Raw genomic sequence first — 144,179 nt, 5'->3', positions numbered from 1 at the left:
TAAACTGTATTTATTTCCAGTTATCCATAATATATTTAATTATGTGTGAAACTGGACTGGGATAACATGAATGGAAAAAAGAAGTTTTATTTAGTTAAGCTAGACTAATCTTTTTCAAGACAACAGTCCTTTAAAAGCGATAACTCATTTGGACAAAAATCCATATCAAAATATATTGGAAGTATTTATATTTAATTTATTTTAGACGACGTTAATTCACATTCACAGCTGTACAAAAAATGATGTTTGTATTTCGTATGCGGTCTCTTCGAAAAATTGACACTCTCCAATCGCAAAACATTTATTTCACGCATTTAATTCAAAAATAACTAGAATTTTATTATAAAAATATAACGGCGACTTTTAAATTTTGGCGAATTCGCTGGGGTGTGCTTTTTTATTTTTATTTTTTTTTTCGATACTTTGATTCCAAGAAGTGACATTCTGTCAATCTTATCGCTCTTGTTTCTGAGGAATATTGTGTATTATGGTACATTTGTACATATTCATTGATTAGTAGTAAAAGAAACTTACTTGTTCCAGTTGTTTTTTGTACAAAACCGAAGCATTCTACAATGCTTTTTTCAATAAATGGAAAAATATTTTTTGCGCGTAACAGAATAATTTGACAGGTGTCGATGTACTCTATCAAAACCTCCCATGGTGAAATTATAGTCCATAACTACTTGTGGTTCGCTCTTTCTAATATTGTTTCTTTAAATATTATATGGAGTTGGTGTCATATATAGTATAGAAAGAGAACAAAACCCTCTTTTATCGTTCCATCTCGTCATCATCATCATCGTCATCAAAATGCCGACCTTACTTTTTTTGCAACCGTTAAATTTTTAAGAATTCTTTTTCTATTATATTTTATGGTTCCATAGATAATACTAGAATATCTGCTGATTCAACAAATGAATAAAAATTATCAATTGTTGGGTAATCACTGTTTAGTAATATTGTTGTCCCCCGATAATTGTCCCTTTTCCTGTATATATAAGTGATGACCATATACAGGATGTTTCAAAGAAAAGTAATTTTGAAGTTAACTTAAGAATCATTTATTTTTAAACGAAAAAGGTACTCTTGAGAGAACTCGATACCCTGTACCGTTTTCGGAATATTTTGATTTGAAGTAATAACCGATGCTGGTATGAAGTAATGATAAATGTATCAATTAATGAGAAAATCACAAGATGAAAATTTCAAAAAAGGCTAATAACATAAAATAGAATTCAATTAGAGTAGATGTTCAAAATGTCCTCTGTTTTCAAGAAATCATAAGTCTATCCTTTTTTTCTAAAGAATCCATTAATCTTCTAAATGGTTAGGAGTCAGCTATGAGGTCATTAATGTGATGTTAAATTCTATCTTTCAATTCTTGAGGGGAATTTACTTCTGTAGCATAAACTTTTTCTTGAAGATACGACCAAACTGTGTAATTCGAGGGATTAAAATTCAATGAACGATGAGGCAAATTAATCAAGGCTTCTGCACCTTTACCAATCCATCGATTCAGAAAATGTTTACTCAACTAATTACGATACCTTCTATCAAAGTGCATGGAAGATAGAGATCTTCACTCGTTTAGCGTTAAATCTTCCAGCATCTCGCATCTCGAATAATTTATTGCTTAAAAAATCCAGGCACATATCACCAATTAAATTTCCAGATAAAATTTGATAACCTATTAATTTGCTACCTAAAGTTGCTGCCTAAACATTAACTTTATATGATTATTGGTAATGTGATATCATTTTGACTTGTGGATTCTCATTACACCAGTAATATGGTAGTTAAACATACCTTGTCGCGTAAAAGTGGCCTCGTCCGTAAAAAGAATACATTTTAAAAAATTTTGATTCAGGGCTGTCCTTTCTTGTAATATTTGACAAAAATTCACTCTAACCGGTAGATTGTCTGGCAAAAGCTCTTGGACTTCTCTAATAAGAATGTAGCTGTTGCTTTTTAAGTATCCTCCAAGTAAAAGTATTGTTACTTGGTAAGTTTCTACGAGGAAACTTTTCTGCATAGCGCATAATAGCTACACTAGAGAGAGAAAGAAATGCTGTATTGTTGAAAAATTGTAACAATTTGTAGACAAAAGCTTGTAAAAACTAAAAAAATAGAAATAACTAAGTAAACGTACAAATAAAATAAAACTTCAATTTACAGAAAAACACCACATTGAGTAACAAAATTATAGGTAATAGTAACAGGTAATAATTACTATATAAGTCCATAGCAAAATGCAACGTGCAACGTCCTTTCTGAAATTGGAGAAACGTGATACGAGTTAGGCAAACGAAATCAAAGATGGATAAAGAAGGAAGAGTCAGACTTTTTAATCTTTTAAAGAAGTCTTTGCTGTGTGCGCTGCTGTTAAGTCCCAGTAGATATCTAACAGCTCTATTCTGCAGCTCAAATTGAATCGCATCACACGTAACCCGGAAGGGAAGGGCATATCGGAGATGCGACTCAATAAGGGCAAAATAGACTGTTGAGGAGATAGATAAGTTCAGTTCATTTGAAACTGACCTCAGCTCAAAACAGGAAAATATTAATTTTTTAGATAAGGTGGAAATATGTAGCCTCCATTTCAAGGAATTGTCCACAACAAGCCTCAAACACTTCAACGATTCAACGACTTGTTGTTGGTTTTGTTTAGTGATGTCCTATGAATGATAATAATAATGTCCTATGAAGTACCGTGAGATCAAGGTTGCTTCAAGAGAAACTAGTGTCGTCTGCAAATAGATATATTTTACCACTGATGTCTAAATAGGCGATGTCGTTAAAAGCAGAAGAAACAAAATAGCGTCTGATACTGAGCCTTGGGGCACTCCATATTCTATTGGCTTGCAAGAAGACATCGTTGTACCAATCCTTACAAGCTGACTTCTATTGGTGAGGTATGACTTAAACCATGCGAGAGATGTTCCTCTGATACTGTTGTACTGCAATTTGTTGATTGAAATATTATGATTAACACAATAGAAAGCCCTAGAAAAATCACAAAATCTGTTGCAGTTGTATTATAGCTGATTAGGCTACAGTGGACATTATTTAGTTGACAGAGAAAAAGGTGATGCCAAATCTATTCTAGCTATCATCATAAAAAGAAATAAAAAAGGATTGCAAATTGGGCACAAAAAACGGCCGCATAAAACAATTATATTCCCGATCCCAGTTCAGTGTCTATGAACAAAAATTAATTAAAATCAAAGAAGTACCGGATGTAAAAATATTGCTCCGGTCGGTTGCTACAGCTCAAAGTTTAGGTCAGGGATTTAAAAAATGCTCGTGTAAAACCCAATGTGTTTTTTTTTTGTTTTAGAAATAATGTTCTTTGTAATTCCAAGTGTCATTTTAGTCATACAAATGATTTCATGGTACGTTTCCATAAGTACCATTTATATGCTGCATAAATTAGATAAATTGCGTCAAATTAATAACATATTACACACTTTAACAGACACGATTATTTATTTCATGGAATAACTAGGTATTCTATGAAATAACTGCATTATATATTTTGATGGTAACAAACAAAATAATTTTGAGTGGTTGAAGAATATTCTTTTATTTCGAAGAAGAAATCCTTGATCTAGGTAATTAAAATATTTGCTTATTAACTGAAATAATTATCACATAATTTCAAGTCGTTCCTTTCATTTTATAGTTACAATAATTGCCAGCGACTCTAATAAACATTCTTATTATATAATGTAAATATTATAACTTTCATTTGATTTTGAAGTTATGATACTGACATCTTGTGTAAATATATCATTTTTCATAATACAAATCATAAGAATAAATAAATCGGATTCTAAGGAATTCACGGTTGAATAATTTTCTGAATGCTGTTGACATTTTCCTATTCAAAGTTGTCATTTCGTATCCTATTATCTCACTTGTCTCAATGACAAGATCTATAGAATTGGTATCGACATGGCAGTTATTCGAATTTATCGGTATTCTCCTCGATATACAGGATGTGATGAGAAGAGTTTTGATCGAGGATAATTGAAATACTCGTATCATTTGAAATTATTTCAATGCTTGTTCTGGAAAACGCTATACTCAAATATAATATACTCAATGACATTAGAGCAAGTTTTGGTAACGCTATCAAGTTTTTCAGAAATTCAAATTTCTTTATAAACATCTCAACGTACACGTGTGATTGTTCTTTTTTTTATTGTTACCACTAAACGAAGTTTACTAACCTTCTGTTTATAATAAAATCCACAAATATTATTTGTCAATTGATTTTTCAGAGTGTCAGCACACAGCTTCACATTTAACAGTTTCACTGACTGAGGAAATCAGGACCCAATCTTCTCACGTACTAACACTTGTCGTCTCAAGAGACACACACCAGAGAGACGACAAGAGAAGGAAAAAATAGCACACCAAAGACTGTTTTTTAATAATAGCACAAAAAAATCATTCCCCCAACTTGCTTTGGTATCTACATGTTGGTCTAATTTCCCCCAGTTATGACTATCTCATTTTTATAAAACCAAAGATATGACCCAATCGGAAATTTCAAGTTTTTATATAAAAATATAAGTATCTAAATGTTCATTCAAAACATAAATTATAATTTAAATTGACTTATATTCTAGTAATAATCCTAGTAAATGTTACAATAAATTATATTTATGCTTCAATTTTTCATTTCTTAGTATATATATATATATATATATATATATATATATATATATATATATATATATATATATATATATATATATATATATATATGTTTGTAAATGTTCTTGATTTACGTCTCTTCTTTTTCAAAATTAGTTTTTTTAATAATTTGTAAAAGATAGATAAAATTGACGTTTCCACTTTTCTTTGAGTCTCTATCGAAATATGATATTTGCACTGACAATTTGCGTTTTAATATTAATCCATAGATCACCTTCATCATGAATAAAAGAATAAACAAACTAGAACTTTGTTCTACTAAGAAAAATTAATTTTTCTCTAGTGTTTACATCTCTAGTTTTATTGGAGTTTATTGAAATGTTACTCAAAATATTCAGGTCTTTAGAGACTAAAGACTTAAAGAAAAGTCGAAATGTCAATTTGATCAATGTTTCAAAAATAGTATTAAATATAAGATTTATATTAAATTCAAGTCGTTCGCAATTATAATAACTACTTGGGACGATTTTGAGTTATGTCTCAAATATTTCAATCAATTTAATAAATTAACATATTTCACAAATACCTATGTAAATGATTCGTCCCCTTGAAATAAAACGGTATTTAGGGAAAACATATCCCGGCGGATTCGCCAAAATTTACACATTACTGACAAGTTAGTATAATGAAATTTTATTACAAATTAAATTTTCGAGTTACATTACACAGAAACCTAATATATTCAAAAACTATGAAATATCCACAGCTGCCTCTCCACTCATTCACATGGTGTTCTGAAGCAAAATACCCAGTCTAATTAATAGCCAATAAAATACCTTCCTAAAAAGTCATTTTTTAAACAGGGGCAAATTCTTCAAATTTTCTTTACTATCGTTTTTATAAAATTTATAGATGGATTTTTGGAAAGTTGTGCTTTGATATCTTTGATTTTTAAAATAATAATAAGAAATGAAAATAATGACTAATTCCTTCAACAGATGAATTTTTTATCATGATAATACACAGTCATGAGTCATTGTTCGACGTTCATATACACCAAATTTAGCTCCCTGTAATTTTTCGTCACACTATGATTCCTTTGACGCGTTATCTATTGGCATAAATCACTCTATTTCAAAATCGAGGAATTTAATATTAAAGTTTTTGATAGTTCAGTAATAACAGAACTGCATATATTCCTTTTCAATAACTAACCGTAGACAAAAACTAGAAGCGTTTTGCGGAAGATAAAGTTTTCGCCAAAATATTCCTAGCATTTCTGCTAGATATAGTATAAAGGTATTTGCATTGGTGGACGAAAAGACATTTTATACTGTTAATTTGGAGATTCATGTTGGAAAGTAGCCCAATGGCCCTTTCTCAGAAGCACCTCAAGTTACCAGACATTGTCCAACAATATGTGGTTCTGGAAGGCAATTGGTTTACTATTACTACTAACCCTTCTGGGTGCAAGAAGAAAAAACAAAAAAGAGTTACCTCTTGAATTCTATTGTCTAGCAAATTGACCTGCACAATCTAGCATGTTTTTTATTCAACAAAGTGCTACGTTAGTATCATATATACCTAATAACGTTTTACTAGTATCAAGTATTCATCAAGATGAACATACCCGCAGCATATGATGTGTCAAGAAATACTCGCAGATCCCCAATGGTAATTTTTTATTCGTTGTTCAACGTTAATGGCATTAACACTTTTGTTGTCAATACAACAAATGAATCCATCTGGAACTATTCAAAGAAGGAAGTTTTTACAGATTTTGGAGTTTTAAATCAATTCAATGTGATCTTAACGTCGAATTCCTCAGAATATACCAAATATTATAAACTACCAAATTAGGCAAGTCTTTGGACTAGAAGGACCTCCACCTTCCCCTCTAGAGATTACATGTTTATCGTGAATGTTCTATTAATGAAGACGATAACATTATGACACAATGCTTAGTCCTGTTTGTTGACTCAAATGGTTTATTTGAAATATTTTTCCACTTTATATGAGTTTATTATCCTTACTAATTTCATAAATATGAAAGCATGGATGTTTGTTACGCTTTCACGCAAAAACAACTTGACGAATAATCATGAAACTTTGTATACATATTCTGGGAGGTACTAGAAGAAGCATAGTATACTTTTTATCAAAAAAAAATAGTTTTTTCAAAAAAAAATTATGTCGGTCACTATCACTGAAAGCGTATGACTAAAAAAGCCTCTGAAGCGTAAATCTACATTATCTAAACATTCATCACGGGCCCATGCAGGAGAAGTTTCACGAAATCGACAATGAGACTTGAGAGTTCCTAAAACACCTCTTCAGACCCAACGTCATTTAGAAAGACATACTCAGCAGCAGGTAGCTAGAAGAGCGATAGAAACGCCAGAACAAATGTTTGAAAACTTCATTGTATGTAGTAATTTTTAAAAATCGTTAATACTAACCAAGCAATAAAATGAAGTTATCATATTGATATATTTCTATCATAATGATTTCTGATACTTATTTAATGGATTCGTTTCGAGAGAAGCCGCGGGTAAAAGCTATTTACTAATAAAGTTATCAGATACGTTTTCTCTATTTGAAAATTTTATTATTGCGGATTCAGATTCTGCGAGCGACCTTTCAAGCTCTTGAAGTAAGCACGATCTGCAAGTTGAGCAAAATATTTTCGATTTCCGAAGATTGATATTTCTGTTTAATCATCACTTTTTTGAGTATTGTTATTTTTATGTTGATACTGTGAAATCATGTACCACTTCATACCGGCGAGTTCACCAAAATTATAAAAATACTCGAGCCAAAATATATCAATATATCAAAATATATCAATTCACCCCTTAACTGCAATTTTAGCAAATTTTTAGTGCAAACATATATCGTGTATAGGTAAGAAATAAAGTTTCAAGTTTTGTTCCACTCATTTGTTTATTGGGATTTAAGAAAAGCTTCTCTTTCAGATATTTCAGAAGAAAGTAATCTGGGGATTTAAGTGTAGATTCAATTGCACAACGTCGTCAATTCAAAAGTCCAGCAATTATTTCACCAAGATATTCGCTAAGAATTAAACAATTCCTTGGTTACTTGTTGTTCACCCAAATATAATGTAATGAGGATTTTCATTATAAAACTATTACACTTAAAAGAGCCTAATATCATGACAATTTATCAACAAAAACAGTCTTCAATTAAGACCATTTTCAAACTAATGATAATCAGCTTGTGGTACAAAAGAGTACAAAAAAGAACAATTGAAATTAGATAAATTTTTGAAGAAAATCACAACAAAGTCTAGCATAACTAAAAAAAAATAATATTTACATAAGATCAATAGAATTAATTGTAACGTAAACCAGTGGTATAACTTGAGCGACTTTTATTTCAAATTATTGATATGTTGACATATAAATGATCTAATTATATTTCTGCTATCATTATCGCACTTATTGTCATAGTTGTGACTTTTCATTCTGTTTTCGCGGTATTGGCATATTTGGCCGATATACGTAACTTAGCACTTATTAGATGGAATCTCATTTTAGTTCCAAAAACTGTATTGATGAAAGTTAATGGCATTACCACATATTGTCAAATCATATTTTCTAAATAAATATTAAAATTGTTTTGACAATCCATGTATGTGCAGAAGGGAGATAAAATGTTTCATTATTGTTATCACCATACTTATTTTTATTCTAAGGACTGTGAAAGTTATGTATTCTGCATTTGAAAACTCCATTGAACAATGTTAATGGATAATCCTCTAATTGTGATGCATTTTCTTCTTTGACGATGCTAGTTTTTTTGTATTATGATCTGAAAGTTTAATAGCACGATCTACAAATCCTATTACAGTAGACTTTTTAGGACAGGATGGATAATTTGAATTAAAATTTATGTATCATGATGACTAATTGTCTTAGTCTGTTCTTATAGTAAAATGCTATTGTATTCTTCATGTTATAAATTGTAGTTTGCACAAAATTTTTGTAATATAGAACAAGGGGGGTTGTATCTCCCACATAAAGTTATAGGAGAGGATCTCTCTCAGTCAGGGTAGTTGTAAAGATGAGAATATGTAACCATTCTTATTCGATCATTATAACTTCACTCTCAATAAACAAAGTATAAACTAAATACAGTTATTATTTGAAGAAATCATTCCTTCGAATACAAGCAACACAATTTTTTATGAAAACTATTGAACACAACAATTTCTTGCAGCACTGTATGGGACTGTATGGTACCTTTGTGGTAGAAAATCCTAATACATAACTTTTATTACGGAATTATCGAAACTATCGCAATTTTAATTAAATCGACTTTATTTGTAACATATCTGAAGCTTGGTTTATGCAGCCAAAATTAAAACTAAATTAAAATTAACATTAAACTAATATTTTATTTGTGGTAATTTTCAAATTTTTGCAGAGAATGAAGGATAATTATGAATTACTAGTAAGCCAATGGAAATTCCCTGTATGAGACCTTTTGTATACAAATGTGGAAAGCTCCTGACGCTATCTATCGTTTAAAGGACATTGCTTACTTTCAGACATTGTTTTTTGCTATTTTTTGATATCATTTTCTAAAATAAAAGACCAAGGCGGAAATTGGTGCAATAACACTAATAATATCTCCACAACCAAAGTTGAAGGATGTTTTAAACAAAACAATACCACTAATACTGACTGACGTGAAGTATTCTGTGCTCATAACCTCAAAACCTCAAAAAATTAAATTTAATTAAAAATTAAAAATTAAACTAAGAAGCTATAAGTTGGAGAGATTTTAGTTTAATAATAAATTGAATTTATCATCAATTTTATGTATGAACTACCAGTTCTAGTAATTTAATTTATTAATTTAATGTTAATCCTAACCTAACCAGGCTTGACAGGTACTCACGCGCAAAAGGTACAATTAGTAAATTGCTGTTAATAAAGTTTAATAAAGCCAAGATTATTTTACCATCGTACTATTTTTGTAGTGTATTTTTAATTTTAGTTTGTCAAAACAAGTGAGTTGTAGCGACGACGTTCATTTTATACTGATTTTTGTACGCTGCTATTTGAATTAATGAATATTATAAGAAAGTATTTTTATTTGTAAATAGATCTACGGAACATATCGTTAATGGGTTATGGGCCCAGTTGACGTCTAGTTTTTGTGAATAGTTCGCGAGAAGTGAAAAATTTGGTTAAAGTTGACGTTACGTTCAGACGGATACTTGTAGCTGGATTATATAAACGCGAAAATGGGGTATTATAAAATTGACGGGAACTAATTGGAGAGTGGGGAAATTTTAAGTTCAGGTAACACTGAAGAAAGGAGAGTAAAGGCAAAGGCCTAAGAAATCATCGAGTCAAGATTAGATGAACAAATTATTAAACATGTACTGTCATGCCAGACATCTTCTGAAATGTCGAATAAGTTAAAGACTACTCTGAACACCAGTCGCAGGTTAGTGTCCATTTGTTGATGCAAAGATTTTTCAGTTTACAATTCAAGGACGGTAATGCTGCAGATTTTATGTCACAGTTAGAGGTTCACTGAAGTTTTTGGGGGAGGAATAAGTGACCATATGGTTATGGCAAATGTGTTGACGACTCTACCAGAAAGTATGAAGTATTTCATGAGAGCATGGGAGTCAACTCCTGATCTGTCACTGATCTGATGCCGAGGTTAATGCTTGAGGAAGAACGAAATAAAAATGGCAAGAAAAAAAAAAAGAAATATATAAAATGCTTTCAGTGTGAAGGATCTCATTTGTGAAGATACTGCTCACAAGTAGGGGCCACTAATAATATTCTAGTGGACGTGAAAGGTGTAGTTATTGCACATACCAATTTCCTGACCTAGTATAAATTGAAAATATATAAGGGAAGCCTATTTATATATATATATATATATATATATATATATATATATATATATATATATATATATATATACGAGGCACCAGATGAGAAATACTCGATGGTTGAGGGTGCAACTAATTTCGGATTATTTGGAATCTGTTGGCGTAAAGAATTGTACAATTTATTAGCACAATTGTTGATTATTTGTACATTGCACCTCGCTTTCTGTTATCAAACACATTCTTTATTTTTGGTTTATAGATGAATGGAAAATGCAATGTCAATTCAGTTGGTGAAAATAAATTTCGATGAATGCCCTCTATAGTTGACGAATTTCTCATACTGCCAGAATCAAAGCAACATACACCATTCTTTTCGTTGATCCTCCGCTTCTTCGCTAGCAGAATCATAAACAAAACTTAAGAAAATATAAAATACATGGTGGATGGAAGTTTGCGACGGTAAACAAGGGCGATGTTGATTATTCCGTTGCATCTTCCAATATTGTACTTACGGTTTTCACTACTTATGATGGTACTAGGAAATCTAGTAATGTGTTATGAAACTTCGTAAGGCATTAATACTAGTGATTTTTGAGGTGTACGATTACTATTCTTAAGTAATGATTGTTAAAAGTTCATATTAAAAATATGCACTTCCAAACATTTCTATTATGATTTTCAAAATATTCTCAACACGTTCTTACCTAAACAACGAATTTTAACGCTGTTGAATTTTATTAAACGTGTCACTTTTAATGGCAGTTCTACAGAAACGATATAAATTTATAAAGTATGCAACTAAAAATACACATGAACTTATATAACAAAACTCATCAACACATAATATTATGAATCGCCCCCTGTAGTGATTTGCCCTTCGGGTCTTTTGCACTTCATTATAATCGCACCCTCGACCCTAGAAGCTGTTAGGTATGGTAGGTAATTGATTGTTCTATATGCCTGCTAGCTTTCTTTCGGTGACATCTAGCGAGTAGTAGTTTCGTTAATCATATTTGGAAATTTAGTAATTATAGTTCCAGTTTATTAGACTAGGGGTGAGTGGGGTCGTTAAGAACATTTAAGATGAGAAAGGCAGGAAAAAAATGTTTCGAGGAATTGTTGATTTGTGTTTGGATAAATTTGAGGTAATTCTCTACAAAACACAAATGAAACAGTTCAATTGATGTTCAAAGGGTTATTATAGCGTCTTTGCAAAGAAGTCTTGATTATTTCTAATTGCATTTTCTCTTAGACTTAGAAAAAACCTTTGATAGGGTACTTAGAAAGAAAATATGGAAAATACTGATTGGAAGAGTGAAAATTATGAAGATAATACAAAATATTTAAGGATAAAATGAGGATTCCGTCATAAGGACTAATAAAATATGGGAATAAAACGAGACTGAAGCTAAGTCAATTACTAGTGCACTGTTTAAGTAAAACATTTATGTGTGGGACGAGGAATAAACATCAGTGAAGAAGCATTTGCAGACGATATTATACTAATAGAAAAGAACGAAAAGAAATTAAAAGAGAACATTTAGGTGTGGATCGAAGCAGTAATGAACATAGTAATAAAAACAAATAAGAACAAGACAAAAGGTGAGTAGGGGAAAAGAGGCCAATATAAATATAAGAATCGATACAGAAGCACTGGAACAAGTTAAACAACACTAGCAATACTTTAGAACAATAATAGACGAAAACGATAAGCCTATATAAATAACAGAATTGCAAAAACTAATAAAATTATAATGTAATGATCACAAATTCAGAAATAAAAGAGAAATATACAGAGAGAAAACACTAAGAATATTTAATACAATATATAGACCAATTCTAACATTACAATGGTGGGTAGACTGATCCCTTCTTTCAAAGGACCGTTCACTTCATCATCCCAATAGAGCTATAGCGCAGTATCTTAATAAACGGTCTCCTAGGCAATGAGTTGGAAGAAGAGGCTTCATTTACCATTTCCCAAAATCTCCTGATTAAGCGTATCTGGATTCTATTTTGTGGTGTCATTAAAAAGCAAAGTTGATGACACTTTCTTCGTTAAAAGAATTAAGACGATAAATGTTTGCAGTCTGAAAACCGTGAGATGCTTTGAAATATACGACGCATTATTTATAACATCTAGATAATTAAATTAATATAGATTGTCATTGTTCCAGTATCTTAACTTCTAAATTAATTGATAATCACAATATCAACATATTGCTTTTACGAATTTTGTTTGACTTTAGTTTCGCTTACAAAAAAAATGGGCCATTAGAATTCTATTTTTGATAGGCTGAAACTTCAATCCAATTACGAAAAGCTATCGACTTCATACTTAAAATGTTAACACGTATCAATATAAAAACCGCATTCGGATTTCCCTGGACTTTTTGATGTAGTTCAAGCAAAATTTGTCATAGTCAGATTTTTTGAGACTTGACTCCACCACCACTACATCTCATATATACTCGACGAAATGAATGACACGTGTAAAGTTCAGGACTTTCGAGTTTGAGAACACGAGTACAATTTCTGGTGCCAGGATTTGGCTATGCCATCTGTAGTGTATAGATCAAAATGTATCGAGAGTGAAGAATAAAATTTTTCGATATCTCAGTTTGTTTTCGAGATATCGATTTTTGAATGTGAAAATCTCAACCTAACCTAATCTAACCTTAACCAGCCTAACCTAACCTAATCTCACCCAACCTAACCTGACCTAACCTAGCCTATCTCTACTGGAGCCTACTTCTTGTCTAATAACATCTTCAAATTATGGCTATTGTTGTTATTTTATGAAAAGTACTTAATAAAAGTTATTGTATCATATATCATTTCTAAAAAAAGTTGTTCTTTTCAATTTATTATCGTAGAATTATTTGTAAATTTAATTAAAAACCTTTTCATTTGCTGAATCACAAGACTCGTTTTAAATTTAAAGCGATAAAATGTTTATTCTAGATTCAATATTAAATGCTGTCATTTCTCTTCGCGAAAATTACGAAGTGGCGACATCTGTGAATTTTTTTTCAAACTTCAATATAGGTGAACAGCAACGCCGGAATACGAACTCATTTTGTTGTTTTATAAACAATAGAAAGTGTTATTTGAAATTTTAGTCCAAATATTAAAATAATATACCTGTTTATAGTGCTTTTCTGAGATAAAAACAACTACACATCCATTTATGCACTTCGAAAATAAAAAAAAAAACGTGGTAAAAGTTGTAGTTCCACAAATTGTCTAGCTGTTTTCTAGTAGCCAATAAAACTCTTGTGCACTTTTTTGTAGTTTCGTGTATATATTACTCACTTACTTATATGAACAAGTGTATCTCCAATTTCTAGCTATATCACTCAGATTAATTGTTATCTCATGAGGCTAGGAAGTCTGTAGACATGAAATTTCAATGGTTTTTTAATTTGTTCCTGCTAGGCTTCATAATATTATATGTTCCGCTTTATAAACCGCTTCACCTGCTTTTAGTGGTCTACTTGTAACTCCAATATGATATTAAAACAGGTTACTCCAATTTTCGTAATTTTTAGACCGATTCTTGAACACAAATTTTTGTTCTAACCATACAAACACGTTTACAAAATACCGGAAATTACAAAAATAAAGAAAATCCTACCAAAATCACTAAAACCACATGAAAAGTTCACTGCTATAGAAGCCAAATTCACCACCAACTAGTGACTCGTGATTTTCGCCAATATAACGAATCTCGAACTATCGTTTGGCTGTTACTTCAAGTATGAACATCTCGAATGCGAAGCGAGTTATCAAAAAAAATTATTCCTTATTTTCGTTTTATTTTGGCCTCATTATCAGCGACAGAGAAATCGTTCTCTACCCAATTTGTTTGCACACAGCGCAAACTTATTTACGCTGACTTTTTGTACAATGTAATTATTATTTTGGTGATTTTCAAAATAAAGAGTTGAATGTCTCATGAGATTGTAACAGTGAAAGATATTTGCTACAAAATTCGTAAGATTCACCTCATGCGATAAACGATTCAGATTTCTCTGATTTTGTGACTGGTATATAAAATACAATCACTTATCACTACATCACCACTTGTGCTTAAATAACGATTCAATTTTGACGCGACATGATTACCATGGAATAATATTATTTCATCGAATTAAATATCAATATTATTTACTGGAAAGATCAAGAACTGTCATTACTTGCTAATATTCTTTTAGTTAACCTCATATTCTGTGATCATTGAAGATAAACGTATTTTATTATTTTTACCATGTCATCTACCATCGCTGCAGATGAACGTTTAATTTGACTTTCCAAAGTTACGTTCAATCAGCATTTTATATGGCATATATTTGAGAAATTCCTAGTTCCAGAAAAACGATGAATTTCACTCGATTCATCCAGCGTTCAGCTCTTTATTTCAATCTATTTAGAAATTCCACGTCATCTTTGCCTTATAGTGTTATAGAGTATCAGATGGTATTTACAAACCTTCCATTTTTTGCGGTGCTGGATATTTCTAGCAAGCTTTTCTAGGATTTCAATCCCATACAGGGTTCATAGAAGCATTGCTGTTGGCGTTTTATATAACTAGTGTAAAAGAAAAGAGGTAGAAGGAAAACTTAAATGAATATTTTTCCTAGTTCTCTTCAAATCCCAGCTCTGAAGAGGAACTTTGGTGCCTCTCCTAGATCCTTCATATTCAGCATAAAAATAACCACATTCCTTCGCAAAATAAACAATCGAGTCTCCTTCTCGCTAGTTTTCTTGGTAAGAGAATCTACATAACCTCAAACATTTTAGTCTAAATGTGGTTCAATCAAATGGACTAATTTAAACTTGAAAGGAAAAAATAAACTCGGTTTAGGTACTCTTAATAGATTTTATTTAAATACACACTGAGATGTGATGTCAGTATAGGAACACATTCATATTAAGTACGGTGTAGCCCATACGAACATCGTAGTGCTACAGCCATATTTTCAAATAAATAAAAAATAGTTATTCGAAATAACATATCAACATTAATATTACAATTACATTAAACATTTTCACTTGCCAAACTCAACCGCCATATTCTGTATATGCCTATAATTACTAAGAAATTCTTGAAAACAAATAAAATATTCAACAATTGATATTTGGATACGGTTGTTGATAGTTAATGGTAGAAACTGAATTTTTTTAAGAGATTTCTTATTTAAATAACAAAAAAGTGAACGAAACGACGTATCTAATATGGTGTAACCACTGCAATTTTTTTAATTTGAAACAATACGTGCCTGTACACGATCTATGTTAATTTTTGGGTATAATCATTCTTTCCCTAAAAGTATCTCATTAAATTTGAAGTAAATAGTATTTTGAGATTTGAAAACAGCTAACAATGAAACACTTTATGTATTATCATTTTAAGTTATGAAACTCACGCTTCAATTTTTCTTCTATTTTTGCGCTTTTGATACATCTGTGAGTAGTTACTTATGAGATATATTTTCATGAAAATGCCTTAAAAAATTACAAGACACGCATGCGCTCGAAGTCTTTTTTGAAGGTGCAGAATAATTTTCTGTTGCCAACAAGGTTTATGGAGCTCCATCAATTCTCATGCATTCAGGCGTCTAAAGTTTCTATAGAATTTACTTCGTCTCAGTTCCATTGTATAAATTATAAATGGAATAATGTAATGATTAAAACAATTATATGTTTAAAAGTATTGTTTTTGAGTGTTAATTATTTTTATTTGTAAACTGAATTGTATCCTTGATAAAAAAGTTATTGAGTACTACACAATAGATAACAATAGACAACTTAAACAGTATTCTTTTCATTGAGGACCTACTATTGTTACTCTGTAAATAAGAGAGAAAGTATATTTTTGACATAGAAGACACAATATGAAATCAACTGCCATCTAGTTTGCAAGTATTGAAATTTTTGTTAAACTCATGTAAGAGTACAACGATTTGTTTATAAAAGATGAAGGACAGAAACGTCTCTTCATTCAAATCTTAGATTATTATAGAAGAAGGGGCATTAAAAATGAAAAGCTTACTTCGGGCTTTAAATGAAGAAAAATTAGTATCAAAATAACGTTTGTATGAATGTAATTTTAAAATAAAAATATCAATTTGAAAGTATTTACTTTTTTTATTTAATAAACTAAATCAACAGGAAAAATTTTTGAAATTAAATCTTTGTTTATTGTTATTTTGATCAAATATTCTATTGATTTGAGTTCTATAATTTTTTATATTTCAAATAAAATTGTATTTTTCCTGAAAAATTCCCAAAAAGATTATTATACCTAAGATTAACGTAAATCGTGTAGAGGCACGAATTTTTTTGAATAAAAAAAATTTTTTCTAGTGTTTTTCCATCAAAAAAAGCTTTTTAGGAAGCGTCACAATAATTTAATTTTTAATGATAACCCTAGTATTCAAATAACTTCAATAATTTATTAAACGGAGTAGCAAGAAAATATAGACATTCTTAAAATGAATATTAAGGATTGACAAGTGAATACTACTTTGAAGAAGACCCTGGTCCACGTTTTGACTAAATATTGCATGATTCATATTGCCAACAATATGACACAGTTAATAGGAATTTGTGTTTTCCATTTTTTAATACTATTTATCTTGACCCCAATATATCTTAACATTAACAACTCTGGTACAGGTAGATTCAGGAAATATTAAATGAGAAGGGACACAAAAAATGATATTTCACTATATTTATAATGATTTATTTATTTTATAATTAATTGTTCAGTGAAACATATATTTCATAAGAATAAACAAAATACAGCGAGGACTCCACCCTTTTTCCAACTTTTCAAAAGTGTCCTGGAACAAGAGAGGTTATGATATGCTCGATATTTTTTTTTATTTTTAAATAATTAATTGTTCGTCATTTCTTTCAAGTATCATTTATTGTGTCCTAACTCAAGCAAGAAGGATCTGGTATCAATAACACATATACATTTTTAACTCGTTTGGAATATCGCGATTTTAGTCGTTACTAATTCACAGAAATATTTTTATGATAAAATGAAATCAGTAAGATCTTATCAATAAAATGATGGAATGGACGCGGTACTTTTGTGAATGTTAAGTACAAACTCAGATTCAAGATTTTTGAAATTATCGCTATTATAGGATATTTTCTGATTTTCATCCTAACAACATATATTCAAAAAATATTTGATTTTGATTAGGAAAATTTTCCATTGAACATCATTATGACTGTTTTCATATCAGTTCCATTTTATCATATAACAATTTATTCCAAAAAATTAAGTCAATATAAGATATATACTTGAAAACAAAAAGTTCTTTAGATTTTAGATAAAACAAAATAATATTTGAAAGTTGTTTGGTGAGAAGTTTAACTATCGAAGATTAACATATTACTTAATTAATGAAATAATATGGATTAAAGAGACACCAACCACGAGTGCTTGATTGCAGCTTCGATTCATAATTGGGAACAAAATAAATGAACAAATTTCGTCTTTCTTGTCGGAATTATTTTTGCTCTCTTTTGAGGACATTTTCGACGAGAAAGGTGAAGATTGTCATAAAATTTTAAGTAATGTTTAATAAGCATATACAATCTTACCGATACAAAATTATTATGAAGATTTTCGGAATTCCATCCAAGTTGTATAGAGGTGTACTCACACATGACAATATCGAATTTCCTTCCACATTTACTGAAATATTTTATGATGCAATTAGAAAATATAAAATTGGTGTACGAAACAATATGAATTGAAACTATTATCTGTGCTTTGTGTTGTCTTACCTCTTCTCTGTTTTTTAGGACGTTAGAAGTTTAAAATTGTGAATTGTTGAATTGAACGTTCATCGTTATGTTAAATTTTATATTTTGATTGTATAGATGGACATGTAGGTAAAGAAATGCTGGCTGTTAGATATAGATGCAGAGTCGTCAATACGTTATGATTTTCCAATGTATGTGTGGGAGTGAGAACACTGAGGAAGTTACGGAATTAAAATAAATCTATTATATATGGTAGTGACTGCAGAAGAAATACAATTACACCAATCCAAGGCAAACGTATCAATTATTTGGGTCCAATCACACACAGGCATCCCAGAAAACGAAAAAGCAGTTCAGTGCAAGTGTCAAAATGAGTGGAACAGATCAAAATCTATAACACCATCCGTGCAACCATGGAAAAACAAATCGGTTAAGACTAGAGCACAATAAACGTGAACACTTATTGTTGAACTGTTAAAAGTACAAAAACGAAAGACTAACTAGCAACTTTCCAAACACCACTATTTCTATACTCAACAATAATTGTAATACCACAAGCTTAATCAAATATCTAAAAGACGTCCAACTTTATCATGAATTGTGAACAAATGACATGTCGACAATAAATATAAAAAAATAATCATAAACTTGTTACTTTTATAGATTCCTGTATAATTATCGACACGTATTATTTAGAAACTAATAAGAAAATAGACATTTATAAAAGTATAACCATGCTTTCGATAAAAAACAGAGCTATATAGATTATAAGAAACAATTATGTATCAGCAATTGGTCTTAGAAAGTTTGAAAAATCTTATTAATTCCGAAACAGGTAGATGCGCCGATTGTTTTGATAAATAGCTCCGTAATTATTTTGGGTCAAATGGAACCCAAATATATTTAGAAACTGTTTGTTTTGTTTTAATGTGTTTCGAAATAGTCACCACTCAGGTTTGCTCTTTTTATATATGACTTCTGGAATTCAGTCCAAAATCGTAATTACGTTTATCTGGATGTCAAAAAAAGAAAAGAAGTGTAGTGAATTGAGATCTGGTGAGGACGGTAGATGTTCAGTTCGTCTACTTGAGCATTGTTATGAACAAAAAAAGCCATCTACCATGTCATTCGTACTAGGGTCGTATCTAGAAGACATTTGATATAAGTCAAAATTTCATTATACAATGGATTTTCCCTCCTTCAAGTAGTAATCATTTCCAGATAATGCCTCAATTATTCTGCTCTGCCTTTATCCAACGAGGTGATGCAGGAGATCTCTAGTGTTTTGTTTTAGGGCCCCACCAACATTTGAATAAAACACTATAAAACCCCTCAGGTTGCTAGCTTTTGATCGTCAATAGATGTGAAGCAAGAAAATAGCAGTTAATATTTGTAGTATATACAGCTACTAGTAGCTTTTTCAAAATAGATAACCTCATTTTTCAATGTTTTCGCTAATGACTAAGCTTATCGAACTTTTACTATGGTGGTGATGAGAAACACTTCCCGGCCTTTTTCAAAAGAGAGAACCACTCGTATACATATTTTATGAATAATATTTGTTCCTCAAAAATAAGCAACAACATGTCATGAACTAGGAACTTTCAAGCTTAAGACAAAACTTTTTTTCCTGTTCTAAGGAAAGATTGATTGTTTTGACTTCATTGATCACACTTTATTGCCAGCATCAACTACAACATAGCATTTCTAGCATTTCTAGTGTGATACGATACCAGCTTCATAGGACCCTACATGCTTATCTATCCTTCGCCCATGAGATCTTTTACTCTCACTTTACATTTGTTTCTGTTTTTTGTCAAATTTGCTAGTTTTTAACGACTTTCTGTCTCCCTATTCTTTTTTCACATCTTTTCCATCTTCTAGTATTCGTTTTCCTCATCCATCTTCTATCATTCTAATAAAATTGTCTATTCAAGTCTAAAATTTTTGATATCATTTCTGTTGCTTTGCCTATTTTTACTATTTTTTCCTTTTTCGTGGCTTTATCTTCAAAATATTCAATTCGTTCCACTTTTGCTATTCGGTAGCTATTATTGCCATCATAATTCAACGGAAAAAATGAAAAAAAAAAAACTTGGAATTCACCCAAAACAACAGCTAGTTAATTCGATGTAGATTTCTAAAAGTTTCGGAGTAATACGTTCTACTATTGAGCCATTGTGCCTTTTGGAAATAACAAAATTCCCGGATATATATATATATATATATATATATATATATAGAAACCAAAAGTTACGGAAAATATTGCTTCAGATTGTTGCATTTGGGGTGTATAACAAATTTCAGTTTTATTTCAGTTTTGGTAAAGAGCTACTGAAAAACTAATAAGAAGCAGTTGAAATGTCTGCAATTTTTATAGCTACATCGAAGAAAACTGTGGATATTTAAAAAATTGGATAAGGGAATCAATAAAGATGCACATGTTAACTCAGAAGCAAAAAAAACAAACTTTCAAAAGGAAACAATAGTATAAACAATAGTGGAAACAGTCAGTTTTTCAGATCGACAACACAAAGAGTAGAAACAAAAAATGCACTTGTTGATGAGTCTTTTATCATTTATTACTCAATAATTTTATGGGAAGCATTTATAAATACTGTTAAAAATCAGTCATATTTTTAGTAATAAACACAGTCACTAAAATTACTAAGCTATAGGAATTTTAGAATAAAACCAAATAGTTACAACCAAAATTGTTTTTTTAATTCTCACATTTCATATGGGATATTAAATACTTAAAAATAGAATTATATAAATGTACAACAAACAAAAGTATACAATAAAAAATTACCTAACGAAAGAATATATACGTATTTCTTAATTCTTTGGAAAGCCACTTGTTTTTTACATTATTTTTGTATAGTTTGGGAACAACAGAGACGGGATTTTGTACGAAATATTTACTTTAAATAACTAACTTCCAAATATCTTATAGTGAAACATTTTATTTCATATTACACTGGGTAGTAAGTCGACGGAAATTTGTAAACAGTCTTCACAATACATTCGAAAAATCTAAGAGTTCTCACTAATAACAGTTACTAAATATGATGATATGAGTTAATAAAATATTTGGACCACTCTAATTAATATATGCAATGAGGATGTCAATTTGTCTCTAAAACACAAACATATAATTTATTCATTTCTTTTTCGGTCGAATTTTGATCATTATTCGACAAAATTTTTCTTGTCTGCAATTCCAAATCCTCAAAAAATCTTGACTTAACGCCGAATATTTTAGATTCGTCATAACAGCGTTGCAGCAAATTAAATGTGACTTACTAGGACTTTTCGGAAACTATCGGATTAAGCCAATCATGATCTGAATGTTCAGAAACTAACCCGAATTACGTTCATTTTTATTGCGGAACTAATCGAGCTAAACGGGTCATAGTCATATGACATGATCCTTTATACAATGGTAGACAGATTGGTAAATGCAATCAGCTGACGGGTTGTTTCATTTGTCTATGTTTCTTTGACTTCTAAATAGCTGTCTACTATTTATTGCAATGAGCAGCTTATTTTTTTGGTTTTGCTGATTCTTGAAATAAATTTATTAATTTTACATAAACACAAATATGAGTCTTAAAACGTTACGACAAAAGTATCTGACTTTTAAGATGATGTTAGTTTATAAGTTATATTTTCATATATACAGAAAATTTCCTCATAGAAGCTACGAGGAAACCAACAACAAAAATATTGGCACTTAATCGTAAGATTATTTTAAAAAATTGTCAACGAATATTATTGGATATTTACACATTTAGGAAGTTACTATGGGGGGGATCTACACCTAGTAATCATGGTGTATAACAATATTTTATTTCTCAATGTGAACCTTTCTCAAAGTAAAATAGACTAATTCACTCTCATTCACGTATCTTTGATGAGAAAATATGCATCATGGTGCAACTCACGGCAACTAGTCGAAAAGAGCACATTTGGATTTGTCTTCTGTCTTTACTGAACAATGTTTACGAAAAACTAATACATGTGTCAATATGTCGAATTTGAAGAAACTTAATTTTGAGGAAATATTTGTATTAGTATACCATTATTATGTGAAATCAATTAAACAGCTCCCAATAATTGATAGCGGGAGTTGTGTATCCAAAAGTACCTCCTATGTTTTTGTTTGTTATATTTTTTAATATACAAGTGCGATATAATATTTTAACCGTTCTAAATAATTAAGTACTTCGGTGAAAGGAAAAGTGATAGAGAAATCAACAATAAAACCTATTCTGTGTTTACTACCCAAGTTGTTTTTATTAAAAAGTAGCAGATGTGGTAACGTCTCTCAATATCATTAGTGCAGATTACACAGAATCGGTTAAAGCACCGATGTACAATACAATTAGTGATCAAAGTGATAAAAATTATTTTATCTACTTATAATTGAAGTTTTTTTTAAACTAATGAATTATATAGAAACAATTTCTCCCATTAATAGATTCATAGGTTCAAAAACTTGAATTATACTTGGAGGTACATAATGAAAAGCATCAGAAAATTCATTTTATTAGAAATAACTTAAAAACATGGAAAATATGGAAATAGTTCTCAAAAAAATGTTGAAATTGATATTCCCCAATAAAATGGAGTCAAATCACTTTGGAGTTATTTGAAACATGTGCGTGGGGATGACAATTCTCAAATTATTTTTTCATTCGGTACTCCTCCATGTAGAAGACAATTTAGAAAACATTCCAGGGAATAGCAACAAAAGCTGTGCAACTAAATTTTCTTGGAAATCTTCTAAAAATAACTCGAAAGTCCTAACTGATATTCCCCACGATGAATTCATAACGTGTGGAGAAAAAATCCATGAAAATGCTTCAAGCAAGTCTTTGCAAGATGAAAGTTTTTGAGCTGTTAGTGCCTTTATAAAACAAGCTTATAACGATCCCATTCTATTTTAAAATGTAGAGAAAAAGAAGAAAAAGTCTTAAACGACCCACTTTATTCAAGAAATATAGAAATTAAACGTGTACTTTTATTCCTTAAACCATATATATATATATATATATATATATATATATATATATATATATATATATATATATATATATATATATATATAATTCATTTATTATGGTGATTCAACATAATTTTAAATGAAATTTGTATCTCTAATTTTGTGTTAAAAGCGATTCTAATGTGGTTTTTAAATAAAATAATTTGAGCGAAAATTTAGAATTTTTAATTATTACCTCCTTTTAAAAGTATAATACATACAAAAATGCAGGATTGCCTTCTTAGTGGGAGTTGGAATGTTTGTTGGTCTATACCAACTAAAAATCAGAATAAGAATGGAATTTATGCATGGGAGGAAGAAACTTCGATAAAAATGTGAATGAATATAATATTGTAATATAGTTCCGTATCTGTTTCAAATTTTGACAGAATAAAATAAAAACGATGCAGAAGTTACTTCGCACTGGGATAGTAAATTAAGAATACGGAGAAAATTCTTGCACAAAAATAATTTTCAATGTTTTGAATTAAACATTTATACATTCCCTTCAGTTTCATGAAGAAATATTAATTTCATACTATAAGTGTTCTTACGATTTAAAGAAAATTCAGTTCCTCCTAAGCCAAAACCATATAATTATCTAATTATAGGAAAAGTAATTTTTTATTTCATCAATTCATTTTGCTCTCGGATGTGTGTCAGATATATTATTAATTTTTTGTTTTTAGATATCGTTTTGGTCTATGAAATTGACCATATATAGCAAAATTTGTTTCTGTTCATATCATTTCTTCAAACATTACTGCGAAAAATTTTTAATTTTCACTCGTTTTATTTGTACGGTACAAATTCAAATTGCCCATTTAAAATTCGTATTTTCTATCACCATTATAGCCTCAATATGTTTATAGACGTTTCCATTACATTATCAGTCATTTTATAAAATTTGGTTGCAATGGTATTTAATCGCATCTAATGGCATAAATTTATTGTTTTTGGTTCGATATTCAGTTCTAGGTTTTCTCCAGCGTTTTCATTCAGTTCACAGTCGTTTTGGATAAGTACTTCATGTTTTCTGATGAATATAAAATTTTAAGGAATAACTATTGATCATCGTTTCACATTGGAGTTTCCAAATTTATTCAAAATTACTTTTTAGGAGAATTCTTAAATGTTTAATTCGTTTCTTCTGGCTATTATATATTTTACGTCGCTCTTTCATATAGTTTTGTAGATATTTTTTTGTTTTCTTGTTTTCTCATTTCATCAATCTAACATGCAGTTTGCTATTTCTGTTTTCTTTTTGATAAGTTTTTTATACCTAAACTACAGATTATTAGAGTTGTAGTTTTTGACTGATATGAATTTGACAAATTCTTTTTAAAATTGTGAGTTTTATATACCTAGATAACCACATCTTTTTTGATAAAAATAAAATTTTTTTCGCTATACTTGGTATACTTTACCAATAAATTGGAAATTGTATTGAAAAAATTGAAATTTCAGCGATGATCATCAAATTTTGTAACTTCATAAACTTCTTGATCTTTTAAACTTTGTATTGTGAAGATTGTTGATAGTTCCTTCCAGCAATAAATTATCAAACTGGAATATATACACTAGGCTTTAACTGGCCAAGAAAAAATGATATGACAGGGAATGTACAATGGGCTAAGAACTTTGATGGCAAAAACATGCCTCTACAAAATATTTAAAAAACCTCTAGCCCTCTCAGTCTCAACATATAGCTAATTACAAATATACAATAATCAATAAACTCAATAATCAATAATAATTAGGAAAAAAGAACATTGCTTTGGTATCAGTTACAAAGAACAATTTGTATCCCTTTTTAATGAATATTTCAAGGGATTATTTTTTTATATATTAATACTATACATCTGAATTTACGTCATAACATTAGAAAATTATGCAATCATAACAATTATATCTAACACTATTTTACTATTCTTATCAAGAAATAAACGCCTGGAATTGTTTGTTATAAAACATATTTTCTAAAGCTTTCTTCTTCGTTTTGCAGCAATACTTGACATTAAATACAAATCTGTTCAAATTATATTAATGAAGTAATGAATTAAGAAAATCTGGAAGTATCATATTAAATCTTATAATAAGAGGCTTCAGAATCGGTGTGTTTTATCACAGTTAATAGTTTATATTTCAATGCATAGTTCTTACGAAGAAGTTCTAACAATTGTCACTTTCTGTTAGTTATCACTGACATCAAATATTGTCCTTGGAATAAATTTTCATACTTCCATATTATTGTGTTTATTTCTTAATGAAAAATATCAATCTAAAATATATAATTAATACTGGAAAATTTTTTATTTGTAGTCAATATTTGTTGCTTGAACCACAAACATCGTTACGATTGCATAAGTCTTCAGTGAACGCACCAATGATTTTCGTTTAAAGCCGGATGACAAATGGGTCATAACCTTCTTAAAACCAAGCTACACTAGACGTTTTAACAGAGGCAAAAATCACTGTTCACAACAACAATTCTTCTAAACAGTTCATTGGGACTAGTACGTTAAACTGGGAGGTGGAGGAGGCAATCTCATCCCACCCCACGGAAAGAGTCATAGAGGTTCTTTGGATGTGATGCTTGTGGAAGAATCTTCGTCACCTGAAAGCATCGGCATCGTACTTAACAAATGCCCCTTGCCTTGATTAACTACACATTTCCTCATGTGCTTTTCTAATGTAGAGGGAACGGAAAACGGCATTTCACAAAATCTACACCGATAAACGTCTTTTCCGATTCTACCGTGAGTTTTCATATGACGCGTTAATTTAGAACTCTGGGCGCATGCGTAAGAACAAAGTTCGCATTTGTATGGTTTTTCGCCGGTATGTGATCGTCTATGTACAGTTAAATTCGAACAATTTTTGAATACTTTGCCGCAATACTCACAAGTATCGTTTCTCCGCGACTCCTTTTTGACCAGAGGGTTCGGAAGTAGTGCACTAGGGCCAGGTACTCCTTTATTATCTCTTGGTAAACCAGGTAACCACCAATCGTTCCGATCTAATTCCAATTTCAATCTTTTTGATGCATCAAAAGAATCGTTGAATGGAGGAAAGAGAGGTAAGTGTTGTGGTGGAGGTACTGGTAATAAAACTTTTGCGAACTCGTCTTTGATCTTCAGTTGATGCGACAAACATGTATTATTATTATCCCTGTCTTTGTTATATTGCATTTTTAAAGCTGTGTTTGATTCTTGTAGAGCTTGCTTATACGCTTCGCTGTATTGGGCGATATTACTCAAGCCAAATTTGTCCATCAGTTCACCCACTAGTGAAGCTGATGGACTATTTGGGTTTTTTGGAGTTTGGCTAGGAACACTCAAATCTTCGGCTTCTTCTTCATCCATTTCATCATCTTCATCTTCTTCTTCATCTTCTACTTCTTCTTCCTCTTCACTATCATCGCCTTCCAGAGTTTCCACCGAGCCCGCATTACTAGTTCTATCGTCTGGAGTTCTATGTACTTTCATATGTTTTTTTAATTTAGAGCTCTGCGCATACGCATGATCACATACAGTACATTTGTAAGGTAGCTCTCCTGTATGTGTCCTCCTATGGACTGCAAGGTTATTTTGATAACGGAATTTTTTACCACAAAATTCACAGGCGTGAGTAGTTTCAGACGACGTTGAATTTTTTGGAGATCCTGGTTTACCTGGTGGTGTACTAGCCGATCTAGGGGTATTAATCATTTGTTGGTCATCGGATTTTGTAGGAGGTGACGTACTAGGAGGTCTACTGCTATTGCTGCTATTATTGTTATTGTTGGTATTGCTGCTACTAGAACTAATATTATTGGGAATTGAAGTTGGCGGCATCTGGGAAGGGGAAGGACTCGCGAAAGGCGGTGAGTGCTTGCGGGGTGACGGCGAGCCTGCCTGTGCCGTACCCGGGCTGGTGGTACCTGCCAATTGCCTCAACCGCTGCGAATAAAAATCCAGCTGGGGTTCTAAAGATAATGGTTGATTTGGTGTAACTCGATCTCTGGGAGGTAGATTATTAGCGTTCGCTCTTTCAGCAGATGAAGGGAAATTAGTATGAGGTGGAGGAGGAACATTTCCGGAAGCTACCGCTGCAGCGGCCGCAGCTAAATTTAGTCCATGATGACGAAATTGTTCACTTACTAATTGATCTATCCTGTAGTGATGTTCAGGTCGAGAAAAAAGTGGCGCTGGTGGTACCGGCACGTGATTCAGTGGAGGTATGGGCAGTCTAAGTAAACCGCCAACTCCAAAAGGATTATGTAAATCAGGTGGCGGTAATAAATGATGTCTCATGTTGGGAGGTGGAGGTGGCACGGCGCCTGAAGAGCAACCAGAACTTGAACTACTGGAGCTGCTACCACTGTGATTATTGCTATTACTAGTTTTTGAGCTAGTAGGAGAGCTTTCTATGTATATTTTCATCCCGTGGGCGTTTTGAACGTGCTGTACTAGCCGCCATGCTGAATGGAGACGCGCTTTGCAAGTACTGCATACATAATTGCTTGGTTCTGGAAAAAAAAAACATGAAATTAGTATTTAAAAAGTTTTTAATCGCCAGCAGCACGTATTATTTTTATTAGTCAGTTGAATAAATCAAATTCTCTTCAAAATAATATTTAGTTTCGAATGATGTTGTGGGTTGAGGGCTGAAAATAAAACTGTTAGGTGTTTTTTTAGATACCAACGTTTCATTCCTTTATTTGATTTTTATCAATGCTACAAATATTTGGTATATTATAATTGAAACGTTTAGAAAGATGAACAAGTAATAAATATGTTTATTGTCAAATATAGAGGGACTAATATGAAGCCTCAGAAGTATGTTTGGTATATTTTCATCAGAACATTATATATAAAAGATAATGCGTGATTATTTTGAAAAGTTGTAACCGATTCTCCAAAAGAATATTTCTCATTCGTGCTTATAACTTTTCATAATGATGTTATTAATAAACTTTGAACGTAGTTTCGTAGTTTGACATTCCATCTTCACTACCACAGACCAAAACCAACTTTTTTCTTTTACTTTCTACATGGTACGTTATCCACTCTTGATCATAAGAAAAGCAAAGTCAAAAAGTAGTTGCCATTTTCATGCAATGAGAATGGCAAGAAAAATGTGAAATCGAAATTGCGAGAACTTTATTGAAAGCATATTATGTCCTTGTGTCTGGCGGTTGCACAATGTAAAATTTCATTCAAAACATCTTATTATATTTCCTTCTATGCAGCAACCAATGTTGATTGAATTTCTTTGTAAACTTCAATTCTCGAATAGGCGTTGGGGAATACGTGAGGAATGATAAGGAAACTTTCATTTGTTGGTTGTTAGTGGCTGACGTCATAAAACTGTTTGTCTAAGCTTTAAAAACTGTGATGGTATTTGATAAGAATGTGCGAACTGCTGATTGAACTGATGATATTTAAAGAGTTGTCATAAGTGATAGTGACGGTGTTTTTTTTTAAGTGGTGACGGTGTTTATATGGACAATTTTCAATTCTACAATATCTTTGATTTGGATTTCATCTTTAGCATAATGCGTAACAATGGATTATACGATTTCATATTCCTTATAACAAACCCTGTAAATATGTTGCGCTTTCTCATCGAGCAATATAAGCGATGTGAAATTTCACATATAGTAGTCAAGAAATTATTCCAGGCAGTTTCAATTTTTCCGAATCGAATCCTCTATCAATATTAAGTCGTGCCCGATCCCTGTAATAATATTTCTTGAACTGGAAACTTTCACCTCAGATACAGTTACTCTAGCAGAAGCCATTTCGAAATTATTTTAAATCAAGTCACGTCCGGCACACCCTGGACCGCAGACCCAAGTTTTCTCGGTGAACGTCCAAATGATTTTTCATTTTCCGTCGTTTTTTAGCTTTTCGAGTTTACAGTGTATTATGTGGCGGCCACGTAATGCCACACCGACATGTGTGTACAATCGCCAACAAAAGCGCATACTTTGAATATTATAGTCTACGAATTATATACGAGGATTGCAACTCAAGTTTTGGGATTTGGTAACACTGATGTGACACTTTTGATGGTGAATGCATTCAGAAAGGAAGGGACCATGATTATATCAGTGTGTGAATAATGGAAAACAAACTGAACGTATCTAATATTTCGGCCTACTTGAAAATTAAATTATTTTCCATTTGTTCTTCTGTCTAGGCGCGTACGTGCATATGTTGCGACGTTTAAGATATTTTTTCAAATTGGTTCTACTCTGGAAACTGTCACATACTCCAGTATAAGTGGATTTTGAATTAAATCTGAGTAAAACCCTCATTGTGTTTCAAATTGCGTTTTCAGAATAATAACTTTTTTCATATCTGTTTATATCCCTCAAATTTCATATAGATTTTATGTCTTATTGTTTCTATTAATTTTATAATCGTATTTAGAATGTGACAAGTATAAAGTAAATTTTGGTATTAAATTTTTGTTTGGATTATTTCTCAAAACATTGAACAGTAAATATTGAGATATAATAAATTCAAATCAATAATAGTGGTTATCAATATTTTACTAATAATTAAAAAGATAAAAGACAACACAATCAATCTTGAATAGATTTCAACAAATGTTTCGACTTAATTCAATCATGATATATTTTTGAAGCTCTAGAAAACATGCCATAATTGATAGTAACACACAACCGTGATGTTCATTAATAGACTAGAAGTTTTCCATCCGACAAAAACAACTCAAAATTATCCTTTGCACGTTGCAAAAACAGACACCAAGACTGTGCTTGAAGATGACGGTTTTCATTGGATCTGGTTGTCTAATCTCAACATTTTAATCCATATTTATGAAATATTGCAGAAATTCTATTCTGATGTGTCGAAACTTCACTAAATACAAAACTGAAACATCTTCATGATACTGGTTCTTCTAGATTGTGAGCTAACTGTCACAAATCTCATACTCAGCTTCTAATGATAAGCAACATACTATACTTACTCACTTTTTGAAATGCTACTTTCCGCCGAATTGTCAGTCGAGGCTTCTTAAATTTCCAAGTTAAGTTATTTCTACCCAATATTTTACTGTTGTAAACGAAGAATCAGAATCACTCAGAGTAGAGTATAGGTTGGGACGACGCTTTCAATATAGGACTGCATCACTGGCTGCCAAGTAAATACTCAACAAAGTAGCGTGTTCAAATTTGAAACATATATCTTAATAGGGTGATATTTTTCATCTCAAGGTCAATTCATGTACTTTCAGAGCCTCCCTGATAGATATAGATAATAATTAAGTGTGGCAACATTTCAAGAATTATACATACAGATTATGAAGGATGTATTCAAGGATTCACTATGGAAAAATGTATCATAAAAGACTATTGGTTATTTAGTCTTCCTACCACATCGCTCCCAATTTGAAATGTACTGTATGAAATGTTGATAGACATCACATTGTTGCTAATTATAGAATAAGAATAATGACTTAGACTACACAGAGTGCAAAGTGGAATACTCAACTATTACTTTAAAGATAAGTGAAATTCAGAGGTGGAGAAACTAAACAGATTAAAGGTGGAGAAGATAATTCAGAGGAAAGAAGAGTACATTGAGACTACAAACATCGAGTAAAGTCTAGGTATATCAAAGTACAGATGATATGAAAAACACAACCGGTGAAAACTAGCCAGAGACCGGTAAAAATGGAGACAAATGGTTGCTTCAAATTCTGTGTTATATTAATCTAGGGAATTTCTACTTTTTGTACTTTGTGACACATTTGTTTAATGAAAATTGAGCTAAAATTGCAATAACTTCTATAATCTATATTTTTATCTTTATATTACAGAAAGTTGGTCACAAATAATTCATCTCTCGTTTCTTTTCTTATTAAACAAGAGAAACTTCACCTTTTACGAACAAAAAATGATATTGAATTGGGAATTCAATAGAAATATCATCGTATCCAACCCCTTGACAAAAGAAGGATTTTATTAAAACAGAGACATCAGATTCTGCGATATCGATGTCATCGTATGCTGTATTTATTAAAAAACGAAATCTGTATATTTTTCGGTTATGATTGATTTACGGGGTATCGATGGCTGTTGGCGTTTGCGGCAAAATTCATAATCTTGTATTGTATTTCCCCATTTAAAATTCAATATCAGGGGGAATTTGAAAACTGAAAACTATCTGAAGTCGTTAAGGGACACTGTTCTATACGACTGGAATATCAATAAGCCTAGGGTCATTTTAAACACTTGTTACGGATATAATTATCAAAAATTTGTGACTGAATCGACGTATTGTGATGATTAGATGAAAAAAATGATATATGCTCATGAACCTATTCGTCTAATGTTTAAAAATTCTGTAAACAGTTGATGAGACGTATAAATAGTTTGGTGCAGAAAATATTCTTCGAATTAATAACAATAACTGAGCTAATTCCAAATGGTGCGTCACTAATTCTGGTCTTAATAGCAATGTACAAATAAATTTCATGTATATATTTTCAATATTTTGGTTTAGGTTTAAGTTTTTTCGAATATTTCAATTGTATGTTGATTGTATGGGATTTTCTGTATTAATATAAATATCCAGTATCATTTTTTATTATCCAAATGGGTTCATTTGATTAAACTGACTTCAGATAGACCATTGGAAAGAAGAGTGAGAATGCAATGGAACTTTTGAATGGATAGGAGATGAGAGGAAGTTTTGAAATCAACCAAAGACGTGAATTCTTTAAAAATGGAACTATAGTAGAAAAATTTCATAGAGGAAGCTACTAGTAATTGCCAAATGCTAACAATTCTCAAAAAATGTGGTAAATTAATGAAAAATTACTAATTGATCGTTGTTATATATGTATTTTCTATAATAGATAAAATTACAACTAAGAAATCACACAGCTATAGAAAATGCTAGTTTATATAAGCGCTATATTAAATCATTGACCAATAACACAAGTTATAATTGTGATAAGTTTAGTTGCAAATTACAAATAGAAGGCTTGTACCTACACGTGTCTCAATAATATGTAACATGATACCATTTCATATTTGTCTCTATATTATGGTTTCCACAAGCTCAATTGAAAACGCTTATCACGGTTTGTTGTAACGTATTTCAACGTGCGTCGTTGAAATACGTTAATAAGATTTTTTAACCCTCTGTAACTAAAATACTACAGTAGGAAATTGATTTATAGATTTCGGTTGAGTGAATAATAAATTGGTTACTTCTTAAAAATTATGCGTTCAATATAAATTCAATTATGACAGATACAAGTAATCCAAATGCACAGCCTGATGTTCGTATTTTTCTGTCGAAATAAAAACATTTCACTTTTTGGTGTATAAAAAAATAACGTGTAATTTTCTCTCAAATATTGTCACCTTCTTTAGTCGTTCTATTATCATTTCTTCTAGGACTCGTGGGTCATTTTTCCTGAAGGTACCTATAATAGCTACTTGGTGATAGTTTACGAGATTTTGGTTAAAACTGTAGTAATGTTTATTTTATAGAAAGTTATGTTTGTCTTGTCATAGATAAATTGACCCAACCTTAGAATGAAGGTTAGACTAGATATGAGCAAAACCAACTTCAAAGTGTGAAACCAAAGTATGAAACATTTTTCTGTCTAATATTGAGTGTAATTGAGTTCTTTGAAAATAGTTCATTTATCAAACTATCTTCTGTATTTTCTTGTAATTTTGCAATCAAAATAAATTGTTATTCATACCTCCTGCAATGTAAAAGTGTTCTGGAAGAGTTCTTGTCTTATTATGTCGGTTTTTCAGCTAGTATTTGTGTAAGTCTAAAGTAATTATGATGCTGAATCTCTGCTTATGAAGCATGGTTGGAGTAAGCCGTTCATCCTGCGAATAATTTTGCTTGGGCTTTAAAATCACCGTCTTTGAATCTGGCACAAATATATGCCGCTACTTTATACTGTAAGTTATAATACATTCTTAACGGAGCCTTCTAAGTTTTGATAATTACTTTTCATAATTACAAACCTTCTCCGCTGAACAATTAATCCAATGATTCTATTAATGATTACCTAGGGTCAAAGATAAATTTATACACATATTTCATTATATTAAATGAATAATAACCCACCAAGTATCTTTAGACAATCAGGTCTGACAAATAGCTGTCGGTCTATAAGACCCAATGTGGTAATAATTGAACATAGACATGAAATCGAAGTTTTCTTCATTAGCACTAACAGTACGATATCGAGATAGGTAGGTACTCATACTGTCCAAACGGTCAATTATGGAGGTTAAACCAGTTATATTCTCAAATCGTTTCTAAAACCATTTCTGGGTCTATATTTTGAACAAAAATTAACCCTTTTTCCAATACCATGCATGAACATATCCATGATCAGTATGAAAATCACTTGACCATATTGTAAGATAACATATTCGCAGTGATATATTTCACTACAGTGATCAAGTGTCATTTTTGTATCATGAATATGAACTACAATTGAATAACAAAATCCTTGAATACAACGGATTCGTTGGTAACTACAATTTATTTTATATATCCACTCTTATAATGCTCGATCCGATCTCTTCGAGGCTACACAAGTACTAAAGTGTGGACGGTGTGCTCGGCACCTCTCGCATTCACTCGCCTCGTACCGTATAGGTTAATCAGGCGCGTGAATATAGAGTGTGAATGGCTGGAAACTTCTGTCCTCTTCCAAAGCTCATATTTAGAGACTTCAGAGAAGACGTCTCGCGAAAATCTGGAAGACGTATAAAACTTATTTGCACATTATTTAAACTTTTAGTGTTTGTTTTCCAGGTTACATTTATCTTGTGTTTATTTATATTGCAAAAAAATTATTCAACGTGATGTTAAGATTAGATCGAAATAAATAGTCCATGGTGGTTCATTTCTAATCAAATCCCAGTGAGAGGATTTCATGCTATCGTTTCCTATATATGAATATACATATTTTTTTAACTCTCTTATGAATAAAGAGAGGATTTATATCGTAATTAAAATAAAACGGTACTTATCTAGAACCTATGAACCGTATAATATATAATACAAACAGTAAGCATTTACTAAAGTTAGGTTTTGAAGGACCCGGTGACAATGGTGTCGGATATACGGATAAGTGAACACTTCTACGAGGTCAAGACGACCTCAGACGGTAAAAGGAAGTGACATTATAATGACGATCTGTACGCTTGCAGCTTCTTTTCTTTCCTGAAATAAAACGGCGGCCATTGTTCTCCAAGGATGATTTCACGAATGATTCGTCCGTTAAACGTGGAGCTCTGTTTCTACCGGACGTTATAGGAAACGGAAAAAGCAGATATTTCCTAGTCGGGATTTGGCAATCGACATAACTGCGATTTTCCACCCACTAAATGGGAAGATTTTCATAATGTTGTTTATTTTGTGAAATGGTAGTGACTGACTTCTTTTATAATTGAATCTGTTTTGTTTTTATATGGGAAAGAGTTGAACGAATGGTTTATCTAGAAGACATTTCAAACGATAGGGAGATTTTGAAAACTACAATAGCTCACGCAGTTTGATCAATCACTAGAGAATAAATACTATCAGCTATTTGTCAATTTCACGAACCTATTGATATAGAAGACTATTTAAACTGAGGAATTAATATAACTTTTATTGGATTATTAATCAATTGAAAATTTTAGAGAATTGCGAATTTAATACCTATAAGGACCTAGATGTTGATTCTAAACAAGTTTTTCGAAAAACTTCTTTTTATTTGCTATAAAAAGTACCCTTTACTCTACAGAAAATTATATCTTTTGGGACTTATACAAGACTTTGATTTTTCAATACATAAAATAAGGTTAGGAATTATTCCTTTGTCAAGCAGGGCTGGACCTCAAAATTGAAAATTGAAATCGAAAATTCATTATTACGAAACTCTATTCACATATCCGAAAACACATTGTATTTCAATTATTAACGAATAAAATGCTATTATTATGGTTATAATTTCAAAATAGAAATAGGCATTAATTGAAATTAGTTTCTAGTTTCCTTAATATATCTCTTTCACGTCTGTGAAATGTTCATAATCATATGATTTTTCATTGAATTTTGCTGGCAGTATTTGAATACCACATTTTAGTACAAAATAATAATCAATTTCGGAGTCGATTTCCCCAACATCATCTAAATTTAAAATCTCTTTGTTGAAAAGATAATTATCCGGAAAGGTCAAATATAGATATATTATGTGATAAGTGAATTTTACCAACCAACCATACTGGTACTTACAATTGTTTTTTTTGTAGATAAGATACACTTTCTGGTACAAATTATTTAAACTGTGCTGTCTATCACTTAAGATACAATTTTACATCACCATGTTACAAATAGATTTATTTTCTTTCACACGAAATATTGTACACTAGCTTTTTCCGAGAAAAGAACCGTGACCAACAGTTTAAGTGCCAAGAGAGCCATCCGTCATAACTTTCAATGAATCAACTTCCTTAATGTTAGTCGAGATAAAACCAGAATGACCGCGATATTCAAATTTTTAAGCTCCTTGCCTATTGTCATCTCCAAAGCTGTATAGTATATTCGAGAGACCACTCATAAGCTCCAAGTTGCCCCTATTTCAAAAGGACCCCAGCCGGCCTTCGGTCTCCGATGATAAATAAATCTTTCTGATACGGGTACAATTCAAAAATTAACAACCTTTTGAATAGTAGGTACGTGATTTTAAATTGTATTGAAATTCATTTAAGAGTTTATTGAATCAATCAAATCATCTAAATCTTAAGCACAACCTTTTTGACGAATTAATTGTTTTCTAATAACGCAAGACAACAAAAAAATAATCTAGTAGAATTTAAATACCATGCTTCCATTAGAAAATCGAATTAAAGAATGAAAATAATAATAATAACATAAGTATTTTTTATGGTATTTGCGTATATTTTATTTTAGTGACTTCACTTGTATCAATAATGTTTATTATTGAATAAATACTTTTCTTAATTTGCTAATTTTTAGTTTACCACCAGATTTGTTTTTTAGGTTAATTGAGTAAATTATGATACCAGGTAAAAAGTATTCCAGAAAACCTTAGAAGAAATGTAATAACTATTTCTGACTCAGTTAAACGAACTCATCTGGCCTATTGAGGCATTTATTTGAGAAAACATTGAATTCTACACTTCGTATGTAAAACAAGTGAATAATTGGAAATAGTAGGAAATTTGAAAACTTTGAATTTTCAGTAGGTGAAAATCTTCCCGATTGTTCAAAATATTGTATAAAAACATAGCGGAACAGTTTAAAAAATTCAGTCTAATGATGGTAGCGAATTTTAAGCAGGTTTGATAACTTTGGATGAAAATAGAGTGTACGAGGATGGTCCCAAAAATACCTGGCCCAATAAACAGAACATAAAAAAATAATGGAAAAAAATATATTTATTTTTCAAGCGATGTTCGATAAGTTCGATACCCTATTTATAATAAGCATCGTCAAGTTCCTCAAAATAGACATTAACTGCCGATATAACCTCTTCATTGTTAGAAAATCTTTAACCCTCGAGTCATTTTTCTACGCTTGGGAAAAACAGTAATCTAAGGGGACTAAATCTGGGGAACAGAATGTATGAGGTAGCAATTCAAACTTCAATTCATTAATTTTGGCTATTGCAATAATGGATGTGTGAGCTGAGGAAACAACACTTTCTTCTTAACAAAATGCGACCGTTTTCGCTTTATTTCTTCGCCGCTCCAATATTGCAATAAGTTTGTATATTACTCGTCGTTGATAGTTCTTCCTTGTTTAAGATAGTCAATGAAAAGTATCCCACGCGTATCCCAAAAAACTGATGTATGTCCTTTCCTGCAGATGGAACGATCTTATGGTTATGAAACGGCTTTATTTCTGTGAAACATTACCAAAAACTCGACGCTGTTTTTCTTCCATTGTGAGCAAATGCGGCACCCACTTGCGCACAGCTTTCTCATGTCTAAATTCTTAGTTAATATGCGATGTACTGCACTTTTCAAGATGCCTACTGAATCTACTAGCTTGCACACTTTCATTCGACGATAATCCAGTACCGCTTTGTGGAATCTAGTTCAGCTAAGCAACGTGGCATCTTTAAACATATGCTGTATAGATTGTATACGAATACAGTGGTATTTTTAAAACAACTACCGCTATCACTAGATCAGACTGGGTCTTCCGGGACCATCCTGGTAGCTTTCAAAGGTTTCTGATAAAATATCTGTATCCAAATAAAACTAAATTTTATGGGTATTGATATTACAATTTGATAAGGATCGACTAAGGGAAAATATCTTGTATTGAGTAACGGTATATAAAGACTTTTAGTAAATTACACTCCAAATCATTCACGCTTTTTTTAAAGTTGCTTGAAAACCTCAGTATATATTTCTTTTATCACAGCAAAACCTATGGTTCAAATCCTGTTAGTAATTTTATTACCTTAAAGGAGGAATATGGAACAAAGCGACTACGGAGGACATAAATGAGCATTGAATGTTCATTTGAAAACGATGAATTTTCTCATCTAACAACAAAGTAGAAAATCACAATATCCTGAGATTTTGTTGTTGCGACACTTGAGTAAGTATTGATTTCACAACAAATACCCTTCAAAAGTAGATGAACGATTAACAAATCTTAAGTTGTTTCATTTTACAAATTAAGGTTCTCTAAAAATTTATGATGGAATTGGGTGTAAAAATCAAGAGCACAAGCGATTCTTTTTGGTATTATGAGCAAACTCGTACAAAACTGCTTAACCCAAAATGATAAATCTGGAATTGTGAATCTCCAGATGTAGTTGATATATTATTAAGAAAATTCTTTAGTAGTATTGTATTTAGCACTACAATAATATCAGTGCTGCTGGATGCGACTATTGTATTTATTTATTGTATTTATCCTAAATATTATACTAAGGATTTGGCAAAAAATTATGGTAATGTCATCAACAATAATATAATTGATTATATTGAAAAATTGTCAATCACTTTCACTACGTTAATTTGACTATTTGTTGATGCGTCCCTGTATTACATAGTTCCTTGGTGATTTTAAGAAGCCTGCAAGATGTTTCACCACCCCCACCTTGCAAGTTGCAAGCAAGACCCTATAGTGATAAATAATCGGTTCTTCGTGATGTCCTTTGTGCTCCATTCGCGGCCACATTTTAAACATATGCAAATGTTCGTAAGCCTCCTGCGTTGACCGTGATCTGAAATTCTAAAGACTGCGGACGTTCTGTTGTGGACGAGAAGGACGTAAAAAGTACGTTTAAATAAATGGATCTCCTGTATTGAATTTTTTTTTTCTTTTTCTTTTCTTGGTTATTTATTTGTGAAATAAACAGAGTAAAAAAGCGGAGACGTCTATGAAAACTTGACATGTATGTTGAGCATATCACTCAGAAGAATGTGGGATTCATTGAATATTGTGAAGAGTTTATCGAACATATTTTTAGATGATATTTATGGTTAAATAACTATCATTGGAAGACCTTAATGTCTCCTATACTACTGTATAAGCAAATTAATAAGCAAAATTATGATTATAAATTCAGCAAGGAATATTAGTTTAAAATTAAACAACAAAATATCCAAATCTACCCAACAAGGCAAACAATGGCTAAACTATGGTCACCGAAAAACCGATCATGATAGAAAATTTTCCTTTGGATTATTATTTGGAAATATTCTCTTTACAATGAGACTGAAGGTGATCGATTTGTCATAAAACTACATCATCAGTGTATTGTGAATTGATATACTCATAACCCAAAATTTTATTGTATTCTTCCTATAACGTATGTATCTAATGGATGGTTAGTTCGAGCACCGATGCTCATCATACGAGCTTCATTAACAATTATGACCTCGTGATAAGAAAGGTTTAACGTGATAGAAAATTAAACAGTATTGAAGTAGTTCAAAGGATGCTGGATCAAAATAAAAAAGCCGATTGTGGATGTCAAGGAAATCAAATGACTTGATTTTTGACTACAGCTGTAAAGCTGCATTTATCTAAATAACATTTGTCCCGAAAGGAACAAAATAGTATAGCTATTAAACTACTATTTGAATATGTAATGGTTAATATTTATAAATCACTATCAGCAATTTCAAACATTCAACTCTAAAATCGCTGATTAAGTACTCACAACCAGTCGTGATAAAGACAAAGCAAAAACAAAGAAATCATTCTTGTCAGAAAAGAGACTCAAATCAAATCGCTCGACATGAATATGAGTGCAATATAACGCCAAAGATTATTTTGTAACTTTTTGAGCAAGTTTACAGCTCTGTAGAAGGTAATTTTTACTGAATACACATATCACAATATTACTTGTTACTTAATGAGATACAGGATATTTAATTGAGAAAAATAGAGATATTTGTTATTTCACATAAACCTAAAAAACGTATATAAAGAATATAAGTTGCAGTATTCATTGAACTCCATTTTTTACATAGAAAACATTCAGAGAAACCGCAGTAAAGTTACATGAATATTAGACTGAAAATGCTACATACCATTTGATTTGATTCTTTGCTCTAAAAGTATCTATATCAACATGGGTGGTACTGAGGTTTCGCGACCGTGATTTACTAGAAGTTTTTCAAAAATAGTTTATAAAATTCGTTCCTTATTACCCAGTAATCACCGATTGAAGTGAATTAAATATTTTAACTCAACGGGAAAGCAATATTTTTCGCGAAAGTTTATTTATGCTATGAGCATCATAAATGTCACAGTAAATAGTTAAACCATTATAGGCAGTCTAAGAGTAATAATCCAATCAAAACAATGAGCCTAACTCGAAGAACATGTTCCCAAGGAATCAAAATTCGTTCTGGTCACATTGAGTGTTCAAAAGTGGAATCTTTATTCAAATAAGTAGAAAACAGCAACAGTTTAATATTATTTTAATTGTCTCAGATGTGTTTATCGAAAAAATGATTGCATTTGTTGCGATAATAGTTCTGTTTTATCACGACTACACGTTTGACCGTTCGTCTAATATTCTTTCTGAAAAATTAGCGAAACTGCGGAACGATTTATTCCCTCATCCGCCATTCACTTCAGCTGGCTCACTTCGATTACCTTCTGTTTCCAAACTTTATAAAATAAATTGGTGGAAACAATTACAGAACTTCTGGCAGTGACAAAGGAAATATTGTTTTATGGTTTAAAAAAGCTTTTACATTACATTGTAATGTTATCTATCGTCAACCCTCCCAAACGTATATAGATATATACACTTTTTTTGCAAAAAAGATTAGGATATCTAGATCAAATGATCAAACTGTGGCGTAAAATTTGTAGTTGACTAATTCGTAAGGCGTATGAGAAATACCTTCGAAAAGATCTCAGATGAGGAATTTTTGTTTTTTACAATTTTGGTGAACGCGCTGGGAAGTTGGAGCACTATGATTTACTATATTTTGTTTGCGTTGATTTTAGAATTAGTGTAAAAAGTGAAGAAAAATAAGAAACCAATAGTTAGGAAACAGGCAATAGCTTCATCCGTCATGACGGTAGCACTCTAGGAAAAACTAACTTATAACAAATTTCTTATTTGATTTTTCGAAGTGTATTAGTGAAATGTCGTTTTATGCTCAAATTGATTTAGTGTGTTACTTACTAAATACCGCATAATAAGAATTGCATCGTTATCACTTGCTACAAAAAAACTATAATAGAAAAATATATTACCGCAACAACACATAAGATTTTTTCCTTAATATGTTACGTTTCTGATTAAAGCAAAACTTTAGTTTCAATGCAAATAAACAATTTCCACGGGGCGCTGACAAATAAAAACGTGTAAGCAGAATGGAGACGGGATGGCTAAAGATAGAGTGACGTTTTCCACTTTCAGTACACCTCCAAAAAAGTGAAGAAATGAACCACTCTATCCCAAAAGAGTTGACTTAAAAATTACAGGATGATGTGAAGAAGAAAATACTTTCAAGAAAATCTAAGTATCCATTCAATAACTGTGAGTATTTGAAACAACAGTAATAATAATTCTCTTACACCAATTTTTCACAATTTTAGTCTTTTTCCCTTTCTATGAATTTTCTCAATTTTTTTTATACCACTTTATTTGGTCTGAACATTTCTCACTTCGTCTCTACCTTTGTTATACAATGCAGTTTCCCCCCTGTATCAATTCTTCTGTCTGAAATGTATGCCCATACCGATTCATCCATTACTGGTTTATTTTTTCTGGTTGTTGCGTTTTTCAGCTTTTATGTCTCCTTTCCACACCTTAAACCACCTTTCTGTATCCAGTTATTTTAATCTGGAGTTAAAATTTCTTCTTCAGGTTCTTAACTATACGTTTCATTATTACGTCTAAAATTATCCCTTGCTTTCTCTTGTAATGTGTAATACAGCTGTAGAAATCTTATTTGTTCTCTAGTATTGACCATGAATATGAACAACTGTTCATCCTTTTTATTTTTGTGTTTCTTATTAATCCCTCATCATCATTTGTAGAAAGTTATACAAGTCAATCAAGGAACAATTTTTGATAGATGAATCATGACAATATTAGAGACAATATTAAACCATAAAATATAAATTTTCTAAATTGAAAACACCCTTTTGATTTGCGTAATTAGTTTACTACAAGAATGCATTACTTACCATTGGTTCCAAAATAGAGAGTAGCAATACCAGGAAATTAGAATATACGACTCAAACGCATTAAATCGGAAGACAATTGAGAAGAAAATATGGTCTTTCAAAAAAGTATTGTCCATTTTACGAATTACATAATCTTTTGTCTTTTGATCCCTGTGGAGTCACACATGTTCTGAAGAGATGACCGTCAATATCAACCCCCATATGAATAAAGAATTTTAAAATTTTTTATCACGCTTCACCGGTTCTATTAGATAAAACTTACAGAGGGTAGTGAATGGCAAGGGTTAAGTAGACGTTGCTTTTGACACATGGTACATATGCTCTAAAACATTTCTGAATGAATATGGTTTCAGAGTATCTAAATAAAGGAACAGGTTACTGTTTTCAATTCACTGACTTCAATACAGAAATAAATTTTAGATAAACAAATTGGTACATGTTCATTAATATTTACTCCAATTCGAGCCAGTAGACTTATTTTATTGTCGATGTTTTTTGCACTCATACATGTATGTTGGTATGAACAGTAACAAGTTTGGACCAGTTTCAACTTCATGGTCTGCTACCACAGCGAGAGATCGTATTCGCGGGGAATATCAAAAACAGTTTAAGTTAAATATCGTATTGATATTAACTTGAAGCTAAAAAATAGAAGCTGACTAAATATTAGAATCTTTCAAGAAGTTGCCAATATGGTCGATTTAAAAGTGGTACGTACAGGGTTGGATTCAGAAATAGGTCTCAAAGTTAATTACAAATGATCCCCAAATTTATTACATTGCCATAAAGGAACATTTGAAACATTAAGATGATAAAGATTCCGATATAACATCTCATATTTCTAAACGTTGAAGTTGAAGAATATGAATACATTGGTTTAATATTAGACTTCACCTTGGACATAACATACGGTGTTCAAAGAAATCTCAATACTCAAATATTTTGCCAGTAATGGCATTTCAATCTATACATCTAACGAAATCGTCAAAGCAGTTCTATATGTACGTTTCTAATTGAAGAAGAGTTAAATATATCTGGCGTATATTTCTGCAATCAAGTTTATACCAAATAACTTATTCATTTAGTGGAGTATGGGCATTATCTTAATTTAGTGAGCTGTTGTACTGTACTGAATATATTTCATTCTTGGAAGTACTGTAGTCGCTTTTCAATTTTCTAACATTCCAAAGTACAGTGAAAAATTTTCAATAGGACTCAAGGGACATTATCAAAGTTTTTGCATTATTCCAGTCCCAGTCCTAAGAATTGATTTAGTCCCAACCAGAAACAAAGTGTAGGGGAAAATGCTCTTCTTTACCATTCATCGTTTTAGAAACTACTCAATATTTTCCAATTTATGAGATATCATAAGACTTGATCAACATCGAAAGCTGACTCAAGAAACACCTCATGATCATATTCTTACTGAACATTCTGTTCACATTATCACAGTCACAATTACACTGTCTACGTGTTTCGTTAACCAAGTTATCGTCTTCAGAGACTTAAGTTAAACTATTCTCGTGATCAGACAATGCAATTGTGAGTGTTGGTGTAGTAGTAGTGTAAATAGTGTGTTCAGTACCTCTTGGTAACATAACAAATACATTCGTTCTGAGAAATATAGAAAGAAGTTTTATAAAGTGATTATTGACGGAAATTGTCTCACAACTCTTATGTAAGTAGAAGCTGTAAGTCCTAATTTTGTATCAAGATTTTTCCGTGAATATTTTTATTAAAAGCTCCCCTATAGCCTTATTACACTTCGAAAGGTTTTTTTACGATTCAAAAAAAGATTAAAAAGGCTTATAATTTTTGAAAAATCAATGATTTATTATCATGTTTCAATATTTACATATTTTTTTATTTGAATAGTATTTTATGCATAATTGTATACATATACATATGTGTGAAATAACATTAAATCGGACGTGTTCATTTCAACATCTCTTTGATCTGAGTAAGTGAAAAATACTTTCTCAAAATCTACTTTACGAAATTCTGCCGAAATCCTACAGGTCCAGCAACGCGTAGTATCTAAATAAAATGTGTATTAGGGATTTAAAAATAAAAATTAGTAAACTCAGATCAAAGAACAGTCGGAAAATCCTTATATATTCAACACCAATGGATATGTACCATATCGTTCAAACAGGCGATTGAATATTCGTGAGTTTAATGAAGAATTTGAATTCTTGAGCTATGGCTAAGCATTCTAATACATTAGTTGTGCCAACTTCTTTACTTTTGACTGATCGTTTTGATTTCTATAGAATTACATCATGCAGATTCGGAATTTATAACGAAAACTGTATCGGGAGTTGAAACAATCTACTGTGGATGGTAGATGGATATGAAAAATAAAAGGATTAACAGACCAGATAAAGGCTATTCCGAAAGAAGTATTTTAGAAAAACTTCCAATGAAGGATTCTTTGATGAGATAGGTGCATTGCTAACCAAAGAAAAAACTTTGAAGAATATCGATTGAAGAGTTACCTTACCTTTTTTATTTTTCTTTCAATAAAATATTTCTGATTATAGGTACCCAGTGAAGATTTGCCTATACTTGATAAATATAAAAACAGAGAGCTTATCTAAAAAACGTAGTACCTAAAGACATGATAAATTACTCACAATTGTTCATAAAACAATCGACAGATGTCGAAATAAGAAGTTATTTTTTGTTCCGCAACAAAACGAATTCTCCTCACTACTACTTAAGACTTCCGATAAAAAAAAAACTTGTTTTATTAAAGCACGCGATAGTCGCGTAGTTAGTTACCTCCGGGCGACAAAAAAATGATAATGCATCACATTAAACTGATTAATAGGTCAGGAAGGGTCTTCGTTTTCAGGTATCGGCTTTATATTTCAGCCGAACGCAATACCGGTTTTTAATGTTTTATAATCTGTGCATCTCGTTTGGTCGCGCGCGAGCTGATCCTCTTTTTTTGTTATTTGGCTCGTGGACAAGATAGCTGAAGGGTTGATTTTGAATAATTAATTATCAAGGGGTACACGTCATCCCTATTTTCAGATTACTATTTGTTAATGTTCAAAATTAGTACCAATTATACCGGACAATGTGTTATGTATACCTTGCCTATCAAAGACTAATTGATACAAAAACTTGAATGTTATCAGTTGTAATTTTCCAAGCAACTGAAATCAACGGATTTGACAAATAAATGATCGAGAATAATTGAACAATGTATAAAATAAACGAGTGAAGATGATGAAAACGACCAAAATCTATCTAATCAATAAAGGTTTAATAAACTATATGAAAACTAGAAGGAAATAAAAAACTGATGTTATATCAAGGTCGGTATACTAAAGTATATATTTATGTGTATATGTGAAATAACTGAAAGGTTATAGTCAATTTAAAATAATTACAAACAAAAACTCGATAAGGTAAGTCAAAATAACTCAACTGGTAAAAATTGCGTTTAAGCTTCACTAATTGAATCGACCCTGAGAATGATAGAAACCAAATTAAGCCCAATAGGAATTAGTGAAAATAACTAATATTATCAAAAATAACTCCTTATAAATTACAAGAACTGAAAAATAGAATAATCTTGCAAGAATTGGGACCGATTGATAACATATAAAATGAACAAAACCATCTTAGAATTTAGAAAATATAACAGTATGATATCAACAGGAATGGATTCAAAACGATTGAGGTGAACAAAAAATAACTAAAATACATTTGAATGATTGATTCAGAACCAGTGTAAACTATTATTTAGGAGAAAAGCAAAAGATGGCTGATTACTGTAAAAATTTTTCAAGAGATTGATGTTCAGATTTTTGGGGAAGGTAATAATGTTAGATAATTTATGTCATAAAAATCTCCAATTCCAACTGATACACCTCCGAATTTTGCAAAAAAACAAACTTAACTATGTACTTAACAGCCATAATATATGAAAATCATCTTAAATTAGAATTCAAAGACAAAAGAAGGGAACTGAAATATCAGAAATTTTTTGAGGAATCATATAAAGAAAGCTCAAAGAGCTGAATAACATCTAAGAGCTACATCATATAAAACTAAAAGTAAAGACGATTCAGAAAGAAGAAAAGGTGAAATCGAGTAAGCAATATAAACCAGACTATTAACAAAAATAGCCGAAATCCATGGATCAGCAAAATAGGGAAAAAATTTTACTAAAAACTACTGAAATTCGTAATAACTAGATGAACCCAAGTCGATTATCTTGAAATAACAAGAAACTAGTGGGATGATTGAGTGCAATCAAAGAAATTATTGTTAAGCAATTGATAAACAAAGATAAGAATTTGAAGACAGCCATAACAAAGGACAAAATCAACTGAAAATGCATGTAAAGCCAACTGAAAATAACAAAAAGAGAGAAAGGAACAAATGTAAATGTAAATGAGTTCGAGGTATCTAGAAGTACTTGAAAAAACAATAAAACAAGAAGTAGCCAAAATATAGATGAAACAGAACAAAAAAGAAGAAATAATTTAAAATAAACAACAATCAGAATACAAATGAAACTGACAGGATTTGAGAAAATATTGACAAATTGAACTACTTGAAATTACTATTTATCCATAAATACCAAAAAGAAAACAATATACATAAAAATATACCCAAAGAGTACCACTAAACTAAGTCGTGCGTGCAAAGCTATAGGAGCGGCTTTCGAAGACTGCTCACTTCACTGTCCCGAGAAGAATGAATTTCTCTTCGATTCAAAACGTCTCGACTAGTTTTGTGTAATGTGTTGGTTTTTCCTAAAACGTGTACTAGGTATATCGGAGGGGATTGCGTTAATCATATGCTATCAGGACATTAAGAAGGTTATAAAAGAAAGATGACTTGAAATTACAAAAAAAAAGGTTACTTGGAATTTCCTGGGTCAGGTATCGGTCACCACAATATTAGCGAAAACAGAGGACAATACAGATATTGTCTGCATCACTTCAAATTATCTATAAAATAACACTGACTGTTTAGACCAAAATTTACTCCACCTCATCCAAGTCAAATATGAATATACCTATAAATTTCAGTTTTCAAATTATTGCAAAAATGTCCGAACTTCATATTACCTGTAAATCTTACGAAGTAACGGTTTCCACAAATTGCGGATTTAGCGTCTTAGAACATTTTCAAATTATCACTAAATTGGTCGAACGCATCAATTCAATCAAGGATTTATGTTAAAAATATCGATACCCATGCGTGGGTTATAAATATGGAAATAGATAAACAACTGATGTGTTAAATACGACTAACGGTTCTGGTAATTGAAAATTTGAACCTTCAATTACGTGAAACCTTTGCCCTGAACGTGTTTAATAACATATTACATAAGGCTTGGGTAAATAGAAACTCGTTTCTTGCTTATTTCAGAAACTAGTAAACATTAATTTAAGAAAATTTGAATTCCGATTAAGAACAAATTTATTTCAAATTGCGAAAGCTGATATAAACTATGAGAATATATAGATCGATGATATAAAAATCAATAACAACGATATGCAATATGACATAGTTGACTAATGGGGGGTCTACTCGTTTCGATAAATCGGAGCTGAACATCGATGTATTTCTATGTATCGGGTGGAAACATAGATATTTTGTACGCATTGAGTACTTTTTTAGTGTTCCGTAATAAAAGGGTGGAAACGGAACCCCCTTACTAAATTTTCACTATCCGCCTGTCATCAGGTTACATATCTTGAACCGACATCTTTAGACAGAGGAAATTTTCTGATTATGTATTTCTATAATAACATATATTAAGAAATAGAATTCACTGGACACATATTATTATAATTAAAAATTATTATATTGTCAGTCCACTATCAAATAATGAACTATATATATATATAATAAAAAAATAACCGAGAAAAAAGATTTTAGATAAAGTTTTAGTGGTAAAACTTTTTATGAAATTAATTATTATAATCGATTCGATATATTCCTCCTAAAAACTTTAAAAACATTGATACATCGAATGTGTCGGAGCATTTGAAAACATCGGATCGATTCTATATCGTATTGTAAACATTGATATTTTTAATACATCGATGTACTCGTATATCGAATATCCTTGAATGGGAGGCAGATAGACTCAATCCCGAATTAATTTATTTGAAAAATAGATATCGCAACCACTCAATGTTGTAGTCCAAAAGTTGCTAAAGAAACACACACACAAATAATTTGACAAATAAAATTAACCTGATTACAATAAAATTAAAAAATTGAAGCAGATTATCTTCATATCCTTTACAATTTTACTGCCGATAATCAAAGTATTGTGAAAAAAATACTAAAAACTATTCCTGATAAATATATTGCAGCAAAACAGTTATTCAAAAAAGGTCTTGTTAAGAGAAAATAATCGGTTTCCTACTCCAATGTTCGTGATCATATTTGAAGATGTTTTCGGCTGTTCATCTAGACCAGAAAAGTCTAGTTCGACACAAAGGGTCACAATCAATTTCACAAACCTACTAATTGTGCTACGTTTAAGGAAGGATAAGAGTGCACTAGCTCGTGTATAATGCAGGACTCAGAAAATTATTGACTTTGTAAATCAATAGGCGTAATGAGTTCGAGCAAAATAGTATTGAGTAGCAAAAAATCTGAATCCCAGATAGCACCAATTTAAGATATATATTATATATAATTTGAAGCAATTCATCAATCTCTCAGTTCTGCTCTGAAAGGAAAACAATCAATAAATCGGTTACATCTGCACACTATTTTTATTATCTGCTGACTATCAATAGACAAAATAAATAGAATTTATTTCCAAATCTTTTAGTAGTGCCAAAGTAGCCCTATAAATAGAAATGAAATTTAATATATTCGAATAGAGTGAAAAATTGTTATGAATGTTCGAAATAACATTCTCATCGACTTTCTAATTTCTTCCAGGTCAAAGTTTCGTTTTCAAGCAAAACAAAAAAGTTCAAAATTAGCTCAAACAGAAAATGTAGAGCATTTAGTCAATCAAAGGAATCAATTAAGTAATTTCATTCTCAGAGCCACCTTCAAAAAGACATGATTCTAAACATTGAGAAACTATAGCCTTCATAATATATATGAATAGGCCACGTGTACACACCACTAGAACAACTGAGAATATTTTGCTATTAGTTGAAACACTAGGTAGTGTAAAAACATATTAATATAAGTTTGCAACTTTTGGAATTGTTATGCCTCAAATACAGAGGATGTTATCACAAAAGTATTCAGTTTTATACGTAATTATTATATTTACACGTTTAACCTGACATGATCGAATTTACCGTTTTACTGGAAACCCATAAAGCTTATTTCTGTGGTATCTTTTTGTCTTAAATAGATTTTTTTCCAGCCATTAATTTATAATGTTGTTCAACTCAATTCATACCAACTTCTTACTTCATGCGAATCTTTGTTCCTTGTTGTTCAAATTTACATACGTGCTGGATTTTTTAAAAGAAAAAGCTTCGAATTCAAAATAACAATTGGGAAGTAAGAAGTTATTACATAAATTGACCTTTCATCCATTGCGAATGTTAGCCACTCTTTCGGATTTTTTGGATTCGTTATTCATGATTAATTACTCCGCTTTCCGTCACTATACTTCTACAATCTTCTCTATCCTTACAGTTTCTCACCCCACCGCTACAATACCCTACATTACTTGTTGTTCATCGCTTGTTTTATGTCGATATCTTGGCCGTCTCATGGCTGGTTTCCGAATCTATTATCTTCAGTATCCAGGCTTTCGGACCTCTTTCGTATATGTCATAATCATTTAAACTATTGGATCCTATTATTCATTAACTTTCTTCATCGGCCTTGACTACTACCAGTATCTTCCTTAAGCTCTTCCTCTCCAATATTCGAAGATCGTCTCTGTCCTCCCTTATATATGTAGTGACTGATCCAGTTCCTGATCAGTATATTCTCAACTTTGTATTCGTGCTCAGTTATTCACTCCTCAGAGACTCTACTTAGTACTATTTGCTACTCTGATATTTATTACTCAACTTATAAATTTGATGTCTAACAAAGTTGATTCACAGCGACAAGTTGATTGAAAAAGAATAGGAAATATTGGCATTTGTGAGTAAAATTATCGATTATAAAAGAAATGACCAGGAATTCTCCATAATAATCTTATTTGTGTGTCACTCAGTAAACAAAATACACAAGAATTTTACTAAGAGGTTCAAAAATTTCTCAATGGAAAATTAATCTAAACAGTATCATAGCCATGGATGATGCTAATGAATTTCAGTTTAGAGTTTCCTAGCATGAATTGAAACGATACTTTAGTCCACAATCCTGTTGTCTAAGCTTATCAATTTTTTAAACGGAAAGCTGGAAATTTTCCACATATTGATCAAAATTCTATAAAATTAGAGTCTCAAAAAAAGTATACTTCGAAATAACGCTATCTTATAACCTTAAATTACGCTATAACCAAGTTCGTACAACCAGAGAGAAAGAGATAATTTTCCTAAATTTAGATCACAAAATCTATCGTTAATTAACAACCTAAACCTGAGTCAAGATAATATACCTAAGTAACAGAATAATCCTAATATTTATAGTAATAATAGAATCGCTACAAATGTTTTCCTCGGAAATTTTGTTTCAAAAATAATGGAAATTTTTGAAAAAATGACAAAAATACTCATACTCATATGTAACATTGTATGTTCATTTTGGAATTGTTTGCAATCATGGATGCATTTCACAGTATTCCTCATGAGATCTAAAGGCCTAATTTGCGAGGTAATAAACAATCAAGTGCATTGAAATATTTGATGAATTACTTACCACTATGCGTTGTATTAGATTCAGCATCAGCTACTTCTATCCTGGACCTTTTACAACTATTATCTTCAGAAGAGGTGGTATTATCCATTTTTTCTTGTTTAATAAGAGGTTTTATATCTTCCTCAGGACTTGAACTAGTCAACGGTGAGGGAGCTCTCCGTTTCGGCGTAGATGAAGCAGCTCCATCGACGCATAGATCACCAGGTGCTGGAAGTCTTGGAGAGGCAGGTGGAGGTGTATGGATCCGATTTCCTGTTGCTTTTTTACCTGAATATAGATGAAGAAATGGATAATAAAACGATTCAACTCATTTTTCAATTCAATTATGAACTCATCCGAGATATAGCATTGGTATAAGATTTAAAAAATTCATATTCTGTTCATTTATTTGTTTTGGTACATCAATAGAGTCAAAAGGATATGTGAACTGAAAAGCCTAACAGAAGATGATTAACTATATGTTCTATCTAACAAATAATGAATGGAATTGAAGTTTCAAAATATATACGGCAGGAATCAAGGGGCATTTTTACCCTATGTATCGATATCTTAGCTTTTTAAAAGCTTTGGATAAGTGTCCAAATAATAACAAGCTTCAAAGGATAACTGATTAACACTTCGAGATTTTCAAAATAATTTCTAATTTAATTATGATGATGACACATATTCTCAGAACAGGTGGGATTTTTTTACCTCATTAATCCGACGTTTCATTTAGAGCAAATGTTCACTGTATCCTATCCAATCGCTCTTTAAAAATAATTTAGTCTCGCATACAGTATATTCCCAGAGACTGACAATAAAGCAGTTAGTTCTGCCCCAGTAACACAACATTTATGTCAATATTGATATAAACCTAAGAAAAAATTTTCCTATTCCCCTTTCGGCTGCTAACAACGGTTTACCAACAACTTTCCGAAAATCCAAATTCCAGCCTAATCTTTCCAATAGTTGTTGTTAATGGTTTCCTGCGACTTCTATCATTCTATCTACTCTGCCTTGCCTAACAATGCTTCGTTCAAGCCAAACATTTTTTTCATTGAATTCCCAATTTCACTTATAACAGCAACAAGCAAACACATGCATGCGGATACAATCCCCGTCCTAAAAAACATCCAAACCTCAACCCTCCGGAGGTAATATCCCTGTACCAAAGCTTTCCATAACAAAACCAGATCTCAAATTCAATTTTCCTTATTTCACCAAATATAAAAAACTGACGATTTTATCTATTTTTATTTATTTATCTATTAGGTTGATGTAATTCATTGTGTACCTTATACCAAAATTAAATAAGAGGAAAGAAACTAATGATGCTAATATCAAAAAACTATCACTACTCTACATATACAAACAAATAATACAAACTCACCGGATATAGGTGCTGATATGCTTGGTCTCCTGGTATTAATACTAGATAATGGTAAATTTGCATCGTCCCCATCTCTTTCTTTTTCGTTGCTGGTAAAACATTGACCGAAATTCTCTTTGTTGCAGGATGTAACTTTGTGCTGGATGAACCGGACGATGTCTGAGAGGGCGAACGGTTTTTGACAAATACCGCAAGTTAGAATGTCTTGATGTGGATCCCCTTCTACTCCATCTGCATCTGCTAACACAAAAAAAATTACAAGTAAAGCTTGCAATTTGTACACAATTCACTGATTGTAAAAATAATTAAATATAAAATAAACTCATAGTCTGTTAATTTGGTTGATTCTTAAGTTTTCTAACGTGCGCTAACATCAGATATTTTAGTAATGAGGATAAAAATTATGAAAGTTGGTGTGAATAGAGAAAGGAAAAAATGGAGCAAGAATTGGGTAGAGGTATTTTCTCACTAGCTATGACTTAAACAAGTGAAGAGTATATATTTACGTTTGCCTGGTAAGTACTCGGTTTGAAGAATCGGACTATAAGAAGTGGATTATAATTTAAGTTATATCACGATAAAATTGTATTTTAACTTCAAGTTTTACTATTTTAACTTGCTTTTTATATATATTAAAAATGGTCCAGAAGCTCAATTATAGATATGCATTACTGGAATCGAAAAAATCAGTTTAAATGGACTATGAGATTGAACAAATCATCCGGAGCTGAGCACAATTGAAAAATTATGGACACTAGAAATGTCTGCTATAAACTTGTACATGTACGATAGGAAACAGATAAAAAATTTCAATAAACCAGAATTATAACCTGGTAAAAAGCGTCCATGTAAAGAAAACTGTGGGAGAATATTTTGGGAGGGAGTACAAGAGTTGCAAGAATCAATAATTGTTCGGGAACAATTTTATAGTAAGTGCGGTATTAATAGAAATGTTTACTCATATCAATATTCAATTCAAAAAGTGTCTATCTATTCTATCAATCGAGTAGTTTATTTAATGTTTATGGTAGTGATAAGCAAGAAGGGTGTGAGTTTTACGCTTTTGGTCTTGATCTTGAAGAAAAAAATAGACAAACGCCTAGATCAGCTTTAGGTAGGCTTAACCAAGACCTGGTATTGCAAGAATTACTCAAAACCAAAACCGAGCATGTAAGATTTTTTCGAACTTCCGGTTTTTTTTCGCAAATTTCAATTTTTCAAATATAGCTCTCAATTGTATGGTCGCAATTGTTTAATCGAAAAGAAAAGGAAGATTATGCTTCAAAAATTGATAAAGAGTTCATATTTTGTAAATACATAGAATGTGTCATTATCAAATAGACAAATTCAAAAAAACTTGTAATGTTTATCCAGGATTACTCAATGAACATTTCAAAATTTATCGTGCAAACTTCATCCTTAATTCACTCCCAATCACTTGAAAAAATGTTCGAAATATTGTCTCCAATAAAAATCTACGAAGAAAGTAGAAGACTTACAGAAGTCTTTGTGCAAAACTAAGATCAATACTGGATTCTGTAAGACCAAAACGAAAAGGACTTATTACATTGATACACCAAGACCAGGTTAGCCTACGTCTGGGTCTAACATTCACTCACTATTTTTTGGTTTTCGGTTTAATAATTTTTTGTCGATACATAACCAACAGATTACAGGCCGTAAAAATCTTTCTAAGCTGATTACTAATTTGTTCATTTCTCTTCTTTAAGTTAACCCGATATAATTTATATAAACTCAAATTATAGTATAAGAAGAAGAAGAACAGGAAGAAATTATAATAAAGGGATAAAATGTTTTGTTCCGACAGTTTTGTTCTAAATATAGACACACCGTGTAAAAATCGTGGAAATCACATCCCCGTAGCAAGCAGCAATTAAAAATATGAATTGAAAAACGCCGCGCCGTAGTTCAATGGCTAATGGTGAAAGGGTCTTTTATTAGGGGGTGAGGGGTGGGGAAGGGTTTTGTCACAGTGCTTGTTGAGTGTCATTAGGACACCCGGTGGTGGCAGAGGGTGGATGAAACCCTTAATGCTTCGCAGCTGTTTTCTGAAATCGATATCGCTAAGATGCAAAATTATGTAGACGAAAGCACGTTTTACGCAAAAAATGATGGATTGTAATACAGTGATTATACAATAGAAACGGACATGATTTCATTCCCAATCATTTCTGAATAAATTCAACGTTTTATAATTTTTATTTCTTACCACAACGGGTTTTATCCTAATGTAAATTACGTTATCATGTATTCTAAGAAAGTCCGAAGGGATATTTCATACATTTCCATCCAACCGAAACGTAATTCTTCTCACCCCTTGCTGACCACACCCTTATTGACCAATGGTCTGCGCAAGGTACACGCACGGAGACCTATCATTGGTCACTACCGGACAATCGCTATTTATCCTTTTCACTATCCTTCAAATGCTGAAATAACGACGCAGACGGTCAATTCTTAAGGACGTCTCCCCTTTCAAATTGTAGTCGAGGGTCAGAAAAAGGATGTTTTGTTAGTCTACCAATCGTAACTTTCACTTATTCAGCAATTCAAATCATTTATAAAATGTATTGAAGTAATTTTTACACTTCTGCATAAATCAAATAAGTATAAGTGAATGTTGACTTTTTTATAATAACACATCAGTTCAAGAAATATAGTCATAGATAGTTTAAATTATCTGAAAGAAAATAAAGAAAGAATATTGATTTGGTTGTACAGTTTTTATACTATATAGCACATGAAAAATGTTACCAGAATGGTAACTGGTTTTATTATTATATATTCTTGAATCTCATGCTCAAAATATTCTTAAGTACAGTTTTAAAGCAAAAAATGCAGCAAGTCAGTCATTGCATTTGCCATTCTCGAAAGTTTGCTGGAAAATAATCAACTACTTTTCGATCTTCATTGAGTAGCCACCGAAACATTAAAAAAAGTATAGCAAAAAAATTGATCTAAATCTAGAATAGAATTATTCTGAGAGATATTATGAACGTGTGTTTATTATGAATATCTCCAACAGATCTTTCCAACTTTTAGGTACGTATATAGTAAACTATCCACAAGATAATCTATAACAAACCAATGAAAATAAGTAGTTGGAGATATATGTATAGATGCATAATAAATTTTGTAGAATCATTGTGAAATCAAGACACTTTTAAAGTCAGAATTTATCATTTCAATTTTAAACCTACTTTTTCGTAGACACCTAATTTATTTGCAGAGCTGTTCCACACAAAACACCCCTCATTAATATGTATTAAAAGGAAAGCGAATCGAAGAATCAATCATCAATGCTATCTGTCTCCAATAAAAGTCCAATAGACTAAATTGTGATACATATATATCTACCAAGAAAATAGCCAATTTGATATCTATCGAACTGCAATTTTCGGATTGTTCGGAAAGTTATGAATTTGATGCCTACAAGATAAATTTTCTATCAATAATTCAACGATATTCACTATTGGTCAATAGGGATCATTTCATAACATTGAAACATATACAGTGTGTTTATACATTTATTTGTTTGTGATAATTTGTCTTGATTTTTGACTTTTTTTCTATTAGAATTATTTTCAAATATATATCGGATGGATGAACAGTTATAACAAAATGTAACAATACACTATTAGTAATTGGTGGTATTTTTTTTTGGACAAAACAAAAAACAAAAAATAGGTAAAAGAAAACAAATTATAATCAACATCTAAAGAGTGACAAATCACGGTAGCTTTCATAGCTGCGGATTAACTGTCTACTAAGTAACTTGTACCTGACAATTTGCTATTTCCTAGCTTTGAGACTTTACTATGTACAAAACATATCAAAGAAATCTACGGTCTACCGTAATGAAAAAACAAATTGCTGTCTCCACGATTGTTCTAAACTACTCTCATAAGTTTTCTCACATCTCTCAGAGTATAAGTTTACACCCCATTCGAGGAAATTTTTATTATTTCAAAAGACAGTTGCCATAATGTTTTCATTGATAACACAGTTTGTAAGAATTTTTATTCACGTTTGGAAGAATTTCGGTACCAACGCTGCATGTAACTTATTTAACTTGACTTACTTGGGCGCGATTACCTTGAGGAGACTTCCGGTCGCTTACATGAAATCACTCCAATCAATTTTATTTTCTACCGTTTCTTTCCATGTCGCCAAGAACTAGGTCATTGCTAATTTGATCCTCCTTATGTCTTTCAGAGGAGTGCCTATACTCGTTAAGATTCTAAGCTCGTCAAGCCATAATATTACCATACATTCTATGTCTTTTTATACTCGTTTGGCTTTTAGATCGGTCATTATGTCTAGGACATCGTAAAGTTAGTGTATTTCATCGTTAGGTAGGCTTCTCTATATTCCGTTCTACAGAATCGCCAAATCGTCTTGTGTTCAGAAGCTGTTTTTTGGTTGAGACCAAGCATCATCATATAGCACCAACGGTTTGATGATAATTTTTTCTTTGTGATCAAAGGTAGTAGGTATAATGAGAACAAGGAATGGAGCAAACCTTCATTACCAGTTAGTATTCATTAATGAATCACCATGTATTTTAACAATGCGGTACTATTCGCATATTCCATGAGTAATTTTAGGATCTGCTTTGCACGAAATTTGAGTTAATCTAGCTTTTGATTCATACTATCAGCCGCCAAAATGAAAATATTGAAGCAGCTTCCGTCATAGTAAAAAAGTAATATTCACAAATCCTCTCAATTAATTTAGCGAAATTTCTCTTCACAGTTTTACATTCGTTCGAACATTTCGAATATGAATATCAAAAAAAACGGATACCGAAGGAATATTTCTGCTATGACGATACACGAGATCAGAACGCGTCTATTTGCACGAAACGTCCCTGTGTTTCTGGTCAATCTTCGTATATATATCTGCATCATGATTTTATATATTTTTTTACATAACGAAAGATCGAATCATGTACGAAGAGAATAGTGCAGATACAGTTTTCTTGGAATACCGTGTCAATCGAGCTTTATAAAAAAATATAACAATTCAAAATCATTTTCGTATTGGCAAAATATGGTGCGATTTTTTTCACACATATGATTTCAAAACATTTGTGTAGTTTCTTTGGATGAATGGAAGAATTTAATATCAAAATTAGGAAAACATTATTTAAAAAAGCAATCGAAAGAGAATAAAAATGAATGTGTAGTTCTGTAGAAAAAATTCTTAAACCTGAACATGAAAATTAAATACCAGGAGTAAATGTAGGAAGTTATCAGATTTCATCTATTGAAGTTAAAACTTTGTGATATCATTGAAGTAAGATTTTTATGCTTAAGACCAATATCATGGCTAATACACGTATATACGTCTTGGTATTACTTTCGCTGATCATTGTACGTCATCGTGTGAAAACCATACACTGGCGTCAATATTATCAGCAATTTTTATGAAGAGCTGAGTTAAATCAAGAATAAATGTATTTTGTAGTCATGGCGTATATTGTAGTTTTCTTTATATGGAACAAATGAACTAATTTTTCCTTTGGATAGACAAAATATTAAAATATAACACATCTCCTGTGTTATTGCCCACCCTACAAGTGAACAAAACAAGATATTTTCAATTAATTTTTCAGTCAAATGTTATTTATCTTTATCTACAATAGCATTGTCTACACAGTCGGCTTTTTATATTCAAATATTGCATTAAATTATGAAATACTCAATCTGGTGTTTGCCACAATTTGCTAAAAATTCTCAGTTTCATTTTTTCGTGCGTAGATGCTTCCTAACTTTTAGAACGTTTCGTTTCAAATTCCACCAAAAACCTTCAACTGGCCTTAGTTGAAGAACATTAGGAAAATTCCTTGACTTCTTTTGCATAATGACTGGTTGCCATATCTGGCAGAAACACAAAACAGGGCAGATATATGCTGAAGAAACACCACGAGAAGGTCAACTATACCAACACTTTCGAGTTCAACTTTTTGTATCTTCTGAGAAACACTTCTAAATTCACTTACTCGCCTTTCTGACAATAATATTCTCATTATTCGTCGTTTCTCTCCCGTCATAAGTAAAATATGACTCCTCGTCGATAATAATTTCCAAACCTTTACTTGCCGAAAACTCGTTGTCTATGAGACTTCTAAGTTTTGATTTTTGTTCCATTTGCAGAATATTTGGGTGCCGATTTTCTTGATTTATAAATTACATTCTGTTACTGCAACAATTTAGTTGCTTACATAATTCTTATTTATTTCAAATTTTCTTCCTCTCAATTTTCTGCGTGATCCATATTTTCTTTCTTTGTCTGCCTATTTCGATTCTTACAAAGTGATTAACCGTAAATGATTTCTTCAGATTTTGTTCATAAAAATTGGAAATTATTCTACGTCGGCTATTTTCTTCTAGATTTTATAAATTACTATAAACAATTTATAACATTCATCAGTCATCTCATACTTTATTTGCTAAGCTGTCTAAGAATGTACGGATTTTTTGATACCCCTATTTGTTTTGTTGATGCTATCCATAAAATTGAATCAATTGAAGATTACGTTCAATTCTTGGAGGTAAATCATACCAATATGTCAAGAAACATTGATTTCGCAAATGTATCAAAATATTTTTCGTACAAACTTAACAATAACATAGACAGTAAAAACATTCATATTATTTGGTTTTTTTGTACATGTATAAGGCAAGTCAACAACATATTCAAAATTGGGTAGAGATCATTTATAAAGGGGCAAAATCGACTATAACTTATAAATGGTGTTGTTTGCTTCCCGGTTGGCTATTATGATTGCTGTTGTGGCAAAAGTTCTGCATCAAATTTTGTCTGGCGGTTGATATAGGGGTTTGTTCCAACGATGCACACCCTTATAGACCGGTGAATAAAATCGTGTAATTTTGAATGAAATGATAAAAACTATAAAAGTTTAGTTAGTAGCTGGATGTCGGAAATAAATGTAGATTTCACAAACCCAGTTTGTGTTTAATTAAATAGTATAATGATATATTTTCACAAAAATAAGAAGTAATTTCTTCCTTAGTTTGTAGTTCACACGACTCAATGTTACGGATATACCAGAATGTATTTACTTTAGTTTGTGATATTGATATATTTTCCAAGGTTGTTCCAGCATCTACTAAATAAACTGATATTGGTGCACATACGTTTTTTTAATAAAAATTTGTCCTTTTCATTTTTCATAAAGGCTTCTAAATATTTGACAAAGTAAAGTTCAATAGAATGAACGAATGGGTTAAAACTGCAGAATATACCGTTGGTGGGTGGATCTTTTATCCTGGTTAGTTTCGTCGAAAGATTCCTGCAGTAGCAGTCATTTCGATAGTCTTTTTCACTCAAAATTCAATCTCAATACTACAATTATACACGATTCTTTCATTTGCAATGGTTAAGTTAGGGAAGAATTTCTTTGAAATTCCAACAAACTAACATCATCTTAAACAGATTGTGGCACTTTGTTTGTATGTATTTCAGGTTAATTTCTTATGGAATCGTTTTACATACTTTTGGGCCTTGCCGTTCAACCACAACTGATAACAAATAATGTTTTTCTGAGAGTGTAAAGTTAATTGACGTCTTTTTGCGTTTTATGAAACGTACATTATTAAAAAACATTACTCAGTAAGTACTACACAAATTATTTTCTACAGTATTTTTCAAGAACACTAAATTATTTCATAATTACTAAGAATAGTGTCAACCAAAATATAGGGTGTCTCAAAATGATTCAACTATTTCAGGAGTGAGTGAGAAGCATATAAGGCGGGGGACAGGGGCGGCGCGGAGTGCGTTTCTTAAAATTTTTAGTTGCCATCATGTTGTACAAGGGAGAGCAACGCTCATTTTGAAACACTATTGGCGAAATCCATCACGCCCGTCCAAGGATAGCAAGAACGCCTGGAAACATTCAGTCAGTAGCAGATTCTTTAAGCCGACAGCCTCGACTAAGCTTCAGAAATCGTGAGTCTCAAGTGGGATTATCAAGAGCGACAAGTCATCGCATAATGCTATCCAATATACACCTAAATGTCTATAAAATTCAGATTATGCAAGCTCTACATGAAAATGATTATGTTATAAGATTGACTTTTGTGAATGAAATGCTGGACAGATTTAACAAACGTTCAGTGTTGAGGCACATTTTCATTTGGGTGAATACGAAATCGTCGAAATTGTCATTTTCATACCAATAAATCCATATAAACATAAGTATAATGTTTTTTTTCTAAACTAAAGTAATTAGGTCGTTCTGAGACACCCTGTAAAACAGCAGATGATCTCCATAACATTTATAAAATATATAATAAAAGGAGAAAAAGACATAAATGAAGAAAATAAAAACAAAGACTGACCCTTGATGATCTATGTTCAAGATTGCAAAAAACCGAAACTTTGAAGTAACGGATTTTCTGGCATATGATAAATCAAAGGTACGGAAAACTTTTGAATATTCTTACTTTTCAACCTTCAAAATGTCTTAAATTGTTCAATATCAGTGTCAAACGATATGAAGAAATCTTACGATTTTATGTCTATTGACTGGACTAAAACTAGTGTTGATATTAACAACGTTTCGGAAGCTAAACCAAGTTTCGTTATATCTCTGGTTAGCCAATGTTTTCATCGAATTACATGACATGGTGTGACAAGCAGGACCTAAAAATATGATTACTGACCTCCTTTGGGCATCAAAAAAACAAAAGAAAATCGTATTAGAGTCCCAGCGTGTCTAGATACAGCCTCGAGTTAAGTTGATCTCTATATTTGGATGCTTCGTTAGAATTAGGGAGAGTCTGTTTTATGGATTATACTCGTATTTCTTGATATTATTAACACAAAATTAACTTACACTTAATCTAAACCGAATTAATAACAAGAATATACATTTATTCTGAATGGTCACTGTCGATACCCTCAAATTATTAACAATAAATTGAGCTTCGAACCCTTTTTGAACGCCATTTTCAACCAACAAATGTCCAGGTGTGTACTTATTATAACATCTCCGCGTGGACCACTACAATAAGAGAAAACAACGGACATCTCGTTTGGCTTTGTCCCTTTTGCCCTAAAGGGATTTTTTTATTGTGTGTATACGCTTTCAGAAAAGCATCATTATTAAAACAAACATAATCGGGATAACATAACAGTCAGACGCAAGCCGGCGTTTAATCTTACCAACTTATATTCTCAAAGTGACTCAATCAACAGATTTTGAAAAGTCTCACTTCATTTACATTCAAATGTTACCATATGGAAAGACATTGTGTGTAGCTTTGAAAAATGTTTGCGTCTATTTTATGAGAGACAAAAATCAATTTTGGAATTAAATAATGACAAGATTGACTAAAATTCCGAGCACAACAAAAGGTAACGGTTTAACTGCTGGCTGTAATAAATGTCGCGACCTAGTCTTCATTTGTCTCCGTGAGAGCCTATAAAATAATACGAAGTATCAGAGGAGTATCGTATTTTAGGGGATTCTTCTGGACATTAGTGTAGAGCAAAAGTTTTAATCAGAGATAGAACCGAAACCATTTCTAATCAAGAGGACTGTTCTTAATAGCCCTCCATCATGGCCATATTTCATGGAAGCAAAGAGTAAAGAGCATTATTTCTAATAAAAATATAAGAATATTTTTTATCGTTCATGAATTGGATCGAAATAAAAAGTGAAAATGAATATACAGTAATATGAAAAATTATATACCGGGTATTATAGAATAAAAACAATTATATCAGTTAAGATTATTTCATTAATGATTTACAAAGATGATTACAATATATTGGATAATGATAATACAAAAAGTCAATTTTTTATTTCAATTCCCTATTCTTTTTTATGAATACAACACACATTTCATAGCGTTAGTTTTATTATTTATTTACCTCATTTACTCTTGATACTTTGTTACAATATATATGAATTATTAATCACTCTGGTCCTCACGATTCACAAATATATGAGAAATATAGAACATTCAACTATATAATTTGCAGTCATTTGAGCTACTACTTAATTGTCACCAGGTTTAGAACTCACGAAAGAATTTCATTAAAATATGAATCAATTTACTAGTTACGTAGTCAGGTATCAAAGTATAGAAATTTATTAGTAAGATTTTGAATGTGTCAAAACTTTCTAAAAAATTCTCTAAATATATAAGATTGTTAAAATATTATCATATACAATTTGAATCATTCTTAAACTCAGAGTTGTGCATATAAATGTCACTGTTTCTTTATAAAGGATCAGTAAATACATCTGACCTTGGAAAATGCAAACTTCGAAGATAAAGTTATAGATGTTATCGGAAAGAACTAAAAAATGTCAAATATAAGTCACATTGATCGCGATAGACGAGCTAATATTTTCATAAATGCAGTACTGCATTTAAGGAGAGGGGAGGCAAATCTAATAAAAATAATCACAGATCATAAGTCAGCTATCACATAAACAGCAGCAGGTCTGTTGATTCAAACTGCTGGTTCTGTAGAATAAAAGAGAAAACTATGACTTACATTTTCGAAAATTCACGAGCTCATATTAACAAAAGGAGGAAAATTCAAAATACGGGTAATTGCCATGGTTGCAGAGCATTACATTGAATTCTGCAGCAACCAAAGGAACTGCAAAGGGACTATTCAGGAAATTAGGACCTACATAGCCTTCTAATTTTTAAAATCAGTTTATAAGTTACATAATCGTCGTATAATCGGTAGTTTGAATATACAAACAATGGAATTAATTTAAAATTACACAGAAAATCTATCAAAAGCATGGGAATCGCCTAGTGCTGGTAGAAAATATACAATATTCTAACACATTACAAATGTTTAAAGTTAATGAATATGATTCAAAAAAAAATACTGTAGAAGCTCAGCAATGACTTCAAAAATGTTATCCGGACTCTGCTCCATAGAAAATAACCATTTGTATTGGTTTACTGAATTTAAACGTGGTCCTACAGACATCGATGATGGTGAACGTTCTGGCCGCCCAATTGAGGTGGTTATTCCAGAAAATATGGTAAAACTCCACAAATTGGTTAAATCTAATCGTTAATTGAAATTATGTTAGATAGCTGAGGCTATAGCTGGATCGTTTGAATGCAAAAATCAAGGTGAAACGGACTCATATGTCGAAGAAAAAACCACTGTTGCACCAAAACAATGCACCGACTCACAAGTCGAAAGCAACGATGATTAAATTGAGCACTTCGAATTTTCTCCTTATCCACCTTATAGTACAGATCTGGCCTTCAGTGACTACTGGCTATTCGCTGCTTTCCAAAAAAATACTTGCCGGTAAGAAATTCAGCTCAAATGAAAAAGCAATTGCTGAAACTGAAGCTTATTTTGAGACAAAAGGCAAATCCTCCTATAAGCACGGCATCGAGAAGTTAGAGAAGCGTTGGAATAATTGTATTGGAGATTGTAAAAAGGAGATTTTTTTTTAGTTAGTCACATGACTTATTGAGTGTTGTTTTATACACCGTATTAATTTTACTTCACAAAGTTACCGTTGTTGACGATATAACCGATATTGTGTTTTTCATAAATGTAAACTCTGGATTTACAATCCATGAATAGACAGTAATGAACAAAAGATTATTTGTAGGTTTCGCAGGATCGAAAGAACGAGAAGGCTAAGTGGACAGGGATTCAGGTATATTTATGCAATTTTTCCTCATTTAAAAACTTATGCCCCGGAATAATTGATCTAATATTTGTAGACGGAAACGTATTCATCAAAATATCGGCAATTACATATATCTATCATTTGACTATCAAAATATCATTTTCAAAAGATTTTCTTTCCTTTCTTTCTCAAATTCAATTGGAATATTCCAATAAAAATTAATAATCAATTCATAGTAACATTGAAATTCATAAAATGAAATTTCAAATTGTGCTCATGCCGTTTATAGTATTTGTTTTTGAGTATGTGACTCTGTTTCAAGTATTTACGCATGAATTTAACTGTATACATCCTTTTAAGCTATTTCATGGTGAGTCGATGCAATTTTTATTCATAATTGACTTCTTAATCTATCTTTGAATATTGTCTGTCCATAGCATGTGAAAAGAATCACGATTATTACCAAATAATTAAGATGAAGGATTCTCCAAATAATAGACTCCAAATAATATTATCAATATGACTTTTGTCACATTTTATCTTGTTTCCTATTGAAAAAAATCCATCCAAAATTCGATATAGTTTTGTAGCGAATGATTCGTATTTTCATAAACTTTAATGTTTTTTGAAACGCTAGTAGAGCCTCTATAGTGAAAAGTTATGCGACAGTGCAAAAAAATCGTTGAGTTATTAAAATCAAATACATTTCGTTTTTTTTTTTTTCTATAGAAACTTCTGGTGGCAACGAAGTCGATTGATTAAGATATGATTCATTCAAGTAAAATATTTTCAACCACTCGTCAAAATGAGCTGGATCTTCAATGACAATGTTTTAAAATTTATATTCGACTGTAACAGTTTTATTCAAGTTTGAATGAAGATGCAAATATTAATAAGTATATTGATAAACATATTGTAAATATTCTTGATTTTGAAATTGAATAGATTAACTTCCAGCGTACTTAGGCTACGAAGTTTCAAAATTGATGGTTAACTGTATAAGTATGTCAAAAAATGTCTAATATTGAAACTTGATTATATAGATCAGTGAGTTTTTACAAAAAAGTTTCAATTGATATGGAAAAAACTTTATAAACTAAATCTGAAATATTTAAACAGTTTATAATTATTAAAAATGAAATTAATGAATATAAAATATAGGAATACAAATCTCGAAATTTTCCAAATTATATCCAAAATAAATATATTTAACACGTGCATTAGAGAATACCATTGATACCACGAATATACTTTTAAAAATAATTAGGACGATATAGAACATTTGGTAGACTTACCTAAAAGTTTTTGGTAAAATATTCTCATTCTTAAATACAAATCTAATTCACTTATAGGTGATAGTATCGACATTTCAACAACCATATATAGCACAAAATGTAATTAAAATTATAAACTTGTTTGTATATTGTCACTAAATTATTATAATAGAAAACGTAAACTATAATATAAAAATGCACATATCTAATTCTTAGAGATGCTGACCATCGACTGAACTACTTGATATATCCACAGGTAGATCCTAGAGAGGGTAGGTACGGACTACTAGAGGGGGTAGCTGTGACCCCACGGAGTATTCTGAATCAGAGACGTGTGCTTTTTTATGAACGATAACCAACTTTTCAGTCCTTGATGTACAGTACCCCTTCAGGGTAACCGACAGAACAAAAAAATACGAAAAAAAGCTGTGTGAAAAAAATCTAGTCGTTAGGATATTTTATATAATTAGTTCATATATATTATTCTGATACGAACTAGCCAAAGATAAAGAGAAAATATTTTTATTTGGTTATGTGTCCAAGTTAATAATTTAACCTGGCAATTAATGCCAGGAATTAATACTGGAAAAATTTCATTTTTATTAGCTATTAAATATTATAATTTTGTAATATCTATCTAATATGAATTAAGATGGCGTAACAGTGTGTTGAAGACTCCCAAAAGAAAATTATTTACCTCGACATATTAATATGAGAGATTTATTATTTAATCTATAACTCGAAAAAACATGATTGCCATCAATAATGTGTGAAAAGCATAATAATAAGAAACCAACTATAGATTTTGTCGAAGATAATACATAATTGACAATCACACCGTATTATAATGAAAGTGGAACTAGATAAAAGAATTGAATTAACTATATTTGATATAACAAATAAATTGAAGACATTGAATAGTTAGAAAAACTCTGTTTCTGAGATTGTAATGCCTAGAAGAATTGTTCATACAAACAATTAGGATGAATTGAAAATAACTTAAACATTTTCATATCTATTCGAATATATTTATGAAAATAATCAAAATTAATCAAAATAGAAGGCGACAAATATTAAATGCAAATAAAAAAATAGCACGTATAGTGAGAAGTGAAAGGTGAAAAATCTGTCCTGATTTGGAAAAAGAGGAGAAGAAGAAGGGAAGGAGATTCGGGCCAAAGAAGAAAGATAAGATAAGAGAGACCTTTTTAAATAAATCACTTTTTTCTTCAACTCTTCAATAAATAATGTGTGAGCTTAAACATTTTTGGTTAAATAATTGTTACTTATGTTGTTCTAATAAATATATAGATTCTCCTCAGGATAACGTTAAAGTAGCAATTCAATGTCATTTGTGTTTCCACGCTGGTTTTGTCGAAGACCAATTAAGCTGGCCTCCCAATTTCAGAGACCTTATGAACTCTAGTACCTGGACTGGCAAGAAGGTTATGGAATTTCACGCCCAAAATAATTACTGGAGAAATTAGATGTTAGAAGTTTGTTTCTCTTCCCTACAGAATCTACACAATTATTCAATTTTTGCTAGACCCAATTTTATCAGGCGGCTATGTCATATATTTTGCTAACATTCAAATTTGTGTCACAAATATTAGGAGTGGTCAAATCCTTATAATATCTTCAAGAATCCTTGCAGATTTTTACATTATGGAAAAGCTGCGGTTGAGTGAAAGGCTTTTGCGCTACTCTTTTGATAAGTGTATTAAATTTTCCATAATACCGAATACTTTATGGTTTTGGCATAAGTTTAATAACTAAATAATTATTCACGGGTATCCACGGTGGATTGTGAATGTGGGTTATTATTTGTGGGTAAACATTATTTAGTAGCATCTGTTCATGTGATCCTTTTGTCTTTAATGTCTGTGTCCTATTTCTCTCTTCAACTAATCAAATGGTTTTTAACTATACACCTCAAAAACTTCTAAACTGATTCTAAAACCGAATATGTCTTATTATACTCTTTATAATATATATACTCATATTTTCAATTCGTATTTAATCCCTTGACCCAATGTAAATATTTCATTTTTCTTGCTTATCTTTCACTAAGTAGATTTGTGGGTACCCATTTTTTACTACCATCTCAACTTGTCGAAATACTGATTTATAAACAATCATGCAGTGAATTTTTTTCTTTTACAAGATTCTTATCGTCATTTTTTAAACTGTTGTTGGTTTGATACTGGTATAACTGAAAAAAAATTATAAACGAATTTTCACGTACGTTGAATTATCGGAAAAAATTGTATCCCTCATTTAATTCCTGCACTCAACTAACAATAGATTCCGCAAAAGTAATTTCAATCTTAGCATTAGAATAAAAAAATTAGGGGGCCGTTAAAAAACGCTAGATAATAAAATGTGATTTATCACAGGTAGATACGTAAAAAAGGTCCATGGGAAGACAGCTGTATAAAAAAATTTGAAGTAAAAAAATCTCACGATTTTTTTTAAGTAGGTAGGTCATGAGATGTAAGTTGCAAATGAGATTTTGAGGGGTGATCCTTGGGAAAAAATATCACCCCACAGGATCTCTATACAGGTTTTTTTTCAGATATAAACTTTGAAAAAATTCATGACTTTTATGTCGAGATGATTAAAAATGTAGAGATATATCATATGCCTAATTCAAACCAATAGCAAAAACCGTTACAATGAAAAAATTGGGACTCAAATTAGAAAGATTATGATATAAATAACGTAACGTTCACGATGATAATTAATTTCTTAAAACAGTCATAAATAATATACAATAAGGTTTGATAATTTTGAACAAAAAAAATTCCTGACAACATTAATCAAGATGATAAGAGAACTTCTACTTTTCTTCTCATTATTTCCTACCCTCGGATGAAATTATGAAATTTTAATCTTAATAGTAATTCATGTAATAATCTATAAAAATTATTAAGTTGGAATATCTGGAACCGTATTCAGTATAAAAATTTTGTATATATTTAGGCCCCCTTATATCCCGAACAATCCATTTAAGGTAGTCTTACAAACAATATTTTTTCGGTAGACGTTTTATATATTATAAAAATAAATATTAGGAGTGAACCAACATCAAGAGTTTCTAAAAATGAAGATTAGGAACTTGTAAGAAAAACATGTCTGCAGGTATAACTCACGTGTTAGAATTTGCAATTTTTGTATCACAGGGAACATTCAAAAATATGAAATAGTGAACAATTATCTTCTTTGTGTATTATTACTATCTTAATTGGAGGGTTCTATGAATTCCCTTTAGAACCAAAATTATTATTTTTGAATATATATAATAACAAATTCACGCATCTGTTGTATATATTATTTCTTTTAAAACCAGCATATGTGATAATAAAGACTACCTGAAGCAAAAATTAATAAAGCTTAAAAAGTATTTCGTGTAATTCATTACTTTTACGATTTCCTTTATCGTATTTTCTAATATTATGGATTAATTTGAAAAAATTTCTCTACAAGATATTTGAGGAAATGTATTTCCTATTCACTAAGGGTTTGATTAATAAAAATGTATATGACAGTAGTTGCTTCATATTTTCTAAATTGTTATTTCAAGATATCATCGGAGTAATTTATTAATTTCGGTTATATTGTTTGCTTGCCTTCAAAATATTATTTTATTATTTCCACGAAACTATCAATGTTCTGATAAAAGTTTACGGTTCTGAATTATTACATCAAGCAATCCATATCCAACTTGAGTATATATTTTTTTCCAACTCTAAATTTGATTGCTGTAAAGGAAAATAGAGAAATCAAAGAGCGGTCGAATACTTAATGAGAGACCAGAACAATTGGATCCGCAGAAGAAAGGCATCAAAAATTGGTAAATGAAAGAAATAAACAAATTAATAGAGAATTTTAGAAGCAAACAAGTTTTGAATTAGTGGGTTACGACTGTATTATCTCACAAATGCTGAGAATATAGAACAAAAAAGTGTTACCCACCTACATATGTAAGTTGTTACCGAGTGTATGGAGCAAAGAGAAGAGTTTCACACATTTTTGAAAAAAGGAAAGAAAGAGATTATAACTATTAGAAAAGTAGTCCCAAACGTTTGAGAAAGTATTGGAGACAGAGGAATAACAAAGTTGTTTTTAGAAAGGAAGCAGTACACTAGGCTATTTATACAAATTAAGACATGTATCAGACATTGGAACAAATTGATAAATATTTAATAAATTTATTAATATGAAAGCACCAAAAAACATAAATATATGTTTAAAAGTTTACGAAGTAGTTGGACAAAAAATACGGACTTTAAAATCGATATTTATATGAATTTCTTTGCTGGAAAACGTATAAGGAGAAATTGTGAGAATTCAGTTTTATTATTATTTATTTATTATTTATTATTATTATTTATTAGAAGAAATCCAATGACTTCTTCTAATAATTTTTATGACTAATTAAAAAAAAACATTTTACACTGTGACTTGTCTGGCTAACTTTCGCCTCAACGTTTTACAATGAACAAAGTTTAAGTTTTATCTCACATTGTAAATCAATACCTACTATCAAAAACAAATATCACATGATTGCTTCACACTCAATTTTTGATTATTTTTAACCCTCAACTCAACTCTTTACGCATGCACAAATATATTTACCATCTTATTTGGATAAATGTTGATATTGTGTCATATCGAATTCCAAGAATTTTCGAGAATTCCCTGTTAAAAGCAACGATAGTTGAATTATTTGAATATTTCTATTCATATAGTACTGCGCTATGACGTTACTATATAATAATTTTCATATTACTTTTTATAATGAATATATGAAATAGTCCAGTACAAAGTTTCATTCACGTCACCAAGGTCTGCTTCATTTTCTTTTACAAATACCATCCATCAATGAAAACTTTGGTAAAAAATTTTCATGAATTAACAACCAGTTAATGATCATAAAAAGTAAATATAATTTCACTGTTGTAATTATCGATTGTGGAAGTTATAGTTGAGTCCGTCAAACAATTTTCTTCCTACAAAAGTTTCTTTAAAAAACGATTATTTTTTCGATAGGAAGTGAAGAGGGCATGTGCATCGAGCGCACAGGGACATTTAGAAAATATTTCGTACATCCAGCGCATACCACCTATGTCGAATCTGAAAGATCGTTCAACAAGGGCATAAGAAGTTTGATCTGCCGAAGTGAGACCTAGATATGGGCAAACATAGGAACTTTTGAATAATAATTATTATAAATGTTCAATATTATATAAAATATTGAGAAAAATTGATAGAAAAAATTGTTTTTTCTACGAATAAGAGCATTTTTGGTATTATGTTCAAAATAATTGAAAAATTGTGTATTTTGAATTTAGGTTAGGTTGGGTTGGGTTAGATGGGTTTAGATGGGTTAGGTTAGGTGAGGTTAGGTAAGGTTAGCAATGAAGCAATGCGAGAGTGGATACCATTGCAAAGAGCGAGAGCACAGGGGGGGTTTTAGTCAGTAAGAGTCTGACACTACCCGAAAGTATGAAACCGAGAGGACGGAGGGACTGTCGGGTGTCCATGAGGATTTCCCCCCCCCTACAGGAAAAAAAAAAAAAAGGTAAGGTTAGGTAAGGTTAGGTAAGGTTAGGTAAGGTTAGGTAAGGTTAGGTAAGGTTAGGTAAGGTTAGGTAAGGTTAGGTAAGGTTAGGTAAGGTTAGGTAAGGTTAGGTAAGGTTAGGTAAGGTTAGGTAAGGTTAGGTAAGGTTAGGTAAGGTTAGGTAAGGTTAGGTTAGGATAGGATAGGTTGGGTTAGGATAGGTTAGTGTTAACTCTATTACTCGAACCACCATGCGCTGGACTTACGTGCGCTCAATGCAAACATTCTGTTTTAGAAACAGTGAAGGCATTTTACGTTTTAAACAAGCCCTTAAAGATAGATTATATAACCTTTTCGGACAGATGTTATTCGCATATATAGTCAGCAGTTATCTTTGGTTTATTCAACAATAAATTGGGATCTGCATATTACAATAATGTGCCATAATCCAGTACAAACAGTAATACCAACATCACACCACTTTTTTACAATACATTTAAGAAGTATATGTCAGAAAGCAATTGCAAGTTTTCTGAAATAATACCTCATGGATTCTCCCACCTATCACTAAAAATAGGTTTCCTAGGATAATAAAAATAATACTCATCACTTAAATGAGAATTGAATACGAGGAATTGACAAACCATCATAAGTTTTATCTACTTACTAATGCATGAAAAGATAATAATTCGATGGACTCGTCAGCGGTTGGGGCAACTGACATACAAAAATTACAACTAACAGAGGATTTTAGCATATACCCAGGTGAAATATACCTTCAGGCTATAATTTACTTTATTAGTGACACAAAATCGAACTATGAAATCTATTCTGATTCGACATATAACGTCTTTTACAACAAAAAATTCAACAAATTTTTCTTCTTCTAAATACACTACGACTGAGGGTCAGATTTATCCCTTAGTCTCTTAACATGTTGGAATCGATGACAACAAATTAGCTGCCCATGAATACCATGAATAAAGGACTATCTCAAATATATACTCACAATAATAAATTTCTATAATTTATTATGTTTTAGACCTTTTGATATGTTTATGCTTCTAAATGTTGTTGTAAATGACTTAAGGTCTCTTCTGATTTTAAAATAGTTTCTTTCGTAAATTTTGAAGGCAGATGAAAATTTGACGTTTCGACTTCTTTTAGTCTTCATCCAAACACGATATTGACACTTACACCAATCACCTACATTATGAATATCAAAATAAGAATAAAATCAAAATAGAAATTTGGTTTAACAAGAAAGACCGATTTTTCCTAAATGAAGTCAGTACGTCAACTTTTCACCCGTCGTTAAAAAATTATAAAAGAAACTAATTTCAAATCAAAAGAGTCCTAAAATAAAGAACATTTAGGACTAAATTGAGGAATAGATACAATGAAATAGTGAATAAAATAAATTCAAAAACCATGGTTATAGAATATCCAAAGAGACCTCTTCCAAATGTACCAATTGCGAAGAGAGATAGATCTTTGAACATATTCTCGTGGACTGCCCAGAATGCTAAGAAAACGGTGAAAAAGCCAAATTTTCAAATTTTACATGTTGTTGATTTCTTCAAGATCAGTTTTCATTAATTGGAATTCTGGAAACGTTGACGATAATCATACTGAATACACTGTTTACACCACCACTACAAAAACACTCACGATTACAGTGTCTGACGCGCCTTTCGATAACCAAGTTAAAGTTTTCAGTTATGGAAACAATGTAATCGTGAGTGTTGGTGTAGAGGTGATGTAAACAGTGTATTCAGTATCAGTTTTTATCTTTAAAAATAAGCTCGTTATTTTACAACATATTTTATTTTATTGCTTATGTTTTTGTTTTCAATATATTTATTTATTAAAAGTATGAAAAAAACTTTAACACATCCATTGTAGTACTTCGTATAATCCGTATATTAAATGTAATTAACAAACAACAAAAAATTGAAGAATCCCACTGCATTTCGATAATATTGTAGTTTTCATTTCATTTATTGTGAATTTTTTCACGTTCACGTTTTCTATTTACCAATACCAAATATTTAGTAATTTTTTTTCAGAAATTTGACAAAGCTACAAATTACTTTTCGATCATTTGTGATAGATTTGACAAGGAAACGTCAAATAGAAAGTTTCATAAGAATTTTCGGTATATTTTCGGTACTTTTATTTTGAAAAAGGAGTATCAAGGAAATTTTAAGCTGTTTTTTTCCTGAAATGCGCCAAGTCATTGCAGTTAAATTTAAATAAATCAAATTTTTAGTACAGACCTTCTCGAAATAGACGCATTAAAGGAGTCTTATGAATATATATCTGATAAGGACTATTTAGTGACGTCGATGTAGTTATAAATGAAAATATTTTTGCAAATTTAATGTTAATTGATACCATCCGAGTAATATCGCGATAAGTTTTGTGCAAATTGCTCATACAATCGTAATTTATCATATTATTTTCCTTGCTGTTTCAAAGAAATGTACAACGTATCGACAATTGCATGAGAAAAGTAACTCAAACTATTCGAACCAGATTATTTTAGAAAATGTATTGAAGAAAACTTCTAAAAATATCTTGATTATGGTGTACATTCTACTTATAGAATGTATTATGTCTCTCACTCACTAGATAATATATCGCAACAACATATCGCTCTCATATATGAGGAGGTTTTACAATTAGTTTCAGAACATTATAAAAAAATAAAGCATATTACGTCTACACAACGATTTCAACATTCCTTTCGCGATTAAAGCCATCCTTGGTAATTGTTTGAAGTTAAGAGTGAAAACCACGGTTGTAATTTCTTTGACCTTCCCTACTCCACTATTATGAGTTCCTTAGAGTGACTTATTCTCAAGCGGTGGCAATACAGGGTGGATGTAGCATCTCTGAGTACCTTTTTGTAGAAAATGGACTGGTGCAATGCCGTGGTGCAGTGTCTTAGTGAGTTCGGGTCGCTCACGGAAACCACGTGCCCTAATCAACTTCAGAAAGCTCACATAGATCCAATTTTTCGCGTTTTAGACATCGACCGACAATATTCACTCATTCAAATTCATTAGTCACTTGTTTAGGGGTGTCATCTATGGTCTAATCTTTACTATTGCTACACTCTTCCAGATTCTTCTCTAGCTCTGAATGCGATATAACAAATTCTTGCACATATGTTTCCGCTTTATGTTTGTTTAGAGATAAAACTCTACAGGATACTTGTGCAAATATTTCGCATGTTTAAGTAGAAGAAAATTTGGATGACGCCTTCTCTGTTGAGTGCTGATAATCATATTATTAGAAAATGCAAGAATTGTTAGGGTTCGGTCAAATGTGATCAGTGTAAGTGAACTGCCGATGATTGCCTTTGTACGAGTTGTAAGGAAAGCATATTGATTTTTCAAAGTTTTTTCGTCAGATTTCACTAAAATTATGCTGGTATTATGACATTATGACTCATCTTTATGACATTACTTAAGAAGTTTGCTTAGGAAAATATGATTGAAACACAATCCGCACATGAAGAGATGTGAACGAAATAGCGTAGTGTTAGAAAGGGATTACCAAGCTAAATCATCGTGTAAACTATAACGAATTGAACAAAGAATATAAAATAATGCATCCACAAACATTTTGTAGGAGCAGCGTGTTACAAATCAGTCATAAAGCTGGGTTTTATAACTTAGAAGTAAATTCTTTTAAATCAGTAATATATTGGCAAAAGAATAGCCTTGCTTGGAAAAAAATTCTGATGAAAAATAGTCTAATGTAGACAGAAAAACACAAATTACGGTCTCTCAATCAATAAAACTTGATTGATTGAAAGATTGAACATTATTTGAAATAATTAAGTCTTATTTGGAGTTTGCATAGGTAATAGTAGGAGTCTTGTCATAAGAACTAAGTAAGAAGTGTTTCATTAAGACAATCTTGAAAAAAGTGATAAATGGAAGTGGAAGGAGTAATTATGAACGATAAGTAACTCACAAGTGCTTCAGAATATTATTTTTCAACTCGACGACAAAAATGCAGAAAATAATATACCAGTTTTAAAATGGTCCAGATCTCTCGTCGATTATCACCTTGTTTCATAACATAGTGAACAATTTAACAGCACATCAACGCCTAACTTTTATTGATTATATGCCAAGCAGTAATCAGTTGAAAAGGCGATGTAATACATTGGCGATTTAAATTGGTTTCGTTGATTCATAAGATATTTTCCCCAATTTTTGAAATGTAATGCTTTAGATTATCATATTTTATCAGAAATACTTGATCCTTTCTAATTTCAATCAATTTGAAGACAATCCTGTAATGAGTACGAGCGACAATCCGCCTTATTAACTTTGAATTATCGTTGAGAAGGACCTGCTTGGATCAAACAATGACATGAGAAGAAATTCCCAATGGGAGGCTGAAGGCAATTTATATTATTTTTTTGGAAAGGTATTGAAACAAGAGACATATTTTGAAGGGATTCTGATATTGATAGACTGCAAATTTCACATTATATTCCAAACATTCTGATACTTTCGGGTGTATTTCATCAAGCCACGGAAATAAATGAGATGTATACCAATGATTGATTCCTTCTCGTTACGATCTTGATATGTCCATGTCCACGATTCGGCCCATCTTTTCGCAGGTCTATCTGCCGATACTATGATAGTTGACGTTTCTTTGAATGCTTATTTCGCCCACCGACTTCTCGTCATTCTGTCGACATGTGCCTTCCACTCCCGTCTTCTACTCCGTATCCATCTCACTATAACTGTTATCTGATCGCTGGTCTGTCTAATGTCAGAACGTATTTTCTGTCCCAGGGTGACTCTGGCTATTGATCTAAAGGTTTCCATCTCTGATGTTTGTCCTGGTTGTATCCGCTCTCGTTTCAGCTGCATAGGTTGATATGGAACGTAGAGCTGCTTTGTATATACGTACCTTGCTTGAGGTGGACATGAGGTGGTTTAGCCTTACAACGTTACGCAATCTTCCGCAGATTATAGCGTCATTGTTAGCTTGTGTCTGTGCTTCCTAGTAGACGTTTCTGTTACGTGATGGTATAGTTCTTAAATAGTTGAAGTTCGTAATTTGTTCTATTATTTTATCGCTTCATGTAGATTTGCCGTGTACTGGGTGTTTACTTTTTGTCATATAATTTGTCTTTGAAATAGATATCTTCCTATTAAACTGTTCTGCCATTTGATAGCATAAAATTCAGAGCTCACTGCTTCCCACGTGTATCTTCCTCCTATAGCTTGGACTTCGTTTATTATGCGGCCTAGAACGAAGATGGGAAGTATTGGACGGTCACCCCGTCTAATTCCCTTTGTTATTGGAATATCATGTATGAGTGTGTTGTCATGCTGATATCGTTGTTCGGTTTAGTGAATCAAGTTCCTTGACTATTTTTATTACGTTTTTGTTGACTCATCCTGTAAAACGCGTAAGCATCTTTGAGTTTTACCCTGTCGAAACCCACGGTGAGGTAAACAAAGTATAGGAAGGCCGTTTCATTTTCTCTATAGCTTTATATAATTTGTCTCATTATGAATATTGCGTCTATTTTGGATCTATTGTGTCTGGAGCTTTGTTGCTCTTCATTCATTTTTACAATTTGAGAAAGGTACCTTGTTAATTTTCTTGTTAGAAGTTTCATTATTCTGCTAGGAAAACATATGCTTCGATAATTATTTTTTTCTTTCCTTTCTTTTGAATAGCTGCTGGTTGGTTCTCCACTCACTGGGTACTGTCTCGGAAGACATCATCAAGTTAAATAATGCTGACAGCTCCTTTATTAGTAAGTTGCCACCGTACCTAATCATTTCGTTGGTGTTATCGTTCGGTCCTGGAGACTTCCTGATTTTCAACCTTGGGACATCCGTTTCAGCCTCCTCTTCTCTGTATCTAGCACTCATTTATCTCTAAAAAGATGCAATGTGGATTCACTGAATGTCAGAAATTCTACTTATTTTCTTTATTAATTGAAATTAATACCTTTTGATAAAGCTTTTTATGAATTCATCTTTTTGTAATGAGTTCATTTGTACACAAAAGTAATTTATTTTATTCAACATTTTCGAATGCATATAATTTTAATGTATATAGTGTCTATAGTGACACACAGTTCTAGATTTAAACTGTGATTATCAAACTTCTTTCACAAATTGTATCCACTTCATTCAAACACGGCCTATTTTCCGATAAATAATTGTAAACTACTCAAAAACATAAGAATCCAATTATAAATACTCAATCAAATTTTTTATCAGCGATAATCTAAAAGATATATGATATTTGTCTAGTTCCAACAAGTCTAATTGAGGAAGGATACATATATGGTAAAATAAGTTCTATTATAAACTAATTACCACATTAACAAATACCGAGAATACATTGAATCAACAAACGCTTTTCCCATGAATATCAATTAATTTATTACTTAGTTTCGTACTTATTGAGTGTCTGACTTATAGTTAGTGAGGTTTACTCCGCTGAGACTAAATCTTCTTCGACGTGATCTTTGAGAAACTCAACTCTTGTCGTTTATCTGTTGTCAATATTTGACAGATAGGTGTGAATATTACTCAAAACTAACTAATAGAAGTAATTTATGTCTTTTTAAAAGTAATATAAATTTGCTACGATAAAATGAAAACGAAAAAGAAAGCTAACGTCTCAATATGAGAGGTTAACAGTTTATTTGATACTTATTACATTTTTTACGTTTTAGGCAACAACAAATGATTAAACAAAGAAGTTTGCTGTATCGAAAACTTTTTTTTATTCGTAGAAAGTTCTAATTGCTTGAAATCTAGAATTTAACCATCATATATTGGAATTTTTCACTGATATAACAGTTATATGAAGTGAACTACTTTTTTTATAATATAGAAAATTCTTATAAATCAAAATTATTGGAAATTTTTAATTATATTTCAATAAGCAGCGTTGTTTGATGTTTAATATACCCAACAAATGCAAAATTATAATTTTTTCCACATTACCATATTTACTTCTGACTAATGCAGGTAAGATGATGAAGTCAGAGTCAAAATTTATTTTTGGCTTCGATTCATTATTTGTTTGTGAGTTAGTCCAAAATAATACGATTCCAATTTTTAGATGCTCAAATCCCTTTGAAACTTGAAACACTTGCTCAGAATAGATGTATCATCTATCCCTAATATTCTATTCTATAAACCACAAGAATTGATTAGAGTAATCACATTTTTGTATGGTACTTTGAATACCTCGTATACGACTAGAAAATTTAAATACCTAATGCCTGTATTATGGGTTTGACACCAAGCAATATTTTGAACTGGATAACTTTTTTCTTGATAGTAATACAACTTATGGTTATTTATCGATTTGCTTTTTATTTATGATTAAAACGCTAGCATTTTACTTGCTGTTAGTATTTTTTAGCAGTACGTAAATCTCCGTTACAGACTAATAGTGAAGAAATCGTTCTTCCGTACTGTTTCGCCTCGCTGACCATGTCACAAACTAAAGCGTAGCTCCTCAGAACCAACAACACTTGTCTTTGTCCACTCATGAAGCAATTTCCACTATGTCGCATTCTTCTAGTCGCTTTTCTAATTATTTCCTGAGCACTATTGTTTCTAGGTGAAATATTCAAGCCACTGGTTAATTTCTATATTACTTTCAAGTAGAAGTAAATAAAATACTATGAATGATAGTGAATTGAGTTATATAATATTTTTTAAACGTCATTATAGAATACAATTCATCATGATGTAATTAAAACCCATGTGAATGCAAATAAACTAATTGACAGTACATAGAAGAACGATCCTACTTTGAGATTACCGTCTTACGCTCTACTGTACCGCTTCAGGCATACACGTTAAATTGCGGATTAATGATTTGTAGGGACTGGTGGACAAACTGTTTATTGATTAAATTTTGGCCTTTCTTCATATCCTCATCAATGTAACTCACCGCTCACTTACTCCTAGGATGAGAGGGTGCGGTGAAGAAAGAGCGATTCTCAATTTTCTGTAGAAAATAATTTGGACCATACTATGGAAATTATCGCATGAAAGTGGGTGCGTTACATTCAGGAACTGGTAGAGCTACGTGTTTTGTGCTGGTTAACCCATGTTTCCAGCAAGATAAAGCCAGAATACCTATTTCCAGAATTACATTTTTTCTTTTTGGGCCCTTCACTTTGGGCGTTACAGAAATTATGTTTACTCTATCGTGCACTACATATGAGTTACAAGTCGTCTTGAATGATAAAATGTAGGAAGAAATCTGTTATCTCGTTAGAATTATGCTCAGAGGCGTTTCTGAATGCATAAGACATTACTCGTATGTCGGTCGGTTTGTTTTCGAATTTTGATATTTTAAATACCTGACACTGATAAATGTATACAAAAAATTGCTAAAATGGAATATTTAATACTGGGTGGACAATTTGTTATGTGACCTCGATAAGATCATGAACTTTCCATGCATTGAAGTTATTTCTACATTGGTAACCAATTTTCAAATACCATTATTGATATCTTTAATTATTTATTATAATGTATGTATGTAGAAATTGGGGTATCATATACACTGCGACCCAAACGATCTATTGTGTCCCCCTTTCTTGCTGCGATACCGGGGAATCCAGTGTTTACAGCTGATCTTTAGAATGTCCAGAATGTGGGATTGCCGTAGTCGCCAGAAATTTTCGTGGCCTATTTCATACGGTCCCATGTGTAGTGCTTTGGAAATCCGTAGTATTTCACACTTCGAGAGAATGTGCATAGAGGTTGGCCCTATGTGCAACAAAATCTGCACGCCACATTATATGTTAAGACTAACGTCTTCAGGTTTCTATTGAGACCACAGTCCCTCGATAAGTTTCTGTCAGTCCTGTTAGTATTCGTAAATTGTTCTTACTTAGGTTGATACATTTAGCAGATTTTTTCTAGTTATAGTTTCTCAGGAAAGTATTTCCTTGTCTCAGCCCCTGTAGATTATCCCAATGATTAGTTTTGTTCCTATCTACCTTCTTTTCCAATGCCTTTTCTATTGTTCTGTAGCTAATACCACAGAACGTCTGCCCCCGCTTTAGTGAGCTTATCAGCTATTTCATTTCTGCTTAAAAAATACTTGGTGTGTTCTTCATCCTGAAGCATGTCCCAGATCTAGTCATTACTTAGAGACGGTTTTTCTTTCTTTCTTTCTTTCTTTCTTTATTATTTTAATGTAATATATAATTTACAATGTTTTTGGGATTAGCTAGAAAAACAACAAACTGAAAAGAAGAGTACGTATTACTAAGTCAGTACACCTAATTCTGTATCTCAGCTTTGAATGCGTGTTGGTCACGCGGGCCATCATTTGTACCAGCTACCATTCTAAATAATGTCGTAGGATGAACATCGTTTCGTATCCTGTGGAAGCATTTTAAATATGTGATGAAACATTATTTCCTTTGCACGTTTAATTTACATAATTTTTTGTTAATATAAATATCCTAGACTATCAGCTATAATAAGTTCTGGTTGTGGTTATGTTCATTCCATGATAAATTTCCATCTGGAATTTATAACAATGGAATAATCTGGGAGCGTTTGAACTTTGTTGGTTTTCATCATTTTTGAAATATAAGTTTGAAAATTCGAAGTAATGACTAATTGGGAATATCCAAACAAACAAAGTTCATAACAAAAGCTCGTACCACGTTTGTCGACAAAAATTTCCAACAAGCTGTACGTGTAACATTAATTAATGTGATTGAAATTTTTTGTCTTATTTTCTTTTTTGAAATTTCAAAATTAGCGACGGCGTTAATATAATGTAGGCGGTGTTACACTGAAGTTTTTTCATAAAATAGTTCTAATTTATTATTTTATTTACCATAATATAGTGAAAACGATATGAGAATGAACTTCATCCGAAATTAAAAATTATTCGAATACCATCAACAAAAAACTGTTGTTTAAGACTTGAATATGAAAATTATTATGAACTGTTGAACGATTAGCACGAAAAAAAGTTTAATATACAGAATGGATCATGCTCAACAGGACCTAATGGTTGAACGACCGAAAATTCCATCGATAGAAATACATGCGTTAGTGTTAGTATCGATTTAGAATTTGTAAGATATATAGAAATAGTAGAAAATATACAAGTTATACTATTAAGGTTGTTATAGCTTAATATTAATAATCTTCGATTTATTCGAATTTCTTACACAAAAATTCTCTTGCAATTAAATTATTACTCCCTACTTATCAAAATTCACCGGACCTTTGTGAGAAGTGTTACTACTACTGACTTTCCAAAGTGATTATATATTTTCTTGGCCGAAAAATATGGCAAATTAAACAATATTTTTACGTGGAGAAATGATCTCTGGTGGTATGAGTTTTCTCGCCATCCATGGAACTCTCAAAAATCTTTGGTAGATCAAATCTCAAATGCCTGCAATTTGTTCATGGTATTCACTTTCAGTGTCCAGCGTTCCATACTGTACAATAGCAATTGATATATTGATATATTATTGATTTGTTTGTCATTTTACTATGTATTTGGTTCATATGTAAAAATATGTGATATAACTTACCGGAGGTTCCACAAGTTATAATTTGTCAGTTAAGATATGCGGCATTCTATTTAGGTAATTTTTTTTTTCACATAGGTGTCAAGGATAGCGTTGAATGTTCATCTAAGTCATTAAGAAATATTTACAAGTCTCCATTGTTAGTTTAAATCACAGAAGTGAGCTTCACATTTCATGATTCATATAATATAAATAAAATATTGTAGCTGCTAAAACTTGTAACATTTTTATTGTCGTTAGAGTCTATAACTAATAAATCGATTAAAACCACCTCGTAAATTTTTTTATTGGTTCTTTTTCGAATGAATGAAATCGACAACGACTTTTTGTTCTCTATTCCCCATCTTAAAATTCTTGATGACGATTCGTACAATTTATTCGTCGTTCACAGTAAGAGAAATAATAATTCCGCCAATGAAATTGTGATCACACGCAGAGATTTATTGTACATTCAGGTCGCCATTATGAAATAACCGGACACTCAGTGAGGAAACGACGTCAAAATCTGGTTTTGCAATTTTGTGTCTGCAGATAAAGCTTTAATAATGAATAAAACTAAACAGCATGTCGATGAGATAGTAGTACATTAATTCAACTCACTGATTGACCAAATTACGAAATTTTTAGAGTATTGCCCTTTCAATTTCAAGTACAAAATGAATATTACAATCTATAAATCACCGTTTTTTGTGAGAATAAAAATTTCATTCACATTGCCTAATATGTATAATCAAATTAACGGTCAAAAAATCTTTTGGAACAACCGTGTTCATGTTTTAATATAATTTGAAATCATGAACAAAAATATCGACTCAAGTCGCACGCTAGCGATCAAAATCTCTAGGAAAAAATCTGCAGCTTCAACTTTTTTCTTAATTTTAGTATCTCAGAGGCGTTAGTTTTAGCTCTATAATGATTGGTGTATGGTTTTATTGAGTTATTTTTTTTAGTAAATGAAAAATATTAAAACCATAAGGACTTTTGAGCAAGGGGGAACGACGATTCCCTAAATCCACCGCCATTTTCAATAAAAACCAACATGAATGTTATCAGTCTCTTGGTAACGACAGTAAACTGTAAACTGGAAACATGTTCAGCACACTTACCACTTCTCGCAGATTTGTCGCAATAGGGTGACCTCTTTACCAGCTTCATCACTTGTTGGGTCTTTGTAAAGGTAGAATGGCGATTGCAGGGGTGTCGTCTGAGTCGACTTTTTTGCTAACCATTTTCAGCACCATACACGTTCAGCAACGATGCTCGATAAATTTAAAACTATATTTAGAAAGTTCTCTGAAATGTTTCCGACTTTACACAAAGGAACAGTATATTTTTTCTATTAGCATTTTTATCTCTTAAATTCTCTAACTATTCTCGCCAAAATAGTTTACGTTAATTTAGTGAAAACAGTGAATGGTCAACTGAGTACAATTCTTGAATCGTAGCCATGACGTTCACCAAAGTATGTATGATGTCTCCTAATGGAAAAGCACTCTCTCTCTCTTCTTTAGTAAAAACAAATATTGACAGCTCTATGCTCAGTTTTGCGCATTTTGACAGAAGTCTCTAATCTTCCAAAATGGCTAAAATTTAGAGTCTCAGCCCATGCGTAAATATAGTCAGAATGTAAATTGGTAAGTGACGACACCTTCAGATATTTTTCACTGCAATGTGAGCATATAACATACTTGAACAATAGAGAGACCTGCATCAGAAGAAGAAATTACAAATGAATAAAAAAATTATGAAAGTGTATGGATACCCTCCTCTAAAGTTTTTTAACATATTTTTCATTTGCAATGGGGCTGCATCCACCACTGGGGTAAATAAATGGGTACAATTTTTTTAGTGCCTTAATGTATATTAAAAAAATTCTGGGAATTCAAGTTTTTGTTAAGTACTTGTTCGACATTGTTATTAAAGTTGTTATCTTGTTTTGATTGTTGAATTTTTTAGCATCTCCTATGGAATTTTATGATGAATGTTTCAGATTATATCTCATTTTCATAACTGTTCATTTTGTTTTCATTTTTATAGTCCATTCGTCCGTCAACATACTATTATAAATGTCTGACGAGTCAGTTGAAAACATTGTACACGCTTTTTGAGAACTTTATAGTTGAAGAAGTCCAATTGGTAAATCGTCGTTCAATAATAACTTGTTGAATGGACTACCTATAAATAAAATAGGCATCATATTATGAATATGTCTTTTGAAAAATTTGTGCATCTCAGGAAAAGAAACATAAAAATCAAATTCAAATTACCAAGTGCGATGGAAATTTTGATCATAAATTGAAAATAGGGTAATCTTATTACGTATCAAAAACGTAAATAATTGAAAGATACAGTATCTTGAAAAGTAGAGATAAATTTAAAATTATATCTTCTCAGAAAGAACAATAAATACCGTAGATATCAGCATCTTTCAAAGGCGTATAATTGCTCAATTATAGTGCTATCCAACAGATTTCAGACACAACCAATGTTGTTTTTATACAGAACGTTATATTTATTGATTCAGACTGATATAGTATTGAAAAAATAACGTCTGAATACAAATTATGCAAAATATGCAATTTCTTATATGGATTTTGATTTCTAATCATAATACGCATGAACAGGGTCGTTTAATATGATTCAGCCACCCTTTATCTTCGTTTTTATTGCCTGAAGGAGAGAAAGTTTTGAGATTGGGATCAAATGAAATAATTCAAATGTTTGTTTGAAGTGATTCCTCAATACTTATTTCAAAAATAAAAAATATCATATTTAACAGTAGCAGTTTTCAAATATTGAGACGGTATATTATACAGTAGTTCGCCTAGTAAGTAGGTAACTTGCTATTATGTCGATTTCTGTAAGGTTAACACAAAAATGTGAAATATGAGTTTTTTTTATAATATAATACATATAATAAAACAATTTTCAGTCTTTCCATTCCAACTACAACCGTCAAGATCGGATTTAATGATACTGGATGATAAACAAACCCGTAGTTTATAGGATTCTCCTTAAACTGGCTGCCCAAAGATCTCATGTAATGATAAAAAATCTTTGGCTCACTTCTGTAGTAAATTCTTGTACATCTTTTAGTGTAGGTTCCATCTGCAACATTTTTAAGATGACTGACTTTTATAAAGTAACGCTTATATAAGAATTATATGAAGATAATCATGACCGCAGAATTATATTTTGTGAATCCACAAAGCAGAATGTTGCTGAAGCCACATTTATTTCAAATGGTACGGTACACTTTTGCTACAACTCTTCAAACATACACAGAGCATTCTTGAATTTGAGATGGTTTCAGAAAAGCTAGTTCCCCATTTCGATCTCATTCAAACCGAATACCTTGGAATGGGTGCTTACTGTCTGAATGCATATAGGAATTATGCGTTCCGATGTCTCAGTCTCCTCTCCAAAATCCTGAAGTCCATTTTTTCTCACAAGGTGTTCATTTAGGTTACACATTACCATTACCGTAGGTTATTCCTGCTAAGGTCGATTTATTCATTTTATCTTCCATATTTTCCGAGGAACAGTCTCGAGTTTCTTGGACTCCCAATAGAGTGCTAAGTTGCAGTTTTCTATTTGTGCTTCGATATATGTCTGAGAAACAGAACGGTTCTAGTCTAGTGAAGAGAGGCTAATCTCCATTTCTCTACAGTTACATTACTACATAAACAAACCATAGTAGTATTTCCCAAATTTATGTACAAATGAACATACTGCATATAAACGACGATTTCTAAGAAATTTACGATCTCAATGAATGAAAGATGAGAATCTTATGAGAGAGTGAGTTTTTCCTATAAATTGGAAAAATGTAGTATCGAGCTGTCATTTAACATTTAAAATGAAATGTACCAAAGCAAATGAAGAGAAGTTAGCCACTAATCAGCTTGACTGACGACGACCGTTCCGGCGAAATCACCAAAAAATTTCACTAAATGGTACTTGATGACCGACGGATTGAGGTTAGAGCGATAGAAGAGTCTATCTGCATATCAAAAGGAAGCATTTGCCCTATACTGACTGAAGAATGATGCATACTTAAACTATCCGTGTGTTGGGTGTACTGTAGATATAAATTTTAAAGCGTGAGCCTGCTCTGAAAAAAGCAAATATTTCATCGACTGGATAAGTGATGGAGAACATCACTTATAACAACAAAAATATAAAACAGAAAAGTTTCACGTATTCATGCATGCTAAGTTATAGCGAAAAAACAACTGCATTTAAAGATAAAGAAATTGCTTTTCTATCAGATCAAATAACTTTCTCACACTTTGGTAATTATCATGACTAGAATTCACGAATTGCCCTTCGTTTGACAACCCACTGTAATCGCTAATCTGCTCCCAGCAACATTTTCCTGTTAGATATCAAAGACGTAAATTCCTATTTTGAAGAAAAAGATGGCAAGCAAAAAAATATATAGTTTTTTGATTAGGTCGGAAACTTTTCAGAAAACCCTCGCATATTTCCCGTTTTTTCTTCAAGAAAATGTATGTATTAAATTGTATAGGAGACGGAGTGGTATTATATTTTTTTTGTCATTTTCTGCCGCAAATTAAATCAAAAATATCGATCTTTGAAGCAGACTTTTGACGATATTGCAGCTCGGTAACACTACAAAGACCGCTTGATATGATGCAATACACGTGCAGTGCAAGACGCAATATTTCGTGATCAAAATTATTTTATTCAAGATCTCGTACATACAATTGCGCCATTTATATTGCGAGCAAGTCGCTATTCTAGGATGAAATCTAGTGTTATTGTTGACTCCATAATATACCTGTCCATCAGGTTCCAAAAGTAAGTCAGCAGATATAATTAATGCCGGTGATCCACTGATCACTTTTTTCTAGTTTACTGCACTTGAGTCCGCTTGACATTGCATAGATGAATATTGCACGTCGCTAGATATCATCTCTTTCCAATGCATTATGACTACCACTAACAACAATTCCATTAGTAAAAGTAAACAAATCTCTAACTTTAATTTTAGTTCAATATTTTGTGGACGGGTTGAAAATGAGAGTAACAAAACTAAATAAGTAACGAAGTGAAAATGTGGTCAGTGGATTGCTTTAAATAATTATATCTGCTACTTTTGTAGCCTGATGGACAGGTTGGTTTGTAAGCCAAAAGTAAGTAGATTTTTATCTTATATAGCAACTTTTACGCAATAGAAAAGACACCAAACCGATAATGTTGTACATTACCTTGCATGGAACAATCAGGTGAACTTTATCTGCGTATGACTTTTATCAAGAAATATTGCACATTGTCTTCATGTCAAGCGGCCTTCAGCTTTATTAATTTCATTATTAAACAAGTCACAAAATATTAAATGGAATTCGAGCTTAGCAATTGTTTACTTCAACTTATGGAATTTTGGTTTCTGGTAGCTATGATGCAATGGTAAGAGATTTTCATTATGTAAAGGAACGTGAAATTTTCATCTACGTAATATTTTGACCTACTTTATTTATACTTCTGAATCTTTGTCATAGTGAAACGGGGGCTTCTGCCGCTAAAATAAGGTACTGAATACAGTTAATATATTTGAGCTACATAGTTTCTAAAAGATACTCAATGTTTGGCTTGAATGAATTGTTTTCTCTTTTAAAAGGAAGCAAAGAATATCACTCAGTATATACAAGTCAAACAAAGTGGTTATGCTTTGTATAAGTATATGTATATATATATCGATTCATGGAATAATCTTGTAGAAATGGATAAATTAGATTCCTATTTTCCCACAGATTTTTATTGTTTTTATATACATCTATTTTTCTTTCGTTTCGCTGATACGTGTCTTAGGAACGACCGCACAGAAACTGATTTAAATTCATCCAAAAAATAAAGTAAAGAGTTCTCGACATCAATTAAATGGACATCATTAGTTTTTACTGTTGTTGGTAAATGTAAATACACATGTCGAACACGAGAAAACACAAAAATGTTTCATGCAAATACGATGAAAGACAAAGATAAGAATAAGACTAGATTTTATCCCGTCCATTGTTAACAACAACTTTTTAAAACATCTAGTGTAGTTCAGTTGAAGAATCGCTTTGTAGAAATATTGAGTTGAAAGGAAGGCGAAAATATCGCTTTACTGTTAGTTTCAAATATATAAATAATATTAATTAGAATCAATATCATTTAAACTTGATGTATATTATTTGTGAAAGTGATTCAGCAAACGGATTTCATCGAACTTCAAGCCTCACGAACTCATCCGTCCAAGAGGAATCTCAAAAGTATTAATTAAATGCTAATGTTAAAAAATTTGATAATTGAAGAGAAGCTTACAATACTTTGGAGAGGCAACTTGAACAAAATCTAAATAGCTCTTTTGTGATGATCATCAAGTCTAATTAATAAAAATTCTTATTTTGTCGTACATTCAATTTTTATTCATTTGAGTTTGAAGACAATTATCTCGATTTAGGTTGAATATATCATATATCATATTATCAGCGCAGGGAGATATTATGCAGTAGACTTAGTAATATAAGATTGCTACAGTAAACGTTCAACAACAATCCTCAAGTGCCGATCTCTCTGGTACTTCACTTTCTATTATTCTCTGTTGAAAGAATTTTACCGACGTTTTAGTTTCGACAAGAAATTTTCAGTACAGAGCAACAAAATGCCGCGCATGTAAAGATGGCCAAGTTTATGTATAGTTAAACACCGCAATTATAGATGTTTTTAACATAGATATTTGCGGGTGTGATGAGAAAGCGAATGGACGAATCATAGACGTGCGGTTAGTATTGAAAATAGTTATTTAGAAGTGTATAATTCAACATAATTAAATACATATTCCAACGAGATATGAAAGATATAGAAAGAGAAAAATTACCATTGCCTTGCTCCTAATCAAGGTCGGTGGTATCTTCAGATTCAATAGTAATAACTTGGTAATACTACGGGCGTAAGCAGTGGGCCATATAAAGCCGACTAATTAGTGTTTCTTTATGGGTTTATTAGCTTTCTTATAAGAAATTGAAAGCTTCTTCTTCTTCTGTTCACTATTACACTCTAGTATAAATAATGGCACTTCAAATAAGAGCTTTCATAATTTGTTAAAACTTACGTTTTAACATATTATTACTTACATGTGGAATGTTAAGAATGGAAATAATAGAGTGAGTATGAGTTATGAACATACACACTAATTCGTAGGAATATGGAAAGTTACAGGGATGGAAGATCTGAATGGTTACTGATTAACTATGAAGGCTAGATTCGATTGGTCGAAAATGACATGAAATCAACTTATGAGTGGTTGCACACTTAATGTGTACAATTGCATAAAATACAAGGTGTTCCGTAACTGGATAGAAAAAATTCAGGAGTGAGTAGGTGACGTTAAAATAATGCTGGGACAAAAAATTTTTTATACGACCCTTCGTTTATGAGTTATAGGCCATTAAAGTTCTGATTTTGCAGCTTTAAATGCCTTTAACTCAGGGTCGTATGAGGAAATATTTTTCATATACCAGCATTATTTTAGTCACTCCCGAATTGTTTGCATCAAGTATTTTATCCAAAACTGTGTGTATACTTTTTTGATGGCACTATCAAGCAGATTTTAACGTCGTTCAACTCTAAGATAACATTGTTTCTTATTAATTCTAATTTAATTTGTTCGACATAACTTTTATTGAGTTTAACTCACGATAGTAATGTCCCTTCGATATAAAATTATATTTTGTTCCTATGCCATTTCGTCTGCTGCATATCGATTCTCAAAACAATTCATACAAAGACATCTAATTTTTAATATTACTTCGCATAAAATTCCGCATGTGAATCTTCAGATTATTTATAAACAAAGTTCCAAAAATTGCCTCACCAAATCCTGTCTAGAAAACGTAACTTTGCAAGCACCTTAAAACCAAGTTGCGGCGAGATATAAAATACCTATAATATCACGTTGATTAACAAATCAGAAAAGTTATTTGTCCCTTTTAATCATTTTTGTAAGAACATTTTAGTAGAATATATTTATAAAAAGGGCGTGGGGACAAAAATCCGTACAAACTGTTTGTTTTATTTCAATCATTTACACTTTACTCCATAGAACAATGGTTTATACACTATAATTACAAACATTTCATATGACCAGTAGGCTCGTTTCCTACTTTTGGCAATTAATTATGAAATAGTGAATCTCACGTTTGTCGGGGTTTGCCCGAAATTTTCATTTTTAATTCTTCAGGAGTAGATGCTTTCCAACTTGCAGAATAAAAGATTCGTTTCAAATTTTACCGAAAACGTTCAATTGGCCCCAGTTGAGCCTCCCACAACGTCTTTTGCACCATGAGCAGTTGTTTTATCTGACGAACACACAAAATTTCCTTCAGGATGCTTTTTTTTCATGGAATGTATTAATTCAGATCTAACACACATGTATACTAAAAAACTACCACGAGAAGATAATATCGCCAACCTTGATAAAACTTTCGAGTTGAGATTTTTGTCTTTTGAAATACACTTATAAATTTTATACTCGCCTTTCTGATAAGTTTCGATTTTTGTTCCATTTGTTGTTTATCAGAATATTTGGGTGCCAGTTTTCTGAATTTATGAACTTCTGCTTCTTTAGAATGTTGCTTAGATATTTCTTATCGATTTTAAATTTTCTGCTCAATATTCGCAGTTTTCCTTGAGCAGCGTCAACCAAAACTTTCTTTTTTTTCAATATTTTTTTGCTTTTTTGCTTGATCCTGACTTTCCATTGAAATACCTATCTGAACACGTCGACAGATATCATAAATTCTTTTCTGACTATTCCTATTCTTGGAGAGTGATTAACCGCAAAAAGTTTCTTCTGACTTTGATTTTGTTCATAATACTTGGCAATTATCAGTCAACGCCTACTTTACGTGGCGATCTGTCTAGAAAAGTACGGATTTTTTATCCCCACACCCCATCCCCTAGAATCATTTTATCTAGAAATTTGGATTTGTAATAGAAAATGTAGAACGGACAATCTTTATTGTATAATGGGAGATCAATACATTTTTTCAATCAAATATATTTGTATTTTCAATGTACATCTAATTTTTTTATTTCAAATTTGTTCATGGTTAAGAATCAGATTGTTTTCGTTATTTAAATACCTAGACAACCATAATTCCACCGTCGTATCTCAAGCAATACCCCATTGTACCATCTTGGGCAATACTAAACAATTTGCTTATAAATTTGTTCATAACGTGAGGAAGCAAAAGGTAATAAGAATCCGGAAAATACTGCGGATAATACGTATTATCTCTATTATCTACTCAGTTCGATATTTATAGATAGTTCAATGCCTAGTTTTCAATTAGATTATTATCGGTAATCTTCGATCTTTATCTAAGGAGCTACTGTACGTTCTATACATTTGTTCACATCGGCGCGGCGGTTGGTACTAAATTAGGTGGGAAAGTTACTTGTTTTGTTTCGAATCGGAGAGCACGAATATTCAAACAAATTTCAAGTTAACGTTATTTATTTATTCGATAGAAAAACACCTGTCAATTTTTACTTTACAATAAATGGGTAAGCAGTAGGGAAATATTTTCTCATTATATTTCTTTTTTGTCTTAACGTACGGCAGATATTTTATAGATGAAAATAGATGTTACATACATTGGGAACATATCGAATAATTTAATTGCATACAAATATAAGAAACTAGGAAGATGGGAAAGTAGTTGAAGACTACCTCAGAGAAATCAAATTGGAATATCACTACTAGAAGTGGAAATATTATTGAAAATTGAAGTAAAAGCAGGTGAAACTTATTATTTATATTTCAAATCATTATTTTTGTTGTTATTGTACTAATTATTCTCCATTTGAGTTTTCTGACCTCTCTGTACTTCATACTAGGCATTTCACTCATAATTTATTTTTGTTCATCAAAATTATTGTTATGGAAAGTTCAGTTATAGTAAAAATTATTTTACAATAAAATCCTCACTTTCCTAATCTATTTTTAGTGTCTTTACCTTTTTATAACATTCAACCGCAGCTTGTTTTAGAAATAGTATCATTTTTTAAACAAAGAGGAATATGTTGGACGTCCGTTTGTTGTTTTATTCAATTACGATTATATGAAATGTCAGCGATTGAGTGAAATTTAGAAATTATGATAAAGAAATGAATAAAGGAGAAAAACCGGCCAAGAGTTCTGAGAAACTTAGCAACATAAACCACTCATTGAGTAAATTAGGGCAAAAAGCATCAATTTTGAAGTTTATGAATACCATTAAGTGATGTGCAGAATACAAATTACTAAATGCTACTTTTTCTTCGTTAAAATTGAGCAGTAAAATCATTCATGAAGTCAAAGAGGAATGGTGATATTTTTACATCTAAAAGTGGGAATCGATTTATATAATTATCAGGTTTATTAGCTTGGAAGGAGATGAAGGTAATAAAGAAGACAACTATAGGGCTTTCAAGAAACTAAGATGCGGAGTCGGTTGGATTACAAATTAGCTGCGTACCGATCCTAATCCAAAATTTTTGTCACAGTTTCGTTTTTTGTGGAGATTTCAAAGATAAAACTCAACCTACAAAACCCTCTTCGTACTTTAATTTGTGGCGTGTTTTCATAACAATATTCCTCCTCTGTGTCCGTTTATTCAATATTGTAATAGATTTTAAGTTGAAGTTGAAAATGTCAGCACATGACATGAATCTAAACTGGGAAATATATTGTACATGCGTTGAAAGAATTTTGAGACGTACGCTTACTTTCTCTTTGACAATCTTTCAAGTTGAATTGGAATTTCTGGAACCGTTGGTGATATTCATACTGAAAATATTGTTAATACACTATCACTGCACTAAAAGATAGACAGTGTAATGTGAATGTTGGTCTAGTGGAAGTGTAAACAGTGAGCTGTTCTTAAGATTTTAGGAAAGTGAAAAAAACGAAGTATTGAGCTGTCATTGAATATTTGTTTTTGATATGCAATACGCCTACGCGAACGAAAAATCAGTTGGACACAGTGCACGGGAACTCTGCACCATCATTAACGACCGTAAAATTTTATGGAGCTGAATTCAAACAAAACAATTTGATTGACGACGAGCGTTCGAGGCGAGCAAAACCTGCTACAACAAGCGATATCATCGAAATTTCACCAAATGGTTCAAGAGAACCAGTTATCCGTGCGTAAGCTATTTGCTTTGAATCAGAAGCGCGATCAAGTTTACATTTTCCAAGTCTAATGGATGAGGTTTTGTGCATCGATCATAACTGTAGATTAAACCCCCAAAACAATCCTTAAACAAAATAAAACAGACAAGACAGTGGATTGCAGATTTCAAAAGTGATGAGGTCTGAAATTCATAAATAGCACTTCGAATTGGTCCACCATCTTCCACCTTATTCACCACCTAGCACTCGGCGACTTATTCCTGTCTTCTAACCTAACAGTTCAACTTTTAGGAGAGAGACGACCATTTTGATGAAAAATACGGAAAGTATTAGAATAGGATATAGATATATGGCATGAATTGAACACTTCGTTCTGTTTTCTAACGATAGTGAACGAGATTTGGATTACTTACCGAGCTATGAGATCATTAAAGGGTTAACTTTTCGAATACTCCTAATTTTTGCAATAGGAAACTTTGGTGAGATAATCATGCAGGTTCATATTTAAGAGAGTATTTGTGACGTCTTGAGATTCGTGAAAAAACTTTACACCAACTCGTTTTTTTTGCAGTGGAATATGGTGATTTTTAGAAACACTTTGATATATTACCGTAAACAACCAGGATAGATACTTTCTTGTTAAGAGAAGTTGTGCTTGTTTTTATGTTTTCAGGAATTGCTCATAACTTCTTTATCTCAGCTGCCCAATCTTCATGCATTATCAAAAATGAATTTTAATAAGACTTTGAACGGAGTTTTCCTGCATGAGTGTATCACACATTAGGTTTGTTCCAACCTGTTAATATGAACCGTTCTTGGAATAGTTTTTGGAAGCGTGTAAATGATATTTTCTACGTAATTTCCGACTATGCACGGTTTATATAACAGTACTTGTTATCAACTAAGTATCAAGAAGATCGTCCAAGAAACGATAACTAAGTCGGTTGAAACACAAACCAAAATCGTTCGTATAACGGTAACTGCCTTGTTGGAACACATAATCTCTATTGCCAGAATCATCACTGTACCAAGGATGGTTTTTTGATGGATTCAAACGAACCTATTATCTTTGGTGCAATATTGGTGATAATAAGAACTGAATAATAACTGATAATAATTTTATATGAATCAATTATTTTAAAAAGACAGGCCAGAATACCAAAATTCAGTTAGACATTAAATTGTTGATGAGCGCTAGACAAATTTCAACTTGTATGTCGTCTTATTACTCGAACAAACATTTGGGCCAAGTTAAAATGATATAGATCATAGGTGGACGCAATGAATAAATTTTTATCTTGAAAAACTAGGAATGAAAATAAAATACCAATATTCACTTTACTTTACATTTACTCAGTCATTTGAGAAACAACACGTTTCCAAGAAGGTTTTATTTTGAAATAAAAAAAAAATTAATTTTGGTAGAATAAGCTCACGAACCCCCCGTTGAAACGTATATAAAAAATGAAAAATTATGAACTAGCAGGAATGTTTTTGATTTTTCGATAGTTTATTTTTTTGAAAATGATTTGTTTCTCAAATAAACAATTCACATATTAAACTGTATAATGAAAAAAATGATCAGGATGTTCTATCTCTGAACACGCATGTAATTAAAATGAAACTAATTGAATTTACTCCGACCTCACCGTTGGTGATCGTAAAATTGTCTGAGTTATTCTATGAAAGATCTTAGATATAAATAATATGACCTGCGGTTAACGGTAGCACGAAGAAATACAGACCGGAGAATAGTTGCAAGGTGTTAAATCTCAAATTCTCCCACGCTGCCGTGATCTACTCTACATAAAGCGGTGATCTGAAATGAAAAAAAAAAAGAAAAGAAAAGGGTCAAATCCATGGCCCAGGCCCCATTCAAATTATAACGCACTTGTTTGTGGACAATGGTCACCCACAGGTAGCCCAGAAAGAATTGAAATGAATGGAGATGTTTTGTGTAGGTCCGATTTCCGAATCGGACCTGCCGTTCAGATGGGTCAATGATATGTTTACCTGATTTTAGATTTATTGACAGTTTAACACTCCTTGAGCTAATCAACAGTAAAATTAGGATTTTTCAATGGATACCAGTTTTATTTAGTAGCACATTTATGTTTCATATTTTTTTTTATTGTTTAATAATTCCAATTTCAAATTGTAATGCAGTTTTAGTAGAAAACTGTATTTAAATTTGATGTCAACAAATATTTTCTTCAAAAAAAAGGAGTAATTCAAGTATTTCGTGTGGAAAACTCTGGAACCAACATACCTTTAAATTGAATGACACGATAGACTGGTAAAAAACTGAGTAGAGGTCAACCGCGAAAGAGGTGGAAAAGAAACATTTATTAATAATTGTGGTGCATTAACCATAAGACAGACAACTCAATACTTATAAAATGGATTAAAAGACCATCAATACGATTGAAAAAATGAAACTGCATCAATTAACGGTATGGTACAGTACATATTAACTGAAAAAGTATAGTTGTATAGTATAGTTTGTATTTGGTTAGATAAGGAGGTGTAAGAACAATAAATTAATTCGCAGAATTTTCAAATTTTGCAGTAAAATGGTCTAAATGACAAGCACCAGCTAACGTCTATTGTTCGTAGTCTACATTCAAAATGTGCCAATGTGACATGAATTTGAAAATGACAAAGCACTACATACTTACACGTAAATACTATATAATTTAGCTTGGACTTCTGAAGACGATAACTTGGTTATGGAAACGCAAAAAATCGTCAAGGTTTTATTAATAGCTATAGATGAGAAAATTTTGCAAATAATAAAGAAAACAATATTACTACGAATTTCGAATAAATTGAAACCTTGTTGAGTATAAGAGATCGTAAATAAGAACAAATAGAGAACGAGTATTCTATACAGATGTAATCTTGCTGGAAAAGAAATGCTGTTTTAATAGGTGAAGCATATTTTTTGACAGAAAAAATTTCAAACACTAATTAAATCTACTCTCAATTCCTAATCTACCTCAATACGATTCTAATGAAATTGATGATGCCACATAAGGAATCTAGAAAAAAAACTTTTCAATCATTCAACTTGTTTAATCTTCTTTAGCGCGTCTTCTATTTGGACACTATTACTTTCTGGTTTATTTTTCGACCAAACTAAACTCATTTTCTCTGTATATCTAGAAAGTATTATTGAATATTCTTGTAGAGTGAGCGGTTAAATTATAGAATGAAGTGAAAGAATTCATGGTTGATTTTTCTTTTTAAAAACCAATGTAATCTCTTTTGTGGAATTTCCAATCTCTATTAAGGATTATTGGACTCTTATTTTTTATTTACACTGCACAAAATTTATTCAAATTCAACAAAATTATAACCAATATTCTCATAAGTAACGTTTTAAAATGGACAAATGTTAAATAATAGTAATTTATGCAACAAGTCCATTAAGGTGCACTTTTTTTACGAATGGAGAAAGCTGACCGTCCAGCGAGTGCGGCAATACCATGAGTAAAAAAATGAAATTGTATGCACATTATTTTTTTCTGCAGCCCTAAACATAAAATATAATTTGAATAGAAATTTTGGATAATTTAATTAATCTCCTTCGATAAATTACATTTAATAACGAACACATAATGATTGAATTGAAAATTAAATGTAGACAACGATATTAAGGAAAACTACCAACTAAACTTTGCAATGTGAATATTGAAATTGCAAATGTTGGATTGACTGATCAACTAGAAGGAATGCCAAAGTACTCCAAAACGTATGACCTGTATATTCTTCTGGATACGGTAAACTTAAATATCGCGCAATTAACAATGGAATTTTGGAGAAAATGATCATACCAACAACTTTTTTGTACAATTTCCATTTCTTTATTATACTCAGAAGTGGTTTGAACTGGTTCCTCCAATAAAAATGTCGACTTGTTTTTGAATCTGGAATAGTGATGAGTAGAAACTTCCCCTTATTTTCAATGTCATCAATTCTCATTTCATACAACTCTTCTCTTCGACAACCTCCAGCTATTCCCAGTATTAATGTAGCACACGAATTAATAAATAAAGTAACAAAAACCCAATTAAATATTTAAATACTCCAACATAGTGTAGAGGACTTAAGACCTGTCTTCAAAATGCCACATTTACCTTTCCTATGATTTCTTCAGGAAATTTCTTCAGAAAAAAAATATTATAGACTAAATGTTCAAGTTGACGTCCATCAACTTCTTGCTAATGACTCATATTCGTTTATTTCTTGATGTACTTGGAATTTGTGGGGATGCTATTGTGCTCCTGATGTCTGGGAGAGTCTATTTTCTGTAACAATGTGTTTTGAACTATTACGTTCGGGGATTATTGTATGTTCAATAAAAGATCAAGTTTCATTTTTTTATCAATTTTAGGACGCCTACATTTGAAAAATGTTTAACATGCCCAACGACTGTCAGTTTTCATTCGAATCTAATTACAGTTAATTGGCTCTTCATTCTCTCTGGATACTTTACATTTAATAAATACATTTGATCGTACTCTGGTTTAATCCTCGTCAGCATAGAAGAATGAACTTCAATACATTGTTTTTCACCTATATTAGTTATAACTTACAACAAAAACAAAAATTTGAATGAGTATAATGATATAGCTCCTCAAATTGACATTTTTCATGGAATAAACGTCTAATGAGAATTCTTAACATGAATCATTTGGTGTAGTACCTTACTAACACTGTAAATTTATCAAATTACAGTTTTTTCTGTGTAATTAGTTTAAAAAGTATCGGAATATCTCAATATTAAATAAAGTATATAAAATAATCGCCAAGGTATAACGAAATATTTTGAGGAAGGATGAAGACAACATGGTTGGAGAATATTAAAAAGGTTTTAGAGCAGGGCGATGAACCGCTGACCAAATATTTACGCCTAAACTAAACGAACAAAATGTGGGAGTACATTTCATTTATTTAAAACATGCTTGCAACTCAACAGATTAGAAAAACTAGAAGTACTAGATAATTGAGAAATCTCATTACAATGACATTGGCCAATTCAAGGAATGAAATTTTTTTGAGACTCGATTAACAGGATTCAATTATATTTCTATGATTCTTATTTTATGTTACATCAGAAATATTAATAAGACAAAGCAACATACAAACAACAGGATCCATCTTCCACCATAGAACACAAGACGTTACCTATGTTGATGACCTAATGTTGGAGTCTCTGAGGTTACAGATGGAAAGACATAATATATAACAAATGGAAAAGAATATAGCTTTGAAAATATTAATCGATTTGATCATCTAGGAGAAAAAAATTACGAAGATAAAGGAATTCTTAAAGGATAGGATTGTTATCAAGTATAATGAGGAGAAAACCTTTCTAGGGAATTCAAAATAAAAGCGTATGAAAGAATTGCAAGACCAGCAGGTTTATATGCATCGAAACATGAACAATGACAAAAAAGATAAGAATAAACTGGACAAATATAGAATGAGGCGATGAAATACAAAATTGACGATGATATACAAGAAACCGAAAATCACACATATAGATCAAGATGATTAGGACGCGTTGTCAGATTGCCACGGCAGAACATTGTGAGAATGATGCTGGAGAAAGGAGAAGGAAGGAAACGAAGAAGTCGCCGAAAGACAACTGACTACAACAAATCGAGCGGGATGTGGATGAAGAGGAACAATCAAGTGTAAAGAAATAGCAAGGGATATATATATATATATATATATATATATATATATAAATTTCTTCATTTTCTTAATGCATCTAAATGCTCTTGATTTTAGGTCTCTTCTATTTCAAAATTAGTTAATGATAAAAAAGATATAAATAATTTAAGTCAAATTTATAGCTCTATTTTGTAAATTCTAATAAATTTATTAAATGTTGAGGAAACCAAGGAAAAATTAATTTTTCTTATTGGAACAAAGTTCTAAGTTGATTTTATCCTTATTTTGATATTCATGATGAAGATGATCTATAGATCAACATAAATAAGCAAATTGCCAGTGTCAATATCATATTTTGATAAAGATTTTGATAAAGAAAAAGTCGATATGTCAAAATTTATCTTTCTTTTAAAAACTATCAAAAAAACTAACTTTGAAACAAAAGAGACCTAGCTTTTATCCCAGGTCAAAAAAATTTCATAATAGAAAGTTCAGATATTAAAATGATTCTCAAAAGATATCTATAACAGTGCACCAATCTGTTTGAACCACGCCATTATATATTCATCAATACTGACTGACATACTCTGCCAAATTTATAGTATTCAAAGCCTTTTAGAAGACGCGATTTGGTAATCCATTGACGTAGATCCAAAAGCCAGCGTTTTCTAGTATATTTTCACTTATTTTGGTTCCACTTGAAGTTTTTCGTATTAATTTTCTGTTTGAATAAATAAAAGCAAACATTGGGTAATATATATTTTGTTCATTACCGATTAGACGTGATATGAATTCAATTACACATCTACAGAATCTTTATGTTGTGTTTTATGGAGATCCGATTTTGAAATGCAACCCATATCTCACAGTACATCGTAGTTGTCACAAGTTTTGCGGGAGTCTTCTAAATATTCCGTTATAATAATGGGCATAGATAAAATGTGAAAGAAAAACTTCTATTTAAACATCTATGATTGTGGTTAACGATGTGTAAGTATGTGTACAACTGTTTTTGTTTCGTAAGTAATCATCTATGCTAAGAAACAGTCAACTGGAGCAAACATATCAAATATTTAATTCAACCAACGTCGCGATTCATACTATTTAAAACAAAATTCAAAATATGAATCCTAAAGAAGAATTTGCAAGCAATTGTAGTATGTTTGTCAACTTATTTTTCTAATGTGCGAGGTTCCATTGTATCCAACGTTCGTATAGTATTAAAAGTTCTTGCGACTGGGAATGAATAGTGCTACTTATTAATTCGAATGCATTAATATTAATATAATAAATTCAAAGAACCACTAGAAATAACCAAAAAAATTGAATTACTTCGAAAAATAATTCGAGAAGCTTCTTTGAATAGGGAGAGAAGTGATAATATAAGAAAAAACTGGATAGAAAACAATAGGTATTAGGTAGAGAAAAAATACTTCTCCGGAAAAGTGAAGCATGTTTTACGGACCTTACGTAATTACGATAATAAATAAATAATATATGGTTATAAAAATATGACCGTGAGAGACACCTTGTAGGATTTAGATAACAAAAAACTAATTTGTCAAATATTACAACTATTGTTTACTCATGTAGAAATGATAAAAATGTGGACTGCGTCATTTACTGGAGTATACACGATCGTAGCGAGTTCACCAGGTAAACAAAAAACAATTTAAGATCCCATAAAACTTGCACAATAATTAGGTTAGAAACACTGTTATCAGTTTGTCGTAATACGAAAGGCATGATTTGCCTTAGAGATAAAAACAGTTTCACGTTAGCCACGGCTATTTGAATATGATTTATGGTTTAATGTTATACCTGGAATTCGTTGTCTTGCTTTTGTACAGTCAAATAAAAGTACAGTATAAATAATCAATAATGATAAGAATTGTTAAGGTTTTATAAAATTGCACAATTTTCGTAAATAACCTTGATGTTCAGTATATATTTTTGAAGACGAAATAAATACGGATATTTATTTGATTTCGAGAAAGGATAAAAGATGAAAACATTATTTAATTCAAGTCAAATGAAATATTCATGGAAACATTATACTTATAGATTTCGTGAACTGGTTATTTTGATATTACAACTAGATAACGAAACTATTCAAATTACCAAGTACCAAATTAGCATGTTGTTTGAAGTTTTTCGCTAATATCTGCCTATGGCTGGAGTTCCGAAAACGGGAACCCACCGATTGTGCTTTAAATGATTACCAGATACTCTAAAACAGAATAAATGATTGTACTTAGAGGATTTCTGGTATCTCGCAAAGAGAGGGAATGAAAAAACATTTTTCCTAACCTAACCTATCCACCTATTTCCAGCTACTAATATTTTGTGCCTATATTTAGATTTTTGTGATAAAAAAAATTGCGCAAATTTCTTTAAGAAGCACCATCATATTCTTTCTATGAAATATGTAGATTTGTAGATCGTAATACATGCTAAGGTTCGCCATAAAGATACATTCTGAAGAAAATTATCATAAATACTAATTATATATTGAAAATACTTTTGAACACAAAACATTTCTGATTGAACTGCTTAGTTTCGAACATCGTGTTACTTACATGTGGGCACCTTGCATTCTATACACTTGCGAAGTTTGCTGAGGATATTTCTTTGAACTTGGAAGAGCATTCCAAGATTCTGCCTTATAGTATACAGAAGTTTATTCTATCAATCATTTCGTTCCTTGTGTTTACCGATGTTGCATATACCAAGCTTCTAAGATATCCCAAAAACATTAATCCATTGTATTTAATTCAGGAGAACATGCAAATGGACCTCCCAACCAATCCACCTATTCCATCAAAATGTCTCTTTATGGCATGTACAACGATCTAAAAATCTACATATCTTCTAAACCTTATTTTTATAATTTTATCAAGTTGAGCAAAACTTTGTAAAAGTTACGGATTGTTAACCATTAGTATGAGCTTCAGATAGTAGTGTAGAATTATTTATTCCCTCAAACATACTACATGGACATACGTAACCATCCATCAAAAATTCATAATATTCGAATGCATAATTAAGAAAATATACTTAAATATTAGTTCTGATTTCGCAGCTTCAAACGTCTATAACTCAGGAACCAAGGGTCGTATGAGAAACTTTCTCGATATACCACCATTGACACGATGCAAGACAACGTGCAAGAAATTGCTTGCAATGTTTTTAAAGTTAAAATATTTCATAGAATTGTCTGGCTGTACCTAACAACAAATCATAGGTAAATCAAAGAAATTTCTAACGTCAAATTTTATTTAATTTTTGGTGATCGTTTTAAAAATGAACAAATCAAAGCTAAATGAGATAGACAAGAAAGCAGTGACTAGACTTCTCCCTAAAATTGCACCTTACACGGAATCAAAATGATACCAAATCGATAATGTTGCAAGTACGAGATTTTGCATGAAACAATCAGCGGAATCTTATTTGAGCATGCTTTTGATCACGAAATATTGCATCTTGCACTTTGTATTGCATCATGTCAAGCAGAAGTTATATAATGAATGATTCGAAATCATTTTAATGTAGTTTAGTTCAATACATTATCTGATTTTAACAAATACCAAACTGATATCAATTTCACAAAACTTTCCGTCGTACATTATACCTCGAATTGTAAAACAATTACGAAAACAACAGTTAAAATGTTATAGCCCCTATTTAATATAGTAGGTATCTATTAATATAGACTAACCACATGGCGGATGTGATAACCATGTTTTTTTTTTTTTTAGTTGAAATAGGTGAGCAATATTTACCTTAGATAAGAACCCGTGTATGGGACAGAAACGATAAGATAAGAAGTAATAACCGCCAGACTGGCCACGTACCTTACTCATTTGACTTATTTTTCACAGGTTCGTATTTATATAAATTGTAGTAAGTTCAAAACTAATAAGAATTTTTTATTAAAACGAAGCTTGTGGTTATAAAAATATAAAATTGTATTATAAACAATTTAATTGTAAATACTATCGCTTAGGTAAAGAACAATTAATTGCAGCTCTTTTTTTTAACAACTTTATTTATTAATTAAACACTTTACAAAAGTATTAACAATTGATTGAATCTCAAATCAGTGCTTTAAAGCTCTGGCCTCGAGACTTAAATAACAGAGCAGTCTTAAATCGCACTACGCACTTTATAACAACATATTTCTATTTTCTCATAGCATCTATTAAGTTTTTGATAAGCTTTTACATTTTCTAATGAAGATTTGATGAGAACTAATAAATTTAATTTCATTACTTGTACTATTAAAGATTTTGGATACGAGCGGATATTATAATTATTTAAACCTATGTTAGTTCTGCTTTGCGATAGATATAAGTCTGTATTTGAACTTGTAATGTTCACACAGTTATATTTCATTATTTGAAGTTTGCATCTGATTCCTGCAGGTTATTTAATATTTTATGAACAAGTTTCCAATGGTCAAGTTGCAATAAGGATTCTAATTTAGGTATCTTCATGTAAAACATTTGTTGGTGTGAGATACTCATAATTGAATAAAATTTTCAAAAATTTGTTTTGCATTTCATTGAAATTATTTCTCTCACAGGTTCCCCAAATGAGTACAAAATACCTCAAATGGGATAGAAAGAAAGCTGAGTATATTTGCTTCTTACTTTATTTATTCATTCGGATCAGTCCCAGATATTTAAGAGTAGCAACTTTTTCCAAATGAATCTTATTAATTTTTACATCAAAATTGTTCACTATCTTCTTTTTTTTGTTCAAGAATTATATACTTGGTTTTATCAATATTAATTTTTAACAGCTAACGGCAAGATTGATTAAGGTCTTATTAAATATTATCTGAAATATCCTGTTGGTGATGATGAGTAGATAACAAAATCGTGGAAAAATCTGTATAAAAATTCAGTTATCGCTTCGTGGTCTTACAAATTAGAACTGAAAAGGATGAAAGTTTACATCAAACAGGAGTCGGCAGGACGGTAAGCACTTGCTGACTAAAATCATGGCGATGTTTTATCTCTGATAAAATTTCCCAAAAACAATATTATGCATACGAGGTGTGACTATGAAATATTTATTTATTTACACCACCCTACAACCCGAATGCCAATTAAAAGGTGAGACAGACTTTCATAGGTGTTAAGAATTGAAAAATTAAAGTTGTAAATTACAAAGAAACAAAGGTACATTTAGATGAAGTGTAAATAACATACACACAAAAATAATAGTAGAATTCCATGATAACTCTGCCAAATACGAATAATGAGAAAGTTGAAGAACGGTAAAAATTTTCTTTTTTATGTTGGTTATAGTGATGCAAAAAATATCCAGAGAGTTCTGCATATGACAATAATATGGATTCATCCGATATACTGGATTTGAGAACATTAGTTCTAACAACTGGAAAGTTGCTAGAACAAGTATCTGATATGAATTTGGTAACTTGGTTCTCATATGAGAGAATCATATTCTGGTTTTGGAAGAACTATTAAAATGTAAAGATACGATTTTAACTTCGGTAAACTGCCTAGAGTTTCTCAGTACAAAACCGTGGATTCTAAAGGCTCTACCAAATAATGGGACTAGTGCTGATACAGAAAAACTATGCATGCGCCAAGGGTTAACGACTGTTAGTTGTTTAGCTTGCAGCCCATTTTTCGTACACGATGTCTACCATGTCTGTAGGAGAATCAGCGTAGCCGGTACATTCGTTTGAATAGGGACTGTTTTTGTTTTGCCGTAAAATTGTTCGACGTGAGAATAGAGCAAGGGATTGTTCCGAAATTTCACACGAAACTTCTGCAACTGTAACTCATAATTTATTGAAACACGTGTATGGCAATGAATATTTGTCGCGCCCACGTATTTTGGAAAGGCTTAAGAGTTTTCAAGATAGCCGAGATGATATAAGCGACAAATTTTAACATGCGAAAAATCCACATATATTAATGAATCAAGTATGCATTAAAAGATTTGACCCTGTTGAAGCTGTGAAGAAAAAAGCGACGCGTGTCCTGAAGGAACTGACACAAAAAATACTTCCTGCCTTTTTTCATAACAATGGAAGATATAAAAATTACAAAACAAGGAGAGGGGAATAAATAGAGCAATAGAAAAACCTATATAAACTTTTACTATGAGCTGACTGGAGTATCCGTATAATAACGTGATTTAATGATATCTTTTGGGTATCTAAAAGGAGGAGCTGGCACTTAGAACAGTTTTTACACAAGTCCTCATTGAAATAAAGCTCGACCATCTGAAGACTATAGTCAAAATATTAGTAGGAAGAGTTACTGTCTTTATTATGATCTTCACGAGACGAAGGAGGTTTGAGAGATCAGTCAAAATCAGTGTGAAAAAATATTTTCCCCGAAACTCTACAAAAGTAGTCTAGCCAGTTTAACATTTTTTAAAATCATCCAAAAAAACGGACAGTTTCGGAAAATATCCGTTAGTCTTTTTATTCATCCAAATCAGGTGAATAGAACCTATGAGGCACTACATTTTGCAGTAAAGCGTAGAACAAATTTTTGCGGTCGTTTAGCTTCAAAACAAGTCAGCAAATTAAATTAATTATGGCCAGTTATAGTTTTTTCTTTTTCTATATACCTCAATTGACGATAAAACAAGCACTTCTCTGGTGGCACTTTTCTCGAAAGAAGTCAATCATTTTAACTGTATTTTAAGTTGAAGATATATTGGCAGAATTCCCATGCGCGTTAATACCAGCGAGCTTTTGATAAGTATTAAGCAGCCCGGCACCTATCTTGCCATCCTTGACTTTTATAAATTAATCGTATTTTATACCAAAAAAACTCCAAAACTCCAGATAACCAAATTCGAATAAGCAGTAATATATTAAGGACACTAGAAACAACACAAGGAATATCTAATTGATAATATTAAGATGATAATAAGAGTAACCAACAATATTAAAATCAACATTTTCACAATAAAATTCACATACAGCTGAATAGTATAGATATTGTAAGGTACATCGACCCTCGAAGCTTTAATGTCTTCTCATAGTTACTGTCGTCCTTTTCTTAAGTAATCTATCACTACTTTCATTCAAGGTAATGTTACAGTTGGACTTTATGTTACAGTGTCCATCCTGCCTAATCAAAATGAGAGTCAACAAGTTCTTTTTCAGCAAGACATCTCACGTCTACATATTATACCTCGAACTATGAAGTTTATCCAAGAAACTGGTGCTGTAGATACCCCTCCAGCCAAATATGCCTATGGAGCAGATTATCTAAATTATTTGGAATGAGCTGCTACAAATAGACACAAACCACTTTCTGTTATGATGCATATATATATGTGAAGAGCAGCATTATGGGATCGCCAGCCATATTGCGTAAATGCTAATAAACTTTATTGTGAATTTCTTCGAGATATAAAATTCGTTAAAGTATTCCTTTTGAATATATTCTATAAATATTATTGACAACTAAAACCAAAACTTAGCAAGAAGTAAGTACTAAAAATTCAATTGATATGCATATTTCTTTGTCTATTTTTTTTGTCTTTAAAAGATTCAAGTATTTTTGTCAATTCAACTGAACTGATTTGTTTTTATATTGTAGGCAAGTTCGGTTCTTAAAATGTATTCATAGTAATAACCTACTTAACATTTACACTGATACAGGTATAATTACAACAACCTCAATATGAAGTATATTTTTTTTTTATAAAAAAGAACGTAGTTTTACTTACAAATGAGTCTTACACATAAATTTCAAGTTATTGACTTTTTGTCACTTATGAAAACTGGAAAAAAATATTAAACCATGAGCTTTAGACAGTTTGCACAATAAAAAATCTTAGTCATTAATCATTTGCCAGGAAACTTTAAACATAATAAAAATTGATGCATTGCAGAAAACTCTCGTTTGAAATGTGGAAATTCTGAATTCTCACTAGTAAACTACCCTTAGTTTCGATATTATTGAAAAATTAATTATTTAAAGTTTCATTTACTGTAATACATCAACGGCAAAATTACTTGCATTACGTTTGAATACATCGAAACATCCGTTGACTTTTTGATAAGCACCAAGCAATAGGGGCACCTACCTTGCAGATGTCTTTTTCGTATTGCATAACTGTTGAATAGATCAGCTATCTCACAATATCACCTAATATATTAACCATTTTTGAACTAGTTACTGTAAAGACAGTCCCGAGCATTATCTGTATTCATCCATTTATAAATAGGGAGAACCGTTGACAAATGATTACATGGGTCGGAGCACTTTCAGGATAATATTCACGTAACTTTTATCCGGTTTCTTTAATTGTTTTTTCATGTAAAATATGATATTCAATTAATACTTGAAATTGGTTCGATTTTAAATATGTGGGTAGGATATCTAATTTATATGTCAGATGTATCTAAAATTTTGACAGATGACATAACTTTTCCCCGATAAAACGCTATGGTTGAAGTTGCAAATTAGGATGACTTAATTTGTGAAGCTGTAATTTCCATTTTCAAGAACGTATGTGTGTGTGAGAGAGAGAAACTCGTGTTTATTTATTTATTTTAGGAATAGCTCTGATGTAGGAAAAATTTTCCTCTGCAGTGGTTGAGAATCGTTAAGATTCTAATATAAATACATATTAGTATTATAGATGAGGGCAGTATGATTAAAAATGAGGTCGATGTGATTTCAAATCTAAATATCGTTTCTAATGGTACTTGATAAAGTTTTTTAATAATCTCGTAAATAAAGGTAGTTGACATTTTCAAGAAATGTCAATATTCTTTTGCAAACAATGAATTAGAGCAAATTTTTCTTTTGAATATATATATATATATATATATAACCAATATATTGGTATAAGAAATGAAAAAAAATTTTTCAAAAATTCAAACTTTTTGTTAATATATAATATTTTAGTAGACACGTTAAGTCATGGTAGAAGGTTGAGAAGTTGGATTTCACATTAACAGTGCATGTTGTAATTCATATAAGGTTAAAAATTCTTGAACACGTAAAAATGTTTGAAATATATAATTAAAGCTAGCTGGCAAAGACTTCCTCCCAATTTGTACATTTAGCAAAAACAAAAATTTTTTTATGAAGTTGAAACTTTCTTGATTCTCTTGAATATAATGGTCGTTTACTCATGATCAAAATTATTATATTTTGTTGTCTCCGGAATATAGGCAAAAAAATATATGATGATTCGAAACCATGATTATCAAGAAGAAGTTTTCTGGATAAATGTATAATAACAAACAGTTTTTTGCTACTTTTATACATTTTATACATTAGACAACCAAATATTCAAGGAATTCAGCTATTCTAGTACAAATAATGAATGAGTACATATTTTTTTCTAAGATATTATCATTACAGTAGCTTAATCACTATGAAAAATCAAGTAGATCTTTTTTGTTTCGTAGGTGGCTATTATTTTTAAATTTAGATATTGTTTCTAATGCTACTCAATATATTTTTTTGATACTCTCAAAAATAACTTATCTTCACTCTTCACTAAAATATTTAATTTTCATTATTTCATTTAAATATCGTTAAAAAAATTAAATTAACAGCTCCAAAGGTATTTTCCAAAATTGCAAATTTTTGTCAAGAGAATTTTTTAAACATAAAAATAAAAAACAACTCTTCCACTTTTTGAGCCTGTGAATTTACTCACCTGTGTGTTTCGATAGTATTGAAATTCTTTAACTCACCTGAAACAGAATAATAAATATTAGAAACAGCTAATTTTGAATATCAGTAAATACGCAGAAATGGGGAAAAACTGCATATCCTGCAATCTGTTGCGTTGCTCCTCCTATCATGACACATAACCGTTATAGTTTCATTGCGCACACTAATAACAACTGCCCTTTTTCATACAAATCAAGTGGTGAAATAAAGGTGGAAAAAATAATTAATTGGTAGATTGGATTTATCAATCTAACCACTCATTCACGAAATCAAAATTCTTTATTCTTCTAAGAATCATATTTAAACATTTTTTTCTAGATTGTGCAAGTCTATACTCTCATAATTTGAAATTGATGTTGAAATTAGTTTTATAAAACCTTACAAACAAAGCTTAAATAATGAAAAAAACTGTTAATATGATTGCGAACTATTTTCGACCAAATTAGTAAAACGGCAACATGTAAAATAATAGATTGCTCCACCAATAATTTTCTATATATATATATATATATATATATATATATATATATATATATATATATATATATATATATATATATATATATGAATGTTTTCTTATTGGGAACGTGGCAATGAAACACCAAAGTAGACTTACTTTAATATATTTTGCGTGCTTTCGTATACTTATATATTCGTCGTCTGGGAAGTAATTAATTAATATTTTTTCTGAAATTCTAGATAACTGACCTAATTCTATTTTTTATTCATAATTATTTCGAGTCCACTCACGTACCAACTCAATCGCAAATCTGTGGAATAGAATTTTTCTGCTACTCACTCATTGTTCAGAAAAGCACCCTTTATCTAATTACATACAACCAAACATAAAAAAAGAACTTCAAATCAAAAGATATTTATCTCTGTCCTCTCTCTAAACCGATGTTGATGTCCAGATAAGGTGCTTGAATTTCACAAAGTGAATCGCAGTGACCTGTGAGCAGATGTGGGTGATGCTGTGTGGGAATGCATTTTGAACTGGACGCTAACGGTTCAACCCTTTGTAGAAATAATATAATGAGAAATGTTTTTGCTCCAATACATTTCAATTTCTTATTTATATATCATATGACCATAACATCTGAGCATTTCTCAAAATGAACAGGTGGTGGGTGACTGTGAGAAGTAGATGACAAAATCATATCAGAAGTATTTATACGAGGATATTCATTATTAATTTATGAAGATATATTTTGAGTCTGATACACGTTATTTGTTGTTCCATCAAGAATAGGCGTATTAATGAGTTTTAACATCGTAATAACTCAAGTATTTTGTTACTAAAAATGATTCAAATAGTTACATTTATCACATTATACCTAATATCAAACGGTTCTAGGTGGAAATACATAAGAAAAGTTGAAAAGAGATTTTAATATATGTCCCATATTAATTTCATTTTAGAAGGCGTATCTAGAGGAGAATAAATAATGTGGAGAGGAGAATGCCAGATATCAACAAATGCATATTATACAGTACTCTCAGAAATATCAAGCAAGGAATTGCTGTGATTACAAACAATGCAAAGCTCTACAGGTAACGCAATAAGTAGCAAGAAATCAAGTGTATGCATATAGAACCAGAAGAACAAATACAGACAGAGTGAAAAGTATCGAATAAGTTGAGGAATGGTTAAGTGAGTAATTCTTAACGTCGAAGTTAAACAACTGGAAAAAAATGAAAAAAAGTTAAGCAATGGGAGACATGCAGAAAGATTGAAAACCGAAAGAAATCTCAAGAGAAACCAACTTGACTATACAAGTAGATAATCCAGTCTGCTGTACAGTATAGATGCAAATATTGGATATTCAATGGACAGAGAGAAGACAATCAATAACTGAAGGGAAAGAATGTCTAGGAAAATGTATCGAGATAAGAATGAAGAAGCTAGAAAAACAGATATAAACTTGTCGTTTAAGGTGAGTGAGCATTGGTAAGAATACTATAAGCAATATGGAACAAAATTGTGCTATAAAGAAGGAGATAACACTTAAACTTATGAAATATTGAGGAGACTAATTATAGCGAGCAGCTATAGAAAAACAAGGAGGACAGTATGGTATGAAGCCTTATTATCCGTTGTGCATAAAGAGCTAATAGTATAATAATTTTCTCAAATTTATTACTTCTTATACCATTTTCATTAAGGTTCGGCTTTCATAGAAAAGAAAATAAAATATTAGTATTTCGTCAATGAGCTAATTACGATGGATATTACTAATGAGAATGATTTTTGCACCTCATCCGTAACTATTTGCGAATACTATGCTTTATGCAGAAATAAGAACTAGGAATGTACGTCGGATGACCCATTAAGTCGATATTTTGACCTTTTTGCTTGAGCTGATGTGTGAGAGCTCGGCATTGGTGCATTCTACTTTGTTCTAATGAAACGATCAGACCAGTTATTCCAAAAGAACTTGCTTTGAACAGCTTCGTGCGCGAACAACTTTTGTTAGATTTAGCTCGTCTTGAAAGACCCATATAATAGATTCTTGTTTAGTTTTAGGCTCTTATGTATAAATGTCTTTTGAAGCACCGCAAAATTTTTTTCGTCAGTCAAATTTCATGCAATATTGAATGTATGCGAGTGGAACCCAAGTTTGTATTGTTATTGATGATGGCACAACAGCCGATTTTGGACGATCTTCATGAAATTTATCCCGCAGCGAAGTAGGAGAACGGTGAATTCGAAATATCAAAGAACTACAGTGGTTCGAGAGGGTGCTTCTTAACCAAAAGTCGAAGCAAGTTGATCGGCACACTGCTGTTGGTTAAATCCACGTCGAAAGTTATAGAAAAGCATCGCAAAGATTATTCGCGATTTAATCCATATTTTAACCAAAATGTTTCAAGTATTGCTAATCAACTCAAATAGAACTCGTATGAGAACACTGTCAAACTATGATGGCAATGTCAGATTTGACATATTCACATCAGCATCACAAAACTTGAGTAGCAACCGTCGTATATGATAATTTGAAATTATAGTGATATTACTATAGTTATTGAAAGGTACAGGTGGATTTTCTTTACCTATCATATTAAAAATCAAGCATAGATATCTGTGGAATTCACACTTTGTATGAGAAAGTTATTCGTATTAATTACTTCCACAATTATCTTCCCGGTTCTAGCTTGCTATTTTTTTGTTGTCGTCTATGTTACCTTCGGCACCTAAGGGTGATTTCCACCATCATAGTGTTTTCACAGATGTGTTCTCATCGCACCGCTTGTAAGATTTGTTACCGATGATCAACGAATTGACGCTCAATATTATTTAATTTACAAAAATAAGAACTGTCATTACTTGCCAATGTTCTCTTAGTAATCCATAGGTTATATGCAGATAAATATTATTATAATTTAGTTATCAACCTTCGAATATATCTATCAGTTTAACTAAAATGAATATCTTACATACATACAAGTTATCTTTTTTTTAATCCAAATACATAAAAAACCATCATCATGGGACTTATAAGACTGAGACATTGCTCTTGTATATTTCCTTGTTTATCGTACAAATAATCAATGAAAAACTATTTTTAAAACAGTAAAATGTTGTAGAATTGATTACTTATACCTGATTGAAGAAATTTAATATTACAAATTAATATCTTTTTGGTTCTAGTATTTTAGAGCTTCCCTCGTAATCATGGTTCAAGAATAATCATTTTTGTCTTAGTTCGAAGTCCATAAACTTCTCCATTGCACGTAGTATACATAATCTATAAAATTTAAGTAGAAAGAAGTCATAATTTTAGTTGTACTAAACCGTCAAAAAAGCTGCGGTGTTATTTACGATATTGGTGTCTTGAATGTTTGTATGTCTCAACATTAAAGCCTAGATATAATCCGCAATGTGGCGTTTTAAATGTCAAGGGGTCGTTCTGGCCAGCGTGAGGTTGTTTCTTAGATATATTTATAGTTTGTACGATTATTAGATTCATATTATAATATGCATTTCTAAACAATGCGAATACTGAACGAGGTTTGTGATATAGCGCAAATTGAGAACATGCGATTTTCCCATAATTTTTTATCAATGGTATACACATTGTTATCCTACTTCCTATTTTCTAAGTTGCTATTGTTGAAAGTATTGAAGAGATTGAGATCACTATGTCGTTTTTTTTATCATTAATATTTGTTAAAAATTAGATCATGATGATCACATGGATGGTTATTAAAAAATGATATCCACTATTGATTCAACATGGTTTTGATATAACCTGTGTTTGAAATGCGAGTTTAAATATCTGTTGAACTAATCTTACACCAGTCGATTTCAGAATAAACCCAATCACTTTCTTTCCTCAATGTAGAAACTGATGATTTCCAGAATTAAGTTGCAGCTTCACCCTCTATATTAGTATACTACTAGTCTTGTAGTCATTAACTGAATTGATGTCACCATTTTTGCGATACCATAAGTAAAAATACCATAAATAAGATATAGATTTACGAGTATAAGCTTTATTGTCATAAGAAAATTTACAATTTTGTGGACAAACTGCCACAATTTTATATTAGATAATATAAAATATCAAGTTGGCTTGATGATGATTATAATACAATATTAATATCTTACTCCATAATAAATATTGCATTATAAAGTCTTTCAAGCAGAAATGTCTTTATCGATCTCCGGAACTTATTAAATGTATTTGCCAATTTTAATTCTGAAGGTAACTGATTGAATAATTTCTTGGAATTGAATATGATGGAGGTTTTTATCAAATCAGAGGTGTCTGCATCTGTTTGTTCCAGTCACGTACTCCCGAATTTTGCATATCATGTACAAACTGATCTTCTCATCTATTTTTTGGTTTACCAGGCAGTCTTTTCTCGTTGGGTCTCCATTCTGTGATTTTCTTGTACCCTGCCGTTTTTCAATTCTTTTAATGTGTCTCTACCATTGTGAACTTTTCGCTGTAATTGTATTTACTATATCCTATTTTCGAATAGCTTATTCATATGTCCTCTATACTCATTATTTCCAACTTCCACTGGTCCATGAATTTTCCTAATTATTCTCCTCTCATACATCCTTAGTTGTTTCTTTGTCTATAATAATTGTTAGTCTCATCGAAGTCTTGTAAACTCTTAATTTGGTTGTTCTGCATTATAATTTTGTAGTTATTATATGTCCCTTATCCCGCATGATTTCTTTGTTTTGCCTTCTTTTCTGTGTCATTTTTGTTGCTTATCATTGTTCCTAAGTACTTGCTAAGATGAATTCACTTATCTTCACTGTTTATTGTTTGTGAACTTCTCTCTTTCTTTCTTCATTTTGTCTTTTTCTGATTTATTTTTAATCTTCTTTTTCTGCCTCTCTTACAATTTTCTCTACTCTTTCGGTCTCTTGCTAATAGGGTTAAATTAGCAGCTATTACTTGTATTGATTTATGGTTGGTGTTGTTAAGAAAATATTAAAATGTTTTCTTCTAGTAGGGTAACTATGAATGGGTCTCTCAGTTGACCTATACTCACATAGAACACGATGAGGGCCGTAGAGATGAAAACATTGAGAAGTATTAAATGAATGTGCCTAATAGATCAAATGAGAAGCAAAACTATAAGTGAAGATGTGATTTACGATATAGTACGATTCACGAGATCGAAACGATGATATTGGAGTGACCTCGTCGTCAGGATGATGGGCTAAATGGACAAATGATGAAAAACTAACTTCAAGAAGACCTCCCGGCCGATCTTCCAAGAGATGGCACGAAAGCTGTACATTTACTTCTCAAGTGGCTGGATAATAGTAGAAACAAAACTAGTCTTGAGAAAATTAAAAGAAGAAGTATAATTGTAACCCTTTTTATGTATTGAGGTATTTATTGAGGAATTAGGTATTTTTTACTATATACTTAGGTAAGAGAGCAAAACCTATTTCATTATATTATGATTATATCAGAATACATTCAAGATGATATAAAATTTGTTGTAGTTAAGGCCGTACGATATTATGTAGTTTCCGATATTGTTTCTGTATAGTTTTCCATATTGACAAAAGCTGTACAGTGTAATACATCTAGTTTTCGATATAAAATACTGTACAAAAATACATTCCCTGTCATATTTCTGTACAGTTTCTGCGTAATAGGTCAAATATCGTGTGAGTGTCGTGTTTATGTTTGGTATTTAGCCTAACTTAAAAACTCATTCCTGTTGAACTGATTTTATTCGATTTTTTGTTATTATGTACTTAAAGGTAATTGCTTCCTGTACTGCGGTAATAGTTGGATATGCAATTATTTCCTAAAATTTGTGCTAAGGCAATTCTCGGAAAAAAACCAAAGCGAAAATGGATTAGGCCTTAGATTTCAAGAAGAATAAGTCGTTCGAGTGAGTTAAATTTGTTAAACAATGAGCTTCCGCAAAAAGATCCAATAGTATATGAAAACAATTCAATAGACGTGAAGTTTCATTGTCATGATAACTGTTGAAAACACGAATTCTTTTTAAATTTGGTGCCTAGTAATTAAATCTCGGGGTGGCTCTGATTTACTGTGCAACAACAGCTTTATATTATTTATTTATTGAATTCTATATTCAAATATATGTTTTCTAGATACGCTGTTTCAATAAGCACTAATTTACAATCAGTTGTGGTGATTCGAATTCTTGTGTATTACATTAAAGAACTTTCACACTAATTATGTTTGCAGTGGCCTTTGTTTATTTATATTTATATATTTATATGGTAAACATTTTTCCCTCGAAATTTGTTTTATGACAATATTCGTGTATTTGCAAAATGTCTACATTATAATATGTTCTATTAGACAGCTTTGGGGTTAAAAATTGTGTGATTACGTAAAGTTTTACTTACATTATGGATTTATGATAATCTCCAGGAGTTTCAGTCACTTTATTCGAAACACTAAATTCAATGACATATTGATAGTATTTTTCTGAAATTTTACCAAAGCGAAGAAGGCGATAATAAGTTATAGCTATTTAAGTAACATTAATTGTTGACTCATCTTCTAATATGTATTACATTCTGTTAAAAAGAATGAGTTATATTGTTAATTAGGGTAAGAGTTCGATGAAAAAATATCAAATAATCGACTGATCGGTTTTGTTTTTGTTTCCAATCAAAAAATAATAATTTCAAATAAATATAAGTCCAATAAATGTCTTTTCGTGCGTAAGTAATGAATATATTTGAAATCTGAGACTACAGCTATATATGAATTTTTCGTATTAATGAAAACCATGTAAGATACTAAATTAACATCAACTATTAAATAATACACCTACACATCTGTGTCGGTCAGTACAAGTGAAATTCAGCACGTAAAATGTGAGATACGCGATTCCACATCATAGTCGCACATCTCTTAGGTGTATACCAAACGGCAATGAATCAAATCAAGTCAAAATTTACTATGTATGAACATGAATTTATTATTACTTAGAAAACATTCGAAGATTATAGATATTGTTTGTCTCTGAATAGTTCTTTGCAGTGCCTCAAGTTGTTTTTGCTCAATTTTGTTTATAACACGTTTCAGTATTGGGAGCAAACCTGTACGTGATCTAAATACTTATTGACACTAGACGATCTATGAACGGATTCTCGATCTGGTAGATCACAAATTCTTGATCCTAAAAAAATCCATTTGATGGCAAAAATGGTAGTAAATCCTACTTTATATGTAACCAAAGTTACATCTATTTGTGAAGTAATTGAAAGTGCTGCTTTCGATCATATAATCCATTAAATCTAGATGAAGATCAATATTGAATATCGGTAAGAATATGGTCATCATTGTCAATTTACTATTGTTGATAAACTCTGTTAATCAAAAAATGTTTTTTGAAACAGAAATAATGATGTTTCGACCTGTTTTGGTCGTTATTAAAATGTACCTTGCATAATTATTTTAATCAATAGATTACCTACAAGTTAAATATCAAAAAAAATCTGGTTTAACCACAATAATGACTATTTATTAGACAACAACATATAAAAAGATGTAAGTTTTATTATCACAAGTATGCCAATTAAAACTGCTTTTATACTGACTCTAAATTTCATTAGATTGATGTATAATAATTTCAAGCTAACGACAGAGGTGAAGGAATAGTTTACGGGAAACATGAATTTTTTTTGACCCACTTTGGATGTCTCTCACCATAAATGCATATCTTCTTATGTATAGAGAATTCACAGGCATCTTATATCCAGAAGGATAGTACTGTCGCTAGATTTCAAACCAACAGTATTCAATTTTTGTTGAGTAATTTATCAATTGAACAGATCAAATATGATTTCGGTTTGATTCAAATAATTATCAGATGACTATTACGATTTTCATCTCATCGTGCACATGAAATCATTTTTTCATGCTCCCGTAATGTCTTTTTTTACATCCCCATTTGTCGCCTCATTTAATTTTATTCCTATTTTCCGACGCTATCAATCAAAGATTTTTTTCAATTATTTCCATCGATCAAATTTGATGATAATGTTGAATCTATTATTTGATGCAACGAAGGAAAAAAGCTACAAAATTTGATCTCATTGCTGTGGTCAGAAAAAATTAACCTAAACACAAAAATGACAATATACAAAGTCATAGTGGAATCTATTTTAACATATGCATTTGAAGCACTCACTAACAGATAGACAGGAGAAAATATAGAGGCTGTGGAAATGGACTACTTAAGAAGAAGAGACCATAATCGGAATGAAGTTACGAAGAACAGGTCGAGTATACACTACTTCAGAGAGAATACAGACCTAGAATGGAGGAATTGAGCAAATTATGGAAGACAGAGCTGTTCAGGACAACGCGTGGATAGATAGGAAAGTTTGGCGTAGGAAATGCGGGATGCGGCAAAGAAAGCTGTAAGTCCCCCGCTATAATATTCAATATTTCTATCAATGTCAAATTGGATACTGAATTTTGAATCTTATCAATTCAAAAATTTTTACAAGAATTAATACAAATCAAAATCATCAAAAGTCTATAGATTATTTTGAATTGAAAAATATGATGTTCCTCAAAATATAAAAAGGTTCGTTCGTTAGATCTATACTGATATGAATTAAAACACCTTGTATATTAAAATACGAACATCATGATCGTTCTGAAACACAGGGAGACAAACTCTGCTTTTTTATGTTTGTTCAGGTAATATTTTCACATCTACCACGTCCAATTAGTAAAGTTAAAAGGCGGCTAAAACAAACGCAGATGAACAATGTAGTATCAATAAAACACTAAACCAGGTGTTATGGGTATACATTTATGGCAAATCTGTCCATAACGGGCGTATGGCCTTTACTATATCAAAGAAATCATTAATTTGTGATCTTAATTCGCCCAAAGGTAAAACTGTTCCGATAGTCCTGAATGTCGTCGTAAAATCTTGAAATTAACGTTTGTTGCAATGTATAGTGTCACGAAGTAATTTTATTTTCTCACCTTTTCAATAGTACCTTAACTTACATTCTTGTTTCTTCTCCTACTAATTTTTCTACTGATATTACAGTGAATACGTCAATAACAAAAAAATAGTTAATTTTTGTGGAATGATTTTTATTTTAATATTAGGAATAAATTAGGTATTTGATCGACATGCAGCGGCAATATCAAACATTAAGACAACTTACTAAATAGGTTATTTATTGTGAGATAACAGAAAGTCTTTTTGGAAACTGATTTTATTTATGCTCAATCCATCCACCTACATCATCACCACCTCCATCAATGCTTTTTTCTTCAACAACACTTCAACGACTACAGCGGGCGTATGGGCCCGAGCACTCATGTACCCAAAGGACCACGGCGGGCGTATATATCCGCCAATGAGGTCAACAAATTTACAATTACATCTGCAGAATGACAGATATAATTATGAAAACTTGGGAAATAACTGGCATTAGAACAGTAAAAGTTTATACTATTCTTATGGAAAGTGATGGGTCTATAAGCCCAGCTTTATCAATTATCCAATCCTACAGCTTCCTTTGTCGCATCCCGTATTTCGTCACACTTTTCTATCTATCCACTCGTTTTCCTGGCTAGCTCTGTCTTCCATAGTCTGTTCAATTCCTTCTTTCCAGGTACTTTCAAAGTCTTCGGCAACTAAAAGTTTATACTATTCTTATGGAAAGTGACGGGTCTATAAGCCCAGCTGTATCAATTATTCAATCCTACAGCTTCCTTTGTCGCATCCCGTATTTCGTCACACTTTTCTATCTATCCACTCGTTTTCCTGGCTAGCTCTGTCTTCCATAGTCTGTTCAATTCCTTCTTTCCAGGTACTTTCAAAGTCTTCGGCAACTAAAAGTTTATACTATTCTTATGGAAAGTGACGGGTCTATAAGCCCAGCTGTATCAATTATTCAATCCTACAGCTTCCTTTGTCGCATCCCGTATTTCGCCACACTTTTCTATCTATCCACTCGTTTTCCTGGCTAGCTCTGTCTTCCATAGTCTGTTCAATTCCTTCTTTCCAGGTACTTTCTAAGTCTTCGGCAACTAAAAGTTTATACTATTCTTATGGAAAGTGACGGGTCTATAAGCCCAGCTGTATCAATTATTCAATCCTACAGCTTCCTTTGTCGCATCCCGTATTTCGTCACACTTTTCTATCTATCCACTCGTTTTCCTGGCTAGCTCTGTCTTCCATAGTCTGTTCAATTCCTTCTTTCCAGGTTCTTCCAGGTACTTTCCAAGTCTTTTTCGTTTCATCTATTCTGCGGTCGATACATCATTGCTCCTTCGGTCCCATATTCTGCTCCATCCTCATCACATGTCCTTACCAAAGCAGTTGCTTAATCTTTATTCTCTTTGTAGTCGTGTATACTCGACCTATTCATCGTCGTATATGATCTGTTCGAATATATGTATCTTCATTTCATATATGCTCTATTCTCAATATCTTACGCGATCTTCTACAGCCTTTTATTATGATTCCATTGTTGGTGAATCTTAGCGCATGGAAATGTTTGGTATGTTTATCACCTGTTACTATTTTATAGAGAATATTATGTTCAAAATTATTAAAGACCGCTTGACATGATGCAAGACAACGTGCAATTAAATGCAAGATGCAATATTTTTTTATCAAAATCATGCGCAGATGAGGTTCAGGTAATTGTTTCGCACCAATATCGGTTAGATGCCAGTTTTATTGCGTGCACATTGCAGTTCTAGGAAGAAATGAGTCTCTGATCTGCTGATATTACGTCTTTCGCCAAGGATTTCTTAATTATATCATGTTTTCCTTTCAAATGATTCTTTATCCGTTCTCAACCAATTTTTGCATTTTTTCTCATCTATCTAGCCAGGGCCTGTCCCACCATCGGCTGGGTGCTCTTTTCTGTCCATCAGACACCATAATCAAGGTAGAAGCAGATATAATTATTGCCAACGATGTACTGGCCACTTTTTTCTTGTTTACTTAGCTTTGTTATTGTCATTTTTGAACTACTAACAAAATATTAAATAAAATGTGAGGTTGGAAAATTGTATACCTAAACTTTAGGAATGGCAACCATGATGCAAAGGCAAGCGACATACAATATTCGTATATAATATATTGGTCTTAAAATTGCATGCAATTTATTGCACGTTGTCTTGCATCATGTCAAGCGGCCTGAAGTATTTCGAATACTTTTAAACATGCAATATTGTCAGCCTTCACATCACTTATTTTGTGACATCTCAAATATACAGAATAGGCCTCGTACTAATATAAAAATAATCCTGAAATTATTGCTCTTTAAGCAACTTTATACATTACATCAAATATAAGTATATAAATATAACTAAAATTGTATGAGAAAATTTTTTAAGTCAGCATTATTTTCACGTCATCTACTAAATCCCGATTTTTTTGCATCAGGTACCGGAGCACTCTGTATATTTGCAATATTTGTCTGTCGCCATAATTTGGTTTAAGTTAGATTCTTAGTAGACAATGTATTCAAAGAAATGCATCAACATCCAGAGTTTCAAATTATTCTACGTATTTTGTTGGATTAATTAGTAAAAATATAAAATTTTTCCAAATTATTTTAGTATTTCATTTATCAAGATACTTTGATATGAAAGAAAGGCGGGAAAGAAAGTAGGTATAGTGTAACTAAAGTCAGTTGCACCTTTTTGTTAATATTTAAATTTGAATACATCAAACTAAATCAATGAATTGCGTATACAAGAGGCAAGAGAGGCAACTGAACAAGCATCTGTTTTGACAACATTTTTTTGTGACAAAATATTTTAAAATTAAAATTTTTAATAAAACTCATGAGGGTATCAATCTATTTGCGGACAATAAGATTGAAAAAGTAAAAAAAATTAAATAATTATCGATAAAAATGTTATCTTTTCAAAAAATATTTGATTTTATTGAATAGTTGTGATTTATAATTTATACAAAAACGAAAAGGAATAAATTGGTTTCCAATAAGGGCCCTAAAATTTAAAAGCTGTACTGCATATTTTTCCATTATATACCAAAAATGTAATCTATTTTCAAAGTAATTCGAGATATTATCATTTTTTCTAACGTACTTAAATGATAAAAGGTAATGTATTATCAGTAAATGATATAACAACTAGTTAATTCCTCCGTACCTAATGGTTTCTATTTGCAACAAAGTAGGAAAATAACGATGCATAATATGCAATTGATATAATCACGTTTCTCGTGATAAGAAGAAAGGAAAGGAACTTTACCATACCAATTAACTAAAAACGGTTGCAGAAGAAGCGCCGTGGATACTAAACAGAAATGGGGTGACAAAAAGAAATAGTTGACACCAATATATGTTACTCGAATTTTCTGTAGTTTTAATTTTCCTTATTTGTAGAAATCCTATAAACAGTAGAACTTTGCAGCATGCGGTGGTAAAAAAGGAAATAATGTGACAAGCAAATAATAATATATTGGAGATTGAAAAGTTTGGAATTATTTTTACATATTAATTGTTACTAATAATGACGCTTTTGAGAAAATTTAAATCAACTCGTATAGGTTATTAGTCACATTCTATATTTGGCAACTAGAAAGTAATTCCTCATTTACAAGAGTTGTTTGAAAAGTTACCGTCTCAACCTGAAGTAAGCACTTATCAATAAAAGTTGGGTAATATATTTTAAAGATCTTCACACTATCTTCACAAAGGTAAAAAAATATCAAGAGAGTATTACATTGCTTGATAAGGTGAAGAGAAAAATTGCGAAACGAGACCGCATTTGGAAATAAAGAAATTACTTCAGCACGTCAGAACAATCCACTTCCTCACACTTCGGTGATCGCTATGGCAAAAATTCACGAATTGTAATTCGAATTGTTTGAACCTTCATCGTATTCCCCAGATCTGGTCACCTGTGACTTTTCTGTTTCCGAACATAATATCTCAACTTCCAGGAAATATATTTTTATAAGACATTGTTGCATACGCAAATTCCTATTTTGGTGAGAAGTTCGCTTGAAAAATTATAGACTTGAAAGAAGATTTTGTTGAAAAATAAAAAATAATATTGACATAAGTTTTTTAGCATCATTAGGACGCAAACTTTTCAGATAACCCACCTATGTACTAGGTATCTGCAACAAACATTCCAACATATCAGAAAATGAAGAGGTTTGCAAAGATATGCCCCACTTTCTTAGTTCACTTTGAATTTTGTACCTTTTTCTTTCATGCAAATTTGTGACTTTATATTTCACCTGGAATCTAATGCACTCGTGTTTAGAATTTCTAAATCATCATTTTTAATTAAGATTACTTCAAAAATAGGAAACATATGACACCATACTTGCAAAAAATTATAGTAATCTTATCTCAATATATAAGCAACAATTTCCATCATGCTGAACCTTGTCGACAACGCAGGTTTCCGAAAATAGACAGAAAATTTCATTTTCAACAATCTATTGTTGAATACAATAATATTTTTCGATAAATATATTCTTAGTTTCGAAAAAGTTTTTCCTATAACAAAATTTTCACAGCCAATCCCTTTCCGAAATATCAACCTTAAAAAAGTTTAATAAATTGAATGGAAAATAATAAAGATGTAAAATGTAATACGAATCAAAATGAATGCTGGAAATGTAACAAGAATATTGAAAAAATACACTTGATCAAGTCCTTTGCCATTGAAAATTACATAATTTCAAGTTTCTAGCACTACTGAAACTCAATTTTGGTCAACACCTTTTAAGGATGATATCTAGGAAACACAATCTTACAAGAAAAATCGAATAGATTAACATTTACATGAATTAGTTGTTTTCATAGATCATCGTCATAGATTTATACCTGAATTGGACTATTGACACCACCACTTCATCCTAAATAAACTATGCTCTGTTAAACATATGAATTCCTCAGAACATTCCACAATATGTGTAGATAACACCCGCTTCGTTGATACATGAATAAAAACTGAAGAGTACAGCATTAAAGAAATATTATAATTGAACTAAAAAAAGTATCTCTCTATATAACCAACTAGTAGCCTTGATGCTTACGATGTTATCCAAAAGAGTGATAGAAGCAAATTATTCGTTTTTACAAGGAAGACTTTTCTTTATAAACAATTATACTGATAATTTATGGTACACCACTTTTCTATGAAGGTAATGGAGACATATTATCCATAACCTCATAGCCAAAGAGACCACCTAGTAAGTTTTCGGGAATATACATTAGTAAGATTTCAACGATATCTCCTCAATTATGTAGATATGACACGAGTTTACGGAAATATATACAGAAAGTATGATTTTCTCTAAGGTATCATAATAACCTGATTAATATAATTATTTCATGTAAAATCTTATTATTTGTCTTGATAGTAGACTTCTAGGTATATTACGATTACAAATTTGCCTAATTAGAGGCCGGCATCTTTGAGTCTTTTCTTTCAATATAATTATCAGTTCTACATTCAATAGTTTCAAAGTAATAGTTACAAAATTCGAAATATTATTCAGTTATTTTACCTAAAAAAAAAAGAAAAAACTTATCTAGGATAGAGTTTTTCGATAAAACTAAATGTCAATCCTTCCGGTAACTATGAAAACACAATAAGAAGTCATTTTGAATGTAAGTTCACATGAGATATTCAACCGGAAAGGTCAATAAACGTGTATGGGATTATATTGTTATAACAATAACATCATTATATCTGACATAATTTCTTTTAACCCTTTTCCGCTATCCACTATCCTTTTTTCATCCCTTTAGTACAAATATTTGACCACAAAATGACCAGTCTTGCAGAAAACAGGTCAGTAAATAAGTTTTATGAAGGGGTTGACCTTCCAGGCACCTTCAAGGGTGGTAAAAACGGATTTACCCATATTATACTATATATTGTGAAATATTAGTATTAGTAAGATACGAATTCAAGTTTTTGCTTCTAAGTCGGCAGCGGATTGATATTTGTAACCCCAAAATTTTTTATCGTTTATTGAAATAGAACCGTATTATTGAAAGATAATTATCTGAAATGAGTGAAATGTAGTCCTTAGTACAGTTAAGACTTATCAGAGCATAGAAGGGGTTCAAGCGATCGACAAGCCAACTATTACACGTTGCAGTTAACAAAGTTCGAGTGGTCATCTTGATACTCAACACCTGGAACAGACAGATTCAGGCGTAGTATGTAGTGAGAGTACAAGAAGGTTCGAGAACTAGAGTTCGAATCTAGGTCCTCTTAATTATAAAGCAGCACTTGGTCAGAAATATAGAGATGTCTCACTTCTACTTCTTCTACTATTGTTCCCACAAGGTGCTACAGATTTGAATGTTGAAAGGCTATAATAGACAGAATAGTACTTTGCTCTCTAGTTACCGTAGATACGAGTGATCCATGTTTTGATGGCAGTTAAATAGAACAAAAAAATATCGGTGGCTTAGCATTAGCCTCCGATGAGTAGCATGTAGATTTATTTACTTTGATGTTATCTGTACCATAAAAGTACGATGAAAATCTAATGCATTTCATGCCCATTTTTTTCAAAATGTTTGAAAACAGAATATTATTTTTGTGATATAACAATAGAAACAAAAAAGATTATATATAGAGTTCCCTGTAATAGTTGTAATCCTTGTTATATAGGACAATCAATACAACTATTTGATAATATAGTAAATAACCATGAAAAATGACCTGGCATTAACTAACCACGCGATACAAAAATTCTTAAAACATTCATTCAAAATTGTAAAAATTTATTTTTTTCTTATAAGACAGACAATTTCATGCTAATTCAAGGAGCGACAATTTTTTAGGGGTATTATTATGTAACTCAGTTTCCATAATACAAAAATGAGATACTAGTCTACAGGAAGTTTTACATGTTAGTTAAAGATATCTTGATTCAAAATATCAATTCAGTCTTGTAATTTTCTAAAGCACTTTAAAGAAGATAGTATGTGTTCTCGAAATTCAAAACAATTATTTTGTTTAATTCACTCCATTATATTCACGTCAATAAACTCTTCAAGTTTTTGTGATGGAAATTTTATCTAATCTTCGAACATACATGATAACATTATTTGATGATCGAATACTCTTAAAAAACATTTACTGGAACTAATAAAATATAACTCTGTTTTTACGGAAGTTTTAATATTATTAATATTCTGTTGAATTGATAACATTACATTAACTAAATTATAGAAGTAACTTTTGTTAAGACTGGTTCCTATTTTATCAAAAAAAGTATTTATTAGCTCAATTATTTAGATTGGGGTACTATTTCCAGATCTGGAAAGTATTTTATCATAGCGATCAGGTTTCTTAAATTGTTGGTAAATATAGTTTAGAAACTTAACTCACGAATTGATTTTAGTTTAAAAGAAATTGTAGTTAGACGTGAAGTATGTGACAAATCAACATATTTTAGTAGTACAACATCAAAAACAAAAAACATTATAAATTGAGTTCCTTGAAATGATAGTGAGGCTTTTTATATAAAACAAATAACACAATCATTTGAAGATAGAGTGAAAAACCATGGAATAAATTAATAGCGAAATCATAAATCTCTCATTTTAAATTATAAATTTATAAAAAAATAAGAGAAATCCCAAGATATTTTAATAGAAAAAATTGTTTCTTACCGATCCGACATTTAAAATTTGTACACTATATTTCATAATTTTGATATTGTTTTTTCATTCTAATTCTATCTGGAATAGCGACATTACTTTCGCAATTTGTATATTTTAATTTGAATCCTTACACATCGTTCGTCTATTTTTTATAATCTGGTCATTTCAAAAAAAGCAAATGTCATGCTAAATGGTTTTAGTTCAATAAATTATCGTTCAGAATTCTCATTTTTGTTTCGATACTGATCGATTTTGATTATGATACGTAGATTAATGGAAAAGTGGAACTGTAAACACAGTGAAACAGATAAGTTTATTACAGTTCATCACGAAGGTCTGTTCACATTTATGTTGGTAGATTACATTCTTTATTTTTTACTAATAGTTATTATTTTACTGTGCCTAATGCTCTTACCACAAATTTCTCCTTCCTAAATCTCCGCAATTTAATTATTCATAATATATATTTGGCTGAACTTTCAAAAGTGTATTTTACTGGTCGATACAATTTTTTTATACAAAAGCTGAAGATTTAATATTCTTATAAAAATTTATTATTTAGTTATCACATTAAATAGATGGTATGTTCAGAGTTTTCCATAAATATATCATCAACTTTTCTTTTAGATAATGAATTTGTCTCAATATTCAATTGAAATATTTGCATTTTTTAACAGATATAAACAATTGAAGTTAAGAACGAGTAATCAATCAAAAACACAGACACAAACGTCTATATCTGCTAGGATAACCTCTAAGATTTAGTAAAAGATATTATCACTGACTTGTGAAAAGTCTAATAGACAGACGAGGTAGAGACAGCTTTCTATCAATAACCAGCATGCGTCACATCAAAGTCAGGCTAATCATCAGGATTACTGGTCACTGGTATACGGCAAAACACCTCAAGACGATGATAATCATGTGAAATGCTCATTGACTAAGATGCAAATTTAAAAAGGACCCCCTACTATACGTATTATTCCTCCTCCTCTCGGGGTAATTGAGAAGACATCCTGTGAGACAGAGAACAAATCGAAATCTATGAGTTTTATATAGGTAATCTTCTCTTGCGTAAAAAATCTATAATACAACCCATGAATTTTATTTCGTAAGATGGATTGTGGGCCGTCTTGCTCAATCAGAATCCTATTTCAAGTAAAAGTAAATTATGCTTTACATGATTGAATCAAAGATTTAAAATATAGAGTAAAGCAAAATACTATATCAGAAAGTATTAGTTTCATAGTTATTTATTACTAGATCCAAAATTTTGTAAAGAGACGCCGATTTACATAAGCTCCCTAAAAGATACCTGAAAAGCGCTGACTGAAGTTACATCTTCCCTTCGTAGACTTCTGTAGTTTACAATCGCTTGTATTCGTAATATATGATTTACTCAAACGAGTTAAAACTATTTAAAGAATCAGCTCTAGTATTTGTTACGAACTTATATTTTATGTATTCTATGGAGTGAATTTTGGAAATAAACAAAGGTTACCTCAGCGATGTCCGTGGTATGAGGTAGTTGAATGAATTTTAAGCTAAGGGCATATTTTTAACACGTGTCGTGTTGACCCGCATTAACACGTGTTATATAAATATCTATTACGTTATTCACTTAGATCTATGCATATTATTGTGCAACATGCTTTAACACATCATAGCGCGTGTTTCCAATATCTACGTTGGTCAGATTTTTGTCAGAAAGTTGTAGGTTATATTCACCACCTGTGCCGAGTTTGTTTACCTTTATCGGTGTGTTCTGAGCGTGACTGAAAAGTGTTTCTTTAACTATATTCGTTTCCTTAATACATCTATATGTATCTTTATGTTAATGGAGGAACAATTTATAAAAGAAGGACGAAAGTATGAGTTTTTGTACAATTTCCAAAATAAGGACTACCGAAACCCACCAAAACGACATGAGACTTGGGATGAGATTGGTAAAAAAATAAACAAAAACTGCGAGTATTTGTTTTTACTTTATTAATATATTATTAGGTGTATAAGGAAGTTCTTTTTCCAATACATCAATTAATGTTACAAATTTATAAAATGTTAATCTTCTTTTCCAATAATAATATTATGTCTAGTTTTATAATTTTATACTTGGTTGTATTTAAGAAAATATAATATTGTATTTTGTTGTATAAGTTATAAACAGTCGTTCCTCTTGGGATATTGCTTCTCTGAAATTTGTATTTTGCTTCTTCAATTTACTTTCTAGTAAATTGTAAATCAGTCAAATTCCTTCTTGGTCAACCTGATATACATTTTACACTTGTCATTGTCAATGCTAATTTTGGACCACAGAACATGATATTCACCACATTCGTGCCTACGTTGGTTTATTGGATGAACCCAGTACTCCCTGTACTCATATTGTAGCACAAGCAATGCTGCAATACTACTTCACCAGTTCAATAACATCAAAATGTTAGCTGGCACACACGCTTTACAACACAGTCCGGCCTATCTGACGTGTCGTTTTGACACGTGTTAACACGGCATGTGTTAAAAATGTGTCTTTAGCTTTACTCTCAAATTTTTATACGTGATATTATAATTCAAACAAAAGTTTTTTTGCATAGTACATATTCCAACTTATTGCCTGTGGAATACTAGAAAACTTAAGCAATAAATTGAAAACATCATGAAATTATGAAATATATAGAAAAAGTAACAAAAAGTATTATACAGATCCTTCAACCCTTCATCGATTTCCACCCTTGAACTGAAAATTAAAGTTCAACTTTTAACAAGTTGCGATCTACTTAGAATGTAAATTAGGCACCTCGCGGAGGTCTTTAAAAACTCCGCGTCTCCAAATTTTAATTAACCAACAGTAGAGAAGGAGCATTAGACTTTAGACAGCGTAATGCCTTCTTTAGACTCTTTAATAACAAAAAGTTGCATTAATGATTTCTTACAGACTTGCGTCGCATTTTCCCCTCTCTTTATTCCGGTTGTAATTTTAGTTTCTTTTAGGATACGGCCACGTGCACGTCGTTATAGTGAATAAATGTGATCTTTTTTTGAAGAATGAGTTGATATTATGCTACTTAGAGTAAATTTTTGTGTTATATTCTCTGGTGAATAGGATATCGTATTCTTTATACAAAAGAAAGAAACTGGGAAGGATTTTTCTTGAATACTAAGACTGAGTCAGGTATCTATCAGTTTATGTAGGAAAAACATTTAGAAACTATCATTAAGTTTAAAGAAAATTGATTATATAACAATAAATATTAAGTGATAGTTGAAATGAAATAATTATAGAATAATCCGACAAGTTCTCCTTTTTTTAACTACTTCCTAAGCTGTAAATTTCTTTGAAATCTTTCATTTTTTGCTATTATAACATAATAATTGAGAGAATAATGTATTATATGTATATAATTGCAATGATATAAGCAATAGTTGTATAATATTCATACATAATTTTATTTTAGTATTTTAAAAAAGAAAGACGTATCATTTAGATTCCTCGGCGCATGGCATTTCCGTCAATACTCGTATATTTACAAATTTTTCTGATTGAAAAATGTATCAAAAAAAGAATGTCTTTTTGGCAATAAGCGTTAAAAAATTTAATGTGAGACGTGATGAATAGACTGAAAGGACAGCATAATTTAACTGTAGGATTTAGATAATGCCGCATTCACATTATAGAATTATCCTATAGAAATATATCTACTTTGTGTCGAATAGTAAATATGTCGAAAAGTCGATACAGAATTTAAAATTTCTGATTAACCGTTTCTCCAAAATTCACTTGCATAAACTTCTCGCCGGGTTTTTTGAGGCGCCGATATCCGATTTCTACAAAATCCTCCGAAAAGATTTAAATGTCATATGATTTTGGAGCTTATCGGGCACATTTATATGCTTCACTTTGTTGCCGTTAACCTAAAAATTTTTTTCTGATGTGTGTAATGCTTTTTGTATTTTTGTTTGTAATCCGGTATTTATGGATATTATGGAAAATAACGAAGAGTTTTTTTTCTTGGAAAGATTAGGCAAATTCACGTGACAAACGTAAACGGATGTGATTAGCCCTTTTTTATTGCTAAGAACCGCCGACGTGAAAAGATCAAATTCGTTTATGTTGAAAGTAACCAACGGCAGAAGCGACGTCAAACGGCATTTATGAATGGTCTTATGAATTTTAATGTTTTAATCGGCCTTAAGGCTTGCTTTTACCTCACACATATAAGTGCTGGATACTCGCCGATAAAATAGATGACCTGAGCAGCTGTTTCTTCCTTTTTCATGCTGCAGTGGCATTTTGGAGTATCCTTGGTGTTTATAGTATGGAGATTGCGTCTCAGATGACCGTGTCCGGTTAGAAGGCGAGTGATTAGTCGAAGCCTGTTCAAGTGTAGCAGTTGATTGGTAAAAGAGGCAAAATACCGTTCTATGTGTGCATTCGTTGTCCCGGTCTCTTGTCATAATATAGAACGTTACAGGAAAAATTCCTAAGAGGATGACATTCACGTTTAGATTCTGCTACACCGCATCACCGAGTTGTAATTGCTGATGCCAGAATTTGAAGACTCTTTGTAATCGGTAGCTCAAAAAACTCTCCGGTAAAGTAGCGTAATTTAAATCAACACTTTTGTGTTGTTATCTTCTTCAGAGACTGAAGGTGAAGTTTACTTCGTTATCGAAACAAAAATTTAGAAAATTTAAAGGTGAGTCTACGAATTCGTTTAGAATAGTGTTTAATATTTCGTTCGCCGTTTTTTTTTCTATAGCATTTCAATTGTCTTAGATGCTTCCAATTTCTGAATTACCTTTAGAATATGAGTAAAAGCCCGCCTTATGACATATATCAATCAATAAAGTTGATAATCTTGATAATACCCATAAGTATGATATCTGTTAATACCTCATTACAACGAAAGAAAGTGTGAGCTAGAGAAAAAGTGAATTTAATACAAAAACAAATTTAGACGAAATGAAACAAATACATAACGTGCTTATGTTATCTAAAAATATAGTTTACCAGCTTCTAAGTTTTGTTAAGAAGAATAATTAACAAATGATTTGAATGTTTCAAAATAAATTGCGTATTAATATGTTCAAAACAGTAACCTTCAACAAGACCGCATGACCAAGGCAGAGGCAAGATAGTTATGGATTGACTAGACAATGTAGGTCTAATATGAAGCACCAAGAAAATAAAACCGTTTGATTTTGTGCAACAGAAGTGAAATCGAATCCATCTAAGCGTTACTAGAGTAAAAATGAAGCTGACAAATTGGACGATCAATTTTATTAATAATAATATTAAAAGTATTCAAGTGTTATTCCATTTTATGTATTATAAGAATTGGTACGATTAGGATATATATTATGATGATGATATAGTCAGACATATTTTAAAAGGATCTCGATGCAAAAATCATAAAACAAACAAACGTTGACTATCGCTATGTGACGTTCTTATCTTGTTTTCAAACAAACAAATTTTGTATATTCAAGCCCCACCTTCTATTGCCAGATTAGTCTTGATCATTCCCTTTATCTATATTTAAAAATCTAACAATATGGGCGGTTTATATCATTCGACTGATCCTAACTACCCCTTCAAGAGACACGAGCTCTTAATTGTACGTGTCATCTTCTAATTAAATTTTAAATCAAAACGCGTGTCCATGGTGTTACCTGCTTCGACCACGACAAGATCTTTAAACGTTTTTACGGGTTACCCTTTCTAAATTTATAGTTGGGGCCAATATAAGGTTTGAGCATACATATTATAATTATGTAAATTGTTTGAATTTATATGTATATCAACGACCAAAAAGCAATTTGAATGAATCAAGAAAGTTATTCTATTTCAAAAGTCCAAGTACTCTAAACAGAAACAAATATTTTGCTTGGAACTAACGAAAAATGTGGTTTGTTCAGTCACTCATAACCTTCAACTCAACGCAGTAACATATTGTTTAAGGTAATCAGCCGGTTTAGCTCAGGCTCTTGTACGTACACTATAGCTGTCTTAAACGCCTCAGCTTCTATGAATGCAGTATATGTATCTAAGTTATACAAGTATACAATTTTTTTATTTTCAATTGACAATTGTGTTTAAGCATTAGTCATACATTTGCTTATTGATCTGTTGAAAGAGTGCCACTTCTATTGAAGATTTCACCAAAATAAACATATAGTATTTGACTAATTTTCTTTATATTTAAACAATACATAATTTTTCATACTAACTTCTCTATGTAATTTTAAACTAATCTGGATGTTAAATATTTTTTATTACAATTTTCCATCACTCCTATCGTCAAAATTTGAACAAGTTTATATTTGACAGACGTTGAATGCAGAATATCTCATAGTGTAAGGAGAAAAACTGAAATTTACGTTAACATTAGTTTTGTCAAAAAAACCATCACTGTAACAAAGGCTTAACTTAATACGAGGGTTGTAGCTCAAGTTTGGGGATAGACAAATAAATTGGATAAAGCTTCTCTGCTTCTCAAAATATTCTCCACTGAGATTAATACACTTTTGCACGCGTTTGAACCAATTTTTTTTCATTCCGATTGAAGTATCTCCATTAAATGTGATTTGAACACATCAACCCCTTCTTTAGGTATAAAAGACCGTTGAGCTCTCAATTTATTTCTGATCTGTAGGTATAAAATGGTGCGGATGTCCCACCAATTCGATGTTTTGACTGTTCGAAAACGTTTTTATTTAAACTGATGCGAGGTATCTCGCATTATCGTGGTGAAGAATGCTTCGTCTTCTGCGATGGGATTCCTCAATTTTTTCGAACACTTGTGGCACACAAATGCTGGTGTACTACTCAGAATTGACCGTCCTACGTTGCTTTATTGGAACGGTGGCGTATTGTCCGGTTATTCCGAAAAAGTAGGTGCACATTTGCTCCGAAGTTCTTTGTGTGCGAACAGCTTTTGTCTTGAAAAACACATACAGTCGATTCATGTTTATTTTCGCATTCATAGGCATATATCCATAATTTGTCGCATGTTAGGATCTCATAGACATCTTTTGAAGCACCGCGATTGAATTTGTTCAGAATTTCTTTGCACCGACCGACGAGCTTTTTCATGAGCGAAATATACAATTTTTTTGACAGCCAAATGTTTCTGCAATGTATGTATTATGAAGATCTTACAATCTCAGTTCACGCGATGTTTTCTAACACAACAGTCTATTTGAGACGACTTTCACGGAATTCATCCTGCAGCGATCGGTAGCCATAAATGACTTCGGAAATTAATCGGTGTTTCGAGATGGTGCGTTATTTCCAAAAGTCGAAGCTAGTTGATGGCACACTGCTATTGGTTTAATCGAATGTCGAAAGTCATAGAAAATTATTGTACGAAAATGAATTCAATTCCATTTTTTAATCAAGATGAATGTTTCAAGTAGCTGTAAACAACTCAAATAGCACTCTTATGAAAATATATCACCATAAAAAATGTTACACTCCATGGTGGCAATGTCAGCTTTTACATATTGACATCAGTATTGCCATATCTCAAAACCTAAGTAACATACAATCGACCATAAACGCAAACATATGAGAAACTGTTAGTGAGATTTGCGACGTTTCGTATCTACCATATAACACTAGAAACCAATAAAAAAATCCTAGCAGTAGGTTTCTGCCATTTCTCCGAATTTTAGTTTTAAAAATTAATTTAACTGAGCAAAAAGTACCCACATTGATAAATCTCATTGTTCGGAACGTATGAAGATATTGGAGAATATGTAATTTAAAGAAGATTAAGTTGAAACATGTTACGGAATCATTAATCAGTAGAATGAGAACAAGAAATGCAAAAACGAAAAAAAAAATGTTAATAACACCATTACATTTATAACTACTTATACTTTATCACACAAAGTGTAACCTACTTTGATACCTGTATATATCTGATAACCTTTACTATCTATGAAACGTTTTTACGTGCTAAATTTGAAACATACAATTTAGCAACGTTGAGAAATTTATATATTCTGATCGTTCTATTACCCACACCCTAATTAAATAAACTTTTTTTAGTGCATTATAGTTTATTTTACTGATACTATTTATCAGTATGATAATTGATATAATTGGCCAAACTCCTGAAAATGGATACTCATAATTAAAGTGAAATAGTAAGTGTATTCGAGCAAGTTAAAATTCAGCTAGTTGGGTCATGGGGAAGGAATGTGTATTTTGTTTCGAAATCGGCGGTAAAGTGAAATATTAATGCCGATTGGTCAATATCGACATCGTTGAAATCGCTGTTTAGTGCCTAGGCACTGAAGAAACTCAGCTGTCATTCTCTTTATGTTCGAAAACAGTCGATTATACGTCAACCAGCTTACAACCTATCAACATTACAAATAATTCAAATGTTCTATTATCATTAACATAAATAAATGAGATTTGCATACCAATTTCTAAAAAATAATCATATTAATCAGATGTGTAACTGAACGCGGCACTCATAACGTATTCTGCCCATCTCAATTCCAAACATTTTCAGAAGTATTCTTGATTCTGTGCGAAATATAGTATGTAAAGTACCACTAAAGTATTTTTTTGTACACTCGCTTAAATGGTTGCCTCGGCTAAACGCCTCTCTAGCCTCGTGACAGAAAGTATAAGTATAAGTAATAACTCTTTGCAATTCAATTTTCGATAGAGTCACTAATTTTGCTAAATAATCACCTCGATAATGTTCAAGCCACTTTTGGCACGTGCTTCCAATGTTATTTATGCGTTTGCTATTCACTTTAACTAATCTAGGATTACTGATACTGAGTGTAGGTCGAAATTGTTCCTATCATTGCCCTTTTCATATAAAAAAATTTCTACTTTCTCCTGAAGGATCCCCCTGACTTAAATCGCCAACCTATGTAGGAGCCCCCAGACTTGAACGACGGGGCTTAGCTTCGGCCAACGCTGGGAAACCAGGTCTGGTCCAGGTTTGCAAACCAAGTGAGGGACATTGTTATAATATATATAATAAATAAAATGGGTCAATAACGGCTTCCAAGCTAGGGCTACTTGGCTCAACTCTGTGCATATACTAGGCTCATCGTAAAATATTATATGGGTTACCGTTTAGTTTGTTGAGAGTGTTCCATTTTACTGGGCAATAATAAGCTTATTTCTTACAAGTATGGATATGTTTATGCTTCTAAATGGTCTTGATCTAAGGTCTCTTCTGATTCAAAATTAGTTTCTTTCATGAGACGAAACGTCAAATTTTCAACTTCTTAAAAAATCACAAAAGAAACTTATTTTGAATCAGAAGAGACCTAAGAACATTTAGAACCATAAATAGACAATATTATATGAGCGTTCTGCAACATTATTTCTATGAAATTATGTAACAAGACTATTATATTGAAAAAAAGCAAATCTTGAGGAACTTCTTCAAAATATCATTTTTTTGTGTCACGGCTTGCAGCTAAAGTTTCGGGTAGAAGATGAGTCAACAAATGGATATTATATATTCAACGGAAATTGTATTAAAAAAATATTTTACAATGAGCAAATCTCCGATCGAAATATTTTTCAACAACCATTTAATTTTTTCTCCCAACTTTTCCATTTCGAATATCAAATTACCACTTCAAAGTGCTCATTTTCAATTAGGAGAAGACGTGAAAGTGAATTCACAATCCAGTTCTGAAAATAAATTATAACAATATTTTGATGAATGAATTATTTCTTGGAACCACGTTATTATTTGGATAAAGTCTTTCTTTAAACAGATACAGTGGATTTGAATAAATGAAACAATTTTGTGTTACACTGACAGAATACTAGTACATTTCATCACTGCAAAATAGTAGTTTGGGAACGTTCAATCTCTTTTATAGTTCCAGTATGGTTCATGTTTAACTCCATAAAGCTAAAGTCAAAAAAAAGATGAAATGGATGAAATTCCTAACGAGAATTCGTAGCCAAGTAATCTTGCCATTTTTTTTTACAAAATGTCCTTTATAAATCAATGTTCCATCCAAATGAAAAATATATTTGTCTTCGCTTCTTTATCTTTTGATTTCCCTCAAATGTTGCCTCCTCAAACAAATAATTTCATCTTTCTTGATAACGCAGATTTTGTATTCAGCTTCAGTAGTTAGTAATAATTTTTGTTGACCTCCTAATCCCTATACTTTCGAAGGGTACTCTTTGATCAAACCATATATTCAGATAGTCAAATATTTTTGTCATACATTGTTAATAATATTGATTCTATAAAAAATCCTATCGTTATTGATAATTTTGATAATATATAATATTGATAATTTTTCTAATAGAAAAAGTTGGGCGTCTCATTAAAATTAACTGGATAGTTTGGAATTTTAAACATGAATCCTGGACTATTATTAACTAAATATATTCAGAGATAAACTTAATATTGCGAATAGTATAGTAACGATCCACTTCATTATATCATTAATATCAGACACTACCTAAGTAAGTTTATGGAAATATTTCATCACAAAATATATGATTAATATCTTAGGTTATTTATGATTATGTTTATTTAATAGGAATTATATATATTAATATATAGAAATAAATACAAAATTTCATGCTAATCTTATAATTATTTGTATTACAAATTTGATTCGAGTTTCAGACTGAGGTGTACACAGTATGTAAAAATATACATTGTTGTTTTATGTTATTTATTTATATAGAAAAAAACAGATAAGAATGTTTATTCATACAATTGAGTATTCTGCCGTCAACGTCAGTTGCTGTCAATTTATCAAACAACTTCCATGAAATCCTGTGAATTAATTATTAGAATATTATTTGAATTACTGACGGTTGCGGAAGCAGAAAAATTGAGTATCAGAATTTTATAAATTGACCCATATATATATTAGAAACATTTATGTAAATCTGATTAATGAAACAAGAATTGCAGTGAAATAAATTTTCCATGAAATCTCAAAATATGAAATTTATTGAATTTTGTTGCTATTCAAATATTTTTTTTAATTTGAAATCCATCCAATTGATAGATAATTTTGATAGATTATACCGTCGTTACTAATATCGATATAAGGTTTCATAGAATTGGTTTTTTCAAAATTTGAAAGTTCGTATCAGATCAGTTATTTTTGTTAATATATTTTGAGCAACATATATACTGTTTCTAAAAAAGGCTTTTTGTAGCTATTTTCAGTTCGTACATTCATAATCCATAAATGACCTTCATACAAATCATGCTCTACCAACAAGCATCTATCTGGATATATCTTGCTATCACTTTTATGAGAGGTTATCCGTGAATGACCTCTTAGACTGACCAATGTATTTTTCACAATTCAAACAGGAAATTTCATAAACTATGTTGGTCAATTCATTAGTTTGTGTTTTATCTCCTAATAAGATTAGATTGGATATTTGAGATTTGACTATACGGTAACTTATAGTCTTTCTAGAAAAGAATGTCTGGGAATAGTGTTAATTAAACGTGAAGTAATGAATCATCTACCTAGGAAAAAAAGTTTGGAAGGTTATTTAGATTTTCAAGGTACACTACAAAACAAATTGGAGAAGTTATTTCCATTTGAGAAATTACTCCTTCTTCTGATGATATCAGTGCGCTATCCATTCTCTTGTCGTAGTAAGCTGCAATAACATTTCTCGCGGGGGTAGTTTAGGTTATTATTATTTATATTATTGATCTTTTTCTTATAATAAAACTGGAATTTTTAATAATTACTGTAACTGGTTTCAATTATGGTCAGTATTATCAGCATTCTCTCCGTTTTTTTTTCATGTGGGTAAGTTATTGAAATCAGAAAAGGCCATCATGATTTGTAGATAAATTTAATTTTATAAGAAAAAAACAATTGGGAACATACTAACAATTAGATATATCTATTTCAAATTTTTGATAATCTCGGTGACCCATGCCATTGGTTTGTAATATAATTTACATTGGAGAAACGTTTAAATGAATATTATATTAATTAGTATTGATGGAAAATAGTGATGGTCTGCGGATTCATTAAATTCTCAAGACTGTTATCGCAGCAAGAGGTAATTTTTAATTTCAAATGAGTGCTCAGTAACTCAACTGGCAATTCTGCTAGTCCCTTTGATCAGCATTATGATTGAAATTAAACAGAAAGTTCTCTAAATGGACTATAATAAATTTCCACGCAACTTGGCAACATTGATCATTTTTCCCCATAAAAATCTACTACTATGAAGCAATTTATTTTCCCCCCGACTTCCACTGAAAACAAGCCAGAAATTTGGTGTTTTGTGTAGAATCTTCCTTTAGTTAAAATCATTTGGGACAGGAATACTCAAATTATTCAATTATTGTAACCATAAACAAATTTAGAGGATGGTCCCAGAAGTACCCGGCCTGACCCAGAGATATTGGTAGTTACGTGAAAAATACCACTGTTTTAGAAAGTCTGCAGCCTATACAGGTTTCATGATACAATGCTTTTATTTGAAAGGCCTTAGCCAAACCAATATAAAAGCTGAACCAGATTCCTCTCTGGGTGAGACTTCTCCTTCATTATCAGCAGAATAATACTGGGTAGCAGAGTTTAAACGAGGCATCGTAGTGATCGACCAAATGAGATGATAACTCGAGATATGTTGAAGAAATTCCACAAAGTGGTAATGGACGATCGTAGACTGAAAGTGCACAAGCTAACAGACATAGTAGGCATTTCAAAAAGTGCAAAACAACGCATATGAACTGAAAATTTTTACATGAGAAAGCTATGTGCAAGATGGGTGCCGTGTGTTTACTTACAATGGAACAAAACCAGACTTCGAAAAATGTTTCGGTGGTCAAAGATTTTCCAACAATGAAGAGGTGATGCCGGCAGTTAATGGTTAGTTTGAGGAGCTTCACGATTCTTATTGTGGAAGGGGTATCGAACTTTGTTTCCTATTTGGGGCTAAGTACTTTTGGAACCATCCTCGGATAGTAATAAAACGTCTTCTTCCGAGAAATAGTTTCTATTTTCTGATTAATAATGCTGCGAACTTCATTTTGTTGTGAAAACTTCAAGTTCGAAAACAATTACAATCAACAAAGGAAAGAGTAGTATTTATTGGAAGAACCGAATAACTTCTATTTCGTTTACAATACATGCAATTGAGTACATTATGAAACATGAGTTTTTATGTAACTCAATATGTCACAAAGAGAGCAGTTTGACAGAAGATTGACTTTTCAATTAAAAATTTACATCGCTGGGAAAAATATTCTATTTTCCAATATAATATCATTTTAACTTTACATACCATGAGCTTATGGGAAGAAACAACATTTTTTGCTTCCTTGAAAGCACGTTCTCCAGATTGAATCAATTGTTTCGTATATATGTGTTTTTGTTTCTGGATTATAATGCTACTTTATCGATAGATTACATTCGATTTTTATTGCAGTCGAGCTTTTACTCATCATATTAACTTATCTCGCCTTCCACCTACCATATATATTTTTTCTTATTATCTAACATGCAAGACGATGCATCAGTTAGAATGTTTGCCTCATTACATATCTCACAGCATACTTTTATCCCAGGCTCTATAAGTGAATATCTAGATTTTTTTTACCATTTCTTGAGTAGGTATACTAAATGACTTCAGTACCAACAGAGTTCATATGGCCACTCTGCAGATAAGCACTCGCAAATAATCGCAAGATAATATTTACGTATCTTTTCTTCAACTTTTATGATTGTTACAAAATTTTAATACATAACATGATAGATACTAACAACATAATCACCGCAACTACAATATTTCCAACCTCTGCTCTCGTATGTGACAGTTACAATATATTTTTTTTTTGGTATGTCTGACGGGATTACATGTAAGAGAAATTATTTAAATGATATTTTTTAGATGACAATGTGTACCAGAGGTTTGTAGTGTTATGGAGTACTGGGTAAACATTTAATTGAACTGGTGTGGTATCAAATACCTATACAAATTAAATCCTATAGAATCAGAAACAACAAGAAATGAAGGTATGAATTCGAATTTTTCGAAGAATTCCTATTCGTCTATGTGTCAAAATTACATGTTTCTAACCAAAATTTTTACACACGTTTTAAAGGGCGACTAGACATAGCGTTTAGAATATTATTTACAAGCTAAAGGGAGTATATTTAAAAAATATAAATTTTTTTGAAAATGAAATGTTCACCGACGGAGCCACGTTCACTGCAAAATAGTATCTTCGGTATTGTTCAATTTACCCAAAAATCAACGTCTACTCAACGAAAAAATAATTGGTCCTTTTTGTATATTATTGTTAAAAAATTTTTGATGTTTTTAAACCAGAATTTTGAGTTACCAATTAATGAATCTACTTTTTCACTTAGATGGATGTTCAGATTATCATACCAGTGCATTGGATAAACGTACATTATCCAAACCGATGGAAAGTCCGTAGTGGTCTTTTATATATCCAAATCTCACAGTTTTGGATTGTCTTTGGGGACTAGTCACATAAAAACTCTACAAAACTTAAAGTTTTTTATCAATATTCATCGGTTTTTTCTTTGAAATTGTTTTTTTCAATTAAAAAACAAAATACAGTACAGGACTTAGGCTAGCTTAAAAACTTCAAAGTTGTCACAACATTATTATTAATAAATATTATTTTTGTGGTATTTCTGTGACAAGCTATATACTTCTAGTGAAAGATGGAACATCAATGTGCTACATAGTAGGGTTATAGAGCAAAAAAGTGATCAATATTAAAAAGTACTCGCGGAAAATGTTTTTATAATCCATTTGGAAGACTTCACTTTGAATCATAGTATTCGTCAACTGTGCAAGCTTGAATTTCGAAATGAGTTATTGAGCGCACATTTAAAATTAAAAATCACTTGCAATAACATTATTATAAAGATTTAATGGAATACAGTGGAAAACTCACAGAATAATAATCATTTCTTTTTATTTCAAAATTGTGTTCCATTGGAATTGCAATACACAATCAGTAGTATGAATCTATCATATTATTGTTGCAGGACAATCGGCTAAATACTGATTAACACAAGTAGATAGTTTAAAGTAAAAATTTTTGTTTAATCCCATAGTGTCCTGATGGTGTATAATAAGTTCTATTCTTGCTAGGATTCCATAAAAAACCAGTAGAAAGTAAAGAAAATGGAGACAATTCTACAAAAATTAAAATACATTGTTGGTTTGGGTAAAAATATTCCTCCAAAGGTATTAGGGGAATTATTATATAATTTGACACAAAAACTAAAGATATAATACAATAGAGACAGGTATCTTGAACTTTAACTGCATAATTTTGCAGCAGGACAAGGATAGCGTTCTGATATAATGACAAGTAGCAGTAAATTCTCAGAAATATATATTAAAATGAATTTCCTCAATAAATTGTCTTGATTTTATGTCTCTGACAATTAGTCATGTTAAGTTACATTTTGATAAAGATCGAAATAGACCGAAACGCTTTTTTCTAAAACTAATTTTCAATAATATAGACTTTAAATTAAAGCTATTTACAACATCACACTGTAACCAAATATATACTCTTATTTGTGATAATATTGGATATGATAGGACGCAGCAGTCGAAATGAAATGTCTTCTATATTAACAATGAAAATTCAATTCAATAGAACTTTTCCATTTTATAGACACTAATCAATATTACTGGCATGGAAGCGTAATACGGAAAAATTTTGGAATACTCCGATATTACTAACACAAATTACAACACATTATGGAGATGGGTAGAAACTATTCCTTCAAAAGCATTCGGAGAATTATTATAAGATTCGACACAGAAAATGGAAATATAATGACAGGAATCTGTCCTGCGAGAAATTTCATTGCATACTGTTGCAGCAGGATAATTATAGTCCTATGATACAATTAGAAGTAGCAGTAAATTGTCAGAAATATATATTAAAATGAATTTCCTCAAATTTTTACTTCTTACACCTTTTTATATGTTTTTGTTGATTAATCGTCTTGACTTTATGTCTCTGTTTGATAATTAGTCATGTCAAGTCATATTTTTATAAAGATCGAAATAGGTGGAAACGTCAATGTTTTTGGTTTTTGCTGATACTAATATCCAATAGTAGAGACCTAAAATTAGAGCGATTCATGAACAAACGCTGTTTCAAAATATTTATTCTTATTTGTAACGATGTTGAAAACTACAGAATTCCGCAATAAAATTAAAATATCAACAATGGACATTTAATTCAATAAAACTTTTCGTACAGAATCCTGATTGGTATTACTGCCGTTAAAGCATAATACGGACGAAATTTTAGTTGCATCAATTTTCAAAACATAATCCTGCCAAAATTTCTGTTTTTTATATAGCTTGAAGCGATTTTTTTGCAGTTAGATGATTATTTCAAATATTGTAAAAATAATTCAAATGTTTCAAAGTAGAGATTTCTTTTTGTACGATTACTTAATAGAATCATAACAGGAATAATAAATTTATGTTCAAGATAATTCCAAGTTTTTTCTGAAATATAATAAAATCACTTGCAGGAAATGGTTGCGTGCAAAATATGTAATTACTCAAAATTTAAATTGATTGCTATTTAATTGGGATACAATGTCACCAAGTGACCTGCAAAAAGTTTCTAACAGCAGGTAATAATTGCGGAAGATCCATAAGAATAAATATTTATGAAGAAGAAAACAATTTAGTTGATGAAATATGAAATTCTTGCCGAATTAATTTAATTTATATACTGTTTTTTGCTAGCACATGAGATTATTGCTATTAGAATATGTTTCTACTACTGCAAAGTTTGAATGAACTTTCATATCACATATTATGGGAGTTACGATAGCAGGAAAGAGAAAAAAACTTAATTAAGTTTTCTCTATAGCAAAATGATATACTTAAAAATAAATATTTTCTTTTAAATTTTGATGTACATAATTGGATTATGAAAATTAATTAAATGTTAATAAAACAGAATTTCTTGCCAGTTTTCATTGAATATAGAAAAAAATGATCGCGTTCTAAATGAACGAATCAATGTATGATTTTAGTTGTTACGATTATTAGATAATGTTTCGGTACAGGAATACGCATTAAATTATGTTTTATCCTTACCTTGTGCGATTCTAACTGCTGGCATTTTAATTCTCATTTTGAAAATTTTTGAGACTTATCGTCGTCTATCACGCACTAAAAATCGTCTATCATGTCTTGTAATTATCAAAAGAAACAAAACAATCCTTGCACTAAATCATGATCACTTCGTCAACATCCACGTTTTAAAATGAAAATCACAAAATAAATCAACATAACTAAAAATGGAAAAATATATTTATTTAAGAAAATATATATAATCGCGTAAACTGGGGGTCAAAAATATTCTCGTACGTTATGAAGAAGAATCAGGATAAATTTATCCTTGGACCCTGATGCTGTGCGGTCAGCACACCGGTCCAAACGCGTGTGTTTCTACGGCCAGCGCGATTCTCGACCGTGTCCTGATCGGTTCCTATCGTACTGCATCGCCTGCTCTCGTGGCTACTCACTAGTGACTAGCCAGCGGTCCTAAAGCACCCTACGTAGGTAGGGGTTGATGCGCACCACGCAGCGTATATAACACAGCAGGAGTGGGAGGCGTTGTATGCCCGCTGGCCTCCAGGATGTGATATATTCCGGTCTGCTCCGGTGTTACACTTACGTCTTTAGAAATGTTACATTTTACACTTGTCTTTATACTTTGTTCGCCCTCTTATTTGTAATTGGATTTGAGAAAAAATTAATACCTGCTTTGAATATACCTTTTGCGGAACAATTTAGTATCTGTTTTCCTATATACGAATATATATTTCAACAAAAGAATTATTTAAAATATGAAATATCTTTGAATAATTGTAATTAGTTTTTATTGTTTGGTAATAAACCTAGTACGACATAATTAACAATTATTGACTATGAGAGAAAATTAATAAATTCTTATGAGTAAAATAGTGGAAAAAGTTATGAGAAGGAAGTGTTTGTAGAGTGATGTATCCTCTACAATTACGTTTTTATATACTTATAGTTCTGAAATTGTGGAAGATCTCAATACTTTGATCTACTTTAAAAGTGATACTTTGTAACATTGGTGTTTTATCCGTTTTGAAAAATGCTGAATAAGTTAGAGGTTGAAGAAAAATCATGATACAAAACTTAGATTCTAAAAAGAGATAACTATAAACTCTCACTATAATTTTATCCTCAATTTAACTTTATTATGAGTAGAGATATCCGTGCAAAAGTTGCACGGAAAAAATTAAATTTTTTTAGTGTTATGACAAATATACGGGAAGAAATATTCTCAAATGTGATGACTATATATTTTTTTCTTTTAGTAGCTGTTCCTTATTTTAAGGACAAATCATTGTTCTCAAAATTTTGTCTCTAATAATCAAATCTACAATTTCATCTATTTAAGGCTTCTGGAACGGTGCTAAATCAGGAGTAATTATTACACTTAGATAGCTTCATCATAACGAATTCGAAGAGCTTCAAAAGTCATGGCATTCCTTTCTTCTGTCAAATTATCTGATCAAATACTTTAACAAAAAATCTTCTTTTGTGGTACTGAGTATTCAAAATATAGTCCCAACAATTTTAAATAGTGCTACACTACACGTCGGCTATTAACTGTTGAATACATTTACTTTGGAATACGGAATCGTCTACGTTATGTAATTGTATTAATTGGGAACTTCCTTGAGTTTCGTGTTATTTGGAACAGTTTTTGTATTAAAGTCGTAGAAAATAACGTTACATCATAAGCCATATGTTCAGCTTTTGATTACCATTCCCTATGAATCCACGTTCTTTTTGTTTTTTTACAAGCTTTTACATTATCCTTATTAACCACAATTATGTAAAATATTCTACGATTTCCTTAAAAAATTGGAATACTTCAAGCTTACGTGATGATAGTTTGAAATCAAAATTAAATATTTGGATTATATAATAATTTATTTTACATAATCATTTCAAAACTTTTTATAACAGAACGTTTTTTGAAAAATCATTAAAGCTAATCTTCTAATTTTGATAAATGGAATAGA

At 31.3% G+C, this 144,179-nt stretch overlaps 1 protein-coding gene across 2 annotated transcripts; it reads right to left on the bottom strand.

Moving 5' to 3' along the window:
• Positions 1-24,634: 24,634 nt before the first annotated feature.
• LOC130894046 (B-cell lymphoma/leukemia 11B) lies at positions 24,635-142,648 on the bottom strand. 2 transcript variants are annotated; one of them, XM_057800581.1, is made up of 4 exons: positions 142,210-142,648; positions 52,275-52,514; positions 50,903-51,169; positions 24,635-27,888 (listed from the first exon to the last, which is right to left on the bottom strand). In XM_057800581.1, the coding sequence occupies exons 1-4, from the start codon at positions 142,244-142,246 to the stop codon at positions 25,949-25,951; spliced, it is 2,484 nt and encodes an 827-aa protein (XP_057656564.1). In that variant the 5' UTR covers positions 142,247-142,648; the 3' UTR covers positions 24,635-25,948. The 2 variants fall into 2 exon arrangements, with proteins under 2 accessions (XP_057656564.1, XP_057656565.1); XM_057800582.1 differs by having other exon boundaries at positions 52,275-52,511.
• Positions 142,649-144,179: the final 1,531 nt, after the last annotated feature.

The sequence above is a fragment of the Diorhabda carinulata genome, chromosome 5 (genome assembly GCF_026250575.1).
Source record: "Diorhabda carinulata isolate Delta chromosome 5, icDioCari1.1, whole genome shotgun sequence".
In the NCBI taxonomy this organism is placed as follows: Eukaryota; Metazoa; Arthropoda; class Insecta; order Coleoptera; family Chrysomelidae; genus Diorhabda; species Diorhabda carinulata.
Note: the sequence above shows the minus strand (reverse complement) of the source record. Positions and strands in the feature narration are given on the sequence as shown.

Excerpts from the sequence above, each read along its gene's own strand:
- LOC130894046 (XM_057800581.1), bottom strand. The coding sequence starts at position 142,246 with ATGAGAATTAAAATGCCAGCAGTTAGAATCGCACAAG. Across the intron at positions 52,515-142,209 it reads AGCAGTTAGAATCGCACAAG|CAGATGCAGATGGAGTAGAA; the intron begins GTAAGGATAAAA and ends TTTTTGTGTTAG. Across the intron at positions 27,889-50,902 it reads ATCTAATACAACGCATAGTG|AACCAAGCAATTATGTATGC; the intron begins GTAAGTAATTCA and ends TTTTTTTTCCAG.